The following is a 144179-nucleotide window of genomic DNA, read 5'->3' as shown; positions in this document are numbered from 1 at the left end:
TGTACATTCACAGGCAGAAACCAAGCCTTCAGTTTGGCAACTCTCTCCCCAAACTCAGCTTTTATTAGAGCTTGGGCTGAAAGCCAACATCCCCCAACCCTCAGGACCTCCTTGCTCTCAACCACAACTAGCAGCCCAGATAAAAACATACATTCCACAGGGGTGGTCTCACCTCTTGGCTTTCACCAAATGCTCATGACTTTGTCTAGGCCCAAGTTTTATATTACCTGGATGGAAGGGAGATGAAACAACCTGAATCTGGAGCCCCAGGTGAAATAAGGTGACCAGACACATCATCCCTCTTCCAGATTGGTGTTTCCATGTGGCCTTTTAATGTAATGTTTACTTGCTGTTGCCTGTCAGTATATGAAGGACAGAGATATGAATCGGTAGATGGAGGTGTACATGACCTACTTGGTTGTTTCTTCAAACATGATTTATTTGTGGAAAGAGTTCAAATGCCAACCATTCCCTAAAGGGTTGAAGCGACATAATCACATGCCCTCCTGAAAGAAAAGCACATGTGCAGAAATGCTGCAGTTTGGATGCAGGCCGCGCATGCTCCGAAGCTAAAAATCATCCTGAAATTAATACCCAATTCGTAAAACAGTAATTTAAGCTTGTTACAAAAGTGAGCATTACAAAAGCACGGGTTTCAACCAACAAGATGACTAATTAAACAAGTTGGAAGCATTGCTAACTGGAAGGCTGCATAAAGAAATTGTGGTTCTTGTGCATTCAGGTTTCACTCATGATAATGACATTGTTGTCGACGCAAGCTGAATATGAGCCAACAATATGATGTGGCTGCAAAAAAGGCAAATGCTGTTTTGGGCTGCATAAGTAGAAGCATAGCTTCCAAATCCTGGGAAGTACTAGTTCTTCTCAGTCTCAGTCTGTTTCCTGCCTCCCAGCTGAGCAGAGCAGAGCAAGCTGCTCCAGCTGGTCCAGGGACTACAGAAGCAGGCAAGATCCCAGAGAGCGAGTGAACAGAGCGAGCGAACAGGGGGAGCAAACAGGAGTTGGCCAGGGGAGTTGCAGTGGTTGAAGAGACAAAGGAGACAAAGGAGACAGAGGCTAAGAGGTAAGTGGGTTGCAGGAAGCCCAGGGGGCTGCCCTTTATCCTTCTGATTGGCTGTGAGCTCACCAGGTGCTTCTGAGAGCTCCAACTGAATTGGAGGGGTGTGGCCTGAGTACTCCCAGCAGCTGACTGGGCGGGAAGCTTCACCCTGTTTCCCGCCTCCCAGCTGAGCAGAGCAGAGCAGAGCAAGCTGCTCCAGCTGCTCCAGGGACTACAGAATAGGGGTGGACGAAAGTCACTTACCTGTCGTCGAAGCTTGTTCGCAGTGGGGGGGAGGCGCTTCGCTGCTCCCCCCGCGAAGTTCAGGCCGGGGGGGGGAGGCTTCCCGCCTCGCCCGGCTGAAATTCAGGCCGGGGAGGAGGCTTCCCGCCTCGCCTGGCCGCGAACTCCAAAGTTTTTTTTTTTAAAAAACGCCCCCGTGATAGGCTACGTGACGATTAACGTAGCCTATCACGGCTAGATCTGCAAAGTCAGCCGTGATAGGCTACGTAAATCATCACGTAGCCTATCACGGGTGACTTAAAAAAAAAAAAAAGCGTGTACGCTAATGGCGGCCCCCATAGGGAGCCGCCATTCGCGTTCCTTATTTGGTCGCTGTAGTCTATGTAAAGATTTACGTAGACTACGGCGAAAATAAGGGCAACGCTATTTGCCCTTATTTTCACCGTAGTCTACGTAAATCTTTACGTAGACTACAGCGACCAAATAAGGAACGGGAATGGCGGCTCCCTATGGGGGCCGCCATTATCCGTATGCATTTTTTTTTTTTAAAGTCACCCGTGATAGGCTACGTGACGATTTACGTAGCCTATCACGGCTGACTTTGCAAATCTAGCCGTGATAGGCTACGTTAATCGTCACGTAGCCTATCACGGGGGCGTTTTTTTTTTCTTTTATTGGAATGGCGGCGGCGGCAGCCGGTCAAAAGACCGGCTGCCGCTCCCGCCCCGCATGAACACCCGCCGAACCGCCGGCCGGACCCGCCACCAGGAGGGACATTCGGCAAAGGTAAGTCCCGTCCCGGGGGGGGGGTGCGGGGGGGTGCGGAGAATTTCTCCCTGAAACTTGTTTGGGGGGCCGAACACGTTGGCGCTCGGCCCCCCGAAGTTTCAGGGAGAAATTCTCCGCCATCCCTACTACAGAAGCAGGCAAGCTCCCAGAGAGCGAGCAAACAGAGCGAGCAACCAGGGGGAGCAAACAGGAGTTGGCCAGGGGAGTTCGGCAGGGGAGGTCAAGGGGGAGGCCCCTAACATTTTTTAAAATTATTTTTAATTTTTATTTTAACTAACTTTTTTCCATTTATTTGTCTTGTAACACACACTTTCACACTAGTGGGACTCTGCTTTTAACCTCTACTGAGTAGAGGAGCAGGCACAGGCTAGTCTAGAACAATCACAAAGCTAGACACAAAAAGGGAAAAGAGGCAATGGAAGGACAAGACTCTCCAGTGGTGGTGACCTGCAAGGTGTGTGCAATGTTTGTTTTCTTGCCTGAGAACAACATGGCCTACACCTGCAACAAATGCAAGTTGATCACGCTGCTGGAGGAAAAAGTAAGTGGACTGGAGCGGCAACTGTCGACCCTCCGGGGAATAAGAGAACACGAAGAGTTCTTGGACAGAATGGGGGAACTACAGCAGCAAAGGGCAGACCAGAAGCTTGAAGAGCAACAGCAAGATGAGGCAGTGGGAAATGCTGAGGTGAAGAAAAATGGAATAGAGGATACTCCTTGGAAAAGGGTGACAGTTAGGAGAAGAAGAACTAGATGCCACTCTGCACCAGTGGAAGCAGTGGAGCTGTGGAACTGATTCCAGGTACTTGCGGATGAGACTGGAGGACAGCCTGCAGAGGAAGAATCACAGGGGAACCTGCATGAGAGTGAGCAAGAGGCTAAAGGTCAGTCAAACAAAGGCGATGAAACCCAGGCCTACAAGAAGAAGAAGAGAAGAGTGGTAGTAGTGGGAGACTCCTTGCTGCGTGGGATCGAGACCAAGTATGTCGCGAAGACCCATGGACTCGCCAGGTACGTTGTCCCCCCGGAGGACAGATTAGAGACATGACTGAAAGGTTGCCTGCGCTCATAAAGCCCACTGACAGGTATCCCTTTCTTCTCATCCATGTGGGAACAAATGATACCGCCAAGCAGAGCTACGAAGAGATCACGTCAGACTTTGAAGCTTTGGGAAGGAAACTCAAGAACTTTGGGGCCCAGATAGTTTTCTCATCCATCCTTCCAGTAGTTAGAAGAGGGATAGAAAGGGAACGAAAAATACTCTGGGTGAATGACTGGCTACGAAGGTGGTGCCGACGAGAGAGATTTGGATTCTGGGACCACGGGCTATACTTCCTGGAAGATGGGCTGTTGGCTAGGGATGGGTTGCACCTCACAAAGGATGGGAATAATGTGTTTGGCCACAGCATGAAGAACTTCATCAGGAGGGCTTTAAACTGAATCCTACGGGGAAGGGAGATGTAATGTTGGGGGTAACAATGGACATAGGCGCATGCACTGCAATGGAGAGAACAGCTCTGATAGCGCCCAATAATAGTCTTCAGACACATGTAGGAAGAAAGCCAGACTATGAAGCACATGGTCTTCGATGTCTATATACTAATGCCCAGAGTATGGGAAACAAACAGAACGAACTTGAACTCTTAATACAAGAGGGAAATTATGACCTGATAGGTATAACTGAGACTTGGTGGGATGACTCTCATGACTGGAATACAGCAATTGAAGGATATAACTTGTTCAATAAGAACAGGAGGAACAGAAAGGGAGGTGGGGTTGCACTGTATGTGAAAAATACATATCTCTGCACAGAAATACAGGAGGATGAGCTTGGTAGCCCCATTGAGAGCATCTGGATCAAAATAGATGGAGCAAAGAATAAAAGGAACCTGGTGGTCGGAGTCTACTACCGGCCACCCAATCAAGGAGAAGACGAGGATGAAACTTTTCAAAAGCAAATAGCCAATGTTTTAAGGAAGCATGATGTAGTAGTAATGGGGGACTTCAATTTCCCCGATATTTGTTGGGAGACAAATTCTGCAAAACCTGTCCCCTCCAGGAAATTCCTGACTTGTGTGGCGGATAACTTCCTCCTACAGAAAGTAGAGGAAGGAACTAGAGGATCGGCTATCCTTGACTTGATCCTAACCAACAGAGATGACTTAGTGGATAAAGTAGCAGTTACAGGAACTCTGGGGGAAAGCGACCATGTTATACTTGAGTTCTTGGTTCTAAGGGAAGCAGAAGCCGAGTGTAGTCAAACGCGTACCCTGGATTTTCATAAACTCAGAACAATGATCAGTAAGGTCCCATGGCAAGTGATGCTAGCGAGAAAAGGAGTCCAAGATGGGTGGGAGCTTTTAAAAAAGGAAATTCTCAAGGCACAATCACAAGCAATTCCAACAAGAAGAAAAGGTGGAAGACAACATTGGCAAATAGCCAATGTTTTAAGGAAGCATGATGTAGTAGTAATGGGGGACTTCAATTTCCCCGATATTTGTTGGGAGACAAATTCTGCAAAACCTGTCCCCTCCAGGAAATTCCTGACTTGTGTGGCGGATAACTTCCTCCTACAGAAAGTAGAGGAAGGAACTAGAGGATCGGCTATCCTTGACTTGATCCTAACCAACAGAGATGACTTAGTGGATAAAGTAGCAGTTACAGGAACTCTGGGGGAAAGCGACCATGTTATACTTGAGTTCTTGGTTCTAAGGGAAGCAGAAGCCGAGTGTAGTCAAACGCGTACCCTGGATTTTCATAAACTCAGAACAATGATCAGTAAGGTCCCATGGCAAGCGATGCTAGCGAGAAAAGGAGTCCAAGATGGGTGGGAGCTTTTAAAAAAGGAAATTCTCAAGGCACAATCACAAGCAATTCCAACAAGAAGAAAAGGTGGAAGACAACAGAAGAAGCCAATGTGGCTGCACAAAAAGCTTAGGGATGACCTGAAAACAAAAAAGCACACATATAGGAAGTGGAAAGAAGGCCAAGTAACAAAGGAAGAGTACAGGCAGATAGCACAGAATTGCAGGGATGGCGTCAGCAAGGCTAAAGCTGAGAATGAGCTGAGGTTAGCAAGGGATGTTAAAAACAACAAAAAGGCTTTCTTCAGCTACGTGCATAGTAAAAGGCAGAGGAAATAAATGGTGGTTCAGCTATTAAATAAGGATGGCAAAACGATAACAGATGACAAAGAAAGGCAGAGGTGCTCAATTCCTACTTTGGCTCAGTCTTCTCCCAAAAGAGGGTCTATGAGCCCCTGGCAAAGGCGAAGTACAGGCTGAAGGGGCAGGATTGCAGCTTGAGATCGACAGGCATATGGTCAAGGAACACCTCATTACTTTGAATGAGTTCAAATCTGCAGGGCCAGATGAACTGCATCCTAGAGTCATAAAGGAACTGGCAGAAGAGCTCTCAGAACCGCTGTCTATTCTCTTTGAGAAATCATGGAGGATGGGGGAAGTGCCAGATGACTGGAGGAGGGCTAACGTTGTCCCTATCTTCAAAAAGGGTAAAAAGGAGGAACCTGGGAACTACAGACCAGTCAGTCTGACATCAATCCCTGGGAAAATTCTGGAGCAGATCATAAAGCAATCCATCTGGAAGCACCTTGACAACAATGCCGTGATTACTCGAAGCCAACATGGATTTGTCAAAAACAAGTCCTGCCAGACAAATCTGATCTCATTTTTTGATCAAGTAACCTCCCTTGTAGACCATGGGAATGCTGTAGACATCATATACCTCGACTTCAGCAAAGCTTTCGACAAAGTGCCCCATGATATCCTGATGAGCAAACTAGCTCAAAGTGGGCTAGATGAAACAACGATCCGGTGGATCCACAGTTGGCTACAGAATCGGACTCAAAGAGTGCTTATCAATGGGACCTTCTCAAAGTGGGGAGAGGTAACGAGTGGGGTACCGCAGGGCTCAGTTCTGGGCCCAGTGCTCTTCAACATTTTTATTAATGACTTGGAGGAGGAGGTGCAGGGAATGCTGATCAAATTTGCAGATGACACAAAATTGGGAGGGATAGCTAATACTTTGGAAACAAAATTCAAAGTGATCTGGATAGACTGGAGCTCTGGGCAGAAAACAACAGAATGACATTTAATAGGGACAAATGCCAAGTTCTGCACCTAGGAAAAAGAAACCAAATGCACAGTTACAAGATGGGGGATACGTGGCTCAACCACACTACAAGCGAGAAGGATCTTGGAATTGTTGTCGATCACAAGCTGAATATGAGCCAACAATGTGATGTGGCTGCAAAAAAGGCAAATGCTATTTTGGGCTGCATTCATAGAAGCATCGCTTCCAAATCCCGGGAAGTACTAGTTCCCCTCTACTCAGCACTGGTTAGGCCTCATCTGGAGTACTGTGTCCAGTTCTGGGCACCACACTTTAAGAAGGATGCAGACAAACTGGAGAGGGTTCAGAGGAGGGCAACAAAGATGATCAGGGCACTGGAAACAAAGCCCTATGAAGAGAGACTGAAAGAACTGGGCATGTTTAGCCTTGAGAAGAGAAGACTGAGGGGAGATATGATAGCACTCTTCAAGTACTTGAAAGGTTGTCACAGAGAAGAAGGCCAGGATCTCTTCTTGATCATCCCAGAGTGCAGGACACGGAATCATGGGCTCAAGTTACAGGAAGCCAGATTCCGGCTGAACATCAGGAAAAACTTCCTGACTGTAAGAGCAATACGACAATGGAACATATTACCTGGGGATGTGGTGGGCTCTCCCACACTGGAGGCCTTCAAGACGAGGCTGGACAGTCATTTGTCAGGGATGCTCTGACTTGGATTCCTGCATTGAGCAGGGGGTTGGACTCGATGGCCTTGTAGGCCCCTTCCAACCCTACTATTCTATGATTCTATGATTCTCTACTCAGCACTGGTTAGGCCTCATCTGGAGTACTGTGTCCAGTTCTGGGCACCACACTTTAAGAAGGATGCAGACAAACTGGAGAGGGTTCAGAGGAGGGCAACAAAGATGGTCAGGGGACTGGAAACAAAGCCCTATCAGGAGAGGCTGAAAGAACCTGGCATGTTTAGCCTTGAGAAGAGAAGACTGAGGGGAGATATGATAGCACTCTTCAAGTACTTGAAAGGTTGTCACAGAGAGGAAGGGCAGGATCTCTTCTTGATCATCCCAGAGTGCAGGACACGGAATAATGGGCTCAAGTTCCAGGAAGCCAGATTCCGGCTGAACATCAGGAAAAACTTCCTGACAGTTAGAGGAATACGACAATGGAAACAATTCCCTAGGGAGGTGGTGGACTCTCCCACACTGGAGGCGTTCAAGACGAGGCTGGACAGCCATCTGTCAGGGATGCTCTGACTTGGATTCCTGCCTTGAGCAGGGGGTTGTACTCAATGGCCTTGTAGGCCCCTTCCAACCCTACTATTGTATGATTCTATGATAATAAGAATGGTTTGGTGTTATAACTTCAGGTCACAGCACGTCCTGATCCTGAGATAAATCAGGCAAGGATTCAGCTTGTGTACCAATGTCAAGATCTGATCAAAAGAGAAATTATAAGGAGAACAGCCAGACCAGCAATGAAGTCCGCCAACAAGATGCAATGATCCCTAAGCCCCTGAGTTACAAAGGCACTCTGCTGTGTTTTCCCATCATAAATTATTTGCCTCCATGTGTCCTTGACTAGAGTTGGGTCTAGCAGTTGGCACAAAAAGGTTAAAATATTAAGAGTATAGCGGATCAAGAGAAATCCAAGAATGATCCTTCTCTGAATAGATAAAAGAATCAATAAATGTTATGTATGTATCTCAAATACATACTTTCCTCCCAAAAAGGAGGAACTTTTAGTCTGGAATTGGGGCAGGACAAAGCTAAAACAAGAGGAGAAAGATCTATAAAACCAACCATTTCTAATGAAGAATGGTATTTTGTATACAAAGCAGGGGGTTATATTTCAAATTTTCCAAAACTTAAATTTAAAAGAGAATGTTTTCCAAAATGTAGATCCATGGCATTATAATACCTCTCCTAAATGTGCAGTGTGTTCCTATATAAATGTACTTAGAAGTAAGCCCCAGTGAGTTTAATGGAGCTTACTCTCAAGTAATTGTGCATAAGATTGCAGTCTTAAGCAAAATGTTATCAATCTGCTGATATTTGCTGGAGGTGCAACGTTGATAGTACTAATCTCTAGTATATTCGGTGGCACTGTGTGAAAATTCAACTTTTTGGAAGGAAAGTGGTAGTTATAATATGCAGCTGATGATTGATTCCACTGAAGTAATCATTTGAGGTTTATTAAATAATTGCATGGAAAAAAAATATTGTAGCCCAGATAATAATTGCAAGAAAATGCAGGACAAATGACACTCCAGGTCAAGTAGATAGGCAGAATCATTAAAGTCAGGGATGATGGCCTAGATCCAAACTAAGTAAGGATGCCATCATATATACACATGCCTATTGAACACAGTAGACCTCAGTTCTGAGTAGACACTTACTGGGTTGCAAGTTTAGGCTGTACTTCTATAGACACATAACTGGGAATGTCCCATTGAATTCAGTGGGGCTACTTTTGAGTAGACATGTAAAGTTTGCACTGTTAGGCATGCTTAGTCACATTGAAATCAATGGGGACAACACATTCACCACTAAGGGCACAAACCTATTGAGATAGGTGGCCGCCTCTGAACTCAGAGGTGACCACCTATCCAATGCAGGGCAAGAGAAGCGCGGAGGGGATTGTCCCCTCCATGCTTCAGCTGCCCTGCGTTTGTGGTTAGACAGCCGATTTTGGCTGTCTAGCCACAGGAAGTTGGAGCAGAGCAGGGGGGGGGGATGCCGGACAATGCATAGGAAGTGTCGGAAAGGCATGTCCGCCCTCCGTGCCCTGCCCCCAGGAACACTCTGTATTCACCGCTTCATGCTGTTCTTACTAGTGCAGGGCTGATCTGCGCTGCCAAAAAAAACACAGTGTGGGAGAGGGTGGAGGTTGGTTCTCAGGGAACCGACCTCTGAGCATGGGCTATGAGGTTGTTTCCTGGGAACCGACCTATCCTATGGCCATCTAGCCACTGACTATTGGCCAAAGGATTGTGCCCTAACTTGATTTCAATGGGATCAAAGTCTGACTAAATAAATGGGATGTTATTTTCATACACAACAAGAAAGAATAATGGCACAGTTACTCTTGGAGTTTTGGTACCTGTTTTGTATTTTATGAAATAATTGGAGACAAAAGAGAAATACACAAGATCATATTTTATTTGTGTAAGTTTGTAATGATTTGTAATATACACTTTCTCTTTATGCAGTTTCACTGTAACAACTGCTTCCAAATAAAATAACATTCTGTATTATAGAACTATAGTTTTGGCAAAACCTGGAAATATTGCAAGAATGAAGATATCATAATAATATACATGGTGCAGTGGAGGCTGGATGTCAGTGGGTGGTGAATCTGCTCTGGGTTTCAGTCAGTGCCAGTTAGAACTCTAAAGGAGTTATCCAATTTTGATATTTTTGAAGGATTTTGTTTTTGCTCACCAAAGATGTGAGCATGCCCTGTTCGAAGCTGCAAATGTGAGCGTGATTGATTGCAAGCATGTATCCACTCAAAATGTTCGTAAATAGCTGGACCTGTGCTCATGTTCAATTTGTGCAACTTTCCCAGCTTGCTTTTGCTTGGATTTCCTAATTTGTGCAAATTTCCCCTTGCTTTAGAGTATGGAGGAGAGTTGTGCAAATTAGGAAATTTGCCCATATTTCATGTTTGATTGCTGCTTGATTTGCAAAATTTTACCATCTCCTCAGAGCAGGCAGTAGTCACAAACATGAACAGGAATCAGGCATGAGACAAGAGGCAAGATGACGTTTGGAGCATCCTAGTGATCTTGAAATCACTCATTCACTCATCCCTAATAGGTGAAGTGCTCTTTCTTGCAAGAAGTTTCTCCTAATCTTCAACTGAAATCTACCTTCCTGTAACTTAATCCCATTGGATCTAATCCTGCATCCTGGGGAGGCAAAGGTCGAGTCTTTGCCCTCTTCTGTGAGTTAGCTCTTCAGGTATTTGAAGAGTACTATAATTTCCTCTCCCAGTCTTCTCTCCTGCAGGCTACATATACCCAGTTTCTTCAGCCTTTCTTCATAGAATTTGTTTTCCATCCCTAAGAAGCCAGGTCCCTGGCCGAAGTGCCAGGTGGATGTTACAACTGATGCGTCAGCCAGATATTAAATTATGTCAGGGGTCATGGCTCCACTCCCTGATGTCAGGGGCATGGCTATGCCTGCTGCCATCATTTGGACCATGGAGGGCTGGGTGGGTGGGGGCAGTGATCCTCCCTTCCAAAACTAGTTCCACAGACCTAAAATGATAATTTCTCTTCCGTCCCCTTCTTGTGCTGTGTACAGTTCATTAAGCCTCATACAGATATGTCCTGCATCTGATCTCCAACAAAAACTATTACACTCCCATTAATGCTTCCTTAATATGTCCCCCTCCACTGAGAAATTTTGCTAAACTTATCAAAGCTATTTTAGCTTTTCTTGACATTACTCAGACATTTTAACTAAGTAGGAACCTCCACATTTGATTTGGATTTTACTCTGGTAAAATCCAGAAATGATCAGAGGATGTATAGAATCCCCCCAAGGTATTTTCCTATTTAATAAGATTCTTTTATCTTCCTTTGAAATTGCTCAGGTGGGCCATGCAAGGAGGAAGCCCCTCCTATAGGTTCCAGTTTTCACATGGAGCAATTTCTGGTGGCAAGAAGAGATCCACTTCCCATTAGCTCTTAGGCAATTTACTGAGTTTTATTACCTGAGCTTTTCCTCTTTGGTTGTGGGAACAAAGGACTTTGCTGTTGTGTCTCTTCAACTTTGCTTAGGTAAAGGCTTTGTTTGCAGTGAGATCATTTTGTGTGGACTTCCTGAGAGAAGCAGGTTGAGTCAAAGGTGGCTCGGAGGTCAAATATAAAGGTAATATTTGCCAAAGTGAGTAGTGAGCATTACAGAGAGAAATGTCATGAAACTACTCAGGAATCCTCAGGCCATAATATCCTAAACTTCAAATAACTCTCTGTGTGCAGTAGAACAGGAGAGATGCCTTGTATATGGTTCACTCCTGACATTAATGAGATATTCCTCTCTTTTACAGGCTTGTCTGCATTTGAGGCTGTCAGAGATCTTAAAAGTCCTGTAATCTGAACGAAATGGAAGACATCTACTAGATGTTCTGTAAAAGTGGCTTTGATGCTGTCAAGAGACTCTCAGATCCTAAGGTCAAACTATCGTCTCATCTGAACCTAGACTGCAATCCTATGCCTCCTTAATTGGGTAGAAATCCCATTGAATTTGATGAGGCTTACTTCTGAACTACCATGTAGCGTGCTGTAGTGGCAAATTGGTAAAATGGTAAAGTTCAGGAGCTCCTTATGACAGCCCTGTAACAACTCCCCAAGAAGAATCTAATAATATAGGCAGCTGTGTTGATCCATGTGTGTTCGTGTGGTGTGTGTATGTGTTCTATATGTCTTTTGTAGGTCATTTGTAAAGCTAATGGGTCTTAATTATCCATTTAAGACCAAGCCACCCCCAAATACTTTGCATTACAGTGGGGATTACTCACAACAACATATAGTTGTTTGGAAAAACCATTTCCCCCCCATCTGCTGTGAGTATTGCAGCTAAGCTTAGAGGGAACAAGGAAGCCCCCCGGGGGCGGCAGATGAATTCAGCATCCCTGCTAATAAAAAAAAGTCCTGGAGCTTCAACCCTGCAAGCCCTGGCTCCGCTATACCACTACAGTGCTAGGCATGTGTAAGATAGCTTTCCTAAGAAAGCATGTCCATTGCGGGGAAATCCGGCCCATTTTGGGCTCGCTGGATTTTCACAGTGCCCCTGACTTGGCTTGCATTTGTGAGCTGAGCTGAGGGCTTTTCCCAAAGCCTGGGGACCTTTTCTGAGGGGGGGGGGGAGGTGTTGGACAAAATTTGCATGTTTTGTGCAAATTGCAGTGGAACTGTGCAAATTACGCCAAATTGCACAAATCACACTCATAATTTATGCAACTTTAAAAATATAGAAAATCTGCTAGTTGGCCCAACTCGCTGCAGACCAAGTCAGGCAACTTAGTGGAAGACCAAACGAAGTTGAGGTCCATCCCCTGGATGGATTCCTCCAACATCTCTGCTCCTAAGTACTTACAGTTGCCTTTAAAAAATGAAGAAAAATATAATTCTGCAGTTATTATTGCCAGACTTAGCTGGACTGAAATTGGGAGCCTTTTGGCCTGCTTCTGGAGGTGAGCCACTCCAGGCGGTAAAAAAAGAAAATGAAGGACCATGTTCTCAATGTAGCCATTTAGAAGCAACGAAGTTGTTGTTGTTGTTGTTCAGAACCTTCATATGGTGTGTGCAGGTATGTGGGGTGGGAGATGGGGTAAACTCCAACCCCATAGCCTTCTGTTCCCTCCTCCCTGTCACAGAGCAGCAACTTCAGGGATGAAGATGAAGACACCTCCTGAGTTCTAGTGATATTGGAGCATCATTAAAAACACACTCTAGCATAGGGATGCTGGGGAAATTTGAGACAAACTAAAATGAGCTCAGATTTCTAAGAATTTGACCTGTGGAATTCTCTACAGAGCAACCCCCTCAGGCCACGGGGGGTCCGTGGACTTTTGGATGTTTTTTAAAAAAACTTTCCTGAGATTTACGCATATTTTTTTGTAGGAAAATACGCAAGTTTCTGCTGAGGAAATATTGAATGGAATGTTGGACAATATGCTAAACGTTACATACTAAGGTAAATTATGTAAATTCTTATGAAGCCTGTTACATAATTATTTACGTAATTATTTACATATTTTTCCACATGACAAAAAAAAATTGCATCTGTTTGTGAGCGGACGATGGACCAAAAGGCGCCTGACAATCTGCGAAACACAGACGGAGCAGATTTTACACAGTCCAGACATGTGTAAACTTTAGCATGCCTAGAGATGGATGAATCTCTCAGTTTCAGTTCCTTTCAGTGTCTCATTTTTTCAATCTCGGCTTCATTTCAACTCAAACTTCGACAATTTCCCCTTTCTTGCCTTTGGTTTGTCCCGAAGACAGAGAATTTTGTTTAAAAGTTGACATGAAAATTCATCAGCATTTGGGGGCATATTTCACATAATAGGGCAGTTTTTGTCTGCATCTGTGCCTAAGCTACACATTTTTTGCAAACAATTCTGCTAATATAATATACTTTTTGAATGTTATTTCCCTGATATGCACATTTTTGTGTGCATTTCTTCTGGGATTGGAGAACCCCATTGCAAAATGTGGAGAAGTGTGGATTTCAAAGGATAGCTGAGTTTCAGTTTGCATAGTGGGTCAAAAGTGCAAAATTAGATAAGTTCTCATTAAAATGCAAACTGAGAGAATTTTTACCTGTCCCTAATCATGCCCCATTCCTTGTATTTATACTGTCCTATATACTGACCCACCTCTCCACACTGTGGATGGAGGTACTTACCAAGCCATGAGACATAAGTCACCTTCTGCTAACTCAGCCTGTTTGCCAATTGAGCCTAGCACTACCTGTGCTGAACTCAGTGGGACTTACGTCTCAGCAGACATGCATAGCAATGTTAATAAACCAAAACTGCCACCACTGTTAGACTCAAAGGTCACCTTTTAATTTAATTTAATTAGTGATTGCCACCAATTTGGATGGCCTTAAAAGAGCATTGGACAAATTCATGGAGGAGAAGAAGGCTATCAGTGGCTACTAGTCCTGATGGCTATATACTACTCCACTATCAGAGGCACTATGCCTATGTACAACAGTTGCTGGGGAACAGGATATGGTGCTGCTGTACTCATATCCTGTTTGTGGGTTTCCCTGTGGCCAGGTGGTTGGCCACTGAATGAACAGATTGCTGGACAAGATGGACCCTTGGTCTGATCCAGCATGGCTCTTTTGATGTTCTTACATTCTTTCATCATTATTCATCGCAATAACACACCACAGCCACACTGCCATTTAAAATATTGTACCATTCTGACTCAGCCCCTCTGATTCATTCATCAAAGGAAGCTTTACAGGACAGTTCTACTGATTAAAGATACAGTCCTGCTTATAAATGTTGATGGTTCTAGTACCCTTGCTTGGATGAATAGCGCTTCAGACATACACACTCAAACACAGGCAAACAAAATAGGTAAAAGCAGAGAAATGAACAGAACTTGTTTGGGCAATCAAGACCTGTGCTTTAAACAGTCTTTAAGGAAAGTCAGATTTTGTTTAAAATAGGGACAAAGAGGAGGCTTCATTAACTAGACTGACAAGCTCCAAAGATCTCTTGAGTGGTTAAATTAAGGATTGCAAGGTCTCGAAACTTGACAAAGGAGGCAAGTTTATCACTGCTTGCCGTCTCACACAGAGAGAGGTAATGGCAGATTAGTCTCTTCCAATCTTTATTACAACGACATCGCTTCTGAGATTTTTGATTTTTTAAAATCAGTTTGGTGAATATATATTACGTATTAGGGGTAATGTGAGTTGAATGGCTAATGTGCAGAATAACCCAACCAGCCATTGTGCACATTCAGCACACCTCATGGAGATTGTACACATAATGTGCTGATGAAGAGGGAATTGTGTACATTTTCTGGTCAATATGCATACTCCCCAACAGGCCTTGAGGAATGTTCATCTCACAACTATGTTTTGTACACTCCCCAGGCAATGCGAATCATCTCCAATAGACTGGGGGAATGTGCATATCTCAAATACATTTTGTATATTCTCTCAACAATATGCACATTCTCCAGTCAATATGTATACTCTCCAAGAAGGGAATGGCTGAGCAGGGAAAAGGGGGCTGAGCTACAGGTAAAGTTAATGTTCACCCCTCTTCTCCACTGCTTAGCATGTGGGCTGCACACAACCAGAGGACAGCAGTCTGCCCTCCAGGTTGCCCTCCAGGTTGCCCAGATAATGTACACAATGGTGGATATTATTTACATTACCCAGAGAATGTACAAAAACCTGTTGAGATATGCACATTCCCCAAGACCTGTTGCAGACTATGCATATTGACTACAGCATGTACAAAATGTTGTTGAGATAGGCACATTACCCAAGACCGGGTAGAGTGCATGTATATTGACCAGGACATATAATGTACACATGGGCAGATAATCTACACATTCTGCATGAGCTGTTATGAATGTGCACAATGGCTGGTTGTTATGCACATTAGCAATTCAACTCACATTATCCCAACACACACACACACACACACACACACACACACACTTTTTCAGTAATTGGCATGCATGCCAAACAGCCAAAGCACCAGATGCATTTATTTCCCCAATCCTACGTGATGTTTTGTGGCTTTTTACTGTTGTGAACTGCCCAGAGGGCTTTGGCTACTGGGTGGTATAGAAATGTAACAAACAAACAAACAAACAAACAAATGAAAAGTGAACATTCAAATGGGAAGGCATGCAATTATGGCTGTTAGAAACACACCCAGTGTTAAGGAGCAAGCAGAGTTTTAACATGTTTCCCAACTGTCCTGGGGATGGCCAGAAAATTTGGATGCCGGATTGGATCCAGATCAAGCCCCTAGGGCAGGGGTGGAAAACCGTGTGACACTGATGCCCCCTGCTATGAACCCCTATGTCACACTGCCTCCCAACTCAGTTTAATTGTTTTTTAAAGAAAAAATGGGGCCTGTGGTGGCAATAGAGTGTCAAAAGGGTCAAAATATTGGTATTCTGAAGCCAGTACAGATGCCATTTATAATTTGAAAAAATTGTGGGGGGAGGGAGGAAGAGTCTGGATGATGCAAATGGTCTCTGGACCTCCCAAAGTTGCCCACCCCTCTCCTAGGCCCTGCTATGTCGTGACAGCATTTTTATTGCACAGCGTCATCTTCAGTCCCTGCCACTCTTGGCAACAAATGGCAACAGGAGAGAACCGAGAGGAAGGCCACTAGGCCCTGGTGCTGTTGCCCTGTGAGAGAGCCTGAAGAAACCAAAGCACCCAATCTAGACCCACTTAGGAGCAGGATTAACACTTTGCTGTCCTATTATCCCAGTGCAACATGAACAGCATCCCCCAACCCACTCTGCAAAAGTGAGGACATTTCACTACATCTTGGGGTGATTTACCTGCTACGACCACCAGGTGGAGGAGGGTTCTTTGAGTACTTTAATAAGGCAGTGGTTTCTGTGTAGTGAACAGTTTGTGTGTACTGGCTCCCCATTGGGAGGTCAGAGTCCTGTGACTGCAAGCCTTTCATTTTTAAGGACCACAGCCTTCTCGTCCACTTCTTTGGGCTGCCGTGCTGCCCAAAGGTGGACAGAATGGATGTGGTGACTATTGTGTGAGTGCAACATCACAATTTTGGCTGTGCACTTGCGTGGGAAAAATATTATTTTGGCACAACATGTTCCGCAAACCCTCTGAGACCAGACACAACCACGATCAGCAGAGGTGGAGCAGTGTTACAGTACAAACCAGTGGTGAATAGAGTAAGTTGGGTCAAGGCAAAGGTATTGCTATGGAGCCATGAAACTATGTCAGGCAACCAATGACGCCTGGAGCATAAAGAGCTGGCAAATGAAGTATTCTGTCTTTACTAGGGATGTATGAGAAGAGGGTCTTTTCTGCTGTGGCACCCTGGTTATGGAATGACTGAGCTTCCTAGGGAGCCTCGCCTGGCACCAATGTTGTACTCTTTCCAGCGACCTGTGAAGACCTTTTCATTTTCTCAGGAATTTTAGCATTTTAGCATTCTAGTATTTTAGCTCTGTTGTTTTAAATGTGTTACTGTATTTTAAATCTTTGCATTGCTGCTAGGTTTTATTCTGGTTGTACTTTATACTGTAGTTTAAAGCTTTAATATTTTATATTGTTTTTATGCAGTACTTATGGTCCTAATTTTTTTGAACCACCCAGAGTTTTGGCTATTGGGCAGTATAGAAATGTAATTAGATAGACAGACAGACAGACAGATGATAGAGATTTCAGTTTGAAAAACACCTGAACAACAATCAGCCACTTGCAACCCCGAACATGGAATGTTGGACGAATTTGTTTCTGGAGTCTAATTTCTGGAAGAGCCTACATGCATAGAAACTACACATGCATACATAGTCCATGCAAACACAGACTTTTGAATAGGTAGAACGTCTGAGAAGTGCAGAAGTTACAATAGCTTCCCTCAGTTTTGCAGCACTTGTAATTTACTGCTGTCAGGCAAGTATTAGCTGCTCCATCAGCTTCTGAGCTAAGCCCAAGGGCAACTGAAACACAGATCTACACAACGTGTGTTGGGTCAGATTACAGAAAATTATGAAATTTGCCATCAGCCCTTAAATACAACTGTCATGGAAGGACATTTAGGCTAATCTATCAGCTTTAGAGCCGCAAATGGCGCCCATTACGCCATTTGTGGCCAGAGACTTACTTAGACAGTGATATGGCATGGCAATGGCTGCTGGCCATATCGACATTTGCCAGCGATGCGGAGCAGGCGGCCGGCTCCGCAGGATCGATGCAGAGATGGATCTGACCCAGACGGATTCCAGGGGGAGGAGGAGGTGAGTGCTCCATTCCGCCATGGGCCCCAATCGGGCCAGCTTCTTGGAATCCGGCCTCATTGGGATCCGTGGCGGATTTCTCGCCATCCCTAATTAATTCATGATAAGTATTCCAGATCTGCAGTGAAAATACATTCTGAAGGAACTGCAGGAATACAAATAGACTAATAATAGATAATACTGTGATATAGAAATGTTTTAATGAAACAAATCAAAAGGGAATTTTTTTAGGATAAATTTATGTTACAAATTAGGATATGTTTCTGCTAACAGAAAAAAATGAAGTTTTTCTTCAATACTGTTCAGATGAGGAGAAAGTAAGTTTTTTACCAAGTTATCCCTGTTCAGATCCTTCAGCAGATAGTAGAGTCTTATTGGTTCTTGACTGGTTCTCTGCTGGCAATGGACTGTCTTTTACAGCTGACACACTCATATCATTTGTGAACACCATGAGGGCTCTTCAGTAATCATTGCTCACCACATTTAACCACAGTTTAACTGCGACTAGCTTGGCAGGATTCCCAGATTGAAAGCCTGTTGCCCAATCTACATAAGAATATGAGAAGAGCCACGCTGGATCAGACCGAGGGTCCATCTCATCCACCACTCTGTTCACACAGGAGCCAACCAGCTGCCTGTGGGAAACCCACAATTAGGACGTGAGTGCAACAGCACCCTCTGCCCATGATCCCAGCAACTGGCATACATAGGCATATCATCTCCAGTACTGGAGGGAGCATATAGCCATCAGGACTAGTAGCCAATGATAGCCTTATCCTCCAGGAATCCATCCAATCCCCATTGATTGATTGATTGCATTTATATCCTGCCTTTTTTCCTCTTGCAAGGAAGGAAAAATAATGGCTGCATTTTTATTTATTTATTTATTTATTTATTTATTATTAAATTTATTAATCGCCCATCTGGCTGGTCACCCAGCCACTCTGGGCGATGTACAACATACCATAAAACAATTTAAAACAATAAAATTCTACCATAATTTTTTTTAAAAAAATACCCTAACCCACCCCAAATGCCTGCCTGAACAACCACGTTTTTAATGCACGACGGAAGCTCATTAAAGAGGGGGCATGACGGAGTTCCCTAGGGAGGGAGTTCCACAGAGTGGGGGCCACCACAGAAAAGGCCCTCTCCCTCGTCCCCACCAGTCTAGCTGTCCTGGCTGATGGGACAGAGAGAAGGCCATCCAAGGCTGATCTTGTTAAGCGGCCTGTCTGGTGTTGCTGGAGGCGCTCCTTAAGATAGGCTGGGCCGGAACCATATAGGGTTTTAAAGGTCAAAACCAACACCTAGAATTTGGCCCGGAAAACAACTGGTAACCAGTGCAACTCCTTCAGCACTGAAGTGATGTGATCTCGCCAGCGGCTGCCTTTAATCAGGCGAGCCGCCGTGTTCTGTACCAGCTGCAGCTGCCGAACCGTCTTCAAGGGTAACCCCACGTAGAGCGCATTACAGTAGTCTAGATGAGAGGATACCAGGGCATGTACTACCAGCTAATCTACCAGCTAAATGCAGTAAGTAGCTGCATTTAGGCTAATCTACTAGCTTTATGGCCACAAATGTTGCCCAGTATGCCATTTCCATCCAGAGACTTACTTAGTACAGCGATACGGCATGGCAATGGCTGCCGGCCATATCAACATTCGCCAGCGATGCTGAGCAGGCAGCCGGCTCTGCAGGATCGACGCGGAGCGGACCTGGCCTGGACAGATTCCGGGGGGAGGGACAGATCACCTCCCCCTGTGGGTGGATTCCCCCGTGGAACAACAGGTAGGGAATCCGCCCATCCCTAGAATTAATGTGAAGTTATTCTGTTCTGGTGTTACATAGTAAACTTTGTTATACTTTATTCCTAGAGTCTGTCTGTAACTTGAAGTGCTCATTCATTCATTCATTCATTCATTCACTCACAATATTTATATACTTCCCTTCATTAACAAATTCTAGGGCAGTGTCCAAATTTTGTAAAAACAACAATTAATGACATAATCCTATGCAAGTTTAGATAGGGAAAGAAAACTACAACTCTCAGCATTCCCCAGCCAACATGGCTGGCTGGGGAATGCTGGGAGTTGTAGGAGTTTTTTCTGTCTAAACATGCATAGGATTGTACTCTAAAATTGAAATAAAAAGCCACAATAAAACAGAATATCTAATATCTGACAGAGGACACCTGAGAGAGCACCTTCTCTCTTACCAACTTGCCTAGTCACTGAGTTGATCAGAAGCTCCTGGTGGTTCCACATGGACCTATGGCCCAACTGGAGTCCACCCAGGGAAGAGCCATCAGTTTGGTGGCCCCCTTTCTTTAGAACGTCCTGTCCCTTGGAGGTCAGGCAGGCGCCAACATTGCATTGCTTCTGGTGCCTCCTGAAAACAGCTCTTTTGCAGGAAGCATTCCTTAACTGACCAGAGATAGTTTTTATTGGCATCATGTTTTTAAACAAATAATTTTAATATGGTATTTTAATCTTTTAATCATGTTATTGTTTTACCTTTTAAGTTCACCTCTCCGGAATCTGCTTTAAATATGGAACGGTATACAAACGTTGTAAATATAAATAAATAAATAAATAAATAAATAAATAAAGCTAAATATTAAGATCAACAAATGCTTGGTTAAACAAGTAGGTTTTTGAGAGGCACTGAAACTCAATCAAGGTTGGCATCTGTTATACTAGATGGGGACAGAATTCCAAAGGCAAGGTGTCACAAGTGAAAAGGAGTGCCTTCTCTCACATGTTCCTCCCCCATTGCTAAGACAACCTTTGGAGGCACTTTGTCGGGTGCTGCCAGTGCCACACAGAATGGTGTGGCGGGTGACTCCCATGGAAAGAGCCTTCTTTGTAGTGCCCCTCCACATTTGGAATGCCCTCCCAGGGAGATGTGCCTCGTATCTTAACTGTATATGCTTAGACCCCAGGGTAAGACCGTCTTCTTCCAGCAGGCATTTAATTCCTGATTTGGTGCTCTGATGATTAACTTAAGTGCTGGCTCTTCACTACTATTTATGTTTTTAATGTTTTAATGTTTTAATATTTTGATTGTTGTATAGATTGCTTTGGTTGCTATTTTGTTGTTGTTGTTGTTATTATTATTATTAATTCTTTTTTTATTACTGGAAACTGCCCCAATTGTAAATGGCCCTCCTCCTGTTGCTGTTGGATTTGCAGGCAACAGTCAATCAGGAGGCGATGATCTGTAGATCTCAATGAATGGACAGGTTGATCTAGGACTCCTTCAGGCAACCTGGTCTCAAGTTGTTCAGGACCTTATATGTCAATAACATCACCATGAACTTGTTCTGGTAACATATTCTAATGTAAAGGAGAAGAATGCCAAAGGCCTCTATCTCAGATTCAGCATGCTTCATATTCCGCATCCAGGTTGAGGGCAGGGGTGCAGGATGAGAAATCAGCTGCAGAGCAAAGCAGGAATGAAACAGTCCCTGTTGGAGCTAAACAAAGCACAGAAGAACCAACTAAGGATGGGTGAACCAGGGCTTGCAGGCACAAGAGGTCCAGGCCCAGTTCAGCCTTAAAGGAAGAAAATATGAAGCATCTTAAGGTTAATATGATGAAACAAAGGCAAAAATCAGTACATAATATCCTCGATACATATAACCTCAATGCAGCAATACATAATATTATTTTCACTGTATCTATAGCAGGCAAACTCAATGACTGGGTTCACACAACATGCTAACCCACACTCAGTGATTGGGTGTGGGTTGTTGTTCAATGTGGGCTAGTGTGTTGTCTGAAGTCAGGATGTTTTCTGCAGAGTGGCTTATTAATCATGCAGTATGGCTTTTTAACCATCCTGAACAACCCAAGAACAAACACTGGATTCTCAAGGTGGCTTGTTAGAGGGGAAAGAAAAGGTTAACAAGCCACCTTGGGGAAAATGTCGGAAGCACACTAGTCCACAGTACAACCCATATTCAACCACTGAGCATGGGGTAGTGGGTTGTGTAAACCCAGCAAATCATTTGTTTCATATATTGGGAGTGGGGTGTTCCTCCCCACCATGAATATCCTTGAAAAAGATGCAACTTCCAATTAAAGATAATAGGTTTGTCTTTTCAGATCTTACTTTATATCAGGGCTACTTGTTGACCTCAATTAAATTTTGGTCTTTTCCACTTAGATCAGATTTTTCACCTTGGTCATTTTTGGAATCTTCTTGTCTGGATCCTCTCTCTAAATGGATGGCATTGGATTCTTAGCACATTAAAGATGATAGGATTCCTCCCCCATTTATGGCTGTTAGAAATGTGTGGCATATAATATCTCATCAGTAACACTTTGATCCATTTTCTCATGCTAAATTGACTATATGGGGAAGCCCAGATTTAAAAATTGGTAAGAAAATGTTTTTGTGGCAGACCTGAATGGATAAGTTGATCTTTAGCTTGGATCAACTAGTGGGTAATGAAGATGAGTTTTTACATGCCAAATATGACTTGCCTGCTATGGCTGAATGGTAATACTTGCAACTGCAACATTTGTTAGAATCTAAGTTGGGCCCTGCCACTTTTCCCTACTTTAGAGAGCAATCCTATAGGGGGAGATAGCTGCCTCCAAACTTGGAGGCGACCACCTATACACTGCAGCGTGGAGTGGGGAGGCCACATGACACATAGGAAGTGTCATACTGGCACTTCCAACCTCCCTGCCCTGCCCCCACGAATGCCCCCTTTCCCCCAATCTGAGCATGGAGCATGGGGCCAATCCACTCTGCCTATGAGGTGGCGGGGGAGGGGCTGGAGGTCGATTCTCAGGGAACTGACCTCAGAGCGTGGGCTCTGAGGTCAGTTCCTGGGAACTAACTAATCCCATGGCCGTCTAGCTGCTGTCTAGTGTCCATAGGATTGTGCTCTTAGTGTCTGAAGTATCCACAGATCTCAGGTTACATCATATTCAGCAAAAACGCTTGTTCCAAGTCTGTTGGACACCACAACATTTCTTTAGTAAGAGCTTGTCTAATTGTTGGCTAATTTTTGTAGGTGTAACACAGTTAATGCTTCTTTTAACCATATGTTTTGGCACTGGCCAATAGTTGCCTCTTTTGGGGAGGAGGTTATTATACAGGTAAACTTTGTATTGGAGCACTAATATTTACTGATCTACATTTCTTTTAAATTAACTACCTGCTTCCTGGAAGTTAATGTATGTTCAGTGCAGTGCAAATCGATTCTCTGTGCCCTTTTGACAAAGACTGCTATTACAACATTGGAAGGATAAATGCTTACCTCCTATACTGCAATGGATTGAAGGCCTAACAATGCCTTCAATATTTGAACAATGTAAGCTGAGTTCATTGTACATTACCATGAAACCATATATGCACTCTGACCCAGAATAACTCCATTCATTCAGATGTGTACAGGTTGTGTATAGACATATCTGTGAACGGATACTTATTTGGATATTTGTTCTGCTTATTTGTTATGTGAGCTTATGCATAATTCATAGGGATGGCGGAGAATTCCACCACAGACTCCAATGAGTCCATGGCAGAACGGCCTCCCGCCCCCCCGCAGAATCTCCCCAGGTCGGACTTACCTGGTGGTGGATTTGGCGGCGGAGGCTCCAGTGGCAGATGAAGCGGCAGCGGCTCTGGCCGCTGCTGGGCTGCTGCGGCTGCAAATGGCAGCCGTTGCAGTGGCTGCCATTTGCGTCCCTATGCTAGGGATTTACGAAAGGTACTTACCTGCTTGCGGATTATGTTTATGGTATGGGGGGAGGAGTTCCGTCCCTCCCCCCAGAATCCTCGACGGGGGGGAGGCGCTCCGTTCCTCCCCCACGGAATCCTCGAACCACTGGCTGTGCTCCACGGCAGCTCCGCAGAGCAGCCAGCCAGGCCAGAGCCGTCCGCAGCCGGATTTCCGGCCACAGAGGGCTCTGGGTAAAAACAAAAACAAAAAACCGCGTAGGCAAATGGCGGCAGATACGGCTGCCGCCATTTGCGTTCCTTCTTTTTGGCCATCTGAATCTACGTAAATATTTATGTAGACTATGACGGCGAAAATAAAGGGGAATGCAAATAGCGTAGCGGGCGCTATTTGCGTCCCTTTTTGATTCCCTGTTTTAGCCTACGTAAATCTTTACGTAGGCTAAAACGGCTAATCAGAAGGGGACGCAAATAGCGCCTGCTACGCTATTTGCGTTCCCCTTTATTTTTGCCGTCATAGTCTACGTAAATATTTACGTAGACTAAGACGGCCAAAAAGAAGGAATGCAAATGGCGGCGGCCGTAGCCGCTGCCATTTGCATACGCAGGTTTTTTTTAAAAAACCCACCCAGCCATGATAGGCTACGTAAAGATTTACGTAGCCTATCATGTCTTTTTTTTTTTTTTAAACCCACCCAGCCATGATAGGCTACATAAATCTTTACGTAGCCGATCACGTCTTTTTTTTTTTTTTTTTACCAAGACTGGAAATGGCGGCGGCGGCGGCAGCCGGTTGTAAGACCATCCGCTGCCGCCGCTGCTGAAGCCGCTGCCGGAGCCACTGCCGCCCGGAAGATCTGCCCCAGGTAAGTGTCGTCCCGGGGGGGGGGTCTGTGGGGGGGCGGGGAGGTGGAAGGCTGTTCCGACACAGATTTCGGGGGGCCGAATCACTGAGATCCATGGCGGAATTCTCTGCCATCCCTACCCTATGCTAGCTCGTGACAGGCTACATATATATTTACGTAGCCTATCATGGCTAAAGCAGGGATGCAAATGGCATAGGGGATGCCATTTGCCTTGCGTTCCTTCCTGATTAGCCGTGATAGGCTATGTAAATATTTACGTAGCCTATCACGGGCTACTGTAGGTATGCAAATGGCGTCCCCTACACAGGACACCATTTGCATCCACACCAGCCTGGCAGCGGCTGGAGGCCCTGCTGCGGATCGGCCCGGCTGGCAGCTCCGCAGCATGGCTGCGGAACAGAGCTGGCCACGCAGGATTCCAGGGAGGAGGACCGGATCGCTTCCCCCCCGTCGACGATTCTGGGGGGTGGGACGGATCGCCTCCCCGCCCAGCGGATACCACAACTGTAACCAGGTAAGGGATTCGTACATCCCTAATTTAATTCACGGAAAGCTGTATTTTCATAGGCATGCATTAAAATTCACATATTCAAATTTATGTAGCTACAAATTTTTCTTTTCCTCTTTTTTGTTTTGTTGATATTTCACACTTATAATTAAAAGTGTTATTTTCACTATGGAATAAGTAGAAGGAGCACGGGATGAGGATTTCAGGTCTGACGGGCATAAACTGCCCTCTTTTGAATGTTTAAAAATTGGGTTTATTAGGTCAGCAAAACTGACTCTGTACCTATGGAAATGGCAGACAATTTTTGTCCAATATATGTACCCATTCTGAAACAGCATGCAATGTAAAGTGAGTTCATTGTACATTACCATGAAAGCATATATGCACTCGGACCCAGAATAGCTCAGTTCATTCAGATGAGGACAGAGCCCATGTTTGTGCTGGTGAACCTCATTTATTTCAGTGGAGGCATGTGATCTGTGCACACATTCTGTTCATGTGCAATTTAGGTCCCTCTTTCAAAGAGAAAGGGGAAGCACTTGCAACGGGAGGAATCCTGTGTGCACTCATAAATAATCTCTTTATGAGAAGAAAAGCACAGGCAGGTCCATATATGCATATATACCACTGGATTTCCCCGCACTTGATTCCTCAACACTTTGCTTCACATGGATAGATGGAGGGTCCTCATCCCATGGTGGAGGAATGTGGAGTGGATGTTCTCCCTTCACTTTGCACGTAAGGTAATAAGTGATGCAGATGCTCCATGTGGTCTGCTCTGTGCAATCTCACCTTGTTTTGATAGAAGAGAAACAGGTCATCACATGTATGGGTGTCCACATGCAGCACCAATATCATGGATTACATTCTACACATCTAGAGAAGGGTGCATGTCATCCTACACTACCACTACTGGAAGAGGGCTGTCAAGATAGGTAAGCGTGGCCACTGTCATCTGGCACCAAAGTTCTCTCCATGGTGGTTTATTCACACCTACAAGTCCCACAACTTGATGCTACAGTCATCAAGTGACAGCCATGGCTGTGTGAAATGGACCTATGTCTCAATAGAATGAACCTATTGAGATACTTGCTTGACAACCTCTGGTCATTAAAAACATCACCACCAAGTTGTCAAGCAAGTCATCACTCATTTCAGCGAAGATTAAAACATTAAATGAGAAGAAAATGATGCCTAATATAGGAAGACTGGCTCGTGGAAAATTTAAAACACCGCTCGGGATTTCTACCTTGTTGTCTTTCAAGCAGCCCCTGAGAAAATGCATCCCTATAAGGACTGAAAATAAGAGAGATCAAAGAGTCGTCTTTGATTTTACAAAACCATACTCCAATGTCTGTAGGTCTGATATCTTCCTTGAGTGAATGCTTGGCCCATGCCTTCATTAAACAATACCCCAAAGCAAAATAAATATATTTTAAAACTTTGACCAGAATGTGCAGGGATATTTAATCTTTTAATTAACCCTTCTCCTTTTCCTTTCCTTTTATTTTTTTTTCTTCCTGAATAGAGACAGAGAGAGGAGGAAAAAAACAATATTTTGGCTGCTTCTGTCACCTGGCAAAAGAAAAGGGAAGGGGGGGGGAGTAGAAGAAGAAGGGGAAAAAAGTTACTGTGTGCAGTTAATATCGAACAGCAGCCATCTCCAGATGATCCCTGCTGCATCCAATTTCTGCCAAAACGCTTTCTGTTAAACCTCCATCAAACAGACACACGGCGCACAAAAGAAAACCTCATCACCAAGGGAAACTAATCCACCGGTGCGCAATGTAAGCCTGTCAACTTTTTATTATAAGAAGTCATCACTCATTTCAGTGAAGATTAAAAGTATGACTAAATTGAGAAAATCCTCTTAGCCATTCGGAATTTTAATAGAGGAGAAAAGGGGGTGAGTAAAAAATTTAAACTGTGAGTGCGCATCCATGCCGGGTGTGCATATATCTCCATACAGGGATCTCTCTCTCTCTCTCTCTCTCTCTGTGTCTGTCTCTCTGTATGTGTCTAAGAGAGAGTGAGAGATAGAAAAATCACATACATATGGGTGCACCATACACACAGAAAATACAAGATAAGCATGTACGTTTTACACACACACACACACACACACACTTCCAAATTCATAAATAAACATACAGCCCGGTGTTACGTTTTTCTCAGTTACCACAGACAATTTCTGATTCAGACGAGCTTAAGAGATAAGAATGGAAAATGAGTCCTCACTGCTTTAATTACATCGCCATTGGCAACAAGGTGTTACCGTGCCAGAATAACAATTGCTTTTTACATTGAGTATGGATTCAGGGTCAATATGCTATTTCATCCTAGAACATCCTAGCAGATGGGGACCATGCTGATTCTGTGGCTGAGCCCTATAGGTAAAGTTTGTCTGGTGGACAATTTGAATACACGCACGCACACACTAGAGATTGTTTTCCTCCCCCTTCCAGATTATGTACTAAATACTCTATGTTTCACTTAAGCTGTCATTTGAAAATGTGGGTAATTTCTTTCACCATGGCAGTTGAAGACAACAATCATCTTCCTGTTCGAATGATCTTCTCTCTCTCCCCACACACAACATTTAAAATGGCAGCCATTTGATTGCTTTCCTCAGCCATAAGCTAGAAATGCTTAAGTGTCAACTACCTAGCCGCCATCCATCCGCCAATTGCCTAGGAGTCTTGGAAGTTACAGAACGAAACTCACCCAAGCCATGTCCTGAAGAGGACTAGTGGTGCCTCCTCTCTTGAAGTCTTCTGACCTTGTGCCCAGTTTGAATGTGAATGGCTAGCTTGGGATGTATTCCCCCCTCTGTTTTGGGTGCACTCATTCAGGGCACTCAACCACCACCAGCTTCTTGAAAATTATGGTAGCCCTGCACCGATAGGAAGTTGCCTCATACTTAGTCAGACCATGGTCCACCTAGGTCAGTATTGTCTCTACACAGAGCTCTCCAGGCTTCCAGACAGGACTCTATCTCAGATCTAGCAGGAAATGCCAGGGTTTGAACCTGCAACCTTTTGAGCTGCAACCCCTCTCCAAGTTTCCTGTCCAAAAGATCAGGAGAATCAGGGAGTTGCACTGAAACTCACACAGCAAAAATATCCGCATTTATCTCATTCAGTCTTGTGTAACCATTCCCTCCTGAACATCTGGTTGTGAACATGAGTGGAAGTACACATAACCAAGAACAGAGCTTCCACTGAAAACAGGAGCGTTGTTGACTCCCTCACTCCTTCTCTGTGACGTCTCATTCAGCTTAACCCACATCCTGATATCATTATGATATGTACCTTTCCAAACCTGCTCCACATTATTGGCTACCCTGGCTGGGTTAGGAAACTACACATTGTAGTGATATCAGGACAAGGGAAAAGTTAATCTAGATGTTACAGAGGCAGAGGGGACAACTTGGCACCAGGCTGCCTTTTTCAGTGGCAGCCCCATGCTCTTTGTATGTATAATTTCACCTCAAAGGTCTGATTTGACAATGTAGGAAGTTGCCACCCAGACCGTGCAGAGCATCCAATGACAGAGTTGCATATGAAGTATCATCAGGAAACAATGATACAGTGGAGCTCCCATTCGCCCAAATCCAAACTTTTTCAGGTAGCCATATGCAGAGCTAACCTTAAGTTAATAACACTTCCATTTGATCCCATCTTCTGATCATCTGAGAAATGATTACCCAGCTCCCTCCTCCAGAGCTCCCTGGCAGTTCAGATAAACAAGACTGCCTGATGTAGGAACCACAGAACTTTAGTCCAGAGACAAAAGTGCTTAAGCAGCAATACCCAAAGACAAGTTCCCCCCTTTCCTCCCACCTTCTACTACTGTCTGCTATGTCTTACAATGGAGTCTTACCTTATGGAGTTAACCAAATGGCAGCTGAGTGGGTCGAAAAATTCTTTCTGTAAATCACCGAGGGCAGAAAGACCAAGCAACCTGTCTCTTAGAGCATAGCAGAAAAGTGATGCTGACACCTTTGCAAGAGGCAGGGAAAACCCGTCAGCAGTTTCACTGTCTTCTGGCCCTTTGATTAAGCCTTTTTTGTGTGTGGCGCATAGGGGAAAAAACTTTCCTTTGCTTTTGCTATTCAAGTAGCCTGGATTTGCTATGGGGAGACAACCAGCAAACTGTTTCTGCCTCCCCCCCACACTGTTCTCCCAGAGCCTGCTTTACTTTCCGTCACCTTCTCTTTCCATCCAGTGAAACAGCAACTGTGGCCTTTTACTAAGTAAATGAGCAAATATTTTCCCAGTGTTCACCAGGTTAGATCCCCATTTAATTAAACTGGCTCATTATGTCCCTATCTGATTAGCAGAGTAGAATCAATTATTCAATGCACAAACATGGCTGCAGGAGCTAGAGGTGTATACAGAGCTGTTCATTTAAATCCAAGGACACTAATTAGGTACAAAGCAAGCAATAACTTGAACAATTGCAGGCACAAGCAGACACAGAGTACAGGACAAGGGGAGAAAAGCCGGCCTTCATTTCCTTAATAAGCTAGATCCTCCCATCCCCACCCCCCACCGCCCCCCACCTGGGTCAAGAAGAAGAAAAAAAACACCCAGAAACCGAGAGAGGATGAAATGTAGATCAAGAAAGCTAAGCATCCAGGAAATAACCCTTGGGATTTGCATATGTAATGGTGTGCTGCTACTTTTGTACTTTATAATCAAACAGTAGGCAATTATCCAAATTATTGACAGCAGATTTCTCATTTCAACTGCAAATTAAGGCCATTAATAAAGCTTTCTAATGCAAAAGTGACTAATTAACTAATGGAATGGAACTCTGAAGCCGCGGTATCAAAACCAGTCCACCACATATTGTGGAAACACAGGGGAACTAATTAGTTTAATTATCAAAACAGCTAATTAAAATTACACAGTTGCCTAATTAGTTCCTTGCCTTCCCCCCCTTCCTCCAGCTTAATTGACAGGATGGAGTTAAATAGGTAACTGGTCTCAAAGAGGAAAATGGGAAAGAGGGGGAGATGTAGAGAGAAATTGTGAGGAATGGCTGGCTCTGTTGAATATTTTAGCTGATCTTATCTCATTCATGTGGCAGACCAGTAACAGGAAAATAAATTGCTCTCATCCTTTTTGTGAGCAACTCCAAATTTTCTGGACATAAATCTGCCCTCTGAGTGAACTATCCAAACCCCCAAACAGACTTTCTCCAAGTTAAGAGGCTCAGATGCCTTGATGCATCCAAAGGGTCATGGCTTCTTTGTTTTTCATGAGCAGGATGAAGAAGACTGGACTGAAGCTGAGTTTTTGCCCAATAAGTTCATTTCATGTTGATTTATTCCACCTTACAGCAGTGCGTGTGGTGCGACAGCACAGCAACCACTGCCAGGGAGAAATGTTGCGTGCTTTTGTTTCGTTTTGAAAAGTGGTCTCTGTGTGTTTGGATCATAAAAGCATTCTAACCAGAAACTAAAATAAGCCCTCCTGACAGGTGAACCTCCTGCAATCCTTCAGAATATGACTTAGTTTCTCCCTCTGCAATGATCCAAATTCTTGTTTCAGGAAAATACTAGCGGAAAGCTTGAAGAGCAAGACTTTCAGACAAGGCCTCTATTACAAGACAGGCCTCAGGCCTGTTTTGGCCCTCTGGGTGAGAGCACAATAGCCTTGCAAAGAAGGCCTAATCTTGGACTGTACCCTCAAATTAGCTTAGGAAACATTACCCGAGTTCTTTTGATTTTTGTGTGTGAAAGATTTCAGGTAATTTCTGAGTAAATCCAAGGTGAGCTTCAGAACATCCATACTTGAGAACATCTAAATCTGTATTGCAGGCTGCTGAGCTTTGTATTTCTGAACCAGGAAATATGAAACTCAGTGACTGTTGGAATAGTGATGGAAGGCGATCACATGAAAAAGGTTGCAAGCTAAGGGTTAAGTTTCCCCATGAGTTTTAAAGCAATAGACAGGTACAATAAAAGGGGCACTCAGTGCCATGTTCATTAACAGCTCTGGAGCATCAGAGTGCCTTGGGTGCAAACAAGGGTCACAAAGGGAGGAACATTGCCTAGCAGCTCGGTGGAGCCAAATCACTTTGCATTTTAGTCTGGGTTTTTTGTGTGTGTATAAAAAGACTAGCATGTTCAGTATGTTTAGTAGTAGTGGTGGTTTCATTCTGCTAGAAGCCTGGCCTGATTTACTCTGCTGTTTTGTATTCTGGCTATCTAGCCAGGGACTGCATGTTAACAACTCAGTAAAGTTTGCCAAACTTTCTGGATTCAAATCTGTTTTATTCAGCGCTGCTTTTCCTAATAGTGACTTTACTAACTTTCCCTCCCATTAGTCCAGATGTGCAAGAATTATAGGCTGACACCCCTTGTTTGCCATTTGCCCAGCATGCCTTTCAGCATGTATCTCCCACAGGCCTTTACAGACAGCTTCTGGCTGCCCATCATTGCCTTACACCCATCCCGAGTCCCCTTTACTTCTTGTCCAGTCTTTTACTTCCACTAGAATCTCTTCTGTTGCTTTGCCCCATCTTTAAAGTCAACTGCCATCATTTTGTGAGCATTTTGTTATTTAGCGAGTAGCAGGGCCACACACTGTGGCAATGGAAAAGCCCTTTCATTGGCTACTGAACTAAAAGTGGTGCCCTCTGCAAAGTACTACCCGAGGTAACCACTTAGGAATGTCAAGTAGAATTCCTAGAATTCCCATGGAACATCTGCACAAAAGTTTCACTAAAAATTGATAGCAGCTCCTACCCTATTGCCTACATGGGGCTGTTCCTCTTATAGCATGATTGTTGTTGTTGTTGTTGTTGTTGTCGTTCAGTTGTGTCCGACTCTTCATGACCCCATGGACCATAGCACGCCAGGCCTTCCTGTCCTCAACTCTTTCCCAGAGTGTGCTCAAATTACAGCATGATTACAGCATATTTACTCAGAAGTAAATTCTACAGCCTTCAGGGGGCTTCTTGGCAGGGTGAAAAGAAAATAGATGTAGCACTTGAACAGTAAACGCAGCAGGTCACCTACAACGTGAACCCAACTTTACCACTTGCACCACACAAATTCATGTTAACAAACCGAGTGCTGGTTCAGCTGTCATGCCCCTCCCTACATACTTCTCATTTCTTCAAAATATTTTAAAGTGCCATTGCCAGGGTTCCCCTTATGACCTGGACCCCGTGAGTAACTCCGTAAGGATCTCTTGCCTCCTTCAGAGTCCCACTTTCCTTCTTTTAAATGTCCCCTTCCTAATAGTGTGGGGTTTAGGCTGTAGATGTGGGGTGATTGACACTCCAGACACCTGGGGTTTAGCACAACAGTTTACTGGTAAATTTAAAAAAGCAAATCACTGCTAAAGGTATTTACACAGTAGAGCTGAGTGAGGAAATAACAGTTGCAAAGTGCAAGTTCCTTTACCCTAGTTGTACTTAGAGTTCTCCAGGCTGCTTCTTCCTGCTCCCTCTTTAGGCTCTGCTGTTCCTGACTCTGCTATTCCTGCTCTGGTCTTTCTGACTCTCTTGTGTTATACCCTTCTCTTCCCCAAACCTAAAGTACTGCTTCAACTCCAAAAAAATGAAACTTAACTGGGGAAATAAAACTGAAACTTAGCTGGGGAAATGAGACCACTCCTCTCTAGGGTACCCCCTCCCAACAAAGAACTGCAGGCCTCTAAGCCTGACCTTTTCTCCCATTGCCTCAATAGGCCTCAAACCTTTACAGCCATATATGCCACTTCACCCAGGAATGAAGATGCAAGATAGTTATGGATTTAAGGCCACATCATTGTTAATGTGAAACCCTAGGAACTGCAGCAAGAATCCAGCAACAACAATAAACTGTGTGGATCTCGTAGCTGAAGGGGGACCTCAGTCAGTGTAAATGTCAGCCTGTCTCCAAAATTGTGTGACACCATCCTGGGTCTAAGCCAGGGATTGGTGACCATACTGATCTGAGCTAGAGATGTTGGAGGAATCCATCTATGGGGTGAAGTTTGCCAAGCTTTCAGCAGCTTGGCCCCCTGGACTTGGGCTTGCTAACCCATGAACTGGCCTGACTAGATCGGTATGAGTTGGGCCAGCTTGTGGATTTCTGTCGCCCCCACAATATCGCCATTTACACAAATTGCAAGTGCAGTTTGTGTAATTTGCACCAAATCTGGCCATACTTGCTTAATTTGCACAAATTGCACCTGTAGTTTGCATAAAATTAAGCCATTTGAGGCTGCAATTTGCACAAATTGTGGCTGCAATTTGTGTAAATGGCAGTTTGGGGGGGCAGATTCTGGGGAAAAGTCCATGGCTCAGCTCACAAATGGAAACTGAGCCAGGGGCTCCAGGGAAATCTGTTGAGGCCAAAAAGGGCCGGATTTCTCCTCATTGGCCATTCCTAATCTGAGTTTATTATTGCCTGCTCCCTACAAGTTAAGCCAAGGTGAAGCTCCAGCCTTCACCATCACTGGATGGCATTTCAAAGACTGAAGCCATGAGGTCCCCAATGGTCACCACACTTTCCATCCCCTCAAGCTGCCTATCAATAAAGAGTAGTCAGGAGAGGCAACCCTCCATCATAAAGGTGCTTCCAGGTGCTCACCAGGATATCCTAATGAACAAAATTCCCCCTTAGCCCACTCTCAGTTCCAGGTGTGGACAAATGGGAGCCAATTGACCTGGGGCGGAACACACACACACCTTAATCCTCTAAAAGGAACAGCTTGGAAGTGATGACAAAAGGTGATCTCTGAAGCCAATTGTGAAATACACCCCCCAAATCCGTTCTTGCCCCCAGAAGGTGACAAGATAACCCCACACTGTTTCATGGGATGGGTGGGTGGATGGAGCTGAAAGATGGGGGAATGCCACCTCATAAAGGCTTATCTGTGGCACCTTCCCCTTTTGCCACATAGCTTTGCAGGACCTTAAATCTGCTGAGCAGGACCTTAAATGAGCGAACCCACCCCCTTCTGGGTTCTCTGGGCGCCCACCCAACCCCTGCTTGCCAGTTCCTGGACTGCACTTGAGCCCTTCATGTGCTCGGCAAGAGGTCTGCACTCACCCTGGTGGCCCCATCGAGCTCTGCGCTCACCATTTTTTAAAAAATAAAATGGCCATTGTAGAAAGGTGCATATTTGCGTATGTGCGAAAATGTGCATTCTCGCGAATGGGCATATCCATGCATATGCAAATATGCACATTGATGAAAATGTGCATTTTCACACATACACAAATATGCACAATTGCAAAAATTGTGCATTTTCATGCATATGCCAATATGAGCATTTTTGCAAGCGCCATTTTATTTTTCAAAAAATGGTGACTACGGAGCTTGATGAGGCCTCCAGGGTGAGTGTGGGCCACTTGCCAAGTTCAGGCAGGGGTGAGCGGGGGCAGGGGCCCCGTGAGCAGGGCTTGGGGGTGTGGGCTTGGGGGGGTTCTGCTGGATTCCTGGACGGAGTTGGGTGCCCGCGCCTTCCCTACTCTGGAGGTTTCATTCCTTTTCGGGGGTGGGGCAAAAACACCCCCAGTTTAAAGCCAGAAGAGCAAGCATATATTTCAGGTGTGTTCATCCCTCCTTCACCTAATCAAAAATCTGAAAATGTTTTCAAAAGACAGTTACAAAACTGTTCCAGGTATTGGGGAGGGTGACGGTGGTGATGTTATGGGTGTGATCCAATAGTCAACACTTCTGTGGCTCACACTGAGATATGCTGAAAAATTGCAAAGCTACTTCTTTTGAGTGTGTCCTGGAACAGAAAAAGGTACATTTGTATTGAATGCTCTGAGGGCTCTCTTGAACTGCCCCCCAAATGTTGCATCTGCTGCTCCCAAAATGTTGCATCTACCTTCATCAATAAATGTGCTCAGGGTTGTAGCCTTAACATTCTAAATGAATAGAAAGTAGAAATTATACTTGACAATTGTGGCTCATGCACATGGCTAAATCTGGTTAAGTAATTGCATTCTCTCTTGATTTTTAACCTTTTGGGGCCTCTTTTTCCACCTCGTATTTTATTCAGGTGCTTGCATTATCTGAAAGCTGTTGTGTTTGTCCTATTTCTATGTTAGATGGAAACTGCACAACTGTGAACATTCATCATAGATTATGTTTGAATGGATTAAAGAAAGTGTGTGCGCATGTGTGTGTTTGCATAATTTGGTCAAGTTGCAGATTGGGCTTTTTTGGCATCACATTTGAGTTTTTTATATACAGCAGTAGAGATAGTTAAACAAAGCTATACTCCATTACCCTTGCACATTTAATGTGTAAAGGCATAGTAAAAACAAACCAAAAACATAAATGTAGAAGGAAAGGATATTAATTAATTGATTACATTGATATTCTGCCTTTCTTCTGTGGAGCTGAAGGCAGTGATATTGGTGTGTGTGAGACCTTACACTGCCACATCTTTCTAAACTCAGAAGGCACAGTTCTAGGTCTGGCCATGATCCCCAGACACCCAAACACTTAACTAGCTGGTGAGTTTTTCCCTCATCGTTGGTTATGCTGGTCCTTACTTGGGCCTGGAGTTTATCCCTGTTGAGATGTGAGCCACAGGTAAGTCTCATTACTTGTTCCCCATGATAGCTGTGTCTTCAGGTTACAGGATTTAACCCTGGGTTACAGTGCAGAAAGGGGAAGCCAAATGAATGATCTCGAGCAACTCCCCTATGAGGAAGTTCACAAAACTTGAGCCTGTTTCACTTTGAATAAAGCTGAGTAAGGGGAGACATGAAGAGGTGTACACATAGTGTGGAGAAAGTGGATAGGGAGACATTTTTCTCCCTCTCTCCTAATACTGGCACTCAGGGTCTTTCCATGAAGCTGTTTGGTGGGAGATTCCAGACAGATAAAATGAAGGACTTCTTCAACAGTACATCGTTAAACCATGGGGTTTGCTACCACAAGATGTAGTGATAGTCACCGACCTGGACAGCTTTTAAAGGGGCTTACACAAATTCATGGAGGATAAGGCTATCAATGGCTGCTAGCCATGAGGGCTATATATTACATCCAGTATTGGGGCAATACACCTCTCCAGTTGCTGGGGACTACAAGTAGGGTGTGTTATTTCACTCATGGCCTACTTGGGGGCTTCACATGGGCATCTGGTTGGCCACTGTGTGAACAAAATACTCACTTGTCTCAGGAAGGCCATTAAGCCCGATGCTGCCCTTCTCGGTCACAATCCTCCCCCTTCCTGGTGGCAAGTTCCATGGATTGTGGGACTTGTGCTGCAGCCCCCACTGCAGCTGTGTCCCAGACTGAACCTCATTTGTCTTGTGCCATAAATCTTAAAGGAAGGCATTGAGCTAGCCCCTATCTGCATAGCCCAACCCCAGGTACATTTCTCCACTCTGGGTTCTGTACCATTTCTTGATGTTATGCAAGAGGTGATGGAAACCTTGAAGTGTGTGTGTGTGTGTGTCTGTGTGTGTGTGTGTGTGAGAGAGAGAGAATGGTTCTGATTGTCTGATGATGTCTTAAACTTATTTGGAGTCTTCTGTATGGATAACAGAGGGAGAAGGAATGTGCTTTTTTGTTAAAAAAAACACTGCCATTTCTCCTCCATGCGCAGAGGCAAGATATCTGCAGCCTACCCAATAACGGAATGCATTGTAGATAAATTCATAGCATACCAGTAGAGTGTAAAGATTCCATTAATGCGGTTGTGATATCATCAATAAAGCAAGGAAAAGCAAAATGGATCCTCGGCTTTTTCTTTGCTGAGGCTCTAATGAAGCAACGTCATAAGAGCAGCTGCCTTTGGGGGGAAATTTTGTGTGCGCATGCACGTTTCCTTTCTGTAGGCATGACTTGGAGTGGAGAAATTTTCCTGACATTTCTGTCTGTCTGTCTGTCTGTCTGTCTCTGTCTCTCTACAAACACTATGTATCAGGGGTGGGGGAGAGAGAACAGTTGCTTTTCTTTTGTGACCGGTGCAATGTACTTTCGCCAATGAACTCCCCGACTGAATGGGAAATGCAATATGGAAATGTTGCGCCATGCAACAAAGCTCTGTGTTGGGAGGGGGGGAAATTGGTTTGGGCCATACATCAGAGCAATTGTTGAATGTTATCGGTCATAGCATGATTCATTATTTTACAGCCACCTCCGGAAGTTGCTAACCAAACTGAGCTTTTGTATTGCACAGGAGCTGTCTGCGTGAGTCCAAGCGCGACCACTTTCAAATATCACAGTACTGTAATTATTTGCATACTGGCCCCATATATCCCACCCCTCTTCTGTCATCTAAGGCTTCTCAGTACATGTGGTAATTTGTGTTGCTATTTTTATGTTTTGGTGCTCTGTGCAGGAAAATACAGCAGTTGCAAGGTAGAAAAGCAGTCTGGAAATTTGCAAACTGTCTGCACTGCACTTTGTTTATATTCCCTGCCATTGCACTTGCAATACTCATTAATGATAATAGAGTTTAGTTCAAAGCAGGAAATAGCTTTCCACTCATGGAATCAAAGACTAGTAAAAAGGTCTTGTAGGTATGCAATCTTTGAGTCCTCTATTTAATCACAGGGCCTAATGCAGTAAAAATGCATATCTCCTGGCAACCACCTGTGCATCACCATAAGTAATGGAGCAGTGGTTTATAAACTTTCCATCTTGAGGGAACTATTGCAAGCCAGCTTGTCTGCTGAGGAACCACTGTGTATTATAGAAGATCCCAGGGTGGGGGGTATTCCTTTCTTTATATTGTCTATACAAAGTAACAACTGTACAGAACTAGTGCTGTGCTGAAAATGTCTCCCACATTTTTTTCAGCCATTCTAATTCAACTTGATAGAAGAGAAGTTGCTTCCAAAAAGAAATTAAATATTGGAGAAATTTCGGAGAAATTCTCATGGGTTGAGTTTGGGTTTCTTGGGCTTACCTTACGTTAATACATTACTCTCATCCTTTTTGTGAGCAACTCCAAATTTTCTGGACAGAAATCTGCCCTCTGAGTGAACTATCCAAACCCCCAAACAGACTTCCACCAAGTTAAGAGGCTCAGATTAGGGATGCACGAAAGTCACTTACCTGGTCTCGCAGCTTGCTTCGCGGTGGGGGGGAGGCGCTTCGCTGCTCCCCCCGAAGTTCAGGCCGGGGGGGGAGGCTTCCCTCCTCGCCCGGACGAAATTCAGGCCAGGGGGGAGGCTTCCCTCCTCGCCAGGCCGAAATTCAGGCCGGGGAGAAGCGCCCCGTCTCCCCGGCCGCGAACTTCAAAAGAAAAAAAAAAAACGCCCCTGTGATAGGCTACGTAACGATTAACATAGCCTATCACGGCTAGATTTGCAAAGTCAGCCATGATAGGCTACGTTAATTGTCACGTATCCTATCTCGGGTGACTTAAAAAAAAAAAAAGCACGTACGCAAATGGCGGCCCCCATAGGGAGCCGCCATTCACGTTCCTTATTTGGTCCCTGTAGTCTACGTAAAGATTTACGTAGACTACGGCGAAAATAAGGACAATGCAAATAGCGGACAATAATAAGGACAACGCAAATAGCGGAAAATAAGGACAACGCTATTTGCGTTGTCCTTATTTTCGCTGTAGTCTACGTAAATCTTTACGTAGACTACAGGGACCAAATAAGGAACGCGAATGGCGGCTCCCTATGGGGGCCGCCATTTGCATACGCGCTTTTTTTTTTTTAAAGTCACCCGTGATAGGATACGTGACGATTAACGTAGCCTATCATGGCTGACTTTGCAAATCTAGCCGTGATAGGCTACGTTAATCGTCACGTAGCCTATCACAGGGGCATTTTTTTTTTTTACTTTTCTTGTAATGGCGGCGGCGGCAGCTGGTCGAAAGACTGGCTGCTGCCCCCGCCCCTGACGAAGACCTGCCGAACTGCCGCCAGGACCCACCGCCGGGAGGGACATTTGTGAAAGGTAAGTCCCATCCCGGGGGGGGGGCGGGGGGCAAGGTGTGTGAAGAATTTCTCCCCGAACAACCTTCGGAGGACCGAATGCATTGGCACTCGGCCCCCCGAAGTTTCGGGGAGAAATTCTCCACCATCCCTAGCTCAGATGCCTTGATGCATCCAAAGGGTCATGGCTTCTTTGTTTTTCATGAGCGAGATGAAGAAGACTAGACTGAAGCTGAGTTTTTGCCCAATAAGTTCATTTCATGTTGATTTATTCCACCTTACAGCAGTGCGTGTGGTGCGACAGCAACCACTGCCAAGGAGAAATGTTGCACACTTTTGTTTCGTTTTGAAAAGTGGTCTCTGTGTGTTTGGATCATAAAGGCATTCTAACCAGAAACTAAAATAAGCCCTCTTGACAGGTGAACGTCATGCAATCCTTCAGAATATGACTTGGTTTCTCCCTCTGCAATGATCCAAATTCTTGTTTCAGGAAAATACTAGCGGAAAGCTTGAAGAGCAAGACTTTCAGACAAGGCCTCTATTACAAGACAGGCCTCAGGCCTGTTTTGGCCCTCTGGGTGAGAGCACAATAGCCTTGCAAAGAAGGCCTAATCTTGGACTGTACCCTCAAATTAGCTTAGGAAACATTACCCGAGTTCTTTTGATTTTTGTGCGTGAAAGATTTCAGGTAATTTCTGAGTAAATCCAAGGTGAGCTTCAGAACATCCATATTTGAGAACATCTAAATCTGTATTACAGGCTGCTGAGCTTTGTATTTCTAAACCAGGAAATATGAAACTCAGTGACTGTTGGAATAGTGATGGAAGGCGATCACATGAAAAAGGTTGCAAGCTAAGGGTTAAGTTTCCCCATGAGTTTTAAAGCAATAGACAGGTACAATAAAAGGGGCATTCAGTGCCATGTTCATTAACAGCTCTGGAGCATCAGAGTGCCTTGGGTGCAAACAAGGGTCACAAAGGGAAGGACATTGCCTAGCAGCTCGGTGGAGCCAAATCACTTTCCATTTTAGTCTGGGTTTTTTTTGTGTATAAAAAAGACTAGCATGTTCAGTATGTTTAGTAGTAGTGGTGGTTTCATTCTGCTAAAAGCCTGGCCTGATTTACTCTGCTGTTTTGTATTCTGGCTATCTAGCCAGGGACTGCATGTTAACAACTCAGTAAAGTTTGCCAAACTTTCTGGATTCAAATTTGCTTTATTCAGCTGCTTTTCCTAACAGTAACTTTACTAACTTTCCCTCCCATTAGTCCAGATATGCAAGAATTATAGGCTGACACCCCTTGTTTGCCATTTGCCCAGCATGCCTTTCAGCATGTATCTCCCACAGGCCTTTACAGACAGCTTCTGGCTGCCCATCATTGCCTTACACCCATCCCGAGTCCCCTTTACTTCTTGTCCAGTCTTTTACTTCCACTAGAATCTCTTCTGTTACTTTAAAGTCTACTGCCATCATTTTGTGAGCATTCTGTTATTTATTGACAAAATTTTACTGACTTTTTCCTGGCCATTCAATTTGATAATTCAATTTGATAGAAGAGAAATTCCTTCTGAAAATAAATTCAGTACTGGAGAAATTTCAGAGAAATTCTCATGGGTTAAGTTTGGGTTTCTTAGGCATACCTTACTTAGGAGGTGCTGGAGGAATGAGCACAAGTGTCATGTGTTTCATTGTACAGCCATCTCTCTGGCTGCCTGTAGCCTCCTCAGTTTCCTACATTTCAATTACCGCCCAGTAGAAGGGAACATGAGGTAACTCCTCCCACAGGGCTTTTTCAGCTCAGGAAGTGCAGGCAGACTGGGAGGCTAGCTGTGATCAGGTAAGCTCAAAAACACCACAAAAATAAATTAGAAAACACCCTGAGAATGAAGCAGAGCCATGGAAGCCCCTTTCACGGGGAAGAAAACTTTCAGGACACTGGAGGACAGATTTTGGCAAAGCACTAACTCCACCTCATCCCTGGAGCTTGACACAAAACTGCCCCCCCCCCACACACACCTGCATTGTGGGGAATGCAAACTGGGGCCCAGCCTGACAACACAGTTGATCTGGTTGCAGCAAGAAACCCCCAAACCCTCACCAAAAATGAAAGAAGCTGTGCTCCAAGCCCTGCCAATGGGGAGCCCTACCTGGGAGAAACTGTGGTGAATTTCTCCTTCCTCTGGAGAAATTCGGTGAAATTATCTCCCAGATTTCTATGTCTGCAGGTAAGGTGGAGAATGTCAAGAGGCCATCTGTGCACAGCTTTATACAGAACTACAAAGGGTCCTATAATGAACAAAAGGGATATGTACATTTTGTAACTTAAAATACATGGAAAACATCAGAAAAGAGATATAGATGATAAAGAACTAGATAAGGTTAAATCAACAAATTAAAGATAGTCATGACTTTTGATCTGTTGTTAAGTAAAGGAAAACAAGTCTAAACCCAAATCAAGCATTAGTAGAGGAGAACTGATGAAAGTCTATCTGGATATTTCCACTCCACAAGATCTACTTTGGATATGAAAGGGAATTTTTTCCCCCAAGATATTGTCGTTTGAGTTAGGGTTGGACATTGCTTTCAGCTTGGATGTTTTGTCCAAGGTAAATATATCTTATGCAGTGCTATACGAGTAATGAACACAAAACTGAAAATGGATTCTTGCGATTTGAGTTCTATCCCCTGCCAAGAGGAGGGAGATAAGATTAGGGATGGACGAGCCCATCTCCGTCCAGGAACAGGGAGCTTGACAAACTTCCCCCTCGCAGCTCGCGCAGCCCAGGCCTGCTTGCCGAGCTTCCCTGCTTGTCCCGACTGCCTGTGAGCTGTGTGAGCTGCCTCTCTTCTGTGCGCTGGCTGTCAAAGGCCGGCGTGGGGAAGGAGGCCCTCGGCGCAGCCACCCCCAGCTTCTCTCTCTGGCCTTCTGTACAGGAGGCCAAGGCGAAATTGCTGGGGTGCCACCATTGCCTCTCTTCCGCGTGCCGGCTGTCAAAGGCCAGAGCAGGGAAGAGGGTCCTCGGCGCAGCCACCCCCAGCCTTTCACCCTGGCCTCCAGCAGGTGGCGGGGGAGAAGAGGATAGATGCCTCCTTCTCCCCTCCCCCCAACCTGCTACAGTGGCAGCAGCAAGGGATAAGCTGGTCATTTTCCATAAGGCCAGGAAAACTTATGAAAAATGACCAACCTGTTCCACACCACTGCGGCCTCTGTAGCAAGGATGGGGGAAGGAAGAGAGGCACTACCTTCTTCCCCTCTCCTTACTGAGGGAGCAGGTGCCTGAGCTCTTGCCCGACTCAGCGCTCTGCAAGTCAGGCAAGAGCTGAGGTCCGCAAACTGGCGTCCGGGGGGCCGAACTGGCAGCTTCTCGCCGGGCTTCAAGCCCCAACTGGATGCTTGCAGCATCCCTAGATAAGATCATGTCTGATCATAGGGATTCTCTCTGCATCCAGAAATCCTGGAAGCATATATTTGGTGCTCAAAAGCTAGGAGATCTCGTAATATAGGACATACTCCAGGAGCAGCCTTCCTCAACCTCGTTCCTTTCAGAGGTGTTGGACTACAATTTGCATTGCCCTTACTGGCTGAGGATGATATGAATTGTAGTCCAATGCTTCTGGAGGGAAGCAGGTTGGTGAAGGCCATTTTAGGCAATTCATATGTGATTCTGGCCTGGTCTGTTGAGCCTCACTTTTGCAGTGCATGAACAGAAAGTGCATCCTAGTACACAGCCAGATCTCCCTCCCCACTGCCATGATAGTTCAGAAAAAGATTGACAGTGACAGACACGCAGCCTTTCAGGGAAGCTTGCCTGCCATTATTTACTGATCTTCTTATTGAGGAACCTGTAGGGTTGGCAGAGAATTCCACCACGCATCTCGGTGAGGCCGAATGCCAGTGCATTCGGCCCCCCAAACTCCGTGGCGGAACGGCCTGCCACCCCTCCGCCCCCCCACGGATCCCCCCTGGGACAAGACTTACCTGGGGCGGATGTTCCAGGCGGTGGTGGCTGCGGCGGTGGCTTCGGCGGCAGTGGCAGCGGCTGCGGCGGCCAGTCTTCTGACCGGCTGCCGCCGCCGCCACCATTTCCAGTGTTAAAAAAAAAAGACGTGATAGGCTACGTAAAGATTTACGTAGCCTATCATGGCTGGGTTAAAAAAACACACACGATGTGATAGGCTACGTAAATCTTTACGTAGCCTATCACGCCTGATTTTTTAAAAAAGACAATGCGCGTATGCAAATGGCGACGGCTATGGCCGCCGCCATTTGCATTCCTTATTTTGGCCCGTCTTAGTCTACATAAATATTTACGTAGACCAAGACGGAGAAAATAAGGGGAACGCAAATAGATGGGCCAAAATAAGGAACGCAAATGGCGGCGGCCGTAGCCGCCACCATTTGCGTACACGCGTTTTTTTTTAAAATAGTCAGACGTGATAGGCTAGGTAAAGATTTATGTAGCCTATCACGGCTGACTACAGGGACGCAAACGGCAGCGGCTATGGCTGCCGCCATTTGCGTCCCTGCTAGCAGCGGCCGGATGTCCGGCTGCTGGCGGAGCCACCTGGCGACTCTGTGGAATCCCTGCGGAGCGGAGCCAGCCGGCCAGGATTCCAGGGGGGATTCCAGGGGGAGGGATGGAGCGCCTCCCCCCCTCAGTGGAACCCAGCGGAGCCAGGTAAGGCCAATTTCGTACATCCCTAGGAACCTGTGATAAGCTTCCAACGAACTCCTCAGAACACAGTTCTAAAAAACCAGTGCTGTTGAGCAGGGCTTGGCAGAAGTTAGATCTCCAAATGTTTGGACTTCAGCTCACAGCATTCCTGACCATTGGCCATGCTGGTAGTAGGGATGGCCATCGTGGGGAAATCCAGCCCTTTTTAGGCTTGCTGGATCTCCATGGAGCTCCCAGCTCAGCTTGCATTTGCTTTTTCCCAAAATCCAGTGTCTCTTCTCAGGTTCCCCCCCACTTAAATCAACATTTATGCAAGTTGCGGCCACAATTTCCCTAATTTGTGCAAATCTCAGCCATAATTTGGTTGATTTGCACAAACTTCAGCTGTAATTTGCTTAATTTGTGCAAATTGTGGCTGTTATATGCTTACTTTGTGCAAATTGTACCTGTGAATTGTGCATGGTGTGGATGCAATTTAAGCATATTATGGCCACAATTTGTGCAAATTAACCAAATCACAGCCAATATTTGTGCAAATTACACAAATTGTGGCTGCAATTTACGTAAATGTCAATTTAAGAAAAAAAACAAACAAACCCTCATATCTGCAAGCTGGCCCAACTTGATCTGCATTGAGTTGGGCAAACTTGTGGGTAAGCGAGTTGCAGTCCGGGGAGCCGAGCTGATGAAAGCTCGGATAACTTCACCCCCAAGGATGGATTCCTCTGACATCCCTTGCTGGTAGTTTATGGGAGATTAAGTCTAAAACACCTGGAGATCTACCTTCTAACCACCCTACCTGTAGAGGGACCACCAGGAGCTGAACTAATGTAAGGTTGCCAATATTACCTTGGCAGAGCTCCTGTGTCTTTATCAAGAGGAAATGCAGCAGATGAGACTTTTCCAAGCATGCAACTATACTGCTGAAAATATTCCTAATGCACTTCAAATGTCTATATATTTGCTTCAGTGCTTTCACCCCTGAAGAGGTTGAACAGCTGTAGACTGATGAGACAGCTCCTAGCACAGCCTCCCTCAACCTGGGTCCCTCCAGCTGTTTGGGACATCAACTCGCATCAGCCCCAGCCAGCATGGCCAAAAGTCAGGTATGATGGGAGTTGTAGGCCAAAACATCTGGAGGGACCCAGGTTGGGGAAGGTTGTCCTAAAAAATGTTATGGTAGCTACAATCACATAAGCTGCCGCTTCAACCTCTGGAGCTGCTGTGCCATTTGATTAACTATTGTGAAGGGTCTTGAACATTTGCTAGATGAGAAATTCTGAAGTTTGCGGTATACTTGGAGAGGGTTATTTGTCAGGTTTTGAGCAAAACAGTTCACTCCACTCTACAATTTATTTAATTAATGCTCTTCATCTCATTAGTAGGCATCTATCTTAGCCATCTCCCATTATAAAGTAAATTGCTTTAATGAATTCTGCATTTCTCTCAAAAGTCCCAATCAGATGAGAGGTCCTGCTAATGTAATAAGTCAAGGAAGTGCCGCTTTGGAGATTCATTAAATTTTATTTCTCCTGCATTGTCTCTGGAAACACTAAAGGAATCCCAGCATTGAATGAGACCATTATTATACCTGCTAGCTGCAGATAAACCTCAACCACGAAGTTCCTTGTGCATCTGAGCTTCCCAGAAATGTTAAGATCTTTTCACGTTGTATTCAGTCTTTTGTAAAGAGATCAGGGCCAATACTACATCGTCCAGCATTACAATTTGAGCTGCATAAAGCTGAGGATGATAAACCTGGAATGAATAATTTGGACTCAGCTGTTAGAATAATTGACACATTTTACCCCCCTCCCCCAAAAACCATTCTGGAGCAGCATGATCTCTTTTGCAGCATGCTTGGTTTAGTGGTGATCGTCAACCTTTCTGCCATCAAGGAATACATTCACCACCGACATCTGCTGTAGGCACATAGGAACCTGCTTTATATTATGTCTGAGTCTTTCTCTACCTAGCCCTCTATTGTCAACTCATACTAGCAGAGGTTCTCCAGTAGGGATGTCCATAGCATTCAGATGAAGCCTGAGAAAAAATGAGCCCCTTTGGACCATTTCTGGTGCTTCCCAAGGTGAAGTGGGCTTTGCTCTGAAGCCATGAGAATTGAAGTTGGGCCAGAATGAGGTTTTGTTACTGATTCATGCCCAGAGATGCAGGCAGTCTGTTTCCTCTCCATAGTATCTTTTTGTTTCATCTCTTTAAAATGCTGATGACCAGTGGGAGGGACGAAGCATGGCTGAGTGACTGACTGGTCCACCTTCTAAACGTAGGGCACATTTTACCAGTTGTCCAGTCATTGTGCTTTGGAGTAGGGCATGGATGGGACTCTGAGATGGCCATTCTTCTGATGCTACCAGGCTTCACTATGAAAAACACACACCCTTAAACTGGTTTTCAGTCATCATTAGGGATGCTGGAGAAATCTGTTGTGGACCCAAATGAGGCCAAATTCCCAGGAATCTGACCTGGCACCCCCTTGCCTGGCACATCTTCCATAGTTCATGGGGTGGCTCTATGGCTTTCTAAAAAGGTGTGATAGACCAATGCCAGCCACCACTATCCTATTGTGGGAAAATTGCAGCTGTAAATTGCATTTGTGGCATTTGTGGCCATAAAGCACTTCCTTCTACATAAACTGCAACATAGAAGACAACCAGAGAGCCACTCCATGAACTACAGCAGATGCACCAGGGCTCTGGGGAAATCTGCAGGGTCCTAAGCAGCCGGGATTTCCCTGCGGTGCTCCCCCCCAGACCGGATGTCAGGGGGTTCACCCATCCCTAGTCATCGTAACTAGGAATGTACGAATCCCTTACCTTGTTCTGGTGGCGGCATCCGCTGGAGGGGGGGAGGATCTCCGTCCCTCCCACCGGAATCCTCGCTGGCCGGCTCCGCTCCACGGCAACTCCGCAGAGCTGCCGGCCGGGGCTGCCCGCAGCTGGACATCCGGCTGCTGGGCTACACAGGGACGCAAATGGCAGCAGCTAAGGGGGCTGCCATTTGCGTTCCTTCCTATCGCCATGATAGGCTATGTATATATTTACGTAGCCTATCACGGTAAAAGACAGGGGCGCCAATGGCGGCCGCTACACCATTGGTGCCCCTGTCGTTTGCCGTGATAGGCTAAGTAAATATATACGTAGCCTATCACGGCTAAAGACATGGATGCAAATGGCGGCGGCTATGCCATTTGCGTCCCTGCCCTAGGGATGTCAAAGAATTTCTCCACGAATCTCGGGGAGGCCGAATGCCAGCGCATTCGGCCCCCCGAAATTGGTGGAGAAACGGTCTGCCCCCCCGCCACCCCGGGACGGGACTTACCTTGTTCAAATGTCCCTGGCGGCGGCTCCGGCGGCAGTTTGGCGGCGGCCAGTCTTCTGACCGGCTGCCGCCGCCACCATTTCCGAGTAAAACAAACAAACAAACAAAAAACAAACGTGATAGGCTTCGTAAAGATTTACGTAGCCTATCATGGCTAGATTTTTTAAAAACACCGTGATAGGCTACGTAAATGTTTACGTAGCCTATCACGGCTGACTTTGAAAAAAAAAAAAAAGCGCATACACAAATGGCGGCGCCCATGGGCGCCGCCATTTGCGTTCCTTATTTTGGCACATGTAGTCTACGTAAACATTTACATAGACTAGGGATCGCGGAGAATTTCTCCCCGAAACTTCGGGGGGCTGAGCGCCAACGTGTTCGGCCCCCCGAACAAGTTTCGGGGAGAAATCCTCCGCCCCCCCCGCCCCCCGCCCCCCCCCCGGGACAGGACTTACCTTCCCTGAATGTCCCTCCCGGCGGCGGGTCCGGCTGGCGGTTCGTCCGGTCTTCGAGCGGGGCGGGAGCGGCAGCCGGTCTTTCGACTGGCTGCCGCCCCCGCCATTGCAATCAAAGAAAAAAAACCAAAAACGTCCCCTGATAGGCTACATGACGATTCACGTAGCCTATCACGGCTAGATTTGCAAAGTCAGCCGTGATAGGCTACGTGAATCGTCACGTAGCCTATCACGGGTGACTTTAAAAAAAAAAAAAAAGTGTGTACGGATAATGGCGGCCCCCATAGGGAGCCGCCATTCCCGTTCCTTATTTGGTCGCTGTAGTCTACGTAAATCTTTACGTAGACTACGGCGAAAATAAGGGCAACGCAAATAGCGTTGCCCTTATTTTCGCCGTAGTCTACGTAAACATTTACGTAGACTACAGCAACTAAATAAGGAACGCGAATGGCGGCTCCCTATGGGGGCCGCCATTCGCGTACGCGCTTTTTTTTTTAAAGTCACCCGTGGTAGGCTACGTGACGATTCACGTAGCCTATCACGGCTGACTTTCCAGATCTAGCCATGATAGGCTACGTGAATCGTCACGTAGCTATCAGGGGACTTTTTTTTTTTTACTTTCGTGTTTGCGGCCGGGCGAGGCGGGAAGCCTCCTCCCCGGCCTGAATTTCGGCCGGGCAAGGCGGGAAGCCTCCCCCCCGGCCTGAATTTCGGCCAGGCGAGGCGGGAAGCCTCCCCCCCCGGCCTGAACTTCACGGGGGGAGCAGCGAAGCGCTCCCCCCCACCGCGAACAAGCTGCGAGAAAAGGTAAGTGACTTTCGTCCACCCCTAACGTAGACTACGGTGAAAATAAGGGGAACACAAATAGCGTTGCCCTTATTTTCGCCGTAGTCTATGTAAATGTTTACATAGACTACACGTGCCAAAATAAGGAAAGCAAATGGCGGTGCCCATGGGCGCCGCCATTTGCGTACGCGCTTTTTTTTTTTTTTTAAGTCAGCCGTGATAGGCTACGTAAACATTCATGTAGCCTATCACGGCTGACTGCAGGGATGCAAATGGCGGTGGCTATGGCTGCCACCATTTGTATCCCAGCAGGAGAGGAGGTTTCGTGGCTGGAGGGATGGGGCATCTCCCCCCCGGCCAGAATTTTGGCGGGGAGGGATGTGGCGCCTCCCCCCCAGCCAGAATTTTGGCGGGGAGGGACGGGGCGCCTTCCCCCCAAGCCAGAATTTCGGGGGGAGGGACGGAGCACCTCCCCCCCACCGCGAAGCAAGCTTCGGGATCAGGTAAGGGACTTTCGTCCATCCCTACCCTGCCCTGAACCGTGATAGGCTATGTAGATACTTACGTAGCCTATCACAGCTTGCCAGGGATGCAGGGGCTTTTGCGGGGTGGTGGGGCAGGTTGCTCCATTTCGCCATGGATTTCGGGGGGTTGAATTCCCTGGAATTCAGCTTCCCTGGGATCCATGGAGGAATTCTCTAACATCCCTAATCATGACTCCCTAGTCCCCACACCTATCCTTCTGAAACTTTGCAGGTTTCATGCTTGGAATCACCTCTACAACGTGTGTCATTTTCATATAAATTGCCCCAAAATTCAAGGGGTGAGGCAAGGGGAAGCAAATCATTTCCCTCCCAAAACCGAAGACTCATCTTCCACATGAGTTATTGCACCTATACTTCTGAAAACTTGCATATTTCTTAATTACCATCACCTCTATGCTGTCTTCCATTTTCAGAAGAATGGTCCACAAGGAACTTAGAGGATAAGTTTGTCCTCTTTGGGATTCCTTCAAAAGTAGGGATGTACGAAAGTCACTTACCTTTTCGCAGGGGTGCTTTGCGGTGGGGGGGAGGCGCTTTGCTTCTCCCCCTGAAGTTCAGGCGAGGGGGGGGAGGCGTCCCACCTCGCCCGGCCGAAATTCAGGCTGGAGGGGAGGCTTCCTGCCTCGCCTGGCCGAAATTCAGGCCGGGGAGAGGCGCCCTGTCTCCCCGGCCGCGAAACAAAGTGTAAAAAAACCCCCAAAATAACAAACCCCATGATAGGCTACGTAATGATTAATGTAGCCTATCACGGCTAGATTTCCAAAGTCAGCCGTGATAGTCTACGTAAATCGTTATGTAGCCTATCACGGGTGACTTTGAGAAAAAAAAAAGCGCGTACGCAAATGGTGGCGCCCTATGGGCGCCGCCATTTGCGTTCCTTATTTGGTCCCGGTAGTCTACGTAAAGATTTACATGGGAAGAAATCAAACATGAGAGAAATCAAAACTGACAGATTCATCCATTTAGGCATAGGGGTTTGAGTGCTTTGCTTTTAGAAGTCTGGGTTTGAATACCTTTGTATTTAACCATGTTAGTGCTTAAATGTGGTTGCCACCTCTTTTTTCTTACAGGCTCCACGTCTTTAACAGCTACATGGCAGGCAGGTATATCATGGTTCTCTCCATGCTGGGAATAGCGGTACCTATTGAATTTGGCTGGTGCTGGTAATAATTTTGTTTCATGGGTATTCACAGTATGTCTCAAAATTTTCTACCCTATGCGTGACCAGAGAAATTGGGAGGGGGGAGGAATTTCACCAAATTCTCCAGGGTAAAGAGTAATTCTCCAACAATTTCTTGTGGGTGTGGTTCACTGTTAGCAGTGGAAGTAGCAAATCTTCTTTCTTTTTCTCCCCAAGAGTTGCTTTTTTGTTCCTGCATTGGCATTCTGGCTAGAGCTGCGTGTCAATGGATTCTTGAAATTCTCCACTTTACTTGTGGGCAGAGAAATGTGGGAGACAATTTCATGGAATTTCTCCAGGGAGAGGAGAAATCCTCCATAGTTTATCCCAGGGAGGTTTTTCCTGCCTCCCAGCTGAGCAGAGCAGAGGAAGCTGCTCCAGCTGGTCCAGGGACTACAGATGCAAGTAAGCTCCCAGAGAGTGAGCAACCAGAGCGAATGAACAGGGGGAGCAAACAGGAGTTGGCCAGGGGAGTTGCAGTGGTAGAAGAGACAAAGGAGACAGAGGCAAAGAGTTAAGTGGGCTGCAGGAAGCCCAGGGGGCTGTCCTCTATCCTTCTGAGTGGCTGTGAGCTTACCAGGTGCTCCTGAGAGCACCAACTGAATTGGGTGTGGCCTGAGTACAGCAGCTGTGTGGGCAGGAAGCTTCAGTCTGTTTCCTGACTCCCAGCAAAGCAAAGCAGAGCAGAGCAGAGGAGAGCAGAGGAAGCTGCTTCAGCTGCTCCAGAGACTACAGAAGCAAGCAAGCTCCCAGAGAGCGAGCAACCAAAGTGAGTGCACAGGGGGGAGCAAACAGGAGTTGGCCAGGGGAGGTCGGCAGAGGAGGTCAATGGGGAGGCCCCCAACATTTTTTAAATTATTTTTCTTGTAACAGACTTCCACACCAGTGGGACTCTGCTTTTAACCTCTAGTGAGTAGAGGACCAGGCACAGGCTAGTCTAGAACAATCAGAAAGCTAGACACAAAAAGGGAAAGGAGGCTATGGAAGGACAAGACTCTACAGTGGTGGTGACCTGCAAGATGTGTGCTATGTTTGTTTTCTTGCCTGAGAACAACATGGCCTACATGTGCAACAAGTGCAAGCTGTTCACACTGCTGGAAGAAAAAACAAGAGGACTGGAGTGGCAACTGTCGACCCTCTGGGGAATACGAGAACACGAAGAGTTCTTGGACAGAATGGTGGAACTACAGCACCAAAGTGAAGAACAGAAGCTTGAAGAGCAACAGCAAGCTGAGGCAGAAGTGGGAAATGCTGAGGTGATGAAATATGCAGTACAGGGTACTCCTTGGAAAAGAGTGACAGTTAGGAGAAAAAGAACTAGATGCCACTCTGCACCAGTGGAAGCAGTGGAGCTGTGGGACCGATTCCAGGTACTTGAGGATGAGACTGGAGGACAGGCTGCAGAGGAAGAATTACAGGGGAACCTGCATGAGAGTGAGCAAGAGGCTGAAGGTCAGTCAAGCAGAGGCGATGAAACCCAGGCCTACAACAACAAGAAGAGAAGAGTAGTAGTAGTAGGAGACTCCTTGCTGCATGGGATAGAAACCCAAGTATGTTGCGACAATCCGTGGAGTTGCCAGGTATGCTGTTTCCAGGGAGGATGGATTAGAGACATGACTGAAGGGTTGCCTTCACTCATAAAGCCCACTGACAGGTATCCCTTTCTTCTCATCCCTGTGGGAACAGATGATACCACCACGCGGAGCTATGAAGAAATCATATCAGACTTTGAAGCTTTGGGAAGGAAACTCAAGAACTTTGGGGCCCAGATAGTTTTCTCATCCATTCTTCCAGTAGTTAGAAGAGGGATAGAAAGGGAACGAAAAATACTCTGGGTGAATGACTGGCTATGAAGGTGGTGCTGGCATGAGAGATTTGGATTCTGGGAGCATGGGCTATACTTCCTGGAAGATGGGCTGTTGGCAAGGGACGGGTTGCACCTCACCAAGGCTGGGAAGAATGTGTTTGGCCACAGCATGAAGAACTTCATCAGGACAGCTTTAAATGGAATCCTACAGGGGAGGGGGATGTAAAGTTGGGGGTAACAATGCACAAAGGCTCATGCACTGCAATGAACAGCTATAATAGCACCCAATAATAGTCTTCAGAAACATGTAGGAAGAAAGCCAGACTATGAAGCACATGGTCTTCAATGTATATATACTAATGCCCAGAGTATGGAAAACAAACAGAACGAACTTCAACTCTTAATACAAGAGGGAAATTATGACTTGATAGGTATAACTGAGACTTGGTGGGATGACTCTCATGACTGGAATACAGCAATTGAAGGATATAACTTGTTCAAAAAGAACAGGAGGAACAGAAAGGGAGGTGGGGTTGCACTGTATGTGAAAAAATACATATCTCTGCACAGAAATACAGGAGGATGAGCTTGGTAGCCCCATTGAGAGCATCTGGAGCATAAATGGAGCAAGGAATAAAAGGAACCTGATGGTTGGAGTCTACTACCGGCCACCTAACCAAGGAGAAGATGAGGACGAAACTTTTGAAAAGCAAATAGCCAATGTTTCAAGGAAGTAGGGATGTACGAAATCCCCCTTACCTGGCTCCGCCGGGTTCTGCTGGGGGGGGGAGGCGCTCCGGCCCTCACCCACAGAATCCTGGCCAGCCGGCTGTGCTCCGCAGGGATTCTGCAGAGCCGCCGGACAGCTCCACCAGCAGCCAGACATCCAGCCACTGGGTAGCAGGGACGCAAATGGCGGTGGCCGTAGCCGCCGCCATTTGTGCAGGGATGGCGGAGAATTTCTCCACGAATCTTCGGGAGGCCAAATGCCAACACATTCAGCCCCCCAAAGTTGGTGGGGAAATTCTCCACTGGCCCCCCGCCCCCTCCCCGGGATGGGACTTACCGTGGCCAAAAGTCCCTCTCGGCGGCGGGTCCCGGTGGCAGTTCGGCGGCGTTTCGTCGGGGGCGGGGGCCGGTCTCCCGACAGGCTGCTGCCGCCGCCATTGCAAAAAAAAAAAAGTAAAAAAACCCCACACACACGTGATAGGCTACGTAACGATTTACGTAGCCTATCACGGCTAGATTTCCAAAGTCAGCCATGATAGGCTACGTAAATCGTCACGTAGCCTATCACGGGTGACTTTGAAAAAGAAAAAAAAAAGTGCGTACGCAAATGGCGGCGGCCCATGGGCGCCGCCATTTGCGTTCCTTATTTTGGCATGTCTAGTCTACGTAAACATTTACGTAGACTACGGCGAAAATAAGTCTTTACGTAGTCTTTACGTAGACTAGACGTGTCAAAATAAGGAACGCAAATGGCGGTCCCCATGGGAGCCGCCATTTGCGTACACGCTTTTTTTTTTCTTCAAAGTCACCCGTGATAGGCTACGTGACGATTTACATAGCCTATCACAGCTGACTTTGGAAATCTAGCCGTGATAGGCTTCGTAAATCTTTACGTAGCCTATCACGGGTGTGTGTGCGTGTGTGTTTTTACTTTTTTTTCACGGCCGGGTAGACGGGGCGCTCCTACCCAGCCTGAATTTCGCTGGCGAGGGATGGGGCGCCTCCCCCCCGGCCTGAATTTCAGCTGGGTGAGGCGGGGCGCCTCCCCTCCCTCGCCTGAACTTCGGGGGGAGAACCGAAGCGCCTCCCCCCCCACCGCGAAGCAAGCTTCGATAACAGGTAAGGGACTTTCGTCTATCCCTACATTTGCATTCCTGTAGTCGGCCGTGATAGGCTACGTAAATCTTTATGTAGCCTATCATGTCTGACTTTAAAAACAAAACAAAACAAAACTCATGTACGCAAATGGCTGCTGCCATTTGCGTCCCTGTAGTCAGCCATGATAGGCTACATAAATCTTTACATAGCCTATCACGTCTGACTTTAAAAACAAAACAAAACAAAACGCATGTACGCAAATGGCGGTGGCTACGGCCACCGGCATTTGCATTCCTTATTTTTGGCCCTCTTAGTCTACGTAAATATTTGTGTTTGCGTTTGTTTTTTAACCCAGCCATGATAGGCAACATAAATCTTTACGTAGCCTATCATGTAGTTTTTTTTTTTTAACAAGACTGGAAATGGCGGCCGTGGCAGCCGGTCGGAAGACCAGCCGCCGGAGCCGCCACCGCCGCCCAAGCCGCTGCTGGAGCTGCTGCCACCTGGAACATCAGCCCCAGGTAAGTCTCGTCCCAGGGGGGATCTGCGGGGTGGCGGGGGGGGTGGCAGGCCATTCCGCCACAGATTTCAGGGGGCCGAATGCACTGGCATTTGGTCTCACTGAGATCCATGGCGGAATTCTCTGCCATCCCTACAAGGAAGCATGATGTAGTAGTAATGGGGGACTTCAATTTTCCCAATATTTGTTGGGTGACAAATTTTGCAAAACATGGCCCCTCCAGGAAATTCCTGACTTGTGTGGTGGATAACTTCCTCCTACAGAAAGTAGAGGAAGGAACTAGAGGATTAGCTATCCTTGACTTGATCCTAACCAACAGAGATGACTTAGTGGATAAAGTAGCAGTTACAGGAACTCTGGGGGAAAGCGACCATGTTGCACTTGAGTTCTTGGTTCTAAGGGAAGCAAAAACCGAGTATAGTCAAACGCGTACCCAGGATTTTAGGAAAGCTGATTTTAATTAACTCAGAACAATGATCAGTAAGGTCCCATGGCAAGTGACTCTAATGAGAAAAGGAGTCCAAGATGGGTGGGAGCTTTTAAAAAAGGAAATTCTCAAGGCACAATCAGAAACAATTCCAACAAGAAGAAAAGGTGGAAGACAACAGAAGAAGCCAATATGGCTTCACCAAAAGCTTAGAGATGACCTGAAAACAAAAAAGGACACATATAGGAAGTGGAAAGAAGGCCAAGCAACAAAGGAAGAGTACAGGCAGGTAGCACAGAATTGCAGGGATGGTGTCAGGAAAGCTAAAGCTGAGAACAAGCTGAGGTTAGCAATAGGGGTGGACGAAAGTCACTTACCTGTCATCGAAGGCCGTTCGCGGTGGGGGGGAGGCACTTTGCTGCTCCCCCCGCGAAGTTCAGGCCGGGGGGGGAGGCTTCCCGCCTCACCCGGCCGAAATTCAGGCCGGGGAGAAGGCGCCTCGCCCAGCCGCGAACGCGAAAGTAAAAAAACCCAAACAAACGCCCCCTGATAGGCTACGTGACGATTCACGTAGCCTATCATGGCTAGATCTGCAAAGTCAGCTGTGATAGGCTATGTGAATCATCACGTAGCCTATCAGGGGGCGTTTGTTTTTTACCCCTTTCATTGCAATGGCGGCGGCAGCCGGTCGAAAGACCGGCTGCCGCTCCCGCCTCGCTCGAACACCCGCCGAACCGCCGGCTGGACCAGCCACCGGGAGGGACATTCAGTGAAGGTAAGTCCCATCCTGGGGGGGGGGTGTGCGGGGTGCGGGGTGTGTGCGGAGGATTTCTCCCCAAAACTTGTTCGGGGGGCCGAACACGTTGGCGCTCGCCCCCCCCGAAGTTTCAGGGAGAAATTCTCCGCCATCCCTAGTTAGCAAGGGATGCTAAAAGCAACAAAAAGGCTTTTTTCAGATACATGCGTAGTAAAAGACAGAGGAAAGAAATGATGGTTCAGCTATTAAATAAGGATGGCAAAATGATAACAGATGACAAAGAAAAGGCAGAAGTGCTCAATTCCTACTTTGGCTCAGTCTTCTCCCAAAAGAGGGTCTATGAGCCCCCTGGCAAAGGTGAAGTACAGGCTGAAGGGGCAGGATTGCAGCTTGAGATCGATAGGCAAGGTACACCTAATTACTTTGAATGAGTTCAAATCTCCAGGGCCAAATGAACTGCATCCTAGAGTAATACAGGAACTGGCAGAAGAACTCTCAGAACAGCTGTCTATTATCTTTGAGCAATCATGGAGGATGGGGGAAGTGCCAGATGACTGGAAGAGGGCTAATGTTGTCCCTATCTTCAAAAAGGGTAAAAACAGGGAACCTGGGAACTACAGACCAGTTAGTCTGACATCAATCCCTGGGAAAATTCTGGAGCAGATGATAAAGCAATCCATCTGGAAGCACCTTGAAAACAATGCAGCGATTGCTCAAAGCCAACATGGAAGAAGCCAACATGTCAAGAACAAATCCTGCCAGACAAATCTGATCTCATTTTTTGATCAAGTAACCTCCCTTGTAGATCATGGGAATGCTGTGGACATCATATACCTCGACTTCAGCAAAGCTTTCGACAAAGTGCCCCATGATATCCTGATGAGCAAACTAGCTTAAAGTGGGCTAGGTGAAACAACAATCAGGTGGATCCACAGCTGGCTACAAAATCGGACTCAAAGAGTGCCTATCAATGGGATCTTCTAAAACTGGGGAGAGGTGCTGAGTGGGGTACCACAGGGCTCAGTTCTGGGCAAAGTGCTCTTCAACATTTTTATTAATGACTTGGAGGAGGAGGTGCAGGGAATGCTGATCAAATTTGCAGATGACACAAAATTGGGAGGGATAGCTAATACTTTGGAAGACAGAAACAAAATCCAAAGTGACCTTGATAGACTGGAGCTCTGGGCAGAAAACAACAGAATGAAATTTAATAGAGATAATTGCCAAGTTATCTAGGAAAAAGAAACCACATGCACAGTTACAAGATGGGGGATACGTGGCTCAACAACACTACAAGCGAGAAGGATCTTGGAATTGTTGTCAATCACAAGCTGAATATGAGCCAACAATGTGATGTGGCTGCAAAAAAGGCAAATGCTATTTTGGGCTGCATTAATAGAAGCATAGCTTCCAAATCCGGGGAACTACTAGTTCCCCTCTACTCAGCACTGGTTAGGCCTCATCTGGAGTACTGTGTCCAGTTCTGTGCACATTTTAAGAAGGATGCAGACAAACTGGAGAGGGTTCAGGGGAGGGCAACGAGGATGATCAGGGAACTGGAAACAAAGCCCTATGAAGAGAGATGGAAAGAAGTGGGCATGTTTTGCCTTGAGAAGAGAAGACTGAGGGGACTTATGATAGCGCTCTTCAAGTATTTGAAAGGTTGTCACAGAGAGGAAGACCAAGATCTCTTCTCGATCATCCCAGAGTGCAGGACACAGAATAATGGGCTCAAGTGATAGGAAGCCAGATTCCAGCTGAACATCAGGAAAAACTGCCTGTCAGAGAAATACGACAATGGAACCAATTACCTAGGGAGGAAGTGGGCTCTCCCACACTGGAGGCATTCAAGACGAGGCGGGACAGCCATCTGTCAGGGATGCTGTGACTTGGATTCCTGCCTTGAGCAGGGGGTTGGACTCGATGGCCTTGTAGGCCCCTTCCAACCCTACTATTCTATGATTCTATGACTCCAGATTGGCAGGGCTTGTAGCACAGCTTTTTTCCTTTTTTTTTGGTAAGGGTTCTGGGGGTCTTCGTGCTGCAACAGCATCCACAGTCTTGGCAGACTGTTCCCCAGTATGCATCCACTGCTGTGCAGGTGGGGGCAGGTGTCTAGCTCCAGGGATGAGGTGGAGTTAGCGCTCTGCCAAAATCTGTCCTCCAATTTCCTGAAAGTTTTCTCCCCTCATGAAGAAGGCTTCCATTGTTCTTCCTCATTCAGGATGTTTTATCGCATATTTTTGTGGTGTTTTTGAGCTTCCTGAATCACAGCCTGCCTCCCAGTCTGCCTGCACATTCTGATCTGAAAAAGCCCTATGGGAGGAATTACCTCATGTTGCCTTACACTGGGCTTTACCTGAATTGTAGGAAGCTGAGGGGACTACAGGCTGCCAGAGAGCTGATTGTACAGTGAAAAACAGGACACTGGTGCTCACACCTCGGCCACCTCCTTGGTAAGGTAAGCCTAAGAAACTCAAAACCAACCCAATTTCTTCAAAATTTCTTCAGTACTGAATTTCTTTTCAGAAGCAATTTCTCTTCTATCAAATTGAATGAGAATGGTAAAAAAAAAAAATGTGGGAGACATTTTCGGCACAGCGCTAATCCTGGCCACTATTTTTCATTGTCCCCAGTGCCCTGGAACTAGCATAAATCCCAGGCATTCTCCATGTGTTGGGGAAGAGCTATGGAGGCCACAAAAAATGGTAGACAACGTTTGGAGAAAGTTCTGCAAAGTGGCCTTTTTCGTGTGTGTGTGTGTGTGTGTGTGTGTGAGAGAGAGAGAGAGAGAGAGAGAGAGAGAAAGAGAGAGAATGAGAATCTTGGAAATGTTCTCAGAAAAAAATGTCTTCTGAGAAATTTCAGCTCAGCTCCAGTTCTATCTGTCTTGGCTTATGCTAACACATATATAAGTTGAGCAACTGCTCCCCCCCTCCCCTCTGCTTTCAGTGTCTTGTTTGTTGAGATCTTTGAAACTCTTCATTTTTTCAGGGCAGGAGAATGATGTTCCCAACTCATAGCATAATTTCCTTTCAGCAGCAGGAGACACACTGCTGTATATTATGCCCTTCAGCTAAAAGAAAAATTGATTCTGTCATGTATACATTTATATCTCATCTATTTTTTTAAAGCATTTTTAACACTTCTTACAAGGCTTGGGCAGGAAATAATAAACTCTCTCTCTCTCTCTCTCTCTCTCTCATACCCACACTCTGAAGGTAGATCATTCATCCCTAAGAACAAGCAAAGCTAAAGCTGTAGTTAACATCTAGGTTTTATTTTCCCTTTTTACAGTTTTTTCCCTACATGCCTCCATAGATCAAGGCAACACTCATGACAATTTGCAAACAACTGTTCTGCAAATGCTGAATTTCTCCCTCGCTGTATTGTTTTTGCTTTTCAGGTGCTGGCTCCTGTATTTAAGGTTTGAATGTTTCAGCTCTGTGTTCTCAGATTTTATTGTATTCATTTTTATTGCATTATATGTAGCAATTGAAATTTTAATTATAAAAGCCACCTTTGGGAGCCCCTTTTCAGGACATGTATTATTTTCAAAATCGATACATGGACCCCAAACTCTAAACCGCGAGACATGTGCAGATGGCACCCCTACATACACACATGGGCAGAAATGGTGTTGGACGTCTTTATTTTTAATTGTCTTCCTTCTAAAGTCTTCTTTCCATCCTGTTTGGACTATCGTAATGCATGCTACACAGAGCCTCGTGTGGTGCAGAGTGGTAGGCGGCAGCCAGTATTGCAACCAAAACTCTCCCCATGACCTGAGTTCGATCCCAGGGGAAGCCGGGTCTCGGGTAGCCGGCTCACGTCGACCCCTCCATCTTTCTGAGGTCGGTAAAATGAGTACCCAGCTTGCTGGGGGAAAGGTAGTCACGATTGGGGAAGGCAATGGCAAACCACCCTGCTATAGTCTGCCATGAAAATGCCAGTGCAAGCGGCGTCCCTTTAGGGGTCAGTAATGACCTGGTGCTTGCACAGGAGGAACCTTTCCTTTCAATACATGCTACATGAGGCTGCCTTTGAAAAGCGTTCTGAAACTTCTGCTGCTCCAGAATGCCATGGCTGTTGACAGGGGCCAGTTACAGGGAGCACATGACTCCCTTGATATGATGACCGGGTTTGCATGATCAGCACGCTGCTAAACAGCCACAATGGCTTGTAAACCATTGTCCTGGTGACATGCCGGGGGGATTTTCATAACTAGTGTGGCTTGTCATGTCATGTGAACCTGGCCAGGGCAGCTTGTTCCTGTGAGTAACCCACGGGCTGTTGTAGGGTTCGGGCTGGCTTGTTACCCATGGCAACAAGCCACCCTGGCCAAGTTTGGATGATACCGCAACTCCGCAAGTCATGCCACTGAGGGTACTATGTGAGTCCCCCTGGCATGTGATCAACATGCTCAGCATTGTTGACAGCAAAACAACTGGATTGGGCATACTGGTGATAGGAAATACAATTAGAACAAAATGTAATAATAATTTGTAAAATCTATATAGTTAAAACATACACATGAAGACAACAAGAAAGAATACACTGTTGTTGTGCTGTAAAAATATATACTTCAACCCAATGAGAGGGAATCCAATGTTGCTGTGTTGTAAAAACCTAACCAAAGGAAAAATAACCAATACCAAATAAACCAAATGCATTTTGACATACAGTCTTCCTCAGTGCCCTAATGCTAAGCATATGGTCTAGTAAATAAGAGCCATGCCCCAAAGTAAACACACACACATATAGAAATGCACTGTATATCACACATACAGCACAATTATCCGTATGGGCCACTGCAGTATTTCGAAAGACAAGTGGTGGCGGGCCAATTAGAAAACAGAATAATAAAATAGCTCTCAATGCTGCCTGGACAGGAACTCTCAAGCTATCTGCACAGCCTGAACTATATGGCTTGGGGTCAGGGTACCTGAAAGACTGCCTGGGGAGGCCCTTCCCTCACTCCTGCTGCCATTGGAGGCACCTTTAGTGGTGACATGAGAGAGGGTCTTCTAAGTGGCTGCTCTCAGGCTCTGGAACTCCCTGCCATGAGAGGCCAGGTTGGTGCTCTTCTCTGCCAGCATGCAAATATATTTTTATTCAGCCGGGCCTTTGGCATATATACTGGTCTGTTGCTGAAGGGAGTTGAATTGGTCGGACAATTTCTTTTATGGTTTTTTTTTTAATGTGTTTAAATGGACCTGTTTTAATGTTATAATGAAGATTTTGTTTGTAAGCTGTGCTTTGTTATTGTTAGTTTCCCTGAGCATCGTTTTTGGCAGAAAGGCAGGATATAAATGAAATATATATTCCATATATAAATGAAATTAACTCTCAGGGCAGTGAAAGCAGGGCAGGATCCAGCTCTGAAGGGGGCCCTGGGAAAAGTATCCTCTGGCGGGCCCCCTTCTCTGTCAGTGGGTCCTGGTGGCCTAACATGGCTGTGCTCCAAACAGCAGCGGGCAGCTGGGTCTAAGCGCCCTTCAGTTTCCCACAATGCTCCCAGAATGATGCTAGGTCAGGGCCATTGGGGAAAATAAAATGGCAGCTAGATCCAGCTGCCTGGCACTGTTCAGAGTGCTGGGCCAGAACAAAGCACCATGAAAGCAATAAAGCATAACAGAAAAGCATACGGGGGTGGTCGGCATGGGCATCTGGGCCCCCATCAGTCGCCCAAAGATGCCAGGTATTGATGCTAGCCCTGAGTGTAAGGACAGTTTAGTTTGAAGAATAGATTGAAGCAGTGGCAGAGTGGTATATTCTGAACACTTATCATGACTAAACAGCTTGGGATCAGGAAACCTGAGGGAGCACCTTTTTCCTTACCAACCTGCCCAGTCACTGAGGCCATCAGAGGGCATGCCCCTGCTGGTTCCACATGGACCCATGGCCCAGCTGGAGTCCACCAGGAAAAGAGCCTTCAGTGTGGCCCCCTTTCTGTGGAACTCCCTGCCTTTGGAGGTCAGACAGGTGCCAACAGTGTCTTGCTTTCGGTGCCTCTTGAAGACAATATTATTTTGAGAGGACTTCAGCTGCAGTTTATTACATTCAGAATCTGTTTCTTTTAAAATGTTTTAATTGTTTTAATATGGTGTTTTATTATTTTATCTTTATCTTTTTGTTTTCCACTCCAAAATCGTTGATGTGGAGCAGTATATAAATATTGTAAATAATAGTAGTAGTAGTAGTAATGATAATAATAATAATAATAATAATAATAATAATAATAATGGTCCCCATAGGTACATCCCCAGGAGAGTCCAAAAATACAGGCAGCTGGGTATAGCCATACCAACAAACCAGTTCTGGCAGTTTTCCTCTCCACCAGAAGCAGGTCTTTTGTGAAGCTCATGGCTCTTAATTGCCCATTCAAGGCCAAGCCTACCTGCATACTTTGCATAACAACAAGGAACAATCTATTATTGCTGGGAAAATCCACCCGCCACACAGCTACTGTGAGGATTGCAGCTCATGGGAACAGGGAGTGTGAGGGGACTGGCAGACGATGTCAGAGCTCCTGCTAATAAAAAAGTGCCAGCACTGTGTTCTTATGAGCCCTGGCTGGACTGAGGCCAGATTGGATGCTATAGGTCCTTTGTGCCACCGAATCCCTGTTGAGTTAGCAGCTGCTGTACCACCTGTGGCCCAGTGTCAGAAGGTGGCACCGCTGAGCAAATGTTGGCCGTAGTAGCGGTGGGGGGTGGGCACCAATTTGGCTCCACTTCAGGCTGCAAAATGTCTTGGGCTGGCACTGTCTGTTCATTTCCCCCTGTGAGGCAAATCACAGCGGGTTTATAACTGGGAAAAAGTCATGGGCTAAAGAGTTAACTTAGTCTCCCCCTGTGCCACATCCTGATCCCAATCACACACATGCACATCATGTATTGAATCTTTAAAAAACCACAGGAGATCCTGTTCACAGATCTGCTATGTCATGTATAGTGTTATCATTAGCCCTAGTAGCCAAATGACTGGATGCAGAGCTGCAGTTTAAGCCCATCTATAGAATCAGGCTGCTAAACTTTTTTTGTCAGAACACAAGCTTGGGCAGTGAGTATTGGTGAAGCGTGTGTGTGTGTTTAACATTTCAAAATTAATTTATTGCAAAACCCCAGGGGCAGGAACCACATGTCACAGGTAACCAAATTAGAAGTCCACAGGTTATAAGATCACGGGCCCCCTGCAGAAATATTTAGCCGTATGTTTACTTAATATCTAACACCATGTGAAGTTTATTTATTAATATGCCTGCAGGTTTCTCTCTAATCCCACTTCTCAGAAATGCTCACACATATATAGAAAAGCCAGGAGGGGGTGACATGCCCTGGTAGTAGTTTCATCGAGAAGAATAATATATCTGTTTTTCTTGTTTCCTTAAAGTAAAGCTAGGATCCTAACTCTGTGCAAGTATAGAAGTACTGGGTTTTTTCTATAAACACACGGGAAGGATCTATGGAGAGTTAGGCCCAATTCAAACATAACACTCTTGCTCCAGCAGAGCCACTGCTCTTCCATTCATCACTTTAAACTAGGGGCAGTATCCAGCGCTGCCACTCCCCTTTCACCATTAACGTAGTGCAATGTAAGCAACCTCTAGGGCAACACCAATAGCGTATGCCAGCTAGGGGTGAAATCTCGATGGGTTTTACTGGTTTGGCCCAGGTGGATTTGGTTCTGTTTCCTCCACTGGCATCGACTCGATCTGTAGTGAGTCAATCCAAGATGTGGATTTTGGATATCATTTAATGGTAGCAATTTGCACAAATGGGATTTTTTTTTCTTGGGGGGGGGTCTTTAAATTTGTGAAAATGGGGTCATCTTTAAAAAAAAAATTGGTGATCTTGTGCAAGTGCGCATGATTGCAAACCTATGTGTCTGCTATGTAGCCCGGCAGAGTATACGCCCACAAGGCATGTTGCAATTGTAAATATCTTTGTCAATTTCATCATGGTCAATTTCATCTGTTTCCTGCCTCCCACCTGAGCAGAGCAGAGCAGAGCAGAGCAAGCTGCTCCAGCTGGTCCAGGGACTACAGAAGCAAGCAAGCTTCCAGAGAGCGAGTGACCAGAGCAAGTGAACAGGGGGAGCAAACAGGAGTTGGCCAGGGTAGTTCGGCAGGGGAGGTCAAGGGGGAGGCCCCTAAATTTTTTTTTTCATTTTTTTAAATTTATTTTTTAACGAACTTTTCTCCATTTATTTGTCTTGTAACACACACTTCCACACCAGTGGGACTCTGCTTTTAACCTCTACTGAGTAGAGGAACAGGCACAGGTTAGTCTAGTACAATCACAAAGCTAGAAACAAACAGAGAAAAGAGGCAATGGAAGGACAGGACTCTCCAGTGGTGGTGACCTGCAAGGTGTGTGCAATGTTTGTTTTCTTGCCTGAGAACAACATGGCCTACACCTGCAACAAGTGCAAGTTCATCACACTGCTGGAAGAAAAAGTAAGTGGACTGGAGCGGCGACTGTCGACCCTCCAGGGAATAAGTAGGGATGGCGGAGAATTTCTCCACGAATCTTCGGGAGGCCGAGTGCCGATGCATTCGGCCCCCCGAAATTGGTGGGGAAATTCTCCGCTGGCCCCCCGCCCCCCCCCCTGGGATGGGACTTACCTTCGGCGAATGTCCCTCTTGGCGGCGGGTCCCGGCGGCGTTTCGATGGCGTTTCGTCGGGGTTGGGGGCAGTGGCTGGTCTCCTGACCGGCTGCCACCGCCGCCATTACAAAAAAAAAGTACAGTAAAAACAAAACAAAACACACCCGTGATAGGCTACATGATGATTTACGTAGCCTATCACGGCTAGATTTCCAAAGTCAGCCGTGATAGGCTACGTAAATCGACATGTAGCCTATCACGGGTGACTTTGAGAAAAAAAAAAAGTGCGTACGCAAATGGTGGCACCCCCATTTGCGTTCCTTATTTGGACAGGGGTAGTCTACGTAAAGATTTACGTAGACTATGGCGAAAATGAGGGAACGCTATTTGCATTGCCCTTATTTTCACCGTAGACTACGTAAATCTTTATGTAGACTACCCCTGTCCAAATAAGGAAAGCAAATGGTGGTGCCCATGGGGCGCCACCATTTGCGTATGCACTTTTTTTTTTCCAAAGTCACCCGTGATAGGCTACGTGACGATTTACGTAGCCTATCATGGCTGACTTTGGAAATCTAGCCATGATAGGCTACGTAAATCGTCACGTAGCCTATCACGGGTGTGTGTGTTTTTTTTACACTGTACTTTTTTTTTTCGCGGCCGGGGAGACGGGGCGCTCCTCCCTGGCCTGAATTTCGCCGGTGAGGGATGGGGCGCCTCCCCCCCGGCCTGAATTTCGGCCAGGCGAGGCGGGGCGCCTCCCCCCCTCACCTGAACTTCGGGGGGAGAACCGAAGCGCCTCCCCCCCACCGCGAAGCAAGCTGCGGGACAAGGTAAGTTCCTTTCGTCCACCCCTAGGAATAAGAGAACATGAAGAGTTATTGGACAGAATGGGGGAACTACAGCAGCAAAGGGAAGACCAGAAGCTTGAAGAGCAACCGCAAGCTGAGGCAGTGGGAAATGCTGAGGTGAAGAAAAATGGAATAGAGGATACTCCTTGGAAAAGGGTGACAGTTAGGAGAAGAAGAACTAGATGCCACTCTGCATCAGTGGAAGCAGTGGAGCTGTGGAACCGATTCTAGGTATTTGCAGATGAGACTGGAGGACAGCCTGCAGAGGAAGAATCACAGGGGAACCTACATGAGAGTGAGCAAGAGGCTGAAGGTCAGTCAAACAGAGGCGATGAAACCCCGGCCTACAACAAGAAGAAGAGAAGAGTGGTAGTAGTGGGAGACTCCTTGCTGCATGGGATTGAGACCCAAGTATGTCCCGAAGACCCGTGGACTCGCCAGGTATGTTGTCACCCAGGAGGATGGATTAGAGACGTGACTGAAAGGTTGCCTGCACTCATCAAGCCCACTGACAGGTATCCCTTTCTTCTCATCCATGTGGGAACAAATGATACTGCCAAGTGGAGCTACGAAGAAATCACGACAGACTTTGAAGCTTTGGGAAGGAAACTCAAGAACTTTGGGGCCCAGATAGTTTTCTCTTCCATCCTTCCAGTAGTTAGAAGAGGGATAGAAAGGGAACGAAAAATGCTCCGGGTGAATGACTGGCTACGAAGGTGGTGCCGACGAGAGAGATTTGGATTCTGGGAGCATGGGCTATACTTCCTGGAAGATGGGCTGTTGGCAAGGGATGGGTTGCACCTCACAAAGGATGGGAAAAATGTGTTTGGCCACAGCATGAAGAACTTCATCAGGACGGCTTTAAACTGAATCCTACAGTGAAGGTAGATGTAATGTTGGGGGTAACAAATGGAGAGAAGAGCTCTGATAGCGCCCAATAATAGTCTTCAGACACATGTAGGAAGAAAGCCAGACCATGAAGCACATGGTCTTCGATGTCTATATACTAATGCCCAGAGTTTGGGAAACAAACAGAACGAACTTGAACTCTTAATACAGGAGGGAAATCATGACTTGATAGGTATAACTGAGACTTGGTGGGATGACTCTCATGACTGGAATACAACAATGGAAGGATATAACTTGTTCAAAAAGAACAGGAGGAACAGAAAGGGAGGTGGGGTTGCACTGTATGTGAAAAATACATATCTCTGCACAGAAATACAGGAGGATGAGCTTGGTAGCCCCATCGAGAGCATCTGGATCAAAACAGATGGAGCAAAGAATAAAAGGAACCTGATGGTTGGAGTCTACTACCGGCCACCCAACCAAGGAGAAGACGAGGATGAAACTTTTGAAAAGCAAATAGCCAATGTTTTAAGGAAGCATGATGTAGTAGTAATGGGGGACTTCAATTTCCCCGATATTTGTTGGGAGACAAATTCTGCAAAACCTGTCCCCTCCAGGAAATTCCTGACTTGTGTGGCAGATAACTTCCTCCTACAGAAAGTAGAGGAAGGAACTAGAGGATCGGCTATCCTTGACTTGATCCTAACCAACAGAGATGACTTAGTGGATAAAGTAGCAGTTACAGGAACTCTGGGGGAAAGCGACCATGTTGTACTTGAGTTCTTAGTTCTAAGGGAAGCAAAAGCCGAGTGTAGTCAAATGCGTACCCTGGATTTTAGGAAAGCTGATTTTCATAAACTCAGAACAATGATCAGTAAGGTCCCATGGCAAGCGACGCTAACGAGAAAAGCAGTCCAAGATGGGTGGGAGCTTTTAAAAAAGGAAATTCTCAAGGGACAATTACAAACAATTCCAACAAGAAGAAAAGGTGGAAGACAACAGAAGAAGCCAATATGGCTTCACAAAAAGCTTAGAGATGACCTGAAAACAAAAAAGGACACATATAGGAAGTGGAAAGAAGGCCAAGTAACAAAGGAAGAGTACAGGCAGATAGCACAGAATTGCAGGGATGGCGTCAGCAAGGCTAAAGCTGAGAACGGGCCGAAGTTAGTGAGGGATGCTAAAAACAACAAAAAGGATTTCTTCAGATACGTGCATAGTAAAAGGCAGAGGAAAGAAATGGTTGTTCAGCTATTAAATAAGGATGGCAAAACGTTAACAGATGACAAAGAAAAGGCAGAGGTGCTCAATTCCTACTTTGGCTCAGTCTTCTCCCAAAAGAGGGTCTATGAGCCCCTGGAAAAGGCGAAGGAGAGGCTGAAGGGGCAGGATTGCAGCTTGAGATCAATAGGCGTATGGTCAAGGAACACCTAATTACTTTGAATGAGTTCAAATCTCCAGGGCCAGATGAACTGCATCCTAGAGTCATAAAGGAACTGGCAGAAGAACTCTCAGAACCACTGTCTATTCTCTTTGAGAAATCATGGAGGGTGGGTGAAGTGCCAGATGACTGGAGGAGGGCTAATGTTGTCCCTATCTTCAAAAAGGGTAAAAAGGAGGAACCTGGGAACTACAGACCAGTCAGTCTGACATCAATCCCTGGGAAAATTCTGGAGCAGGTGATAAAGCAATTCATCTCTAAGCACCTTGAAAACAATGCAGTGATTACTAGGGATGGGGGAGAATTTCTCTCCGAAACTTCGGGGGGCCGAGTGCCAACGCATTCGGTCCTCCGAAGGTTTGGGGAGAAATTCTCTGCCCCCCCGCCCCCCCCCCCCGGGATGGGACTTACCTTTCATGAATGTCGCTCCCGGCGGAGGGTCCTGGCGGCGGTTCGGCAGGTCTTCGTCAGGGGCGGGGGCGGCAGCCGGTCTTTTGACCGGCTACCACCGCTGCCATTACAAGAAAAGTAAAAAAAAAAACACGCCCCTGTGATAGGCTATGTAACATTTAACGTAGCCTATCACGGCTAGATTTGCAAAGTCAGCCGTGATAGGCTACATTAATCGTCACGTAGCCTATCACAGGTGACTTAAAAAAAAAAAAAGCGCGTACACTAATGGCGGCCCCCATAGAGAGCTGCCATTCGCGTTCCTTATTTGGTCCCTGTAGTCTACGTAAAGATTTACGTAGACTACGGCGAAAATAAGGGCAACACAAATAGCGTTGCCCTTATTTTTGCCGTAGTCTACATAAATCTTTACGTAGACTACAGGGACCAAATAAGGAACGCAAATGGCGGCTCCCTATGGGGGCCGCCATTTGTGTATGCGCTTTTCTTTTTTTCAAAGTCACCCGTGATAGGCTACGTGACGATTAACGTAGCCTATCATGGCTGACTTTGCAGATCTAGCCATGATAGGCTACGTAAATCGTTACGTAGCCTATCACGGGGCTTTTTTTTTTTCTTTTCTTTTGAAGTTTGCGGCCGGGGAGATGGTGCGCTTCTCCCCGGCCTGAATTTCAGCCGGGCGAGGCAGGAAGCTTCCCCCCCGGCCTGAATTTCTGCTGGGCGAGGCGGGAAGCCTCCCCCCCGTCCTGAACTTCGGGGGGAGAAACGGAGCGCCTTCCCCCCCACCGAACACAGCTGCAGGACCAGGTAGAGGACTTTTGTCCATCCTTAGGTCTCATCTTTTGATCAAGTCACCTCCCTTGTAGAACGTGGGAATGCTGTAGACATCATATACCTCGACTTCAGCAAAGCTTTTGACAAAGTGCCCCATGATATCCTGATGAGCAAACTAGCTCAAAGTGGGCTAGATGAAACAACAATACGGTGGATCCACAGTTGGCTACAGAATTGGACTCAAAGAGTGCTTCTCAATAGGACCTTCAAACTGGGGAGAGGTAATGAGTGGGGTACTGCAGGGCTCAGTCCTGGGCCCAGTGCTGTTCAACATTTGTATTAATGACTTGGAGGAGGAGGTGCAGGGAATGCTCATCAAATTTGCAGATGACACCAAATTGGGCGGGATAGCTAATACTTTGGAAGACAGAAACAAAATTCAAAGTGATCTGGATAGACTGGAGTGCTGGGCAGAAAACAACAGAATGACATTTAATAGGGATAAATGCCAACTTCTGCACCTAGGAAAAAAAACCACATGCACAGTTACAATATGGGGGATACGTGGCTCAACAACACTACAAGTGAGAAAGATCTTGGAATTGTTGTCGATCACAAGCTGAATATGAGCCAACAATATGATGTGGCTGCAAAAAAGGCAAATGCTATTGTGGGCTGCATTAATAGAAGCATAGATTCCAACTCCCGGGAAGTACTAGTTCCCCTCTACTCAGCACTGGTTTGGCCTCATCTGGAGTACTCTGTCCAGTTCTGGGCACCACGTTTTAAGAAGGATGCAGACAAACTGGAGAGGGTTCAGAGGAGGGCAACAAAGATGATCAGGGGACTGGAAACAACGCCCTATGATAAGAGACTGAAAGAACTGGGCATGTTTAGCCTTGAGAAGAGAAGACTGAGGGGAGATATGATAGCACTCTTCAAGTACTTGAAAGGTTGTCACAGAGAGGAAGGCCAGGATCTCTTCTTGATCATCCCAGAGTGCAGGACACGGAAGAATGGGCTCAAGTGACAGGAAGCCAGATTCCCGCTGAACATCACGAAAAACTTTCTGACTGTTAGAGCAATACGACAATGGAACCAATTCCCTAGGGAGGTGGTGGACTCTCCCATACTGGAGGCATTCAAGACGAGGCTGGACAGCCATCTGTCAGGGATGCTCTGACTTGGATTCCTGCCTTGAACAGGGGGTTGGACTCGATGGCCTTGTAGGCCCCTTCCAGCCCTACTATTCTATGATTCTATGATTCTATGATCCTCTCTACACACTGCTTCCTTTTGCCCACCAGAGCCATATCCCCTACTTGTCAAAGAACTTGTCAATTTCATCCATCCTTCACTTCCGCACTCCGCTCCTCTTCATGAAGTAATGCACAGAAATTCACATTATATTTTTAAGTATTCCCCCCCACAAAACACACATTTTTGTATGCACTTCACATAAAATACACATTTCAATGCATCATATATTAAAATTTGTGTATGCATGCATGTGTACACACACACACACATACACACACATTTTGGTAGATTTTTAGTGAGAAGAACTGTATTGCAAAATTCAAAGTATGGAAACTTATGAATAGCTGTGTTCTGGTCCGCATATTTGTCCATGAAGTGTGAATTCGATTGGCTTGCTGTAAAAGAGGGACCAAATGAAATCCTCAAGCATCCCTACTCCTTGATCCCCTGCCCAACTGGGTCCAACCAAGGGTTCACCTGCTCCAGCATCCTGTTTCCAAAAATAGCACATGATTTAATCTGAAGAGCCACTGTAATGACACAGTAGCTTATACCGGGGGCACACAACATGGTCCCTCTTTTTACAAAGGCCTAACCTACTTTGAAATCCCCCCCTTTTTTTTCAGGGGCAATCTCAAAGAGTAGGCTTCTTGCCCTAGATCCTCCAGGAGCAGGCAGTGTGGTGCCTTCCAGATGTTCTGGACAACAAATCCCATAATGTCTTACCATTGGCCATGCTGGCTAAGGCTGGTGGGAGTTGTAGTCCAAAACATCTGGAGGGTACCATGTTGCCTAGCCCTGGTGTATAGGATCAGACATACAAGGACCTAGTCTCAGCCAAAAGGGACAATTTCCCCCCTTGCACCAGCATGGAATTCAATGTTGTCCTAAAAAACATGTAAAAACCTCTTGACAAATATCACTTGTCTTATCAAAACTATTATGCCTTCCCTTAACATTACTGAAACATTTCTCTAGAGCCAGGACCTCCACATTTAGTTCAATTTTTAAAGATTGATTCAAAATTTAGTGGCAACTCTAATGCTGGATTTGGCCATGAGAAACGATTCTCAAAAATATAAAGAAATAAAGCAATTAATGGTGCAATCCTATAGGCTGGGGAATGCTGGGAGTTATAGGACTTTTCTTTGGTCTAAACATGCATAGGATTGTGACCTAAATTGAAGAAAGGATTTGTATTTATCTTTCTAAACATTTATAGATTTTTATTTCTTTATCAAAAGGTCAGGCCTGTATGGAAAGTAAACAGGAAGAGCTTGGGGAAGTTACAGAGGAGGGTGAACACACGTTTGTCTCTGCATCAGTTCCCAGAATAGGCAGTGACACGAAATGGACAGCAGCAGCCTCGAGACACATTCCATCACGCTCCTATCTGTTAGACACTGCAGCGCTCGCATCTGAATTCAGTATCAAACATTAATGTGGTATTTTATAAATATTATTAGTGGGCATGATTTTGCACTGGTCAGCAGAGGTAAAAAAATAGGATTCTTTTGGAAAACATATGGAAAGTGAATTGGAGCTGTCTCAATAAATAGCGCAAATTGTAAATTTCCCCAGAATGCAGACTTTTTTTTTTTGCTCTGGCATAAGGAAATATCGTTGGCAATTATGGTATTGAAGAACTATGGGAGTCTGCTCTGCAGTCGGATGTCTAATGTTTCGGTCTTTTATTAGGTGCATTATTATGACCTGAGGTCTGTCAGCAGTCAGCACTGAGACAGGCAGCCAAAGTAGAGGTGGAAGTCCCGACAAGATTGGGAATGGAGGGCTGGGGCAAAACTGGAGGGAGAGCCAATTTGCAAGCTAGGACCAGAAATCTGTTCAAAGCAGATCAGGAGCAAGAGTAGAGGCTGGGAGATAGAGGGGGAACAAGAAGACTGACCAAGAGACACTTGTCAAATCCTATGCAGCCAGGATTAAATAGGGATGGTAGAGGAATCCATTTGGAGGGTGGAGCTGGGTGGGTTTTCGCTGGCGTGGCCCCCCCGGACTCTGGCTCGCTTGTCCACAAGCTGGCCCAACTCGGCACAGGTCGAGTCGAGCCAGCTTGTGGACTTCCGCCATTTCCATACTGCATGCAAATCTCTCCTTCTCCCTCCTGGGAGCGCGCAAATGGCTCCTTCTCCATCCTGGGAGCTGGGAGAGAGAAGAATTAGGGTTGGCGGAGAATTTCTCCCCGAAACTTTGGGGGGCCGAGCGCCAACGTGTTCGGCCCCCCGAACAAGTTTCGGGGAGAAATCCTCCGAACCCCCCCCGCCCCCCGCCCCCGCCCTGGGACGGGACTTACCTTCGCCGAATGTCCCTCCCGGCGGCGGGTCTGGCCGGCGGTTCGGCGGGTGTTCGAGCGGGGCGGGAGCGGCAGCCGGTCTTTCGACCGGCCGCTGCCGCCGCCATTGCAATCAAAGAAAAAAAAAACAAAAACGCCCCCTGATAGGCTACGTGACGATTCACGTAGCCTATCACGGCTAGATTTGCAAAGTCAGCCATGATAGGCTACGTCAATCGTCACGTAGCCTATCACGGGTGACTTAAAAAAAAAAAAAGTGTGTACGGATAATGGTGGCCCCCATAGGGAGCCACCATTCGTGTTCCTTATTTGGTCGCTGTAGTCTACGTAAAGATTTACGTAGACTACGGCGAAAATAAGGGCAATGTTATTTGCGTTGCCCTTATTTTCGCCGTAGTCTACGTAAACATTTACGTAGACTACAGCGACTAAATAAGGAAGACGAATGGCGGCTCCCTATGGGGGCCGCCATTAGCGTATGCGCTTTTTTTTTTTTTAAAGTCACCCGTGATAGGCTACGTGATGATTGACGTAGCCTATCACGGCTGACTTTGCAGATCTAGCCGTGATAGGCTACGTGAATCGTCACGTAGCCTATCAGGGGGCGTTTTTTTTTCTTTTAACTTTCGCGTTCGCGGCCAGGTGAGGCGGGAAGCCTCCTCCCCGGCCTGAATTTCGGCTGGGGTGAGGCAGGAAGCCTCCCCCCCGGCCTGAACTTTGCGGGGGGACCAGCGAAGCGCCTCCCCCCCACCGCGAACATCCTTCGAGGACAGGTAAAGCACTTTCGTCCACCCCTAAGAAGAATAGGGGTGTACAAAACCCTGCTTACCTGGCTCTGCTGGGGTCCGCAGTTGGGGGGAGGTGATCTGTTTCTTCCCCCAGAATCCTTGACGCGGGGGAGGCGATCCATTCGTCCCCCCTGGAATCCTGCCCGGCCGGCTCCGCTCCATGGCCAGTCTGCCGAGCCGCCAGCCGGGCCAACCTGCAGCAGGGCCTCCAGCCGCTGCTGGGCTGCTATGGATGCAAATGGCATCCTGCGTAGGGGACGCCATTTGGGTCCCTATGCTGGCCTGTGATAGGCTACATAAATATTTACGTAGCCTATCACGGCTAAAGCAGGGACACAAATGGCATCCCCTATGCCATTTGCATCTAGAGATGTCAGAGTAATTAGCATCTAGGGATGCCAGCGCATTCGGCCCCCCGAAATTGGTGGAGAAACGGTCTGCCCCCCCCGCCCCCCCGGGATGGGACTTACCTTGTGCGAATGTCCCTGGTGGTGGCGGCGGCTCCGCCAGCGGTTCGGCGGCGGCGCCAGGTCTTCTGACCAGCTGCCGCCACCGCCATTTCCAAGTTAAAAAATGAACAAACAAAAAAAACGTGATAGGCTACGTAAAGATTTACGTAGCCTATCATGGCTAGATTTTTAAAAAACACCGTGATAGGCTACGTAAATGTTTACGTAGCCTATCACGGCTCAGTGAAAAAAACAACAACAACTGCGCGTACGCAAATGGCGGCACTCATGGGTGCCGCCATTTGCGTTCCTTATTTTGGCACGTGTAGACTATGTAAACATTTACGTAGACTACGGCGAAAATAAGGGCAACGCAAATAGCGTTCCCCTTATTTTCGCCGTAGTCTGCGTAAATGTTTACGTAGACTACACGTGCCAAAATAAGGAACACAAATGGCGGCGCCCATGAGTACCGCCATTTGCCTAAGTGCGTTTTTTTCCCCCCACTCAGCCGTGATAGGCTACGTAAACATTTACGTAGCCTATCACTGATGACTGCAGGGATGCAAACGGCGGCGGCTACGGCTGCTGCCATTTGCGTCCCGGCAGGACAGGATTCATGGCCAGAGGGACGGGGTGCCTCCCCCCCAACCAGAATGTCGGGGGGAGGGACAGAGCGCCTCCCCCCCACCGCGAATCAACTTTCGGGTTCAGGTAAGTGACTTACGTACATCCCTATTTGCATCCCTGCTTTAGCAGTGATAGGCTACGTAAATACTTACGTAGCCTATCACGGCTAAAGCAGGGATGTAAATGGCGTAGGGGATGCCATTTGCGTCCCCGCTTTTGCCATGATAGGCTACGTAAATCTTTACGTAGCCTATCATGGCAAAAGGCAGCTACGCAAATGGCAGCGGCTATGGCGGCTGCCATTTGCGTGGTTGCCTATTGACGTGATAGGCTACGTAAAGACTTACGTAGCTTATCACGGCCTCTGCAGGGACGCAAATGGCATCCCTGCGTTAGCCGTGATAGGCTACATAAATACTTACATAGCCTATCACGGCATTCCCAGGGAGGTGAATGGCGGCTGCCATTCGAGCAGCACCCACCGGCGAATGGCACTAGGTAGGTTCCGTTCCACATGCGTTTCGCGGGGTGGGTGGGCTTCGCTCCACCACAGATTCTGGGGGGGGCGAATGCGCTGGCAGTTGGCCTCACTGGGATCCGTGGAGGAATTCTCTGCCATCCCTAGAGAAGAAGCCATTTATGCACAGGGCCCTGCTGCAGCTGGGAGTCTGTGAGTTCTGGTGGGGAGCCTGCATTTTGGCTTGCTAATGCAAGCCAAGCTGGTGACTCTGGGAAAATCTGTCGAGCCCCAAGGGGGTTGAATTTCCTGTTGTCAGACATCCCTGTAATTAAAGCATGTCCACTCTACAGCAGGGGTGTAGAACCTCAATTCTGGTGGCCAAATCCAGCCCTCATGGGGTCCAAATCTGGCCCTCTGGGGTTCCTCAGACAGCCACAGCTCTTTCCCAACCACCACTTGTTTGGTAGTTTTCCAGCTTTTAGATAGTTTCTCCCCAGGTTTTTACTGCCCAGCTTTGTCTGCTGCCCTTCCATGCAGTCTTTAACCAAGAAGAATGAGGCAAGGGTGCAGAAGATCAATTCTGGCCTAGTGATGTATGAACTCCACTTGCTTTTGTTTCCATTGCTACTTTGTCTCCCTTGGGCCCAATATGTACAAGCTTATCTCAGCAAAGAGAACAAAGGGAGTGGTGTGTGTGCACGTGTGTGCAAGCATTGCCCCATTGTTTAGTGCTGGCACAAAGATGGAATATGCCCCCCCCCATGTCTCTGGTTAGGGTGATTATGGTGATGATGGGTTAGGGTTAGGCGGGTTCATTGCTCTTGCAGCTGTGGGTACTGACAGATGTGCTGGAAACTGCCTTTCAATGGATATGGCCAGTTCACTTAAAGCTGAGAAGATTCACCTTGTTTTGAAGGTCTTGGTGTATCATGAATATTGCAGCTGTTCCTTCAAATCAGGGCCAGTGACAGACTCCAGCGGGCCCTTGGCATAGTGCACCCCCCACATTGCTGAAGCCTCCTGCCAGCTGCTGCAGCTCCTTGCCTGTTGCCACAACCCCTTAAGTGCCACAACCCCTCACTTGCCCACCACCTCAGCCCCTCCCTGAAGGCCCCACCTGCCACCCGCCCCTGCTGAAGTTGCTCACCATGAAAAAAAGATGGCAAAGAATCATACATCATGCCCCCTTACAACAAACATAGGAGTAGGGTGGCCACTTATGCACCACCAAAACAGGGTACGAAGGAAGACATAGAGTTGCATAAAAATTGCACATGCTAATGTACGTATATGTATAGATGCACATCTGGAAATAATGGCTGTCATTTGAATAGAAGACCGAGACATCTTACCCTAGCGGGGAAGACTACGATGAAGTAACTTCTATGGCTGCTCAGCACTGTCCAGGTGAAAGCCATCACGAAAGAGGCGGTTGTGTGACCACTCTTTAAGAAAGCTTCTTTGGACCCAGGTAATTTTAATAACTATCATCCAATAGGGGTGGACGAAAGTCACTTACCTGTCCTCGAAGGCCGTTCGTGGTGGGGGGGAGGTGCTTCGCTGGTCCCCCTGCGAAGTTCAGGCCGGGGGGGAGGCTTCCCGCCTTGCCCCGGCCGAAATTCAGGCCGGGGGGGAGGCTTCCCGCCTCGCCCGGCCGAAATTCAGGCTGGGGAGGAGGAGCCTCGCCTCGCCCGGCCGCGAACGTGAAAGTAAAAAAAAAACACAAAAAACGCCCCCTGATAGGCTACGTGACGATTCACGTAGCCTATCACAGCTAGATCTGCAAAGTCAGCCGTGATAGGCTACGTGAATCGTCACGTAGCCTATCACGGGTGACTTTAAAAAAAAAAAAGCACGTACGCGAATGGCGGCCCCCATAGGGAGCTGCCATTCCCGTTCCTTATTTGGTCACTGTAGTCTACGTAAATGTTTACGTAGACTACGGCGAAAATAAGGGCAACGCTATTTGCGTTGCCCTTATTTTCGCCGTAGTCTACGTAAACATTTACGTAGACTACAGCGACTAACTAAGGAACGCGAATGGCGGCTCCCTATGGGGGCCGCCATTATCCGTACACTCTTTTTTTTTTTTTAAGGTCACCCGTGATAGGCTACGTGACGATTCACGTAGCCTATCACGGCTGACTTTGCAAATCTAGCCGTGATAGGCTACGTGAATCGTCACGTAGCCTATCAGGGGGCGTTTTTTTTTTCTTTGATTGCAATGGCGGCGGCGGCAGCCGGTCGAAAGACCGGCTGCCGCTCCCGCCTCGCTCGAACACCCACCGAACCGCCGGCTGGACCAGCCACCGGGAGGGACATTCGGCGAAGGTAAGTCCCGTCCCGGGGGGGGGGGTGCGGGGGGTGCGGAGGATTTCTCCCCGAAACTTGTTCGGGGGGCCGAACACGTTGGCGCTCGGCCCCCCGAAGTTTCGGGGAGAAATTCTCCGCCATCCCTATCATCCAATAGTTTTGTGGCAAGGTCTTGGAAAGGGTGTTGGCAGCAGCCCAACTGCAGAAACCTTTGGAACAGGGAGGTTATCTGGACCTGTTTCAACCCAGTTCCAGGCCTGAATGAATGATGACTTCTTTCAGGAGAGAGACAGTGTGGCCTTGTTGATTTTCTTTGACCTCTCTGTGGCTTTTGATACAATTGATTATGGTGTCTTATTGGACTGGCTCTTCAGGTTGGGTGTAGGAGGTACAGTGATATATGGTGGTTCCACTTCCACCTGCAGGATTGGAAAGTGGCACTGGGGAATTTCTTCTCAACCCCATGGCAATCATGTTGTGCCCTCCCCCACAAAGGTCCATCTTATCCCCCATGCTTGTTAAAATTGCACATGCTGATTTATATCTATAGATGCGCATCTGGAAATAATGGCTATAATTTGTATAGAAGTACAATACATCTTACTCTGTTGGGGAAGACTATGACCAGGTCTCAGGATATGGTCTGAAGGCATATGAGGCAGCCACCTTGCCGAAGCTAAGCAGGTCTGGGTCTGGGAAATGCTTGGAGGAGAGACCACCTGGGAACCGCATGTAGCCACCTTGAGTTCCATGATGGAAGAAAGGTGGGATATAAATTAAATAAATACATTTTAAGAGTTACATGAAGCTGCTGGGTATGATCATAAGGGAATCTGGAGGACTGGCACTATGGTACATATCCAGTGGTGCTGCCAATTCTCTTGCCACCTGCCAGTTCCTATCTGCAAGTGCTGCCCACCGCTTGCAGAATGGAGATGTAGTGCTTTCAGGGGCAACCAGAAATGAACGAAAATACGTGTTTCTGGAATAATAAGGGAGATTGGCGGAGCTCACATAAGGGAGTTCTGCTGACCTGTCCCAATCCAGAAATGAGCATTTTCACGCTTTTCAGGGCTTCCTCTGGGAAGCGTTAAATCTCTGTTGCGCAAGTAGTGGGTCCTGCTTGCGCGCAGTGGAATCGGCAACATCCACTACTTGCGCAACAGAATCTGCAGGGTGCAAGAGAATCATCAGGTGCATAAGCATCCTGTTGGATACATCCCATAGTGTCAGCACCATGCTGATGACACTCAGCTTTATTTCTCCATGTCATACGAGTCAGGCGAGACTATGCAGGTGCTAAACCAGTGTCTGGATTTGGTAATGGCCTGGATGAGTGCCAGTAAACTGAGCATGAATCTCAGCAAGTTGGAAGCCCTGTAGGTAGGTGGTTTTCATGTCCAGGAATTTGGCATATAGCCTGTTCCAGTCAGGGGTGCACTCCCCCTGAAAGAGCAGTTGCACAGCTTGGGTACTCCTTGAACCAATCACGTCTCTTGAGACCCAGGTGGTCTCAGTGGCATTTATCAGCTCCATCTGGTTCACCAGCTATGATTGTTACTGGATGAGTATGATCTGGCCACAATGGCTCAGGCTCTCATAACCTCCTGATTTGATTACTGTAATGCATTGTACATGGAGCTGCCCCTAGGTGCAGAATGTGGCAGCCAGGATTGTAACTGATATGACTAGATGGAGTCATCTTACAGAAATTCTAAAAGAATAGAATTTCTGGCTGCCTGTTTGCCCAATTCTGAGTTGGTGCTTACCTGGCTGAACTGGTGCTCACCTGAGTGCTCACCAAACATCAACAGGAGCACCTCTCCCTATACCAGCCTGTCTGTGCTTAAGTATCAACAGGAGAGCCTCTTCATATATTCAAAACAGTGGACTAAACATATTATAAATAAGCAATGATGGGCAACTTCCTTCAACTGGACTGTCCAGGTTTCCCTTATGATCTGGAGCCCATGAGCAACTCCTTATGTATCTTTTTCCTCCTTAAGAGTCCCACCTTCCTTCCATTACCTTCCTCTTTCAAATAATGTGAGGTTTAGGCTGTAGGCATGGGCTGACTGACACTCTAGACACAAGGTTTAACCACAACAGTTTACTGGTAAATTAAAGCAAGCAAATTTCAACTGAAGGTATTTACACAATAGAGATGAGTGATACAAAAAGGCATTAAGAGAAATTAAAAGTTGCAAAATGCAAGCTCCTTTACCCTAGCTGTACTTAGACTTCTCCAGGCTGCTTCTTTCTGCTTCCTCATCATGCTCTGCTCTTCCTGACTCTGCTCTTACTGCTCTGGTCTTTCAGCTCTTTCTTTTTATACCCTCCTCTCTCAAAACTGAAAGTGCTGTTTCAAACCTGAAGAAATGAAACTTAACTGAGGGAAATGAAACTACTCCCCACAGGGATGCCCCCTTCCAACAAAAACACTTCAGGCTTCTAGGCCTGACCATTTTCTTTTCCTTGCCTCTGTAGGCCTCAAATCTTCACATGGACTTAGTCTTATCAGCCCTTCAAATAGACAATTGTCCTCTGTAACATAGGACACATGGCCATCCTATAAGGGTTATGCATGTTTATATTTGGATGCAGTGGAGGCTGGTGGCTCTAATGGCAGTGGGGTGGTGAATCTGCTCTGGGTTTCAGTCAGAACTAGTTAGAACTCTAAAGAAGCTATCATACCTTGGGTAGCTCCTTTAGAGTCCTGACTGAAACCTGGAGCAGATTCATCGCCCCAGCAACTTTGGAGCCACCAGCCTCCACTGCTTGAATGCAAGGAGCATTTTTCACTCATCAAACTGTTCTTTGGTTTCAGAATATTTAGCAAAAATAAATTTGTGCTTTTCATTCATTATCTTGCTACAGTTGAAGTTTTATTTTATTTTATTTGACATCCAGTGTATTTGCTCTGCCCTGCTTTTTGTGTGTTTTTAGTACTGGCTGATGTTTTATAATGTATTAATTCCCAATGTTTTAAACCCACCCACTGTTGATATGATCACACTAGGAAGTAAGATGTTTACATCTCACTATGAATAGCAGATAAACGAAATAATAAAGGTTGTCAAAAGCTGAGAAATACAGTACGCCAGTTTCTTGTTTGCTCTCGAGGATATATGGCTGTGGGGATATGTTGCTAGGATCTTTCCAAGTAGAAAGCAAATGGCTTGGAAGCATTCACCAGCTAATTAGCTGGATTAATAAATGCATCTGTTCATTAAACACATAATATGTTTAAAAACTATCAATCCACTCTGAAGTGGAGCTGTCCCTTGTGAAAGTATTTGTGCACATCTCCTGATTCAGGCAAATTAAATAGAGGATCCAGACAATATCTGCTTCTTTTATTCAGTAGAGCAAGGGTGTTGAACCTCAGGTCTGGGGCCAAATCTAGCCCACCTGGAGTCTTAATCTCCCTCCACCCTGGGGGGTTCTCCAAAGGGCCATGCCCCCTTCCCCGTATTACCAGGTGGTTCCTCCTTTCACCCAAACCACCAATAATTTGGTGGTTTCTTGGCTTGGGCACCTTTTGCCCACCATTTTGTAAAGGATGAAATGCCTCTCTTAAGGCTTAGTTGTTGGCAGTGTGAACTTTAAGCTAAAATGTACTGGTATTTTGGCCCTGCCCGCTTTGCTTTTGGCACTGTCCACCACTGGAATGTGGTCCCCAAGAGTTTCTCCAAAATAGAATTTGTCCCCCAGGCTGAAAGAGGGTGGAGACACTCCTGAAGAAGAAAGTACAACCAGGAAGAAAGAAAGCTGGTACAACCAGAAGGAAGCTGGTCTTACTGAGAATCTACATGAATTAATTGCTTAGCCAGCAAATTCCAGACTGGAGCTCTTTCCCTAATTCTGTCCTCTGTTGTGATGCACTTGTGGGCTGGAAACCTTGTGACAAAAAGTCCATGCATGAGAAAGGCCTTCTGCCTCCCTGTCTGCTTGCAGTAGCTTGGGACAGGATGAAACAGGCATCCTGCAGAAAAGTAAACCTGTCACTTCACAGAGGTGATATCAGGATTGATTCTGAGTGCAGGGAGATAGCAGCTCAGATTCAGAAGAGGGACAGCCAGAACCGGGGGATGCATTTTCCAAAGCCAGTTCAGATATGGGTAGGCGTGCTTCTCAGGTTACTAACTCCCAGATGGCCAGGCCTGAAGCCCCCCCCCTTGCCCCCCTCTGTGAGAAGCCGGGAGGAGGAGGAGGAGAGTGGGGGCTGTGACCTAAGAGATGCTAGACTGTGGCGCAGAGCTAAGAGAGAAACGTCAGGGGCGGAGCTCAGATGGCCAACCCAGTTAGCGATGCATGAGAGGTGACATAGGGAGGCATCACTGGAAGGGCGGGACATCCCTCCCTAAGTTAGTCTAGCCAGCAAGCCTCACTTCAAACTTCAAACTGGTGTTCCCATTTGAATCCCGTGGAGGCATTCCTTTGTAGCCTGAGAATCTTTGAGGATTTGCATCTGTAATGAGCCTGTTGATAATGAATTAAAGGCCTGAGACTGAAGCCTCTCTATTTGTGTGTGTGAGTGCATCAGGAAAGAGGGAGCCCAAGGGAAACGTGACAGGTGAAAAGAAAGGCGGTGGAGTAATTTCTTCCCTTCCAGACCTAGACCCTGAAGCCATCTTTAGCCATTCACCAAAGATGGGTCAACTGTGAGCATGAGGGGGACACAGGCTCTAGCCCTGCCTCCTCAACTGTTGATGGGGAAGGTCTGCAAGCACATTTGGCTGAATGTGCTAGCACTGCTCCATACAACCAGGAACCCTGGCTTACAAGTCCAGTGTCAAGGGTAGGCACTGGTGGGCAGCTGCCAAGGGCCCATATCCCAGCAGGCACCTACTGACAAGATCTCCCCAGAATTGCTCCTTCTCTTCTCCACTGAAAACTGCTAGTTCACCTGCCTCTTGTTCTGGCCCAGACAATGGTGGTGGTGGTGGTGAGGAGGTGGCACAGTAGATGCCACGGCCTACGTGATCCCTAGGTCTCTGCCTGTCGAGCAAACAAATGGTAGCAATGATGAGGAAGAGGAGGAGGAGCAATAGCAGCTGGTTTCAATGGTGATGAGAAGGTAGACTCAGTGAAGAAAGGGCCCCATTGCTGGTGCCTTGCCCAGGGGCCCTCAAAAACCTGGAGCCAGCTCTGCTGACTTATCAGGGTTCCTGATTGCACAGCACTGTGCAAATGCATTCAGCCAAACGCTGTTACAGTGGCCTTTATAGACCTTCCTCCTCAACCCTGGGAGGTTGGGAGAGGAGGGGACAGGGCTGGATCACACGTTCTTGCTTTCCTCCAGGCTTACAGTTAACTAGGGATGTTAGAGAAATCCGCCACGGATTCAAATGAGGCCAGATTCTTTGGAATCCAGCCTCCGGAATCCATGGTGGGACGGTCCCACTTACCTCCGCTCCAGGAGGATTCCATGCGGAACGGCTCTCGGCTGCTTGCTTAACTGGAGCCATTCTCCTCCATGCCAATCACCATTTTTTTTAAAATGGCAATCAGCAGGATATGCCCATAGACTTATACACAAAATAGAGCTGTCAATCTTGCATATAAGTCTATGTGTCCATAGACTTATATGCAAGATTCATGGCTCTATTTTGCGTATAAGTCTATGGGCACATCCTGCTAATCGCCATTTTTTTTAAGCAACATGGTGTTCAGCATGGAGGCGAACGAGTCCAGGACCAGGTAAGAAGCCCTCAAGCCAGGCAGCTCTGCAGAATCGTCACGGAGCAGAGTCACTCTGGAGGATTCGGGGGGGGGGAGGAACTGATCGCCTCCCCCCCCGGGTGGATTCCCCGCTGGAACCGACGGTGGGGAATCTGTACATCCCTACAGTTAACCCCTCTTTGGTGAATGCTTGATGTGGGCTTTAGTAGCTATGACCTCATATATGCATGCATAAGATCAGCCATTCATTGTTCTGCAACTGTGGAGGATCGATTCATGAATTCCTGCCCTCCTCGTACGGGGTACATTTTCTCACCAAAAAATCTCCTTCCTCACCTATAAGGAGGAATGTAGTGCTGTAGAACATCAACACACAAAGGCCATTTTTGAATCTGGGAGCCTCTTGGCCTGGGAGTCTGAAGGGAATGCCTGTGTCAGGAGCACCCTAGCTGCCTCTTGCAGTCCCCTCCAATAGCCAACTCAGGACACAGACAATGAGGATTCCTTCCAAGGCTTTATTCCTTTATGTCTCTTTCAGATACTAATCACTAGCAACTAAGCAAGGAACAGTACTGGGGAAAGATAGAAGAGCAGCCTAAGCTCCAGGTAGGGATGTCAGCGAATTTCACCATGAATCTCAGGGAGGCCGAATGCCAGCGCATTTGGCCCCCCAAGATCGGTGGCGAAATGGTCTACCCCCTCCGCCCCCCCGGGACAGGACTTACCTTGGGCGAATCTCCCTGGTGGCGGCGGTGGCTCCGGAGGCGGCTCCGGCAGCAGTTCAGTGGCAGCGGCCGGTCTCCCTAGCTCCAGGTAAGGCAGTTGGTCCCCATTTGAAGGGGAACCATGGGAAGACCCTGAACTTATGGGCTATGGAGAGATTCTCCCTCTTTCCCTTGGGTCCTCAGGACGCGACCGTTGTTTGAGCACCAAATGAGCGGAGCGTCTCCTTTCGGTGTCCTCCATCTGTTGCCGCTCCCTGCGTCTGCGCCGAGCATCCAGCAAGCCCCCCTCCAGCGCTCTCTCACTGCCAGGTTCACTATCTATCACAGGAATGCTGGCAGGAGGAATCTCTGCCAGCTGCTGTGCTTGTGAGAGATGAGTGAGCTCCTCTCCCATGGATTGCTGTTCCTCCTCAGAATCAGAACTGCTCTGGGGCTCTATGGGCTCATTTTCCACCGTGACATCCTGGGACTTACATAGTGCTTCTAATTTACCTGTCAAATTGATGGCTGCACTCTACATGAGTCAATATGTGAGACAATGTGTGTCTCACACTGTATGAAATTTGTGAGACAGGGGCTGAAACTCACCAAAACTCCTCCTGGTCCTCATCTGGAGGCTGCCATTTTGTTTTCTCCCAGAATGTTCCCCCCCTCAAGATTAGGGATGGGGGAGAATTTCTCCCCGAAACTTCAGGGGGCCGAGTGCCAACGCATTCGGTCCTCTGAAGGTTGTTCGTGGAGAAATTCTCCACCCCCCGCCCCCCCGGGATGGGACTTACCTTTCATGAATGTCCCTCCCAGCGGTGGGTCCTGGCGGCAGTTCGGCAGGTCTTCGTCAGGGGCGGGGGCGGCAGCCGGTCTTTTGACCGGCTGCCGCCGCCGCCATTACAAGTAAAAAAACAAAACAAAACGCCCCTGTGATAGGCTACGTAACGATTAACGTAGCCTATCACAGCTGACTTTGCAGATCTAGCCGTGATAGGCTACGTTCATCATTACGTAGCCTATCACAGGGGCGTTTTTTTTTTCTTTTGACGTTCGCGGCCGGGGAGACGGGGTGCTTCTCCCCGGCCTGAATTTCGGCCAGGCGAGGCGGGAAGCCTCCCCCCCAGCCTGAACTTCAGGGGGAGCAGCGAAGCGCCTCCCCCCCACCTCCAAGCAAGCTGCGAGACCAGGTAAGTGACTTTCGTACATCCCTACTCAAGATATAGCATAATTCAAAAGGGACATTCTGAGCAAAAACAAAATGGTGACCACCAGCTGAAAAGTGGGAGGAATGCTTGTGAGCTTTGTCCCCCCCCACACACAGTTTGCCTACCCTTGAAAATCACCAAATCAGCTGTCCTATTCCACAGCCTGTGAATGGGGATGCAAAAATGAGCATTTTGGCTCAGCACCAGTGGGAAAAACTTGGAAGATGCCAGACGCTGGAGCTTGACATTCAAAATGGGCAGGTACGACTCTACTGATGGGCAGCCAGCCAGGCTCCTAGTTAGGGTTGGTGGAGAATTTCTCCACGAATGTTCGGGAGGCCGAGTGCCGACGCATTCACCCCCCCGAAAGTGTTGGAGAAATTCTCCACCGGCCCCCCGCCCCCCCCCGGGATGGGACTTACCTTTGGTGAATGTCCCTCTCGGCAGCGGGTCCCGGTGGCGGTTCGGTGGCGTTTTGTGGGGGGCGGGGGCGGTGGCTGGTCTCCTGACCGGCTGCCGCCACCGCCATTGCAAAAAAAAAAAAGTAAAGTAAAAAAAAAACAACACACCCGTGATAGGCTACGTAACGATTTACGTAGCCTATCACAGCTAGATTTCCAAAGTCAGCCATGATAGGCTACGTAAATTGTCACGTAGCCTATCATGGGTGACTTTGAAAGAAAAAAAACACGCTATTTGCGTTGCCCTTATTTTTGCCGTAGTCTATGTAAATCTTTACGTAGACTAGACGTGCCAAAATAAGGAACGCAAATGGCGGTCCCCATGGGAGCCGCCATTTGCGTACGCGCTTTTTCCACCCCCAAAGTCACCCGTGATAGGCTACGTGACGAATTACATAGCCTATCGCGGCTGACTTTGGAAATCTAGCCGTGATAGGCTACGTAAATCCTTACATAGCCTATCACAGGTGCGTGTGTGGTTTTTTTTTAACTTTTTTTTTCACATCCGGGTAGACGGGGCGCTCCTACCCGGCTTGAATTTCGCCTGCGAGGGATGGGGCGCCTCCCCCCCGGCCTGAACTTCCGCTGGGCGAGGCGGGGCGCCTCCCCCCCTCGCCTGAACTTCGGGGGGAGAACCGAAGCAAGCTGCGGGACGAGGTAAGTCCCTTTTGTCCATCCCTACTCCTAGTATGTAGAACAGACATGGCCAATCCAGAAACTGTATGTTTCCAATCCTAGTGGCTAAAATTGTACACCTTCATCCATTCTGTGCCTGATGATGGATCAAAGTAGAGCTGTGTACAAATGGCCTCCCAAAATTCTCCACCTTATTTGTGAGCACAGACACTGGAGGGGCCATTTCACCAAATTTCTCTAGGGGGAGAAGACATTATTTAACAGTTTCTCAGAAGTGGGGCTTACCATTAGCAGTGGTTATAACGAAGCTTCTTTCTTTCCCGCCTAAGGGCTTTTGCTTTTTGCAACTGTGTTGACAGCTTAGCCACCATTTTGCATCCTCCATGTTTTGACCTAGACCTGGGCTTAGGGATGATGGGGAATTCCACCACGGACTCCAGTGAGGCCAGATTCTAAAGAATCTGCCCCCCTGGAATCCGTGGTGGAATGGCCTCGCCACCCCTTGCAATCCCACCCCCGGAACGGACCTACCTGGCGGTGGCGGGTCATCTTCTGGGCTGCTGCGGCTGCAAATGGTGGCCGTTGTGGCGGCCGCCATTTGCGTCCCTGTCTTTTGCTGTGATAGGCTATGTAAGTATTTACATAGCCTATTACGGCTAATGCAGGGACGCAAATGGTGGCTGCTACACCATTTGCATCCCTGCTTTTGCTGTGATAGGCTACATAAGTATCTACATAGCCTAACACGGCAAAAGACAGGGACGCAAATGGCGTAGCGGCTGCCATTTGCGTCCCCGCTTTAGCTGTGATAGGCTACGTAAATATCTACATAGCCTATCACAGCCTAGCATAGGGATGCAAATGGCTTCCCCACGCAGGACGCCATTTGCATCCGCAGCAGCGGGCCCCCCGCTGCAAATTGGCCCGGCCGGCAGCTCTGTGGACTTTCCGTGGAGTGGAGCCGGCCAGGCAGGATTCTGGTGGGGAGGAACAGATGGCCTCCCCCCTGTCAAGAATTCCGGGGGGAGGACTGGATCGCCTCCCCCCCCCCGCGGAACCCAGCGGAGCCAAGTAAGTGGGGTTTTGTACACCCATACCCAGGCTAGACACTAGTGCTGTACTGAAGTGTGCTGATAACTGTTAGGCCACATTATGCATTCTGTATACTGCTTTCCTAGCATTATGTCCCACTTTTTATTCCATATTATCCAAAATACCACAACAGATGCCATTATGCGCACTATGAGGTATAAGTTTACAAGAGGGCTCCAGTGTCACCATCAGGATGTGCCCATAGACTTATATGCAAAATAGAGTCATGAATCTTGCGTATAAGCCTATGGACACACAGACTTATACGCAAGATTCATGACTCTATTTGCATATAAGTCTATGGGCACATCCTCCTGATTGCCATTTTTTTTTTTTTTTAAAGACATGGCAATCGGCAGGGACAGGGAAGAGGCAAACGGCTCTGGCTGGCAGGAGGGAAGGTAAGCACCCCCCTAACCAGTTCCCTCCCCACCCCCCGGAATCTAAGCGGAGCAGAACCACTCTGGAGGATTCTGGGGGGAGGAATGGATCGCCTCTCCCCCCCCATGGATTCCCCACCAGAACAGATGGTGGGGAATCTGTACACCCCTACACACTGCAGCCACTCTGGCTGCCCATGCTTCCTGATCTGAAAATGTCCCATGGGAGAGGAGTGACCCCTGGTATCATTTTCCCCTGGGCTATAATTGAAGTGTGGGAAGCTGGGGTGGCTGCAGGCTGCCAGAGAGATGATTATGCAATGAAAGACAGGACACTCACTCTCCTCCCCTATCAGCCCCCACATAAGTAAGGTAAGCACAAGAATCCCAAACCTTACCCATGAGAATTTCTCTGACTTTTTCTTCCCCTTTGAACATGTTTTTGAAAGCCAGGGATGTATGGTAATTTCATTTCTGTTCTCAAAACATTCAAACAAGCCCTGTTCACACTTGCACCAGTGAATATGTGTGCATTTCTGAACTTGCAAAACCATTCAAAAATGTGCATTTTTTATGATTTACTGGAGGAAAAAGTTGCATCATACCATTGTCATATGGCACCATCTGTATTTTCATGGGCTATTTTAGGGATGCATTGGTCAATACATTAATTGATTAGCTTTTTTTAAAGCAAGAGAGTTAATTGGCTCAAATTCCTTGAACCAGGAAGTGGTCCTATATTTAGCTAACTGGGTTTGAAAAGAAAGAAAGAATAATCATAATGAAAACAATTAGATTGCTCTCCTCCTAATTACTGCCATCTTACTAAGGCTGAGCAAAATGAAGGGATCTTGATGGTGCGTGCCCCCCTGTAATTTCTATCATGTAATCTCTCTTTAAATAATCTGTGTTCTAATGAGCACCACAATGAAGGAGATGCAGCTTTCCCCCCATTATTCTATTTGATCCTGATGACTAATTAGATGCTTAGGACTGACAGAGACAGAGGGACTGACAGAGATTTTTTTTATTGGATTGGCTGAATATTTTTTTGCATGATCAAGGACTCCCTCCTGTATCTTTCTCTCCTTAATTATTTTCATTTTTATTTATTATTATTAATTGTTTTAAATGTATAAATTTCTCATGGTGCTGAATATATATAGATAGATGTAATATACAGAGATAGATAGATATTTGGTATGTGATTTGGCAACATCCATAAGCAAGAAGTCTTCAGCTTTCATATATTCCCTTTACCTTGAATTAAAATACTTACTTTATAGACAATGAAATATGACGTGCTGACTATATACCCATATGTGAGCATATATTCTATTTTCTGTGTAGACAATACATTAAGGCTGACACGTAATTTAAATCAGCACATTTTTGCATTATTCAGTAGATGGTTGCCAGCTGCTTTTCTTTTGTACTTCCTGATTAATTTCATTGTTGGGAGATTTTTATGCTTCTAAAAAAGTCTCAGAAGTTACACAAGATCCAACAAAGGGAATAGCAACATCAGGTTGCCATTGGCCTTCTATCTAAACAGAAAAATGAGGTGGTTAGTCATCTGCTTCTAGGTCACTGGTACCCAATATTAAGGCTGGGATTCGATGTTACTAGTGATGGGTGAACTTGCCCCAAATTAGTTGGTTATTTTCTCAGAAAGTAACAGATTCTTCCATGTAATCTTGGATGAGAGTTTTCCCTTAATTCGAGATCTCATTCTGCATATCTGAGTTTTGCACATGCACAATATCAAACTACATCTTGTGAGCTCCAGTTTTCTAATTGCTTGATGCATCATGACATCATGTGTCACCACGTTATGTAACCCTTCCTGATTGGTCATTTCGACATCGGCTTTCCTGCATAATGTTGGAAAAGGGTTTAAAAAGCCCAACTCAGCACATGGGCATAAATGCCATAGTTTACGTGCAGACTGTGCAGGCTTCCAAACTCACAATCTATTCTGAAATCAATAACAAATTCATAAAACTGAAATCCAGGCTTGCTTCAACGGTGAGCATTATGAGTGCATGGGCTTTGACCAACCAGATGACTAATTTCGAAGTCTGGCAGCATCACTAAATGATACAGTATACAAATACTGTTAAATATAGTATGTAACTTCATCACACTTTGATATCATCCCTCTGCTTGACTGCATTGGCTGCTGCTTGTGGAGGTGGGGAAACTCCCAGTATGATGATGTGGCATTCTGTGTTGAGCATCCATAAATGTTATGGGTAGGGATACTGGAGAAATCCATTTGGGGTAGAGTTCAATGAGATTTCCTAGGTTTGCCCCCACCCCAGACTTTGTTCTAGTTCCCACTGCAGCGTCTGACTTGATCTGCAGTGAATTGGGCCAGTCTGCAGATTTTCTGGGCGTTTTGCACATCCCCCCCCCCAGGTTCTGTAATTTGCACAAATTTGGCTGTAATTTGCACAGATTGCTCTGAAATTTGCACAAATCACAGAACCTGTGAAAAAATGTGCAAAACAATTCCTGGAGTTGAGGGAAAAGCCCGCAGCTTGGCTCATAAACCAAACTGATTTGTATACATGCCACAGAACACCATCGAATAATTAAAAAGAAGAACTGGATTTCCCAGCAACTGACAGCCATAGCTATGAGGGCGGCAGCAGCAGCAGGAGACAATGATGCAGCTCCTGTTTTTAGCAGTAGCCTGTGATAACATCTAGCTGCACAACATACTGCAATCCTACCCATGTCCGCTCAGAAGTAAGTCTCATTATTTTCACTGGAACTTATTTCCAGGTAGTAGGATTGCTTGCAATGCTGCCAACATGCAACATCAGGTCTTATGTTGCTCCTGTCCAATTCTAAAAGCTGGAGCACATCTTATGCCAGTCATAAGGATGCCACTGAAGATGGCCCACGAAGTTCAATACCGTGGTTGTGATTGGTAGTGGTCTGTCAGGGTCTCGGGCTAAGATCTTTCCCAACCCTGCAACCTGAGATTCTTTTGGATCAAGGATGGGAACTTTTTTGGCCTGAGGGCTTCATTGCCTCATAGGAAACCTTCCAGCAGTTGCATGCCAGTGGTGGTCAAAACCAAAAGTGGACAGACCCAGAGCCCCCCCTCTTTTTCTCTTGCACACTTATTCACACAGACACATACACACTCCCAATCCAAACATTACATTCTCTCTTCCTCCCCTTCCTTCCTCCCCCCCCCTCCCCACCAGGGGTTATACCTGGGACCTTGTGTACAGAGATGGGAAAATCTGTCAACTCAATCTCATTCAGGTTCTTATTTGTCCATCACAAGGCTCATTCCATCCTGGTTCTGCAAGCCTCCCCCCTCCCATGGAAATGCATATGTACTTTTGTGTAGGTTTTTCCAAATGTCAGCAGTTTGTTCATGTGCATTTTTCAAGTGTATGCATGACTAAGGTGTGGTTTTGTGTATTTTTCAAAGGTGCACATGTTTTTGAATGCACCTTTTCCTTCATGAAACACGTCAAAATTCAGAAACATATGGACTTCTAGCCACAAATTGTTTTCGGGTCTGCATTTGGTTCCGGGAGGTGAAAAATGGCTAATCTTGCATGAAAATTTGTACTTGAAGAATTTCTCACCCATCTCTATTTGCACATGCAAAGCGTGTGCTCTGACACTGAAAAATACCCCCCCACCCCCCTCACACCAGCAGCACCATCATCACCAGTACAGGAGCATCTGTAGGAAAATCTGTTTGGCTAACGAACTTTGGAACACAAGTGTGTGGTTTTATTATCAATTTAAAACAGGATTTGGGAAACTTCTTTTCTGAACAGCAATCCTATTTCCTATGTGATCTTATAAGATGATTTATAGACAGATACAAAGCCCATTAAAAATAGTAATGGCCAATTCATATAATAAACAGTTGAAAGCTTCTTTTTTTTTTTGATGGCAGTTTTGGAGGCAAAATCTGGGAAGGTCCCATCAAGGGGGTTCAGACATAACACACATCCTACATTTGTCGAAAGCCAGAATCCCCCAATCTTCCTCCCTATTTTTGTTGTGTTTTGTAAAGCATTAAGTCCCTCCCTTAATTAAGCCTACTGGGGTTTAATTGTGTTGATCTCATTTTAAACCAAGCTCAGCACAATTAGACACAATGAGAAGATAGGGAGATAATCAGTTCAGACAAAAAAAACACAAACCCAAAACAAAACCCATTTCAGACCATAATTTTTTTCATCCTGCCTGGACCCCAAATTACTGTTTCGGTCTCCCATTATTTTAATCTCTCCCTCGTTTTGTACAAGGCTGAAAGGGGGCGGGAGGAAGAGACCAAAAAGAAGGAAAAAAAATTGATTATTTCCAGCTCGTCATACATCTCATTTGTAGAGGGTCAGGTCTTTCCCATTCACAATTACCACTAGTTAATCTTATCTGAGGGGAAAAATTCAATTACATTTATCAAGGTTATTCCTTACACTCTGGTTATTGCCTCAGAAAAATCGGGTTTCAGTGTTAAGATTGTTGGCATTGTCTGTGTGTCTGTGTGTGTGTGTGTGTGTGTTAGATGGTGGGGGGAGTGTCCCCCAGTCTGAAAACACACACACACAGATGCAGACACATGGATAAATAAATAATTAAACCCCACTTCGATGCTGCTGTTACTAATATATAGTTGTAATAAAGTAATATTTGACAGCTTTGTGAAAGGGTTCATTAATACATAGATTATGGAAGTTTTAGGAGTGAGGCTCATAACCGTTAATAGACTTCAATTCTCAGCCTACACTGACATTTAAAAAAAAAAAATCTAGTTTCAAATTTGATAACAGATTACTAGTCAGGCTGGAAGCCAGCCACCTGATTAAGGCAATTTAAATGCTTGCAAAGTGGCGAGATTAAAATCAAATAAGTGCCGATTTTTTTCCCTCCCCCTGCTTCACTTATCTTTCCCTGGATTCATTCCTTAACTACCAGGTGGCAGAGGACTCTGGGTAATTTTCTTCCACGCCAATTACCCCAGGACGGTTTTTAGGGTGAAGCAGAAAAATTACTGCACTATCAATCCAAAATGGGCTGCTTAATGTGTTTAAGAGAGATTTTGAGCCTTAGCAGGGAGGTTTCTGCCTCAAGCGTCCTGCACGCCTGGTGCCCAAGCCAGCCAAACTGGCCTCCTCGTGCAGTTAACTGTTGAGCAAGAAGGCCGCAAACACACAAGGTGAACAAAAACAAGGGGGAAAACTCCTGGGAAGCTCTGGGGAAGATAATGAGCTGCTTCCAACGTGCAGGCAGGCTGCAGTCGCAGGTGGCTGAGAAAGCTAGGCAGGGTGAGGAAATAATATTTATTACCCAGCTGTTGGGACAATCTCTGTCAGACGTCTTCCTTCAGATCCAGGGCACACAGGAAGAAAAATGAGTCCCAAAGCAAATCTTTAAAGTAACTCCAAAAATACATAAGTTGCTTTCATTATTACTATTACTACTACTACACAGGCAAAGTTGCCACTTTTTTCCAGTGGGTCTGCTCCTGCGCTTTTAACACAGGCCTGCATAACCTTTGGTCCACAAAGCAGAACACAGACCATGGAATTGGTGACATGATGCACTAAATGGGAATAGGCCAGGCACTACCAGGCAATCAAGATGGGGGGGGGACATGACCATACCTGCAATGGTACATAGGAGGGATGTTAACCCTCCTTCAGCCGGAGGGCCAAATTCAATTTCAGAGAAGCTACACAAGATCTAGTGATAGGCACCAACCTGATTGGCTTTAAAAGGGGATTAGATTAATTCATGGAGGAGGAGATATTTAAGCCACAATATCCTGGCATTTTTTGTATTTTGGGATCCGCCTTTTGCTTCCCCCTTTTTGCCTTCAGTCCCACTAAAATAAATAGCTGAGAGGTTCTCTAAAATTGGGTTTGGCTCTTAGGTCAAAAGATGTTCCCCACCCCTGGGATGAAGTCATGACAATATTGGGAGTCTAATTTTGGATCCCTTTCTTAATGCTCCCAAGCCTGGAATCCATTTTTTCCACAGCTGCCACATGCTGGCTTCGACATTTTCATTGAGCTATCCACAGGGAGGGAACGAGCTATGTTCACACTCATCACATTTCTCCAAGCATCAGCTTGCTGCTTGGCTCTCCACAATTCGCACTCACTGTTCATTTTGCATGACTGGGAAAATTGCACAAAACTAATAGCTATTGAATGTGAAAGTTGCAGAAGCAATTCCCAAATTTGTGCAAATTTCCAATGTTGCGCAAATTTCCCCATAGACTAAAGCATGGGCGATTTAAAATATGTGAATTTTGAGAAAGTTGTGCCTTTTGAGAAAATCATGCAATTCTGAAGTACACATTTTGCAGACATGAAGGCAAGCTTGGGAATTTGTGAGCATTTTCAGACAAAATGTGCTCCTGTTCAGGATTGTGAATGGGGAATTTGAGTGATTTGCAAACTGAAACAAAATGCTCACACATCCCTAGCTATATCCACCATGACAGCAGCATCCCTTTCCTGGCCAGTCACCACCGGCATAGACCCCATTAGGATATATGTGAAGTTAGAGCTTTTTGCCCAAATGTGCATCACTTTACACTAACTTACATTGAACATCATTTGCCATTTTGTTGAGATCCTTTTGGAACTTTTCACAATCCCCTTTTAGTTTTATCACTCCGATTAGTTTGGTATTCTCACAAGTGTGGCCATCTTGCTGCTCATTCCCCAATGCTATGTCATTCATGAACAAGTTAAAAAGCACCGCTCCAAATACAGAGAACTGGAGAACATCACTTCTTATGCCTCTCATAAGAACTGTCCATTTATTCCTACATTCTGTACCTCCTGTTCTTTAATCAGGTACTGATCTATAGGAGGACTCATCCTTCTATCTCATGATTGCTAGCTTTATTCAGGAGCCATAAGAGAGAGACTTTATCAAAAGCTTTTTTTAACATCTAAGGGCAGAATCCAACTGGGTGTTTATGCCCCCACCGAATCTCTTGTGTACCACAGATTCCTTGCACAAGCAGAACCCACCATGTGTGCAACGGAGATTTAATGCTTCCCAGAGGAAGCCCTGAAAAGAGTAGAAATGCTTGTTTCTCAATTGGGACAGGTCCGCAGAGCTCTCTTATGTGAGCTCCGCTGACCTGTTCCATTCCAGAAATGAACATTTTTGCTTGTTTCCAGTTGCCCTGGAAGCATTAAATCTTTATTCCACAAGCAGTGGGCGCTGCTTGCAGACGGACATTGGCATGGCATAAAAGAGTCGGTGGAGGCATTAGAGCCCTGTTGGATTCTGCCTAGAGTAGACAGTGTGTACTGGATCACCCCCTTGCACATGCTTATTAACATTCTTAAAGAATTCTCAAGGACAGGACCTACCTTTGCAGAAGCCGTGCTGATTCTTCTGCAAGACATGTTCTTCTCCATGCCTGATAATTTTACCTGTAATAATGCTTTCTACCAATTTACCCTGGACAAATATTAAGTTAAATAGCCTGTAATTTTCTGGATCCCTCCCTTTAATAAAATTGGTGTTATATTGGTGGCTTTTCAATCCTCTGGAATAGAGGCTGTTACATAGTTCAGTTAGAAGATCAGCAATTTCACATGTGAGTTCTTTAAGAACTCTTGGGTGGATATCATCCAGGCCCAGTGATCTATTAGTTTTTAATTTGTCAACAAGGCCTAAAACTTCATCTCTTGACACCAATAGTTGCCTCAGTTCTTCATATTCCTTTCCTGAACTGTCATGTTTCCAGAGTCTGAGCTTAGCAGTTGCAGGTTCAAGAGTCCAGGAACTCCAAGATGGTCAGCACAAATAGAGACCAGGCAAAAGGCAAGGTCTCAACAGTCCAGGTCACAGGCAAACAGGTTCCAGGGCTACACAACAGGCAAGGAGCAGGTTGAAGAAGGATCAGAGTCCAGTCCAGATAACAGGCAACAAGATCCCAAGACAACACAGCAGACAAGGAACAGGCAGAAAGATAGCCAGAGTTCAGTCCAGAAGTACTCATATCAAGAATCAGTCAAGGCAGCCATCCCTGGTCAAGAGAAGATACATTCAGGAAGGTCTGGTTGATGTTGTTTCCAGCAACTCTCTCAGCCTTCCACTGCTGGTTTTGTGCAGGGGCTGTCAGAGCAACACCCAAGCTTCAGCTGTGAACTGTTAGTGTCTGCAGCTGAAAAAGTGCTGGTTGGTTGTCAGCAATTGTCCTTCTCAACCTTTTCTCACAAAGAGGCCTCTGGCTCAGTCTAGTACTCCTTCTGAGTTCCTGTCTTTTCAGGCGGCAGCTCTCCCAAGGACTTGGTTTCTCTCTGCCTGCACCTCTAGGGCAGAGTCCTTCTCCTCTGCAGGTGATACCCTTATGGTAGTCAACCCTGAGGGCCTGGGCTCTTTCTGGTCTACTGACAGATCTTGGACATTGCTGGTAGCAGGTAGTTTCTGGTCCTCCTGCTCTTCCTCCTCCAAGGAGTCTTCTGGTAGGGGAATGACATGAATATGTCTGTTCAGTAGGAATGGGCAAACTCACCAGTGTCCTGGTTGCATGCTGATCACTGGACCTCTGCTGGCTGCCCACCTTTGTTTCCTGTGCTGCGTGCTGAGCTGTAGCAGACTGTGACTGCCTGGTGAGCAGTATGTGGATGCCCACCTCCTCACTGAATCACCATTTTGCAGAAGAATGGAGGAAAAATAGTGGAAAATGCAGAAAAATGGTGGCTCATCCTTGTTCGTCAATGTCCATCTGCGAAAATGGTGACCATAGACGAGATTAAAGGGATAAATAGTCCTCACTCAGCAAGGAAGTGGGTGGCGGCATGCTTGCCCAGCTTGATGTGCACTGAGCTGGGCAAGTGGGGGGATTCATGGACTGGCATCCAGGGGGCTCAGTCAAAGATTTCTTGCTGAGGTTCAAACACTAGCCAGATGCCCACAACATCATTACTGTTCAAGCACAGGTGTCTGCTGTACTTCTTCTGCAGCACAGGGCAAATTAGATTGACATTAGTCCTATTCAGGTATTCCAAATCTGAATAGGATCAACACATGACAGGAGGGAGTGCACCTCTCTCCCTCATTGCATTTCATCACCTTCTACTCATGCAAGATGAGAGTCTGAAGAGGAGAACCTCCTGTATCCACGGAGGCTCTCCACGTGATTCAGAACAATGGAAAAATCAGACTTCTGGTCATGTGGAGAACCTCCGCGGAGACAGGGGGTTCTCCTCTTCACAAAGTCAGACTCCATGTGTAGAGGGCAACCAGTGTGATGATGGAGGGGGGCAGTGCTAGCATGCTTTCCTTCCTCATGTATTGATTATACCCAGTATCTGAATGCCTAAACAGGGCTACCGACTGGCCAGAACCCAAATGTACCTTGTGATGCAGATATGAATCTAAACCTGTGCCCTCATCCTGCCTGTATAGGTGGTTCCTGATCTATGTTTTGAAACTGCTTCCACATCTCCCTTCCTAGATTGGGGTTACTCCGTGTAACTGTTTTGCAGAGTAACCCCATGTGCCATGGGCTGGATGTTTACTACATCATTTCATAGTCTGGGCTATGAAACAGCATCTGGGCTAGATGCTGGATTAGGACAATATAACCCAACAGAACTATCAACATCCACTATTCTGACTATTCGGAACAAGGGTAGGCACCCTGGCACCCTCCAGATGTTTTGGACTACAATTCCCTTCAACCCCAGCTGGCATGGCTAATGATTGGGGTTATGGGTGTTGTGGTTCCAAACATCTGGAGGGCACCAGTTTTCCCACCCCAGCTGTAGAGCTTTCCAAGTTTACTTTGGAGGATAATTTTGATGGGTGGTGCAATCCTATACATGTCTATTCAGAAGTAAGCCTCATTGAATTCAATGGGGCCTATTCCCATTAAGCAGGTATAGGATTGCAGCCTAAAGGAAAAACGTGATCCATTGCTCTTAGATGATCAAAATGAGGGTTGTATAGAGAGAGAAAGGAGGAGTATTGAAGCTTCGCTGAAAATCTGAAACAACATATTATTAAATGCTCTGCTGTAGCAACCACAAATTAAGCATTATCTTCCATCTGGTGACTTTGCACTGGATTTCTTTAATTATCATTATCTGAATGTAAATTATGAACTTCAGCCAAGATTCGGGAAGGTTGTCCTTAGAAACAGAGAAAGATAATTAAAAAAACAATCATTATAGTTGCAAAGGGGTTGCAGGCAGTACTTGCTTTTGCAATGACTGCAAACATCATTTTTTCCTCTTCTTCATCTCTTTACCTCCTTGGTTTTCTGATTATTTAATGGAATATTGATTTATGATTGTACATAGCAGATGGTTTGTGATAACACTACTTAAAATCTGTTGCTTCAAAAAGAAACTCTGCCTTAAGATGTGCATTTCCAACCAACCTTGTAATGTGCTCAGCACTCTCATGGTGTTAACTAGATGTTATGGGGACATGTGGCCATCACTGACCCACATGTTCCCCCACATGTGACATGATGCCACTGTATTCAGCTTACAGTGCTCCCTTCATTTCACTGCAAGCAGAAACACAATATGCAGTGATGCCATGTCATGGTTTTCTCTGATTAGGCAGTACCTGGGGGATGAAAATTGATGGTAACCCCTCATCTCCCATAATGTACAGGTAGGTGCTTAAATACTACTCTTTTGCATCTGGTTCAGATGCTAGAAAATCGTCCACATGATATACTCCAGTGGACCCTGCTGCATGAAAGAAGTAACGTCTAACTATACATGGCCACCTTTTCAGGCCATACGTCCTGACGGAGATTTGTGCGAGGGCCTTTTGTGGAAAATGTGCCACCACACTCATGGATCATCACCAGGAAGTGGGGCTTGTCAACGTTGTTGCATGACATCATATCCCTTCCTCTATGCCCTTGCCTTCATGGGGCATGCCTGATGGAGGATTTGCTAGCAACTAAAACAGCTCTTTGGGCATTAATTCTCAATATAGGCCTCCTGTGTACACTATATTTGACCTCTTGGTTGCTGCACCAACAGGCAACCCCTATGGCTGTGCTGAAATGCCTGCATTTGAAAGAACTTTTTGTATTAGGGTGGCCAGGTGTCCTACTTTACAGAGGGTAGTCCTCTATTTTGGAGATCTGGCAGAGGACAGTCATCTATTTGAAGGTGGCCTCGCTCTATCTGAAGTGGTGTCCAGTCCAAGCCTGGTTTAAAGTCAAAGAAATGTAAGGAGTGAGAGCAGCAGGGGCCTTGAAGTTGCCCATCAGCAGTTAGCACCTGGACAGACAATTGAGCACACACACATCATCTAGTCAGTCTTCTCCACTATGGTCAGATGTCTTGTATTTCTCTGTACATTATAGTTGTTTTTAAATGTGCCCCTATACACGTAATATCATGCATATGCACCTATATGTGTAATACGCATATACAAATGCTATGGAAACCAGTTCCCTCTTGTGTCATATAGAATCATAGAATTGTAGGGCTGGAAGGAGCCTACAAGGCCATCGAGTCCAACCCCCTGCTCAATGCAGGAATCCAAGTCAGGGTCCTTTTTGGTGACACATTTCCTCTTTTGGGGGTGATGCACAAGTGTCTACCCTGCTAGTGTGTGTTATAGGTGAATTTTGGGATGTGAAGGCACCACAGACAAAAGGTAGGGATGGTAGTGGGGGCTGGTTGGGGGCTTGAGCTTGGAGAATTAGCACCAGCTTGGCTTCCTGGACTGGAGTCCGCGGACTGACCGCTTGCCCTGCTGCCCAGCCGCCAAGCCCAAATGGCTTAAAATGGTGACTTGGCCTTCTCCATAAAGGCTGACTATGTAAATGGTGGCTGTAAAGAGGCCTATTTACACAACATTACAGGCATAAATGGTCTATTTAGAGCAGGAAGTGTGAGGTAAGCAGGGTCAAGCAGCCAGTGGGGTTCCGGTGAGTGGCATGCTGATGGGAGTGAGTTCATCAATCCCTAACAAAAGGTGTTCTCTCCCTTGCTGACACACATTCATAGAGCCATAGAATAGTAGACTTGGACGGGGCCTGTAAGACCATAGAGTCCAACCCCCTGCTCAGTGCAGGAATCCAAGTCAGAGCATCCCTGACAGATGGCTGTCCAGCTTCATCTTGAATGCCTCCAGTGTGGGAGAGCCCACCACTTCCCTAGGTAATCGGTTCCATTGTTGTATTGCTCTAACAGTCAGGACGTTTTTCCTGATGTTCAGCCGGAATCTGGCTTCCTGTAACTTGAGGCCATTATTCTGTGTCCTGTACTCTGGGATGACTGAGAAGAGATCCTGGCCTTCCTCTCTGTGACAACCTTTCAAGAGCATGAAGAGCATTATGTCCCTTCAGTCTTCTCTTCTCAAGGCTAAACATGCCCAGTTCTTTCAGTCTCTCTTCATAGGGCTTTGTTTCCAGTCCCCTGATCATCTTTGTTGCCCTCCTTTGAACCCTCTCCAGTTTGTCTGCATCCTTCTTAAAGTGTGGTGCCCAGAACTGGACACAGTACTCCAGATGAGGTCTAACCAGTGCTGAGTAGAGGGGAACTAGTACTTCCCGGGATTTGGAAGCGATGCTTCTATGAATGCAGCCCAAAATAGCATTTGCCTTTTTTGCAGCCACATCACATTGTTGGCTCATATTCAGCTTGTGATCGACAACAATTCCAAGATCCTTCTTGCTCGTAGTGTGGTTGAGCCACGTATCCCCCACCTTGTAACTGTGCCTTTGGTTTCTTTTTCCTAAGTGCAGAACTTGGCATTTATCCCTATTAAATGTCATTCTGATGTTTTCTGCCCAGCGCTCCATACTATAAAGATCACTTTGAATTTTGTTTCTGTCTTCCCCAGGTATTAGCTATCCCGCCCAATTTTGTGTCACCTGCAAATTTGATCAGCATTCCCTGCACCTCTTCATCCAAATCATTAATACAAATGTTGAAGAGCACTGGGCATTCACTGGTCTGTGTGCCCTGCTTAATTACTCTGTTACAAGTTTCTTCACAGGTCCAGCTAGCTGCAGCTTTAGCACCATTTTTTTTTTTTTTAGCATTTTAAGAAAAACAAAATAGCCATTCTTCCTAGTAACAGTGACTTTGTCTCGTGGCCATTCAGATTTGGCTACACTGACCATGTGGCTGGGTTACAAGAGCCCAGGAAATCCATTCCCCTGCCTCTGACATTCTTTATGGGATTTGGGTGGTCTGAGTGGAAGCTCCTGGATATTCTTCTCGACCACCACAGAATGTGCTTGAATCAGCTCTGAAGTTTTTGTGTAAAGAAGTTGGAGGTTATGAGATCCCAGCGGGCCATCCTCTAACAAAACTGATTTATCAATGCAGCCATTTGTAGCCACCTTACACTAGGTAATAAGTTCTATCCAGAGGGAGAAAGTGGGAAAGGAAGAGGAAATATGATAAATGAGAAGTAGGAGAGGTGTCTCTAGAGCATTGGTTTGGCTGCATTGCTTTCTACTGGCCAGCTCTACAATGGCATGAACTTTGATGGTCTCTTGGGGGAATCATATTCATGTCCATTGTAACAAACGATATCAGTTTTATGCAGAGATGCATTTTGCAAAGGTATATACACACACAGATACATTCCATTTCAGGAAAACATTAGGCCATGGAACTATATTTACTATGGGGGACTGTAATAATTACACCTTCACTTGGAGGATTAAAAAGAAAAAGAAAAAAAAGAAAATCTCTAGGACCTTGGCTCTTCTGTCACAGATTTCTACTCAAACATTTTCAGTTGATGTGCAAAATGTGTGAAGTACTCTTTAGCGGCAAGACAATTATCTGATTCTGCTAATAAATGAATGCACTAGTAGTCATTTTTAATTGAACAATTATAGGATATTGCACTGTCAGTTGATTATGGAAGTCATTTCATAAATGTCAAAAATCTCTTTAAATGAATTATAGAGCTCCAAAATAACTCCGGCAATCAGCCAGCAATAACACAATAATCTGTTTACCCTGTTGTCAGGCAAGCTATCACCAGCTTTCTTCTTCTTTTGAGGGGGGACTGAATCTTAAGGATTGTACTCCAAATCATACTACAGCAACTATCTCTGCTTTGATTAATAAAGATTTTGAGTGTTGTCAAGAGCTCTGCTGTGTATCAAATAGTAAGAGGAAATGCAAGTTATTTTTGAAAAGACATCAGTAGCAATACCTTGTGTGTGTGTGTGTGTGTGTGTGTGTGTGTAAGGCAATCCGATCTTATGCTTCAGTGCTCCAACTACTGGGTGTGATTCCTGAAATCCAGGATGGCACGTGGAACGACTGACATACCAGTTTCTGTTGACATTTCTTCAGGATTTGTTGACATCTGCAACTGGCACCAAGCCCAGCATACTTGGGCAGCTTCTGAGAGCTGCCTTTCTCCCTGGAATGCCCTCTTTCATTGACCACAGTGCCCTGATGCTACATTGCTCTGGTGCATTATGGGAAATTACAATAGCAGCTGACCGGCACTTATCGGAAGACTGCTGCTACCACCACCCCTGTCCTCCTGTTCCTACTCTGGTAGGCCCTGCTCGCCACTCCTCTTCTCCAGTAGAAATAAATAGGAGGAGGAGGGTGAAGAGCTGCCTTCCTCCCCACTCACTAACATGGGGGGATATTATCATGTTGGAGGAATCTGTCCAGGGGGTAACATTTGCTGACCCCCCCCCCCCCATCCAGCCACTTGCTCTTTGATTCACTATTTCAGTTCCACGCCCGGGTCTCCTGTTCACTCTCTCACTCTCTCTCTCTCCCCTACTGGCTGCATGTAGCTCCTTGCCACAACTCCCTTATTCCTCTCTGCTTCTCAGAATCCAGGAAGAAGTTGGCATTGCTAGAGGGAAGCGAGTGAGTGAGTGGGTGGTGGTGTTACGACAAGGTTGGAAAGGGCTGTCTGCAGGTGGTTGTGAAAGCTGGCAGAACAATAACTACTACAATCACCCAGAGGCTTCTCATCACAGCGGAATTCATGGCCTCCTTGTGAACCAGAGCTTAGTCAGTGTAGTATGCCACTCCGAGATGGTATTGAACAACAAGTGATCTGATTCTCCTACTGTAAGGGCGCAATCCTATGCATGTTTAGGCAGAGAAAAGGCCTACAACTCCCAGCATGGCTGGGACATGCTGGGAGTTGTAGGCCTTTTCTCTGTCTCAACATGCATAGGATTGCACCCTAAATGAACCTTACAAATGCCAGTCAGGCGGTCCCTATTGTGTCCCACCTCTTGGCATCCATTTTAACTAGCAAGCCCATATGGCTAGTCTGTGATGGAGACATCTCAATATGCTGTTTGCAGATAGCAGTGAAACTTACCCTGTGCTAAGCACACTAAAAGCAATCTGCTATTCTCTCTCCGCCCCCACTCCGCCCCCAGCCTATCTTTGCCATATACTATGCCAGTGCATGGTTAATCGGCAGTCGTATTCTGGTGCAAAACGTGCAAATAGTACAGTTCTCCTAGTGCTCACATCAGCTGCATGGCAGGTTAGTTTAGATTTCAAAAGTGCCACCTTGCCTCCTGTCTTGATGGAAGAGAACAGCATTAACCTTTTCACTTGCACTAACAAAGACAAGTTAAGACAAGATGTGCCGAGACTACCAGAGATCTGGGCTCTGTTGTTGCCCAAGGCCTTCTACAATTATCAGGCATTTCCAAGCTAATAATTGCAAGCATGTTTACCTCAGTTTTCACTGATCATATTTTTTGGGGGGTCTCCTCAGTAATTCTGTAAAATGACAACTTAATCCCTGGCAAATGATAAATAGCAACCTAAAAGTGAATAAAGAAATCCTACCCTCTGTTTTCTCTGCATGTGTGTGTAGAACATTCTCCATTACAAAAGCCTGGGGTGGCGTGATTGACAATGCCTGTGTAGTTACTCCTAAGTTGCTCCAAGGGATGTATCCAAACTTCAATCCATGTGATTGGGCTTCCTTGTGTGTTTGTGCAACACTGGAGCATTCAGCCTCCTGTGTGTGTGTGTGTGTGTATGTGCGGGTGGTGGTGGTGTGTTATGTAAAAGAAGCCCAGCAATGTGGGTGAACATTTTTTATATGTTTCTGCAATGGAAATGGGAGCCAACATGCAGGACGTGGCAGCCACATCGGCACAGACAGAGATAAAAGGGCTATACTTTAGGCTGATACCTCAGAGATAATACGTTTCACATTCAGAAGACCCCAGGTTCAGTCCCTGGCAAATTTTACACTTCGAATTTGAGCATTACATTTGAAATGTGAATGGCAGAATTTCAATGGCTGCTGCAAATAGGAGAAGGGCCGTGGCTCAGTGGCAGAGCACCTGCTTTACATGCAGAAAGTTGCAGGTTCAATCCCTGGCATCTCCAGGGGGGCTAGGAAATAATCCTGCCTGAAACCCTGGAGTGCTGCTGCCAGTCAGTCTCGACAATATTGGGCTAGATGGGTCAATGCTCTGACTTAGTATAAGGCAGCTTCTTATGTTCCTAAATATCTGCTGCTGCTTTATTTGTGAGGAATCTCATCTAACTGGTGAAATGCACCAGGATTACGGCTTGAGCATCGCAACCCATTACATCCTTTAAACTCCTCCTTCTCTGTATGTTCGAAGGTTAAAATCTTGAGTATCACATTCCTTTTAAAAAACTGCCCTAGGCTCTTGCTGGCCTGCGTGCTAAGAGAGACACTTGGGTGAATCTTTACCTCTTTGACTGCAGTCATGTACTCCACCTCTGTTCTCCATTATTCATCCCAAAGCATCTCCATGGCATTGGTGGCAATTGCTCAAATACAGGGTTGGGGGGAAAGAATTAAGACTAGGGAAGTGTTTAGTGTGTTTTTAGCTCTTGTCTTAATGGAATTTAGCAGCTGGAGATAAAGAGAGGCAAGCCCAGCCAAACTAGAATTTAAGAACCGCTGGCCTGTTCCATTCTTAAGAACTTAGGCAAGAATTGGTAAGATTAATGTTTTCTATGGGGGATGCGTTGAGATTGCTCCTGGTGGTTGAGGTACAAGTTTTGGCATTGCATCACTTTTCTCCCAGTGTGCACGGCTCACCAAAATTCCACCCACACCTTTTCTCAAGCCATGAAGAACATTGCTTCCCAAAACATGTGGATGATGATGATGATGTGTTGAAGCCCTGGAACTATTTGTACAGAGCTTCCCACAGCCATCTGGCCTCAAATGGCAAATTTGGGGTGAATTTAGGTACGGCAAATTTGGGGATTTTTAAATGCATATATGTTGCATACATTCAAATATGTCACATCCCCTACTCTCATAGGTAGCTGTAGATAGAGCAAGCTTCTGAGATGCTCTGAGACATGCCATTGGTCCCCTGGCTTCCTAGATTGTTTGCCCTTGGGTGGCATTATAATGACACCACCCCAAAGCAGCCATTTTAGGCAACAAGTGACCATACCAAAATGTTCACTGAAGGCTGGCCTTACCATTAGTAGGGATGGACGAAAGGGACTTACCTGGTCCCGCAGCTTGCTTCGTGGTGGTGGGGAGGCACTTCGGTTCTCCCCCCGAAGTTCAGGCGAGGGGGGGGGAGGCGCCCCACCTTGCCTGGCTGAAATTCAGGCCGAGGAGGCGCGCCCCGTCTCCCCGGCCGCGAAAAAAAAAAGTAAAGAAAAAAAAAACACACCCGTGATAGGCTACGTAATGATTTACGTAGCCTATCATGGCTAGATTTCCAAAGTCAGCCGTGATAGGCTACATAAATATTCACGTAGCCTATCACGGCAAAAGACAGGGGTGCAAATCGTGTAGTGGCTGCCATTTGCGCCCCTGTCTTTTGCCGTAATAGGCTACGTAAATATTTATGTAGCCTATCACGGCAAAAAACAGGAATGCAAATGGCAGCCGCCATAGCCACCGCCATTTGCGTTCCCTTTTTTTTTTTTTTGCAATGATAGACTACGTAGGCTATCACGGCAAAATACAGGGATGCAAATGGCGGCGGCTACGGCGGCCGCCATTTGTGTCCCTGTGCAGCCCAGTGGCCAGATGTCCAGCTGCGGTCGGCCCTGGCCAGTGGCTCCGCGGAGTCGCTGCGGAGTGGAGCTGGCCAGGGAGAATTTCGGGGGGAGGGACGGAGCACCTCCCCCCCTGCAAATGTCACCCTTTGAAATGGTAAGTGACTTTCGTACATCCCTACTTCTCTCCAGTACTGTTGGGAAAGGCTGACTGAGCAAACAGGAAGAGGCAGTGAGCCCAGGCCATGTGGTCCAGCAGGCATCACACACATGCGTAGATTGCTCTGATCCTGTGATACACACTGGCATGGCTTTTGTACATTGCAACATTTGTTTGAGGGAGCAAGTGGTGACTAGGGATGTCTAGCACCAGGACATCTGCCCCCTTTGGGGCTCACTAGATTTCCATGGCACTCCCAACTTGGCTTGCATTTGCAAGCCGAGCCACGTGTTTTCCCGGAAATCCAGGAACATTTTTATTTTATTCTTTTGATTTGTGTGAATAGACAAATTGCAGCTGCAATTTGCGCAAATGTCTATTTATGCAATTTTTTTAAAAGATGGAAAGTCTGCTAGCTGGCCCAACACATTGTGAACCAAGTCCAGCCAGCTGGTGGAAGTTGGAACGGAGTCTGAGGGGCCAAGCTGATGAAAGCTCATCGAGCCTCCCCTTCTGCAAGCAGATTCCTCAGTGGTGGGCCAGAGGCAGCCAGGAGTTGAAGAACAGAGCTGTGTGTGCCAAGCCACTTGCCTTCCACCACTTAAGTTAGTCTGCTTCCATCAGATGTGGTGGAGGATGTTGTCCCATCACCAGAACTGGAATGAGATTTAACTGTCTGTCTTTCAGCTTCTCTACATGGAGTGGGGGAGGGGGATGACTACAAGCTTGTCCTTTGCCTCAGGCAGCAAAATCATCTCTGGCAGTCCCACTTGTAGTAGCTTCTCACTAGAGAGGGATGACCCTGTCAATGTCGGTTTCTGTCAGTTCTCATTTTCCCAGTCTTAAGTTTGGTTTCTCTGAGTGAAAGGTTGAGAATTTTCCCACTCTTAAGTTTGGTTCATCCTGAACTTTTAAATAACAGTTTGCATGAAAACTCATAGGCATTTTTGTATACATTTCTCCTCGTACCCCTCAGACAACTTCAGTTATTGAGCAGAACAGAAATGTAACCAAGAAATTAATGATAAATTAATTAAAATACACATTTTTGTGTGCATTTTTTTTGAGCGGAGAAGTGCAAATTGCAAAGTCTGGAGAAGTGTGAATTTCGGGTTTGGTTCGCATAGTGGTCTGAAAGGGTGAAATCAGGTAAATTTGCATTTACATCAAAACTTCTCCCTACACAAAATGCCAATGGTCTGAACAACCACTGACTCTGGTGACCAGAGCCAAACATCTTTTTACACTGCCACTGCTGCGGTTTGCCAGAAGAGTGAACAGCCTTGGCCTGTCTGTTACCACAGGATGGGCAGAAAGCAGATGTTTCTGACTTCCTGTCCCGGCATTTATGACCATTGGCCATGCTCTACCACAGATAGGGCATAATCCTATGCATGTTCAGACAGAAAAAAAGCCCTACGACAATCAAAGGACATGCTGGGAGTTGTAGGACATTTTTTCCATCTAAATATGCATAGGATCACACACTTAGGCACCATAAATGCAACTAGGCAGATGATCTCAGTTTCTAGTCCAGTGGTTGTTAGGTGGCACACAGTGGTGGCTGGTGGCTCCGATGTCAGTGGGGCAGTGGCTCCACAGTCTACTGAAGCTCAAAGACCAAGCTGTGTTGAAGCCGTGTTTCCTTGGCCCCCAATATTCCTGGCCTGAACATGCCGAAACTTTAACAATAAAAAGGGTTACTTGAATGAGACCTAAATAGCATTTTGCAAGCATGGAAGGGTCCTCGTGAACTGTCCTTTAAGCACTGTCTTACTGCATGCTGTAGGAGAGTTCATTCTATAGAATATTCCAAATGGTTTGGGAGAAGCAGGATTGCTCGGTTTTTCCCCTACCATGCTGCTGGCAAAGAAAAGGCATCAGGGAGTCTCCTCAATGAAAAATATAAACAAAAGCCTACAGCTACTCACAGGCTTACAAGAACAATTTTATTTTGGGGAAAATAGTCTTGATAAAAAAAGGAATTAAATACATGCTTGCCCTCCATTAATTTTGTTATTATTGTTTGGTCTTCCTTCCTGGTTTTAGTGGCAGGTTGCCCCCTCCCCCCTGGCATAAAGAATGGGGGTGTACTCAATCGCTTGCTCTATTGATCCTGACAAGGACACCTGCTCTGTGTCTTTTGCTCCTTGAGGCAGTTACTAACTACAGGTTTAACAGGCCCAAGTAAGGAAGAGGAGAGATTCTTAAAGATTGGGCTTGTCATTTACAGGCTTCTTCCTGTCTGCTGCACTGCATCAAGGCACGCTATAGCCAGGAGGAAGACTCCCAGCAACTCTGCAGAACTCTTCCACTCTCCTGGTGAGATGTCTGGAGATGGGAGGAAGGGAAGGAGGGGGTTTGGTGAACCAGATGGCAAATGGCCGTAAGAACTAGAGCTCCATGGAACCTCGCAGGTCCTGCGAAAACATGAGTTTTGCCGAATGCTAGCTAAAGTTAAGACAAACGAGGGCCAGGCTTGGGCATACATAGCCCTCTGCTGTAGGGCACCTCTAGCAAATGGCATAATACCTTATCCCCAAACAAAACTTTCTTCCTTTCATTTGTCACAGTGGAACAGCGAAGCTGAAAGCAAGTACTTCAGGTTGCAGACATATGACCACTCTTTATTCAGGAGCCCCTCTCCACACAGTGCAAAATGGGTAGAATTCATTAGTGCTGTGAAGTAGCCCCTGCGATGATATCCTTCTAATGGCCCTCACGTTTGGGTCGTGACCAAGAGATGTAATGTGAAGTGCTGATCTTGTTCTCCCTTCTGGACATGACTACACATGATTTCCCAGAGGAGAGACAGGTCCTTTTCCTGGCCAGGGATATAGGTCTGGAGATGCTGCCAGTGTCCATAATTTCCAGACCCAGATGACAAACTGTGGTGACTCATAATGCTCAGTTTCAATGTGAGGGTGAACATTATGGCCTCTGGGTTCTTCTCCGGCTTGGATTTTAAACCTAACCACTAGTGGATTGAAGGCCTTTCTCCCTCCCTTCCATAAAGCTGTCAGCCTCCAAAGCCCTTTCTCACATTTACTTACCTGGTTGCTGCTTCAGCAGTGCTGATGATCGAGAAGGGAAGGGGGGGGTGGATAGGAGGGGAGGGAGATGGAAGGCTGATGGGTGTCTGGGGAAGGGGGCCTAGAGACTCACAGAAAGGCTGAGGGGGGGGGACTGGACCCAATCACACTCATGGTGACAGCACTGGTGTTATGACAAGGTTCAGTTTGAGATCGTGGGGCTAGGAAGTAGCCAAGTACTTTCCTGGTTTTTAAAAGGAATAGTTCATTTTGCCAAGCCCAATTATGAACTGAATTGAGGTGGAGGGATGTGTGGATTTGTTACAACTCAAAAATGGTCTGGGAACTTCAGCTGGTTCAAAACAGGGCATGGGGACTGGCCAATGTGATCATATTCTGCCAGTACTTTTCCATCTGCACTGGCTGGCAGTCAATTTCTGGGCCTGATTCAAAATGCTGGTATTAACATTCAAAGCCCTAGCCAAGTTATCTGAAGGATCGTCTCCTCCTATATGTATCTGCCCAGACCCTAAGATCAGCTTCAGCCGTCCTTCTTTGGGAGCCCCTGCCAAAGGAAGTGAGGCAGGTGGCTACCAAGAAGAGGGCCTTTTCTGCTGTAGCACCCAAGTTGTGGAATGCAGTTCTCAGAGAGGCTCTCCTGGTGCCTACATTGTGCTCTTTCTGGTGCCAGGTGAAGATACTTTTTATTTTCCCAGGCAATTCAGTCTTTTAGCACTGTTGTCTTAAACCTGTTATTGTATTTTAAATCTCTGCACTGCTGCTAGGTTTTATTTTGGTTTGCACTTTTATATGGTAGTTTTAAGCTTTTATATTGTACTTTATGGTGTATTTTGTGGTTTTAATTGTTGTGAACTGCCCAGAGAGCTTTGGCTATCGGGTAGTATAGAAATGTACTAAACAAACAATGTGATGTGGCTGCAAAAAAGGCAAATGCTATTTTGAGCTGCATTAATAGAAGTATAGCTTCAAATCCCATGAAGTACTAGTTCCCCTCTACTCAGCAATAGGGATAGACGAAAGGGACTTACCTTGTCCCGCAGCTTGCTTCGCAGTGGGGGGGAGGTTACTTTGGTTCTCCCCCTGAAGTTCAGGCGAGGGGGGGAGGCGCCCTGCCTCGCCTGGCCGAAATTCAGGCCAGGGAGGAGCGCCCCGTCTCCCCGGCAGTGAAAAAAAAAGTAAAAAAAAACACAAAAACACACACCTGTGATAGGCTACGTAATGATTTGCATAGCCTATCACTGCTAGATTTCCAAAGTCAGCCGTGATAGGCTACGTAAATCGTCACGTAGCCTATCACGGGTGACTTTGGGAAAAAAAAAAGCACGTATGCAAATGGCAGCGCCCCATGGGCGCCACCATTTGCTCTCCTTATTTTGGCACGTCTAGTCTACGTAAAGATTTACATAGACTACGGCGAAAATAAGGGCAACGCAAATAGCGTTCCTTTATTTTTGCTGTAGTCTACGTAAATCTTTACGTAGACTACCCCTGTCCAAATAAGGAACGCAATTGGCGGTGCCCATGGGGCGCCGCCATTTGTGTACGCGCTTTTTTTTTCCCCCCCAAAGTCACCCGTGATAGGCTACGTGACGATTTACGTAGCCTATCACGGCTGACTTTGGAAATCTAGCCATGATAGGCTACGTAAATCGTCACGTAGCCTATCACAGGTGTGTGTGTTTTTTTTTTACTGTGCTTTTTTATTTTGTAATGGTGGCGGTGGCAGCTGGTCAGGAGACTGGCCGCCGCCCCCGCCCCCGCCGAAATGCCGCCGAAACGCCGCCGGGACCCGCCGCCAAGAGGGACATTCGCCGAAGGTAAGTCCCATCCCGGGGGGGGGGGGCGGGGGGCCGGCGGAGAATTTCCCCAACACTTTCGGGGGGCTGAATGCGTCGGCACTCGGCCTCCCGAAGATTCGTGGAGAAATTCTCCGCCATCCCTACTCAGCACTGGTTAGGCCTCATCTGGAACACTGTGTCCAGTTCTGGGCACCACACTTTAAGAAGGATACAGACAAACTGGAGAGGGTTCAGAGGGGGGCAACAAAGATGATCAGGGGACTGGAAACAAAGCCTTATAAAGAGAGACTGAAAGAACTGGGCATGTTTAGCCTCGAGAAGAGAAGACTGAAGGGAGATATGAGAGTGCCCTTCAAGTACTTGAAAGGTTGTCACAGAGAGGAAGGCCAGGATCTCTTCTTGATCATCCCAGAGTGCAGGACACAGAATAATGTGCTCAAGTTACAGGAAGTCAGATTGCGGCTGAACCTCAGGAAAAACCTCCTGACTGTGAAAGCAATACAACAATGGAACCAATTACCTAGGGAAGTGGTGGGCTCTCCCACACTGGAGGGATTCAAGACGAGGCTGGACAGCCATCTGTCAGGGATGCTTTGACTTGGATTCCTGCACTGAACAGGGGGTTGGACTCAATGGTCTTATAGGCCCCCTCCAACCCTACTATTCTATGATTCTATGAAATAAAATAAATAAATAAACTCTATTTAGGTTCTCCTGGAGAATAATCACATGGGGTCTGAAATATGGAAGATGAGGTGACTCACCCCACACTCTCTACGCAGTGGCCTGGCCCGGCTTGTATTGCACTAACAGCCAGCTCATAAATCTGCTTGGTTGGAGCCCATATTTATAACTATCAAGTATTTTATGTGCTAGTTACTATCTGACAGTTTATTTGTAGTGGCATTTTTACCCCTTATGGAATTATTGTATATACTGTGATATAGCTGATAAGGGTTTGTAATAGAAACCTGAGCCCCTTCTGCAGAAATCGTGTGTGTAAGAAATCTAGATCAAACCACTGATATATCTAGGATGTTATCTTGCATTACAGCTGTGATTGGCCGTCATCATGCGCATGAGGATTTGTCAAGATGCTTACCTGTTGGGAAATTCAACATGATTTCTTAAGGGTGTAATCAGAGGCTGAATTATGATATCACTGCTTCATGTATCAGTATCAGAAAGATTGCAAGCAACTCTTGGGGCCTCCTTTTTATTCAGCCATTGCATTGCCAAACAGGTGTATATTCCACATACATATTTCCTTGCCAAAACTGCAACTGTTAGATTATTCTACTCTACTCGCTTAAAAAAAAAAAAAAATACAGGTAGGGGAATGGACAGAAAATGGCCTGGCCTTTCTACTAGGAAAAGCTTAGACCCAGGAATGAGATACAGGGATTGCAGGCAAGGTGTTGTGCTGTCTGCTAGAAACTAAAGCTGAGATTAATTGGGGGTGAGGGCATAAGAACGTAAGAAGAGCCCCGTTGGATCAGACCAAGGGTCCATTTAGTCCAGCATTCTGTTCACACAGTGGCCAGTGAGATGCCCATGGGGAACCCACAAGACATGAGACCCACATGCAGGCCATAAGACCCACATGGAGGCCATGAGATTCTTGTACGTGTTTTCTTAACATAGAGGGAACGATCCAGGGCCTGCCCTGCCCTAGGTTTAAACCAGCCCACATGCGAAGTGCTCTCTTGAGCTCCCGTCCAGCTATATCTTGGGGCCCTGAGCTTCCCTGGCAGTGGTGTGCATGTGCGTGTAAGACCAACGCTGTGATTAGCAGGGAGCAGTTTGGAGCTGCCATTGTGATTTCCCATAAAACCTTGGAGTGTTGGAACATCAGGGGTATTGTGGGGAATTAAAAAGGTGGGGAGTTTTTTCTGTCCTGGTTATGAAGAAATATGCAGATTTTGGTAAGCTCTTATCAAAAAATGAAATGAATGAAAATCTCACCAACCCCTAGGAACCGCCCAGAATTATTATTATTTTTAATGTGTCAGAAAGCAAAATTGGCAGATTCATCCATTTTGGCAGAGGGCTTTGGGTGCTTAGTGTGGCCATCTCTTTTTCCTGATGGGCTCCTCATCTTTTAACAGCTACATGGTCCTCTCCATACTGGGAATTGTTTATCTGCTGAATTTGGCCTGTGCAGATGGAGATGGGTGGAGATTTTGTTCAGTTCATTTTTTAAAATAAGAATTTACCAAAATTAGCAGATTTATTTAGAAACAGTATGGAAATAACTTTTTTTTTCAATCAAATGTAGGACAAAACAAAAACAAAACCCAGACAGATTTGTCCATTCCTAGACATGGTGCAGGGCCTTCTTGATGGTGGCACCAATGGAGTGGAACTTCTTCTTTAAGGAGTGCCATCTGCCCATCTCATTCCCTCCCTGCTGGCTCTTAGGCAGCAAGCAAAGGTGCTCCTGTTCTGTGGAGATGTTGTTTCTTGCTGCTATTGGTGTGGCTTCTACTGGTTTTTGTCACCTGTTTTTATTGAGATCTTTGCATTTAATTTGTATTGTTGTTTAACGAATTGTGTTAGCTGCTTTGCTGAATTTGTGAATCAAAAGGTAAAGTATAAACATTATATTTTATATTTATATTATATATATATAAAATAACTACCCCCTGCAAGTCATTATGGGCAAGGGAAGAGTGAGAAAGGGATACTTGCTTCTTGTTCATTCTTAAGGCCAACCTTGAGATTTGAAGTTAGCTTTCCACCAATGTGGATTAGGTTTTTTATTCTTCCAAGAACCCTGCAGAACTGTTACATGACAGTATTTAGAAATATAACGAGCCATTGAGGGTGATCAGTGATGCATCACAAGAAGGCCCATTTGTTTCCATTTAATAGAGAAAAGGTTAGAGTTGTACATCATCCGGCTGCTTCCATTCTGTGCGTTTTAGAAGCTGTCTCTTTAACCCAAGTCATCAAGAAGGGGATTTGTATATAGCAAAGCACTCTTAATACTCTCCTTGAAAAAGAAAAGGGAAAAAAGGGAAAAAGTGAGAGAACAAAAAAGAAGAGCTCCTAATTTCCAGCCTTCCTTGGCATGATGTAGAAAAATAAGTAGATGAAGAAGAACACTGAGGAGCGCTAAATGTTCTCCCCACCCCTCCTCTTGATCATCTGAAGGAGCCTAGAGATATTGTGGGAGGTGGACCCCCCCGCTTGGCCTCCCGGACCTGTTTGCTGAGCTGCTGCCATTTACCGGACTCATTTGCTGGCGCCTCCCTGTCCCCTTCGCAAGCCTCCGTTTCATGTAAAATGGATGGATGCGGATGATTTTTTTTCATCATTCAGAAAAATCCACAAATAATTATGTAAGCATTTACCTAAGGATTTACATAATTTACCTCAGTACATAACATTTTGGGTATTGTCCCCCATTTCATCCAACATTTCCTCAGCAGAAACTTAGTATTTTCCTACGAATATATTAGGGGTGCACGAAAGTCACTTACCTGTCCTCAAAGATTTCCCGCAGTGGGGGGGAGGTGCTTCGTTGCTCCCCCTGTGAAGTTCAGGCCGGGGGGGGAGGCTTCCCGCCTCGCCCGGCCGAAATTCAGGCCCGGGGGGAGGCTTCCCGCCTCGCCCGGGCGAAATTCAGGCCGGGGAGGAGGTGTCTCACCTCGCCCGGCCGCGAACTAAACAGTTAAAAAAAAAAAAAACGCCCCCGTGATAGGCTATGTGATGATTAACGTAGCCTATCACGGCTAGATCTGCAAAGTCAGCCATGATAGGCTACGTAAATCACCACTTAGCCTATCACGGGTGACTTTAAAAAAAAGCAACACGCGTGTACGCAAATGGCGGCCCCCATAGGGAGCCGCCATTCGCGTTCCTTATTTGGTCGCTGTAGTCTACGTAAACATTAGTAATAGCGTTGCCCTTATTTTCACCATAGTCTACGTAAACATTTACGTAGACTACAGCGACCAAATAAGGAACAGGAATGGCGGCTCCCTATGGGGGCCGCCATTATCCGTACGCGCTTTTTTTTTTTTTTTAAGTCACCCGTGATAGGCTAAGTGATGATTTACGTAGCCTATCACGGCTGACTTTGCAAATCTAGCTGTGATAGGCTACGTAATCGTCATGTAGCCTATCACGGGGGTGTTTTTTTTTCTTTTATTGCAATGGCGGCGGCGGCAGCCGGTCGAAAGATCGGCTGCTGCCCCCGCCCCTGACGAAGACCCGACGAACCGCCGGCCGGACCCGGCGCCGGGAGGGACATTCGCCAAAGGTAAGTCCCGTCCCGGGGGGGGGTGCGGGGGCAGGGGGATGCGGAGAATTTCTCCCCGAAACTTGTTCAGGGGGCCGAACATGTTGGTGCTCGGCCCCCCGAAGTTTCGGGGAGAAATTCTCCGCCATCCTTAGAATATATATGTGTAAATTTTGGGAAAGTAAAAAAAAAAAAAAAAATCATCCGGAAGTCCACGGACTCCGCACGGCCTGAGGGGGTTGCTTTGCAGCAGATTCCTCAGGTTGGAGTCTTAGAAATCTGAGCTCATTTTAGTCCATCTCGAATTTCTCCAGCATCCCGAATTCAGGCCCACCTCAGCACGGAACACAGCAGGGTTGGGAGGTGCTATCTCACCTCACACATGTTCTGAGGGACTGCATGAGGTTTTTGAAAAAGTAGTCTCTGCATGTGTGTGTGTGTGTGTGTGTAACTCTTCGCACCTTGTCAAAGCATCTGGTAGGTGCTGTTATTTCTTTCTTATTGATGTGTTTTTTATCTGATACGTTTTTATTTGATGTGTTTCTGTTCAATGAGTTTTAATGTTTTAATTACAACTTTATTATTCTATCTGTATTGATGATTACCTGCTGCCATGAGCACTGTTTTTAGTGGAAAGGCAGAATATAGATGTAGTTAATTAATAAATGTATCATTAGCCGCCATGAGCACTATTGTTAGTGGAAAGGCTTGATATCAATTTAATTAATAAATAAGCAAATAAGGTAAGCCAAACCCACCCACCACTTGAAAAAATTGTGGAATTTCTCCCACAACTCTAGGTTTCAATGGGTAGTTTCTTTTAGCCCTTATCCCCCAAATTGCCCCAAATATTGGCCCAGCTCTATCTGAGAGAGTGTCTCAATAATTAACCTCCATAGATTTGAGTCAGATTCAGAATTGGAGGCATCTGGTATTAGAGACAGTGCGGGCACCTGATTCCGTCCGGCAATCTGGTGGAAACACCCCTGCCTGCACCCCCAAGCCCTGCTTGCTGAGCCCCTGCCCCTGCTCACCCCCTGCCCCTGCTCGGCGAATGGCCTGCACTCACCCTACTGGCGTCATCCAGCTTCGCAGTCACCATTTTAGAGAAATAAAATGGCGATCGCAAAAATGCACATATTTGCGTATGTGTGAAAATGCACGTTTTTGCAAAAATGCTCATTTTGCACACACAAATATGCGCATTCGCAAAATGCACATTTTCCCATATACGAAAACATGTGCATTTTGCGATTGCCATTTTTTAAAAAAAAAAAATGGCGACGGCGGAGCCCGATGAGGCTGCTGGCGTGAATACGGACTGCTCGGCGAGTGTGGGAGGGACTCAAGTGCGGTCTGGGGACTAGCGAGCAGGGACAGGGGTTGGGAGAACCAGATGGGGGTGAGTTCGCACATCCCTATCGGGCACCAGAAAGACAGCTACCCTTTTGCCTGTTTTTTTTGCAATATCCATCACAAGAACAGTATTTTTGAACACTGATTTAAGACCTAGTGTAGCGAAGTGGTGGAAAGAATGAAACTCTGCTCTGAGAAGTTGCCAGTTCTTGGACATTCCCTCTCAGGTTCAGCCCCTCATCTGAAATTTGGCATTAGCAATACTGGCCAGCCTCACAGGGCTGCTGGGAGGATTACAGAGATTATGTCAGTGAAGCTCTCTTTGAACAACGAGAGTGCAAGATAAAGGAATTATCATCATCATCATCAGCTATTTTTCTAACTCGAGAAACTTAAAATATGAAAAGAAATGTTGTTGTTGTTTTGAGAAGCTCTGAAAATAAACAGGCATCCCGGGAAAGCACCTACTTTCCAAATGCCAGTCGCTACTCTCTCCAACGATACGATCAGGGTGTTTTCATCATTGCTTGTTTTATTTCACAACAAACGTGCATTTATCACATGATTGCTTTCCCAATTATAATACAAAATAAAAGGCACCATCAAATAGTTTAATGGGAGTCGGGGAAAATAGAAGCTTTGTTCATCAAATGATGCAGAAAATAAAATGACAATGGAAAATCTGGGCTGCTGGGGGTGGGGGGGGCATGGAAGTTATTTGTCTTGGATTGGCTAGCCTATAAGAAGCAGTCCCCTACAACAGACACACACCAAATCCCAAGTCAGTGGTGACTACAGCCCTGGGAAAAGGAAGACCTCCTTTTAAAAAGTTCTACTCTACTCTATTACCAATATGCTATAATAGCTTCCAATTTAATCTGAAATTGGGGGATTTCAGAGAAAGGACATTTGATTTAGCTTTACAACAGGGGGCAGAGTGATGTTGGGGTAGGGGGGTGGATTGCCCCCTCCAGGTCCTCCATGGGCAAGATGACATCAGCAGGCATGGCCGTGGTCACTAACATCACAGCCTCATCCACACACACCTCTACTCCTTTTAGCCCTTCTGCATGTCAGCAGAGGCACAGAATTCTGTGCTTCTCCTAGTCGCAGCATGGAGAGGGGGACTTGGCTGGCACTGGGATCACAGGATCACAGGAAGCTGCCTTACACTGAGTCAGGTCCATCTAGCCCAATATTGTCAACACTAACTGGCAGTGACTCTTGGGGGTTTCAATCAGGATGCCTCCCTAGCCCTACCAGGAGAAGCCGGGGATCGAACCTGGGACCTTTTGCATGCAAGGCATGTGCTCTATCATGCTGAGCTATGGCCCCTTGGAGCAGCTGCTTCTCCCAGTGCCAGCTAGGGATGTACGAAAGTCACTTACCTTTTCGAAGGGTGACATTCATGGTGGTGGGGAGGCGCTCCATCCCTCCCCCCGAAATTCTGGCCAGGGGGGAGGCACTCTGTCCCTCCCCCCCGAAATTCTGGCTGGGGGGGGAGGCGCTCCGTCCCTCCCCCCTGAAATTCTGGCTGGCCGGCTCCGCTCTGCAGGGATTCTGCGGAGCCGCCGGCTGGCTCCGCCAGCGGCCGGACATCCGGCCGCTGGCTAGCAGGGATGCAAATGGCGGCGGCCGTAGCTGCCACCGTTTGTGTCTCTGCAGTCAGCCGTGATAGGCTACGTAAATGTTTATCTAGCCTATCACAGCTGATTTAAAAGAAAAACACACAGGCGCGCGTACGCAAATGGCGGCGCCCATGGGCGCCGCCATTTGCGTTCCTTATTTTGGCACGTCTTAGTCTACATAAACATTTACGTAGACTAAGACGGCAAAAATAAGGGGAACGCAAATAGCGTAGACGCTATACTATTTGCGTTCCCCTTATTTTTGCCGTAAATGTTTACGTAGACTAAGACGTAAACGTAAATGTTTATGTAGACTAAGACGTGCCAAAATAAGGAACGCAAATGGCAACGCCCATGGGCGCCACCATTTGCGTACGCGCATTGTTTTTTCTTTTAAATCAGCCATGATAGGCTACGTAAACATTTACATAGCCTATCACGGTGTTTTTTAAAAATCTAGCCGTGATAGGCTATGTAAATCTTTACACAGCCTATCACATTTTTTTTTAAACTGGAAATGGCGGCGGTGGCAGCCGGTCGGAAGACTGGCCGCCGCCGCCGTATCGCCGCCGGAGCCGCCGCCACCAGGAAGATCCGCCCAAGGTAAGTCCTGTCCCAGGGGGGTGGGGGGGCAGACCGTTCTGCCACCAATTTCGGGGGGCCGAATGCACTGGCATTCGGCCTCCCCGAGATTCGTGGTGGAATTCTCTGACATCCCTAGTGCCAGCTGAGTCCCTGGCTGTGCATGGTGTGCAGGATCCCCATGAGAGTGCTGGGCACTGCGTAGAATTACTTGGCTGCTCTTCCTGGCACCAGCCAAGCCTCCTGCTTGCTGCTGAGGATAACAGCAGGGAAAGGAAGTGGAGTGGGGATTCCTCCAGAGAGGTGGGTCATGGAAGCCACAGTGCCAACAGGGGGACCAGAAAAACACACAAAAACAAACAAACAGCTGTAAGGCTGGAAACCAAAGTAAAAAAAGAAACAGCGGCACCAATTGAATTCCTGACATGTTTCAACACTTGGTCTTTATCAAGGGAAAACCTCTTGGAGATTCTTTTGGAGGATTGCCTGTTGCTTTGGAAGAAGCGAGGAAGAGGGAATACTCCGAAAGAATTGCTAAGAGTTTTTCCCCTGATAAAGACCAAGTGTCGAAATTAGGGATGTCAGACAATTCTGCCACAGATCCCAGGGAGGCCGAATTCCAGTGAATTCAGCCCCCTGGAATCCATGGTGGAATGGAGCAACCTGCCCACCACCCTGCAGAAGCCCCCCGGAACAGAGCCTACCTGGCTGCGGATCCAGCGGCGGTGGTGGCTCTGGCTGCTGCCAAGCTGTGGCCGTAAATGGTGGCCGCTACACCGGCCACCATTTGCGTCCCTTTGCTGAGACGTGATAGGCTACGTAAATATTTACATAGCCTATCACGGCTCAGCGAAGGGATGCAAATGGCGGCTGCTATGCTGGCTGCCATTTGTGTCCGCAGACCTGCTGCAGCTGGATGTCCAGCTGTGGATGCACCCGGCTGGAGGCTCCGTGGAGTTGCCACGGAGAGGAGCCAGCCGGGGAGGATTCCAGGGGGAGAGATGGAGTGCTTCCCCCCCCCCACAGATGCCACTTACGAAACAGGTAAGTGGTTTTGTATATCCCTAGTCGAAATGCATCGGGCATTAAATTGGTGCAGCTGGGTCATGGAAGCCAAGGCCCACCCCCTGGAGGAACCCCAGGAGGCTCTGTCAGCTGGACTGGGGAGCCCAGCTAGCCAGATTCAGCCCACTGCCTGGGTGATCTGTGCCTCTGATTTACAGTAATGTTGCCATTTCTATCCCTTCTCTCCAAACATATCAGAAAGGAGAATTAATCTGCTTTGTAATATATACTTCACACAATGCTCAGGTAGATGACAACCATCTTAGGAACACTTGAAGAGTTTTCTTTTTTTTGTCTTCACCTCCCGCAACCCCCAGTGTTAAATTACGAACCGAACTATACATTTGGATAAGATGAGCTGAAGTAGATAGATAGATAGATAGATAGATAGATAGATATCATGTAACTAGGGATGGCGGAGAATTCCGCCACGGACTCCAATGAGGCTGGATTCTAAGAATCCAGCCCCCTGGGGTACGCGGCGGAATAAAAGACTAACCTCCGCCACCCGGGTGAATCCGTGTGGGGCCGGATCCTCCCTTCTGCCATCCGTCCACTGCCGCCTATCCTGTCTGCTCCTGCCTGTCTTCAGAGGCAAATGGCGTCCGACGTAGTGGATGCCATTTGTGTCCCTGCCATTTGCTATGATAGGCTATGTAAAAATTTCCGTAGCCTATCACAGCAAACAGCAGGGATGCAAATGGCGTCCGCTATGCCGGATGCCATTTGTGTCTGAAGACAGGCAGGGCGGCAGTGGACGGACCCGGCCGGTGGCTCCGTGGACTCCCCGAGGAGAGGACCCAGCCGGGCAGGATTCCGGGGGAGGAATAGTTTGCCTCCCCCCCGTGGACCCCCCCCGGCGGACTCAAAGGTGAGTTCCGTACACCCCTACATGCAACATAACAATTTTGGTACTGGACCATTATAGACTACAGGAGAAGATGGCATATTTGAAAGCTCTTTTACATAACAAACTTACCTTGCACATAGAGAACTAGCATATCAGGGCAACAGTTCTATCCTACTGTTCTCTCATATGGGCTAGTTGGCATAGCATCCAGTTTGTGAGGAGCTACTGATGAGCACTCTTAGAGTACTGTTTTCCAAGCAGCTCTGAATCTACCTGATAGTACTATCCTCTAGCCTGCATTTAACCAGCGTGCTAACCAGCTTTATTATTGTATGCCACCTTCTGCCCTGAAAGCTGGGCCAAGGAATGTTTTAAATAAATAAAGAACGAATATCATGGGGGAATTTGCCAAATGCTTTGATAAAATCAGGGTAAATTGCCTTCACAGAGAGCATTCCCACAATTTGCTCAGCTCATATCCTGATTTTAAAAAGAAAAAAAAAAAAGGCAGGCAGGCAGGCAGGCAGACAGACAGACAGACAGATGAGATGAGTCTGGAAGGATTTATTCTTGACAAATCCTTGCTGGTTCCTACTAGCCGGTGTTTTGTTAACAAAATGCTTACAATCTGACTCCTTTTTCTAGCACCTTCCCCTGCATTGATGTCAGATTGACCTATCTGTAGTTTCCTGGAACTTATGTGCATGGAGTTGTTGTTGTTTATTGATGTGGGGTTCATCTACATAACAATTGCAGTTTGCAGTATGTTTTCATGTTTTGCCTACACAACCATTTTGCAAAGTAGGTTGCTGTTATTCCGCCTTTATGTACAGAGAACTGAAGTAGTAGGCTTTTCTGCATGATCAAGCAATCCAAATCTGACCCCCAACTGCATTTTCACCACAATCCAACACAAAATGACCCCCAGACATACAAACCCACACACCTACTCACACATGCAATGAATGCCTGAGAGGGGAGCGGGACCAAATGTGGGTTTGCTCCCACATGATGACCCAGCTGTGCACTTACAACATGTACGTATACAGCATGAATGAATTCTGGGGGAATCAGGGTTCCTACTCCCGAGGAACTGCCTTAGGTTTGTACAGTTGTATGAATATGGGGCCCTTTCTTATCCTTTGATTTCAGTGGACGTAGGTCCACTGACAAGTTCTCAATCATGGTTGCCGGGTGACTAGTGGCAAACATATATTTAGTTCTGGCACTTGACACCTGATCCAGATACCCATTGTGAAGTGAGACCCTCTCCTCTCCCCTGAGTGCATCATAGAGAACTTACAGGACAAAGGCATGCATGCTTTCTGGGCCATGGGCACATTTGGCAATTTGAGAAACTGGCCTGGGCACCAACACAAAATGGCTGCCATGGGTAGGGATATCAGAGAAATCTGCAATGAAACCAAATGAGCTTGGATTTTGATGAATCCAACTGGCAATTCTGCAGCAGACTGGCTTTTCCCCTGCCAGGTGGATTCCAGTGATTTGTGGACCATTTTTCTAATGTTCCCAATTTTGCACAAATTTATTGAAAGATACCATTTTAAAAAGTGACCAAAAATGTGCATTTCCCCATAGGCTAAAGTGTGAAAATGCGCATTTGGGAGGATTTTGCACATTTGGGGGAATTTGCATGTTTTTGCACGTGCAAATGTGTGCAAATGTGCATTTGTGCAAATACACGAACTAAAACAAAAACCTGGAAAGGTGTCCAGGACACATTGGTGCCCACAGGCCTGTGGTCTACCCCGGTTATAGGGTAACTGCATCCCTCTTCATGCTGAGCACAAGGGACTCGCCCTACCTCCTTCTGAAGTTATGGAATGCTTTCCCCAGTGAGACTTGCCTGACACCAACACTGTCATCTTTTTGGCACCAGGTCGAGACTTTCCTCTACTCCCTGGCAGCTGACAGCATATGGTAAGGTTTTTAATAGATCCTGAGATTTACTGTTGATTGCTTAAAATCTTTATATTGCTGTAGGCTGGTTGTATATCATGCTGTTTTATTGCATTTTTAGGGTTTAATCTTTGTCAGCTGCCCAAGGGAGTTTTTGCGATTGGGCAGTATAGAAATGGAACGAGTGAATGAATGAATTAATGTAGGAACCATACATTTAATTCTGGCACTTGTAGGAATGTCCATTGCTGGGAAATCGGGTTCTTTTTTGGCTCAACAGAGTTCCATGGCTGGTGCAGTTGCTTTGCATCTGTGAACATCAGGAACTTTTTTGCATACTTTTTGGGAAGGTGCTACAATTTGAACAAATGTCTGAGCAATTTGCACATTGTTGTTGTTGTTGTTGTTCAGTCGTTCAGTCGTGTCCGACTCTTCGTGACCCCATGGACCATAGCACGCCAGGCCTTCCTGTCCTGCGCTCTCTCCCGGAGTGTGCTCAAGTTCATATTCATTGCATCCGTGATGCTATCTAGCCATCTCATCCTCTGCCGTCCCCTTCTCCTTTTGCCTTCAGTCTTTCCCAGCATCAGGGTCTTTTCCAGGGAGTTTTCTCTTCGCATTAGGTGGCCAAAATATTGGAGCTTCAGCTTCAGTATCTGTACTTCCAATGAGCACTCAGGGTTGATTTCCTTTAGGATGGACTGATTTGACCTCCTTGCAGTCCAGGGGAGTCGTAAGAGTCTTCTCCAGCACCACAGTTCGAAGGCATCAATTCTTCGGCGCTCAGCCTTCCTTATAGTCCAGCTCTCACAGCCATACATTACTACTGGGAAAACCATAGCTTTGATTAGACGGACCTTTGTCGGCAAGGTGATGTCTCTGTTTCTTACTATGCTGTCTAGGTTTGCCATAGCTTTCCTCCCAAGGAGCAAGCGTCTTTTAATTTCATGGCTACAGTCACCGTCTGTGGTGATCTTGGAGCCCAAGAAAGTAAAATCTGTCACTGCTTCCATTTCTTCCCCTTCTATATGCCAGGAAGTGATAGGGCCAGATGCCATGATCTTAGTTTTTTTAATGTTGAGTTTCAAACCAGCTTTTGCACTCTCCTCTTTCACCCTCAACAAGAGGCTTTTGAGATCCTCTTCGCTTTCTGCCATTAGGGTGGTATCGTCTGCATATCGGAGGTTGTTGATAATTCTCCCGGCAATCTTAATTCTGACCTCTGATACATCCAACCCGGCATTTCTCATGATGTACTCTGCATATAAGTTAAATAAGCAGGGTGACAATATGCAGCCTTGTCGTACTCCTTTCCCAATTTTGAACCAATCGGTTGTTCCATCTCTGGTTCTTACTGTTGCTTCTTGACCCTCGTACAGGTTTCTCAGGAGACAGGTAAGGTGGTCTGGTACTCCCATCACTTTCATAATTTGCCACAGTTTGTTGTGATCCACACAATCAAAGGCTTTAGCGTAGTCAATGAAGCAGAAATAGACGTTTTTCTGGAATTCTTTTGCTTTCTCCATGATGCAGCGAATGTTGGCAATTTGATCTCTAGTTCCTCTGCCTCTTCGAAACCCAGCTTGTGCTTCCGGTAGTTCTCGGTTCGCATACTGCTGAAGCCTAGCTTGTAGGATTTTGAGCATCACCTTGCTGGCATGTGAAATGAGCGCAATTGTGCGGTAGTTTGAACACTCTTTGGCGTTGCCCTTCTTTGGAATTGGAATGTAAACTGACCTTCCAGTCTTGTGGCCACTGTTGAGTGTTCCAGATTTGTTGGCATATTGAATGCAGCACTTTAACAGCATCATCTTTTAGGATTTTAAATAGCTCGGCTGGAATACTGTCATCTCCGCTAGCTTTGTTGTTACTAATGCTTCCTAAGGCCCACTTGACTTCACTCTCGAGGATGTCCGGCTCAAGTTCAGTGACCGCACTATCATGGCTATCAGGGACATTCAGATCTTTCCTGTATAGTTCTTCTGTGTATTCTTGCCACCTCTTCTTAATCTCATCTGCTTCTGTTAGGTCCCTGCCTTCTTTGTCCTTGATCATGCCCGTCTTTGCACAAAACGTTCCCTTGAGATCTCCAATTTTCTTGAAGAGATCTCTAGTCTTTCCCATTCTGTTGTTTTCCTCGATTTCTTTGCATTGTTCATTTAAGAAGGCCTTCTTGTCTCTCCTTGCTATTCTCTGGAACTCTGCATTCAGTTGGGTGTATCTTCCCCTTTCTCCCTTGCTTTTCGCTTCCCTTCTTTCGTGAGCTACTTGTAAAGCCTCATCAGACAGCCACTTGGCTTTCTTGCATTTCTTTTTCTTTGGGACGGATTTTGTTGCTGCCTCCTGAACAATGTTACGGACCTCCGTCCATAGTTCCTCAGGCACTCTGTCTATCAGGTCTAATCCTTGAAATCTATTCCTCACCTCCACAGTATATTCATCAGGGATATGATTGAGGTCATACCTGAACGGTTTAGTGGTTTTCCCTACGTTCTTCAATTTAAGCCGAAATTTTGCAAGAAGCAGCTCATGATCTGAGCCACAGTCAGCTCCAGGTCTTGTTTTTAATGACTGTATGGAGCTTCTCCATCTTTGGCTGCAAAGGACATAATCAATCTGATTTTGATATTGACCATCTGGTGATGTCCATGTGTAGAGTCGCCTCTTGTGCTGTTGGAAAAGAGTGTTTGCTATGATCAGCATGTTCTCTTGGCAAAACTCTATTAGCTTTTGTCCTGCTTCATTTTGTACACCAAGGCCATGCCTGCCTGTTATCCCGGTGATTTCTTGACTTCCTACTTCAGCATTCCAATCCCCTATGATGAAGAGGACATCTTTTTTTTGGTGTTAGTTCTAGAAGGTGTTGTAGGTCTTCATAGAACCGATCAACCTCAGCTTCTTTGGCCTCAGTGGTTGGGGCATAGACTTGAATTACTGTGATGTTGAATGGTTTGCCTTGGATTCGTACTGAGATCATTCTATCATTTTTAAGATTGTACCCCAGTACTGCTTTTCCCACCCTTTTGTTGACTATGAGTGCTACTCCATTTCTTCTAAGGGATTCTTGCCCACAATAGTAGATATGATGGTCACCTGAATTAAATTCGCCCATGCCTGTCCATTTTAGTTCGCTGATTCCCAAGATGTCGATGTTCAATCTTGCCATCTCATGTTTGACCACCTCCAGCTTACCTTGATTCATTGATCTGACATTCCAGGTTCCTAAACAATATTGTTCTTTACAGCATCGGATTTTCTTTTCACCGCCAGACATATCCACAGCTGAGTGTCCTTTTGACTTTGGCCCAGCCGCTTCACTCTTTCTGGCGCTACTTGGAAATACCCTCTGCTCTTCCCCAGTAGCATATTGGACACCTTCCGACCTGAGGGGCTCATCTTCCGGCGTCATCTCTTTTAGCCTTGTGATACGTTCCATGGGGTTTTCTTGGCAAGAATACTGGAGTGGGTTGCCATTTCCTTCTCCAGTGGACCACATTTTGTCAGAACTCTCTGCCATGACCTGTCCGTCTTGGGTGGCCCTGCACGGCATAGCTTATGGCTTCACTGAGTTACGCAAGCCCCTTCGCCACAACAAGGCAGTGATCCATGAAGGGGCAGTGATCCATGAAGGGGAATTTGCACATGTCCGAGCATAATTTGCAGAAATTGCTCAGAAATCTGCACAAACTGCAAACCTCCCCCCCCCCTCCCAGCACAACATTCCTGGAAAATCCATGAACTGGCCTGACTCTCTGCAGACTGAGTTAGGCGCTACAACAGGAACCACAACGAAGTCTGAGGGGCTGAGCTTAGGAAAACCTGCCAAACTCTACCCCGAATGGATATACTGTATCTGACATCTCTAAGCACTTGACACCTGCTGCAGGGGCCCAGCATGAAGTGAGACCCTCTTCTCTCCTCTGAGTGCATCCCAGGGAACTTGTATGGTAGCTCAGCACAAGATTCTGGCCCTACCTCCTTCTGACATGCACAGAAAACTCAGGGGCAGAGGCAGGATACGGCTTGCACATTTTGCTGGGCTTGGACCAAGCCAGAAGCAGTTTGAGTCTGGATGTGTTCCCTAGATGTGGAGCTTTTATGGAAAGATGCCTTTGGTAGCTCCCATGGACTTTCTTGCACTGGTAGAACTGACAAGGAGCTTGTTCGTTCAGACTGCCTTGAGACATTTTGAGAGCTTTCCCTTAAATCCATATTGCTACAGCACAGGTGTGCACCAACCTGAAAAGAGCAGAACTGCTTTTAAGAATCTATTCATTTAATGTAGCTTCTAGTTTAGCCCTCAGTCTGGGAACAAGCCTATTGAGGTACTTGTGTGTGGTCTGGCCTTAGAGCTCTCTTGAGACACAGATGTGCAGCATCAACTGCTCTAATTGGCTGGCAGTATGAAGCCTCTGGATTAGTCAGGCCTTATATAAATGCTAGGAGCCTCCTGCCCTTCCTTGGCTTTCTGACTACTACTCAGCTCTCCAGGGTTAGATTTTGCTATGGGAACAGGTGGCCCAGCCTGGCTATAACACACAGAAGAATAATCAACAGGGGCTATTGTGCGTCATTTTACCCAGCAATCACAATAGAATTGAATGCATTATCTGGAGGCAGGGTCACATTTCCCCTGTAGCAAAAGGTCAGAGTTTCCAGCGGGGTTGGTGTCAGGGCTTGGCATTGTTGGGCATTTGTCAAGCCCCATTCTATAGAAAGGGGCTAGGGATGTCATAGGAGTCCAAGAGGGGGGTGGAGTCTGGCAGCCTCCTCTCCACTCAGCTTCCTGGACTCCAGTCCACAGACTGCCGCCACTTACTTGCCCCGCTCAGCTCTCTGAATGAGTCGCTGGGCAGTGAATGGTCCATTCATGCCTGTAGTCTTGCATAAATGGCTGCTTTATGGCCGCCATTTGCATAAAAGTTCTTTTACATAAAACAACAAGCTGCCATTGCTACACAGAATGTTGGCTCACTGAAGGGTTGGGCAGCCACGTACCACTCACTGGGTGCCCACACACCACTCGTTGGGCACCAACAGACCACTTGGCAGCTCATCCAGGGAGCTGAAAATGGCCGGGTGAGTGGCAGTGGGCCGGTGAGCAGCGAGTGGTGTGTCAGGTGGGCACAGGGTGGTTCGTCCATCCCTACAAGGGGCCCACTGCTAACCCCCAGAGCCTTGAATTTGCTTCTGCTCTTCCTTGCTGTTTCTGCCTGTTCACATCTCCTCCCTGAGTGTGCAAGCAGTGACACAGGTGAGGGGAAGAAACAGTGTCCTCCATGTGCTTCTCCCCCACCCCAGGAGAGTTGTGCAAATGAGTGGGAGGCAACAGAGAGAGGCCAATGAATGGGAAGTGGCTACTGTGGAAAGGAGGATGAGCTCGAATCACTCAGGGGTCCCTCCAAACCTCAAATGTAAGTGGGCTGGTGGTAGGGATGTCCAGAGTTGGTTAAATCTGTTCCATCATGCAGATTGTCAGGCGTCCTTCTCTCTGTTGCCTGCTCATAGACAGAATCAGAATTATTTTTAGGGATGTACAAAAATTTCATCTCACTTGTGCAAGTGTGCATTTACGCTAATGTGCATTACAGCAAGTGCACACTAGCGCACATGTGAATTTGCACAAATCTGCCCCAACAGTTAAAGAAGACAGCAGTCTGCAAGTTCGCAGAAAAAGCCAGTCCACTGCAGAATCCATAGGTTGGATCCATAGACATTTATTTGAATCCATTGCGTATTTCTGAGACATCCATAACTGGTAGCAATGGCAGCTGCAGGAAGCAGCGGCAGCAGTGCTCCAATCAGCACCAGGCAGCTAGGTCTCGGGGACACCATTTTAATCCCCCACAATGCCCTGGAGCAATGCTATGCCAGGTACATTGTGGGAAATCATGTTTGTTTCCCACAATGACATGGGATGACAGTGTATTGGTTGGGGGCATCGTGGGTTTTTCCCCAACCTGCGACTGAAGTTCCAGAGTGAGAAGTTGGTTAAAGGGGGTCCAGGGCAGGTATCACCCCAGGGTATCTGTAGTGCTGGGACTTTGGCAGCAGCCTGAGGAATACTTTGTGCAGCCTCCAATGTTGCATTAGCCCCATATTACAGATGGCCACTTAAACCGAGACCACCTAGTCAGTGGAAGCTGGTGGCTCCGATTTCAGCGAGGCTGTGAATTTATGCTGGGTTTTGGTCAGATCCAGCCAGAACTCTAGAGGAGCTATCCAAGGTGCTGAACCTATTTTGGTGACAGAGTTCAGCACCTTGAATAATTCATTTAGAGTTCTGGCTGGTTCTGACTGAAACCCAGCATGGATTCACAGCCCCATCGAAACTGGAACTACCAGCCTTCACTGTACCTAATGATTTCATTGCTGAGGCAACTAGAGACTTGTTGGTTGACAGTTTATTCTCTTAGCTACTTGTATATCATACTATAAATCAGGGGTGGTCTACTTTGAGCGGTCTGGGTCCCACTTTCCATCCTCCAGACCCCACTGTGGGCCACATCCTTGCCACTCCCATGCCACCAAAATTTGGATATGCAGCAAAAAAATTGGGGGCCTGCTGCTAAATTTTGTGGGCCACACAGGTGGATAGGGATTCATGCATCCAGGGCCCATGGTCTATGTGTTGCCCACCCCATTACTAGACGTCTCTGTATAATTATCTTCTTCAGGTAACTTGGAAGAACGCTGTAACACAAAGAGGTGTAACATTCTCTTCTCTCTCTCTCTCTCCCAGATATACACTCTTTCCTCCACATACATCACCCCACACCCCACCAGTGTAAACAGAGAGTGGAGCTCTTGGTCTAATTAGCTGTCTTTAAGGCAGGGCTAAGTGGGCACAATGGGGGGGGAAAGTCTTTCTCGGGCCCCTCCAAGCTTCTGTAGGCCCTGGCAGACGGAGAGGTGAGCGGCCTCCAAGAGGCACAGCAAACTCACTGACATTATGTCCACGGGTTATCATTATCATCTCCTTTTTTTTTAAAGGAACCTGATCGATCGCTCCCGACCACAATGATGCTTCGGGGCATCTCTTGCACTGCTGGGGAGTGATTGACCATTGGGTATCATTAGAGAAGAAAAGAGGAAAGGGAGGAGGGCTGGAAGGAGGGAGAACAAGTCCGTGTGAGAGAGGCAGAGGCTGTAGCAGCACACACAGAACCAAGTGCTCCTCGTGCATCTTTCTCCCCCCCCCAACTCCACTGACCTTTCACTCGGGAGCCAGGTGGAGCTGCGAGAGATTTAATTGAATGGATTCCTCAGATGTGTTTGGGGTTTGGGTGATGATGGAGGAGGAGAAGGCAGCCAGACCCTACTGAAAAGAGACGTGTTTGAAGAAGGAAAGAGAGGGGGATAGCAAGAAAGAAGGGGGGGGAAGAGAATGCACACAACAACGACAACAACAGTGACAACAACAACAACAACTTTGTATGACCTTCAAAGGCTAATTGCTCGGCTCTTCCAAGGCCTTAGTTGGGCCTTCAGCTCACACAGGGGACGGTGGTGTTTGGCGAAGCCAAAGCTTTCCCTCACAGATACACTTCTTTCCTGCACACACATACTCGTTGCTCCCTCAGAAGCATTGCAGCAGTGCCGTCTCCCCAGTGACCCTCACCGTGCAATCGATTGCTGTCGAGCCAAAGGGGCCACCTTGTCTTTCTCTCTTCCTCCACCTCCACTACCATCGCTCCACAGACACACACTTGCAGGCAAACACACCCCTCAGCAGAAGCTGCATTAACAGGCCAGGTTCATGCTTAATTTCCCAGGCCTCCCTCATTAATCTTAACAAGGGGGGGAAAAGGAAGGGGGAGAGAGAAAAGCGGGATGGGGTTAAAAATAAATAAATCAGGACTATAGTAGAGACGTTGGCTCAGGCTAAGAGGGGAGGTGAGAGTTCTGAGAGACAAGATGGGGGAGACATTGGTCTTGTTTAGGTTTATTTTGTGGGGTGTCTTTTTTTTTTTGGTCTTCAGAAATACTTAACCATCTTTCCTGTCAGAAAACCCTTTTGAAAAGCTCTCTGTTTATACAATTAGGAAAAAAGACACACACAGCAACACAGATGTAGGAGACTGAGACCATTTAAGAATTTGGAAGAGAAATATGAAATGTCCGGGGGAACTAGGAAAAATGTAGACTAAGAGGCTAAGCCAGGGTGACAGGCTGTGCATGTGTGTGAAGGGATGTGGAATGTATCACACTGTTACAGGGAAAGAAACCCAGTTTTGGAAAGTGGAGAAAAGCATAAAGGATGTGCATTCCTCACCACTCACTGGCAACACCTACTAGAAATAATCAGGGAACACAAGTTAATGTGTTTAAAGTAACCTGCTCTTTTAAATCTTACGTGGACTGGGATCCTGTTAAAATGAATGATTTTTTTTTTTTACTGTAAAACGCCATCAGAGTGAAAATACCCTCAAACCTTTCCTTTTTGTGCTTACTCTTTGCTGAATTTGACACTCATTCATGCTTGTTTTGTTTGTTCCCAAATTTTACACCACTACCCTGAATATATGTAATACCCACTTTTTTTAATTACTCCCTTTCTTCCATTATAATTCTGCCTTAATTTGTCTTCTTTCCCTCCTTTAGTCTTTTCTTTTTAACGTAAGTAAAATGCAGTGAATGAATCTCAGCTGACTTAAATGGGTGACAAGGGAGAATGGAAGAAGGAAATTCATCCCTTCTTGTCTTCAAGAGCAATTTAATTAGGCCCGGGCCCCCTATGAGTGTGTAATGAAGGACAAGAGGGTAGGATTTTTCCTGGGCTTCCTCTGAAGGCAAAAGCAGCATTGGACACACATGCAGAGAGAAAAGATTCTTAAAGGATCATGTAAGAAGATCCACAGATAAGCAGTTAATTTTGTGTCCTTAGGAATCAAATGAGCAAGTGGTCTCTCCCTGGAATAGCCAAAGTAATGGGAACAGGGGCAGAGAAAGGGAGAAAATGGATAGCAAGAAAAGAACATTGGGGTATTTCACTATTAAAACTGATGGCCAAAATTAAAGATTTCTTTAGCTTGATAGGATATATTGGCTGCATGTGTACATATATATCTATATACATATATAGACATATTGATTTTTTCCCTTACACAGCTCAGTTAGTTCAAAAATTTTCATCAGGGAAAACCCATTTTTAAACTAATTGGAGTCTGTGGAGAGGAAACCTCATTTTTGGTTCAAATGAATTTTCCTGAAAATGTCATTTGATTCGGGAAATATGACGGATCTGCCTGATTTCTTGATAAGAAATGAAATGAGCCGTTGTCCTTCAGGATATCATAGGCTTGAAATGGGGGTTTTTATGGTTAATGCCATTAGATAGAAGTGCCCTACTTTGGAAGGAGAAGTCCATCAGCTGCAGGGAAAAACTGAAGCCAGAACGGCATCTTTGACTCTGCTGCTGCTGCAGTTAGAGCTGGCATTCAGCAACGATAATCCTTTTCCTCACAAGAAATAATTACAAAGTAAATTGCAGTAAATAACAAAATGGTCAAAAGAGCAGACAAACAGCTTTGCCACCCTGCATTTTAACACTGATTAATTGTTTTCCAGACTGTGGTCCAAAAAGGATGATTCACCCCGATGGGGATCTACCCAGAAGCGCATCAGGAGACATGAGGCTGCCAGTTGTGGGATCTTGTGCTGCCATGTGGGGTAGAGGGAGATGATATGCATGGCCACTGTGCATTTGTGCAATTGTGGCACCTTGAAAGAGGTTCCACAGTGTTCATGTGAACCACAGCAATGACAGATAGGGATGTGTGAGAATTTTGTTTGTGCTCACAAAAACATGTGAGCATGCCCCATTTGAAACTCCAAGCATGAGCATGAGTCCACTGAAAATATCCATAAATTGTGGAACGCATGCTTGCGTTCGCCTCATTCCCAATTCCCAGTTCGATTTGCGCAAATTTCCTAATCTGTGCAATTTCCTCTGTAGACCAAATCAGCCCTACTTTAGCCCATGGACGAAAATTGCGCAAATTTGGGGAAAGTTGCAGAAATCTCCCATTTGATTGTTGCTTGATTTGCACAAGTTTCCTGTCTGTGTAGAGCAAGCAGCGATCGGGCATGAGACGAGTGGCGAGATGAGGTTTGGAGAATCCTGACACTGTTGAACATCAGTCATTCACCCATCACTAATAATAGATACCATCACCATGTGGAGGCGCCAGATCAAACAAACAGCACCTCTGTGAGAACACAGCTGGGAGTCTGGGAGTAGCCCCGTATGCTGACCACACCTGTGCATACATTAGGGATGGGTGACCTAGGGATTTTTGTGATCAGACAGATACTTTGAACACCAATTTGAAGCTCATCTTATTTCATTTTCCATGTTCTTTTGCACTCTTTTTTCTTTCTTTTTTCTAATGGGAAAAGTGAGCATTTTGAATGGGGAAAATGCACATTTTTAAAAAGCCCACCAAAAATGCACACTTCCCCCACCCGCCCCAGAGTAAACTGTGAAAACAGCACAAGTGCTCTTAAAGGGGGGAGGGGGTCAACATAGTTTGAAATGATCCATCTAGTGTCATATGTAGTTCAGCCCTAAGGTGCCTCTGTCGATTCCTAAAATCTCTCACTAAAGAACCCTGTCATCTTATACTCTCCAACTTGTGCACACAACAGATCAAAGGATGATCTTCACAAGCAGACTGGTTTGAGCCTACATGTTGGGGTGTGTGCTTTGTATTGACAGACGCTTTCCCACTGTGAATCATCTATTTTGTAGGGAGGTTCCACAATCAACAAATTCATTACTATGAGACTATCTACCTTTAGAAACCATCAGATGATTGTTACAATGCCCCCTCCCTTCTTAAAAACAATAACATAGCACCACATACTGTAGGTTAAATAAAATAACCAGGAATTAAATGTGTGTCTTTCACCATTTTAGAGACTTTTCAAAGCTCCTATCCAGCACCACACATAAGGTATCATGACATACTTTTCATGGAGCTGTGTTACCCACTGGCCTTGCAACAATAATTAAATTCAGACAGTAGTATCTCTCATTACAGTATCTGTGTAGGTTGTTATTACTTTGTATTTGTGTTGTGCCAAGCTGAAAAAGTGGATTTGTGATACTAACATCTAAAGCACATTTATCTTTCTTACTTTATTTATACCTCCTGTTTCATCCCACCTTATCTTCAGGCCCTTCAGTGCTAGCCAACACACTGGTTGTTTCCCCACAGAAAAGCAAATGGGTGAAATACGCTAAAGGAACTCTTTGAATCCATGTTTGGTTACCAACTGTGCCAGAATAAATGAGTCAGCCTTACCATCAGAACAGTAAGGAATGCCTCAATGTTCCCTGTGTATCGAAAGCTGGAAATCATCTACCAAAGTACTAAATCAGATCCTCAAGGGAAATCACATTTTCTAGCTTAATACAGACATCTTGAGCATTCAAAGTTGCTTTAACGTTCAATGCACATCTCCTGGAATTTCCATGTTGTACATGATGGGAAAGCCAATTCTGCCAGACCCAAGTTTGGATCTGAGATCAGGATGGTTTTTAGCATAGTCCTTGGGTGGATTGCAGTTGTCAGGTGCACTGAAACTGCCAGCCTGACATTTGAACCCCCCCCACCTACTTTGGAAGTACCCCAACTGTATAAGGCAGGAGTGCAAAACACGCAGCCCATAGGAGCACAGGGAGCCCCCCCCCCGAGCCCTATCTGGCAGCTGCCCCCCCCCCCCGGAAAACAACAAGAAATAAGGAAAGCACTCTAGGAACAGGCTCTATGGTTCCTGCCATAGAAGCCTCAATCCTAGAGCATCCACAGAGCATCCAATGAAGCAGTGTTTGAACTAGAGCTGTGCACAGATGGCCTCTTGAAATTCTCCACCTTATTTGCAGGCAGAGAAATTCAAATTTGGGAGGTAATTCACCAAATTTCTCCAGGGGAAGGAGAAATTCTCCACAGTTTCTCCCAGGTAGGGCTTCCCATTGGGAGTAGGGATGGCGCGGGTGCCCATTTTGGTCTGCAAATCTGTCAGACCACTGGTGCTCATGCCCCCCCAAGCTGCACCTGCCAAGCTTCCCCCCACTCTCTGGCCCTCTGGGCTGCAGTCAAGGCCCCCTCTGTGCTCAGTAAGCAGCCCACAACTTACCAGGGCCTGTTCGTCTCTGTCCCGATCGCCATGTTTTTTAAAAACATGGCAATAGGCACCATTTGCCCATAGACTTATATGCAAAATAGCGCTGTGAAACTAGGGCATATGGGTGATCCACAGTGCTTTTTGCATAAAAGTCTATGTGGGCACCTCCCTGGGATCATTTCAGCCTCCTTGGAATTGTTGATATCTTACCCCACCCCTCGAGGGAGAAGCCTGGGAGCTAAGGGGTGGAACCTGATGGGATGGGGTGAAGCCTAGAGAAGCCTGGTGAAGGTCTGGAATCCTACTTGGTGGCAATTTCCGATGGATTCACAGCCTCCAATTTCGGTGGGGCTGTGAATCCATTCTGGGTTTTAGTCAGAACCAGCTGTACTTCTAAAGGAGCTATTCAAGGTGCTGAACCTCAACCCGCAAAATAGGTTCAGCACCTTGGATAGCTCCTTTAGAGATCTGGCTGGTTCTGACTAAAACCCAGAATGGATTCACAGCCCCACTGAAATCGGAGCCACCAGCCTCCACTGCTTGGTGGGTCAGGAGACACCCTGGCTATTCCTGGTGGCTCCAGCCTGATGAACATGGGGTGGTGATGGTGCTGTTTAACTGAAGGCACAATCCTACGCAAGTTTAAACAGAAAACACCTACATCTCCCAGCAAGCCCCAGCCTGGTTGTGGCTTGCTGGGAGTTGTAGGCCTTTTTTCCTGTGCCTTCAGTTCTGCACTTAAATTGCTACCTTTCCATTGCTCAAGGCAGTTTAGAGCAGCCTTCCCCAAAACCCTCCCCCTCAAGATACGTTGGACTACAACTCTATGGTTTAAACACACTTGGCATACTGTGTACAGTTTTGGTCACCATACCTAAAAAGCGATCTTGTAAAATTGGTAAAAGGGCAATTAAAATGATCAAGAGGCTGGAACAACTCCCCTATGAGGAAAGGTCACAACATCTGTGGCTCTTTAACTCAGACAAGAAGGTGAGTAAGGGGAGACATGATAGAGGTGTACACAGTTATGTAAGGTGTGGAGAAAGTGGATAGGGAGACATTTTTCTCCCACATAATACTAGAACCCGGGGTCATCCCATGAAGCTGATTGGTGGGAGATGAAGAACAAATAAACAGAAGTACTTCTTCTCACAGCACATGGTCAAACTATGGAATTCGCTAACACAGGATGTAGTGATGACCACCAGTTTGGAAGGCTTTAAAAGGGGGTTAGACAAATTCCTGTAGGAGAAGGCTATGAATGGCTACTAGTCCTGATGGCTATGCGCTACCCCCAGTATCAGAGGCAGTATGCCTATATACACCAATTGCTGGGGAACATGGGTGGGAGGGTGCTGTTGCACTCATGTCCTGTTTGTGGGTTTCCTGTGGGCTGCTGTTTGGTCACAGTTTGAACAGAATGCTGGGCTAGATGGACCCTCGGTCTGATCCAGCAGGGCTCTTATGTTCTTCACTCCCATCACCCCTAGCCAGCAGAAGCAGTAGGTATTCTGACCAGGGGTGATGGGAGTTACCATCCAACACATATGGAGGGAGCCAGGTTGGGGAAGACTGGTTTAAAATAACTATATGATACAAAAATAAGAATAAGAACAGCAAGATTTTGAGGAGCAAAACACTTGCACAAAATAGGAATTGCCCTGCCATGTTTGTTCTGTTCCTCATCTTGCCATTTTAGTTATCCCAGAGATCCTGAGAATGATATTTAAACTCAGATATTTCAGACTACACTTCAAGACCTGGCAACCCTAATCTGGCTTTGATCTTGCTTGGAATATGATCTGGACCCAGTGCCCAATGGCAGGGCTGGCCCAAGACATTTTGCTTCCTGGAGCACAAGACAAGGTGACCCCACCCTCGCTCCACTGGACTTACAGAAACTGACTGGACTGTCAGTTGAACTGTACTTCAACACAGACAATAGAACAGTCTCATCCACGACACCTGGGGGCAGCAGCCTCAGTCAGGGAGAGCAGGTCAGATCACAAGGTATACACAGCTCTGCCCTTCAACACCTTGCAGCTGGTCCTTGCCTCCAGGAGCTGCCACCTGAGTCATCCATCTCACTCTCCCTAATGGTAGGGCTGGCCCAGTGTGAAATGTATCATAGAATGGGTTGAAGGTCTCCTTTATTGGTCTCATTTCAAAGTGGTGTGTGTGTGTGTATGTGTTAAAACTGGAGGCAGCACATGCTGTCTTTTCCCATGTTGTGTCTCATATGTCTGCACAGTACACAGAAGTCAGGAACATTCTCCTAGAAGATTTCATTTCTGTTCTCAGATCACACAATCCTGAATTGAGTACGTGAGCAGAACCACTTTTTGGGGAGAAATATCCACACATTCCTGAATTTGCGATCACCTTAAAAAAGTGTGTGTGTGCGTGTGTTTAAATGCATGCTTTGAAATGCACATTTTATTTTTAAAACATTTAAAACCTTTTCATGTTATAGTCAATGGGGGGAAAGTACACACTTTCAAAAAAAAAGCAAAGAATAAAAAAGCACCAAAATGCACACTTTCTCCTTTCAAACAAGCCTAAAGACAGGTACAAAATGGGAACAAGCTGAAATGAGCTTCAAAGTGATTTTTTGGGAGGATTTAGGTGTCTCTCTCCCATCCCTTCATTCTCCAAGATCCTCACTTCAGTGTGTGAGAAGGTTTGCTAGTTGAAATCACTTGCTGCTGGTGTGAGGCGATAGCGGGCCCATCACCCCATCACCTTTCTATGATGGGAGGTGGTGAGAGAGGCGTAGAGTACTGCAGTCATCACTGCACAAGTGCATTGTTACTGAGCAGATGGTTGTTCTTAGGCTGCTGTGCTACTCAGCAACTTTATCCTTGCATGAGGCTGGCTGCCCCTCACCACCGCTGCTGCCTTCCGATGTGGAAAGGCAATGGTTGAATGGCCACTTCTCTCTCTATTGCCACCTAGAGGCCGCCAGTGGTTTCCCCTAGCAGGCCACCTCACCAGCTGGTCTAGTGGTGCCTGAATGCTAGTTGGATTTTTTTTTCTCTTCCCCAGCACTTGAATATGAACTTTGGGGTCGAGGTGGGTGGGAGGGATGGTATCTAGTTTTTTGGAATTTTAATGAACATTCTGAAGGATCAGTCCCCTTCTTTGCAGGTCTTTGGGAAAGCTCTGAAGACCCACCTGTTTTGGCGGGCCTTCCTGTCATGTCCTGGGTTGCTGGTTTTATTGGGTAATTTCTGCTTTTTATTTATTTTCATCAGCAACTTCTGTTTTTAGGGATTTTTTTTAAAATATGTACTTACTGATTTTTATCATATCCACTTTGTATGTTTGTTTGCTTTATCTTGTATGCTGCCTTGAAAGGGCTCCACCATTAAAGGCAGACTAAAACTAATTTTAAATAATAAAAAAAAGCATATTTTTTCATTTCTGAGGTTCGCTGTGCTCAGGGTTCCTTGAAAATGGCTACTCACTGCTTTGCTCCTTTTTGTGAAATTTCAGCACATACTCTTAGCAGTATATTTGGCTTGCTTCACTGTCTTTTCTTTTTCCCTTATAAGGCTTTAAAAGAACAAAAAGATGTACTTTTTTTAAAAGAGGCAACGAAGCAACTTTTTTTTTTAATGAAGAGAGTTATGGGAAAAAGAAAGCAGTAAGAGCTCTTCCATCATAGCCTTTACTCACACCATTTTCTAGGGGCCAGTTGTTGGGAAGATTTTAGACATGAGAGGCACCTCCCTGTGGATATACAGGACCTGACCTTGTGCTGATGAAGATGATTGGACCATCTTCCCCCAAACAATCTATGCCAAGGTTTTATCTCGCTGCAGGTAGGGATGTTGAGAGTGCCTGACTTCATCTGGGAGGCTGGCAAAATCCCCCACACCTGCTCCCCCCGGACTCTGCTTGCCAAACTCCAGGGCACTGACAGACCCAGCCAATGAGTGCCCTGGAACTGGGTGAGTGGCTGGGAACATCTCGGACTTGTCGCCGTGTGTGCCCCAATGGCAAGAGTGGCCAAGACTAGGGCTGTGCAGGGACCCCATGATCTGACTAGGAAGCTGCTTCATGGCTTTGGAGGTGGGCGTGATTTGGCTCAGGCTGATTTGGGGCCCCCCAACCAGACTTGGCTCCGAATCTGGAAGCGGGATTCAGATGGCCAAACCCTACTTCAGGTCCCCCCCTGATTTCCCTGTGCAACCCCCCAGCTCCTTACCTTGCCTCCTCCTCCCCCTCCCCCTCCTCCGCTGCTGCCTTCTCCACCACCGCCGCCACCTCCGCTGCCACTGCCTTCTCCGCCATCTTATCTGGGCATTATGCCTCTAATATTGCATAGATTAAGATTTCCTAGCCCAAATGTGCACATATTTAAATATGCACAGTTTTTTTTAGTTCCCTTTTTTTCATTAAAAAAAAAAACAAGTCAGCAAAATGGCAAGCACTCATTGGATGGGGCCTGGACTGACAGCGGGTGGCTTGCTGATCTCGTGGGGGCTTGAGCATGGGTCCAGAGGGGGTTAACATATCCCTAGCTGCAGGTTCCCTAAGTCCTAGCCTTGCTACCTGAGATAATTTAACAGGAGATGCCAAGGAATTAACCTGGGACCTTATCCATGCAAGGTATGTACTCTGCCACTGAGAGGTGTGCCTTGCTTTGATGAATCTGTTGTCTGAGCATGGGAAAATAAGAGAAGAATGCAGTGACTGAACTCCATAGATTGCAGATGGATAGGATTACATATGACATCCACGTCTGCAGATGCAGATGTGGAGATGGCATTTGTGCATGCAAAGATAATGTGAGAACTGGCTCATGTCATTTATGAAAACAAGAGGGCCTGACATTTATTCTTGGAGTGCTAAGATCAAGAAACTCACTCACACATTTTTTTTTGTCACTTTGATTTTGCAGGATCAAAAGATTCCCTGAGTTTAAACTCACTCGCTCTCATATATCTGCACTGAGCTGGATCCTTCTTGTTTATTCGACTCCTTGACTTTTTCTTTTCTTTCTCCCCCCTCCCTGTTTTCCGGGGCAGTTTATCAAGTCTCTATCCCATTCAGATGTCCATCAAGAGGAGTGGATATCAGCTTGCTGACAACACATATACCTATCAGAGCTTTGCTCTCTGCCTGGCATGTTTGGAAGAGAAGATGGAAAGCTAATAGAGAATGTTCGCAGTAAACATGAGCAGAAGCAAGATATCTCATGGGAGAATCTGTCCCGCAGTGGTATTATCAGGGGTCTTAATACAGGAGATTTTAATTGCATTGCACTGGGATGTTTAGCAACCTTTTTCACGATGTTGGCTACGAACCTGTCTCAGGTCAAATACCCACCACAGGAACAGTGAACATACACATGTAAGAAAAGCCCTGCTGGATCAGAGCAAAGGTCCATCTAGTCCAGTACCATGATTCCTACAGTGGCCAACCCAGATGATCCCAACCACATGCAACTGGTATTTGGTAGTGCATTACCTTGAACATGGAGAATCCATATAGCCATCATGACTAGTAGCCATAGATCAAGGGTGTAAAACCTTTTTCAGTGTGAGGCTAATTAGATTGGAGAAACTCACAGGGGTGCATTCCAGTGGTGAGTGGAGACAAAGGGAAAACAGGAAGAGCCAAGGATACTAGCATGTTGTAACTGAGAGCTCTCACTGCCAGTAGCTAAGCCTTAAGATTAGAGAGGCATTCCAACCGTTTACAATGGAGAAAAACTGGGGAAAAGCCAGGAAACCACCAAATGATTGGTAGTCAGGGAAAGGGGCATGGCCATCAGGTGGGGTAGGGGGGAGCCAGAGGACTAGACTACCATATTTGGCACACGGGCTTGCCACAAACAGACCTAAACCCTCCATGAGTTTGTCTGATCCCATTTTATATCAATCTTGTGGTGTTCAAGAGGGCAGGGGATTGCAGCTGGGGGGAAATTGGTAAAAATCAGGGGAACTGGTATAATACATGGTGTGTACATACATAAATACACACATACACACAAGATAGACCTGCAACAAAATGTTGCAGACCATGTATCCCTACCCCTAAGATGAGGGCTCCAGATAGTACGCCATGTCCTTTTACTGAATCCTACAAGTATTACGGGCTTATGATGGCCAACTCTAGGGTGTTTTAATTTTTGTTTTCAAACCTATATAGTTCCTCACACCAAGGGAGTCATCCAAGTGTGCAGAAGCCACAACCTTATTTTGGGGCGGCTCCATATTGCTTTCAAACCAATAGGCACTCAGCCACTTGAGTTCACTATATGTATGTGTCTGTGTGATACAATGGTAATAAATAATGATAAAGCTGACATTATGAAGGCAGATGATTCTAACAAACCAACAATTCTGTCATTGATTGACAGCCCTAATTGAAATAAAGAAAGGGAAATTAGTAGAGCTAGGATGATACCTGGGTGGCGAGACTGGAACGATCAGGGATGGAACTTTAGAACATGGACAGTCCTTACTTCGGTTTCTAATGACTCAAGTTTTAATCTCTCTCTCTCTCTCTCTCTCTGTCTCTCTCATCTATGGAACTACTTAACTTTGGCTGGATTGCATCCTTGGTTTTCCCAGTGTCTTGCCAAGCTGAGTAGAGCAAAAGATGTGCATACTGCCAGGATCTAGTTAAAACCCATATGTCCCTTCCCTTCCCTTCCCCTCCCCTCCCCCTCCCCTCCCCCTCCCCGCCCCAAATATCATCACTTATGTCATGCCGCTTCTGAATCATTTGGTATGATGATCACATTATTACTTCTGCTGCTGCTGCTGTTCGGGCTGATGCGAATCAAAATTCATGAATTCCAATGGTTACAAAGAGCTTTTAATGATTGCCTTCAGCAGATGAAATATATCGGTTTTCAAAAAGGTATGCGAAAATATGGATATGAGGCCTAATAGTCAGTGGGAGGAGGAGCAGGAGAGATCAACAAGCTGGACAAGTTCAGAAACCTTTAGTGATTGTGCAGTGATCCGTAATGAAAATTCAAGTGCCTCGCCTTTAATGATCCATTTATCTCTCTGACATGATTTTCTATCATTCTAACTGGCATGGTTCCTGCTACTCTGGGTGTACACTTTGAATTTGTTTTGTCAAACAAGCTGTTAAATAGGAGAATAGGTGAGGCTGACTGCTGATGATTTCTTCTTAAAGCAGTGGGTCTCAAACTGTGGGGTGACCCTTCCCAGGGTTGTATGCTAGATGCCTGGAGGGGAGCATAACATTTTAGGGAGGGGGTGGATTGTGCAGTAATCACAGCCAGTGGTAGGGACAGACAAATCTGCCAATTTTGGTTCCTCCCAGGTTCTCATCTTTCTAGTCTTACATTCTGTGCACTCTGAACTCTGAGAATTTTTCCATTCTTAATTCAGTTCTTCCTGAACTTTGAGACTTTTTTAAAAAAACAGTTGGAATGAACATTTGTACACATTTTTTGTGCATATTTCTCCTAATGCATACATTTTTAAAATGCGATTTGGCCGAGTATACGCATTTTTTTGCAAGCAATTTTCCTGGTACAGTGCATTTTTGCATGTACTTTCCCCCTAATAAATGCATTTGTGTACACAGTTTTAAAATGGTAAACTCCATTGTAAAAGTCAGAAGTGCAAATTTTGAAGGATAACTGAGGCTAGATCTACACTATTGCTTGATGGTGGCATTGAAGTGCACTGATAACTGTTGGGACACATTACACATTCAATATACTGGTTTTGTGGTCTTATATCCTGCTTTTTATTCCACATTATCCAAAATACTGCTACAAATGTCATTGTGTATCCTCCGAGGTATAAATGTGCATGAGGGATCATAACAATATGACACAGTTTGTAAATCTGGCCAGAGTTTTGGTTTGCATATTGTTTCAAAAGTGCACAATTAAGTACATTTGCATTAAAATGAGAACCAAAAACATTTCTGCCCCATCCCTAGGCAGCAGTATTAATGCTAGTATTGGATCGCTGCCTGAACTCACAAAGGGATACAGTGCTGAGCTGCATACATGTAGCTGTGCATGAGGATTCTGTGTGCTGGTCTGGTGAAGAGATGACCTTCAGAAGAGCTTTGCTGGATCAGAGCAAAGGTCCATCAAGTCCAGCATTCTGTTTCCCACAGTGGCCACCCACATACCTCCAGGATGACCACAAGCAGGGGCTGAAGGCGAGTGTGCTCTCCCACTCTTTCTGCCAGCAACCTGGTACTTGGGCATGCTGCCACTGCAGACAGAGGTTGTGTATAGCATCATCACTAGTATCCCTTAATAGACTCATCCTCCATGAATTCCACTAATCCTTTTCTGACTAAAGCCATCTAAGCTGGTGGGTTTGCAGGTGAGTTTGGCCACTGGAGGGATGGACCAAAAGGTCCCCTGAATACAAACCATTTGAGAAATAATGTAAACAATTTTGTGTTGTAGTTGTTGTTGTTTAAAAGAGAAGAGAGACTTAGCCCTATGAAGAGAGACTGAAAGAACTGGGCATGTTTAGCCTTGAGAAGAGAAGACTGAGGGGCGATATGATAGCGCTCTTCAAGTACTTGAAAGGTTGTCACAGAGAGGAAGGCCAGGATCTCTTCTCGATCATCCCAGAGTGCAGGACACGGAAGAATGGGCTCAAGTTACAGGAAGACAGATTCCGGCTGAACCTCAGGAAAAACTTCCTGACTGTCAGGGCAATACGGCAATGGAACCAGTTCCCTAGGGAGGTCTGAACTGGAGGCGTTCAAGACAAGGCTGGACAGCCATCTGTCAGGGATGCTCTGACTGACTTGGATTCCTGCATTGAGCAGGGGGTTGGACTCAATGGCTTTGTAGGCCCCCTCCAACCATACTATTATATGATTCTAAGAAGAAAAGTCATCATGATCAGTCGTTTTGGATCAAAATTAGTAATGCTTACATGCATACGTAAAAGTAGGAATAGAGGGGCTTTAAGAGTTGGCAATACACCAAAAGATCATGGTAACAGTGGAAAAGTGTAACATCTTTGGGAGCCATCACTGTAAATGGCACTTTTAAAGCTGTCACATTTATGCACATCGATTATGATGTGTGTAGATCAATGGCGGCTTCCTTTTTAAAAAAAAAAAACAGTGTCAAAGAAATGGTTCCATCACAAGTTTAGAGGGAGAGTTCCTTGAGTAATATTGACCTATTGGAAATGGCTGGTTCTGAATTTTAAGCCATCCCAGATGAACATACTTTTCTCATGCTGGTAAATAGGGATAGAGTCACCTCTGTCCAGTCCTTTTGGGCAATCACTGAGCTGCCATTGCTGCCCATCTGCCCGAGCTGCTCTGCAGGAGCTACAGGACAGCTCAGCTGCCACCTGAGAAGCGCTGCAAGGCTATCTGCTGCCTCACCAAACTGCCATTGCATGTAGAAATCATGGCTTGTTTTCTCCTGCATGTCTAATGTTGCATCTATGGCTGCCTTAAAGGGGCGATGGCTCAACATTTCAGGTGCAAAGGTGCTAGGGATGTCAGAGAAATTGGCTATGGATTCAAATGAGGCCTGATTCTTTGGAATCCGGCCTCAGGAATCCGCAGCAGATCGGGACCACTTACCTCCTCTCCAGGAGGACTGGAGGCAGAACGGCACTTGGCTGCTTCTTGCCAGCCAGAGCCATTTGCCTCCTCCCTGTCCCTGCCAATTGCCATGGCTTTAAAAAATAAAAAAGGCGATCGGGAGGATGTGCCCATAGACTTATATGCAAAATAGAGCCTTGAATCTTGCATATAAGCCTATGGACACATAGACTTATACACAAGATTCACGACTCTATTTGTGTATAAGTCTATGGGCACATCCTCCCGATCGCCTTTTTTTTTTTTTTTTTTAAGACATGGCAATCGGCAGGGACAGGGAGAAGGCGAACGGCTCTGGCTGGCAGGAAGGAAGGTGAGCGCCCCCAAGCCAGTCCCCCCCCCCCGGAATCTGAGCAGAGCAGAACCACTCTGGAGGATTCTGGGGGGGTGGAGGAATGGCTCACCTCCCACCCCAGATTCCCCACCTGAACAGACGGTGGGGAAGCCTTACACCCCTAAAAGGGGCCTTTACCCCTGTAATGTTTAGGCAATGCCCCTTTTTAATTTTTTCCTCCATTTTTTATTTTTACAATGCTGACAAAAGTATATAAAAGTATGCAAACAAATAAGACCACCCCTTCATGGATCACTGCCTTGTTGTGGCAAAGGAGCTTGCGTAACTCAGTGAAGCCATAAGCTATGCCGTGCAAGGCTACCCAAGATGGACAGATCATGGTGGAGGGTTCTGACAAAATGTGGTCCACTGGAGAAGGAAATGGCAACCCCATGGAACGTATCACAAGGCTAAAAGATATGACGCCGGAAGATGAGCCCCTCAGTCAGGTCAGAAAGTGTCCAATATACTACTGGGGAAGAGCAGAGGGAATTTCCAAGTAGTGCCAGAAAGAGTGAAATGGCTGGGCCAAAGCCAAAAGGACACTCAGCTGGTGTCTGGTGGTGAAAAGAAAGTCCAATGCTGTAAAGAACAATATTGTTTAGGAACCTGGAATGTAAGATCAATGAATCAAGGTAAGCTGGAGGTGGTCAAACATGAGATGGCAAGACTGAACATCGACATCTTGGGAATCAGTGAACTAAAATGGACAAGCATGGGTGACCATCATATCTACTACTGTGGGCAAGAATCCCTTAGAAGAAATGGAGTAGCACTCATAGTCAACAAAAGGATGGGAAAAGCAATACTGGAGTACACTCTCAAAAACGATAGAATGATCTCAGTACGAATCCAAGGCAAACCATTCAACATCACAGTAATTCAAGTCTATTCTCCAACCACTGAGGCCAAAGAAGCTGAGGTTGATCGGTTCTATGAAGACCTACAACACCTTCTAGAACTAACACCAAAAAAAGATGTCCTCTTCATCATAGGGGATTGGAATGCTAAAGTAGGAAGTCAAGAAATCACCGGGATAACAGGCAGGCATGGCCTTGGTGTACAAAATGAAGCAGGACAAAGGCTAATAGAGTTTTGCCAAGAGAACATGCTGATCATAGCAAACACTCTTTTCCAACAGCACAAGAGGCGACTCTACACATGGATATCACCAGATGGTCAATATTGAAATCAGATTGATTATGTCCTTTGCAGCCAAAGATG

General features: G+C 46.3%; 1 long non-coding RNA gene across 2 annotated transcripts; it reads left to right on the top strand.

Moving 5' to 3' along the window:
* Positions 1-57165: 57165 nt before the first annotated feature.
* LOC146339381 (uncharacterized) lies at positions 57166-132216 on the top strand. Of its 2 annotated transcripts, none has more exons than XR_014784560.1 (3): positions 57166-57408; positions 75117-75253; positions 130466-132216. It is a non-coding gene; the product is annotated as an uncharacterized LOC146339381 (long non-coding RNA). The 2 variants fall into 2 exon arrangements; XR_014784559.1 differs by lacking the exon at positions 75117-75253 and adding an exon at positions 120876-120916 and having other exon boundaries at positions 130466-132208.
* Positions 132217-144179: the final 11963 nt, after the last annotated feature.

Source organism: Heloderma suspectum, chromosome 7 (assembly GCF_057233095.1).
Source record: "Heloderma suspectum isolate Gila_16-S chromosome 7, 16-S_ref, whole genome shotgun sequence".
Lineage (NCBI taxonomy): Eukaryota > Metazoa > Chordata > Lepidosauria > Squamata > Helodermatidae > Heloderma > Heloderma suspectum.
The sequence above is the reverse complement of the archived record's forward strand: the minus strand, read 5'-3'. Positions and strand labels throughout refer to the sequence as shown.